Source organism: Malaclemys terrapin, chromosome 19 (assembly GCF_027887155.1).
Source record: "Malaclemys terrapin pileata isolate rMalTer1 chromosome 19, rMalTer1.hap1, whole genome shotgun sequence".
Classification (NCBI taxonomy): Eukaryota; Metazoa; Chordata; order Testudines; family Emydidae; genus Malaclemys; species Malaclemys terrapin.
The window spans coordinates 4,193,734-4,337,476 of record NC_071523.1 but is presented as its reverse complement, the minus strand read 5'-3'; the positions used below and the strand labels follow the sequence as shown (position 1 = coordinate 4,337,476).

The 143,743-nt window shown below is 53.8% G+C and overlaps 1 protein-coding gene across 2 annotated transcripts; it reads right to left on the bottom strand.

Annotated features, from left to right (window-relative positions):
* Nucleotides 1-36,442: 36,442 nt before the first annotated feature.
* Nucleotides 36,443-139,779, bottom strand: EPHA8 (EPH receptor A8). 2 transcript variants are annotated; one of them, XM_054008824.1, is made up of 16 exons: nucleotides 139,723-139,779; nucleotides 120,350-121,013; nucleotides 71,508-71,663; nucleotides 64,935-65,270; nucleotides 60,843-60,967; nucleotides 60,504-60,666; nucleotides 58,679-58,775; nucleotides 50,423-50,490; nucleotides 49,353-49,478; nucleotides 48,169-48,354; nucleotides 45,976-46,037; nucleotides 45,309-45,518; nucleotides 41,154-41,303; nucleotides 39,271-39,461; nucleotides 38,131-38,286; nucleotides 36,443-36,931 (listed from the first exon to the last, which is right to left on the bottom strand). In XM_054008824.1, the coding sequence occupies exons 1-16, from the start codon at nucleotides 139,765-139,767 to the stop codon at nucleotides 36,817-36,819; spliced, it is 2,850 nt and encodes a 949-aa protein (XP_053864799.1). In that variant the 5' UTR covers nucleotides 139,768-139,779; the 3' UTR covers nucleotides 36,443-36,816. The 2 variants fall into 2 exon arrangements, with proteins under 2 accessions (XP_053864799.1, XP_053864800.1); XM_054008825.1 differs by lacking the exon at nucleotides 139,723-139,779 and adding an exon at nucleotides 49,628-49,635 and having other exon boundaries at nucleotides 49,353-49,505; nucleotides 50,419-50,490; nucleotides 58,679-58,772; nucleotides 120,350-121,010.
* Between the last annotated feature and the right edge of the window lie 3,964 nt (nucleotides 139,780-143,743).

Here is a 143,743-nt window from a genome sequence, read left to right as displayed (position 1 = left end):
GAAGGGGAGCCCGTGGAGAAAGCAGCACGGAGGGGACTGGGACGGGGGCTGAGGAGATGCTGAGGAGCTGGCAGAGGCTTTCCCTGGCTGTTTTACGAGGCATTCGTGAGAGCTCTGGGGCACCCCAGTCACTGCCCCCAGCTGGGAGGCGAGGGGCTGAGTCAGGGAATCAAGGAGTGGGGCCCTTCACCTGGCTCTGCCCAGCAACCTCTGCATCAGCCGTCACCTTCCACTGGCCAAGAGAGGACGGGCAGACGGGCTCAGACAAAGTTGGATCCCTGGCACTGCTGGGTGCGACAGTCTCCCCAAGCAGGGCTCTCACTGCAGGGCTGAACGGACAGGGCAGGGAGGTGCTGGGAAACGGGTACCCTGCTCTGGTGGTACCATCCCACGGGGCCGTGGGGAGCCCCGTGGGGATCAGAGCCTGGGTGCGACAGCACAGATCTGAGCGGGCACAAGACTATCCAGGTGATCGCTGGGATATTTGGGCACCACGACTACAGTCATGGGTGCGCCCAGTGAAGATGGAGTATGGGAGTAGCAGCAGGAGCCTCCAGTCTGGAGACGTGAGTCCGCAGAGCTCACCCAGCAGCTGCCTGACTCGACCCTCAGCTGTGGCCGGGCGAGAGCTGTGGGGGTGAAGGAGCTGCTTGGGGGAGCAGAGGCCACTGCAGGGTCCCTTTTAAAAATCCTCCCCAACTGTTTGCACCCGGACCCCTGCGTTTCAGCCGTCCCATACAGAGCAACCTCCCCAAATGCAGGGATGGAGCAGGTGAGCTAGTGACACTGGAGCTGGCCATGTCACTTCAAACCTCCCCAGAGCAGCATCAAAGCTGTCCTGTGTCCTGTCCCTGGGCCTCTGAAACCTGCCCTTGCCCCAGGACCCTGCTCTGAGCCGGGGCGCTGTGCTGCACACGGGGGCCAGGCTGACCCGGAGACACGGGGGCAGGACACTCCCTTCGATGTCAGAAATCCAACAGGAAATCCCCTGTTGAGGAGCCCCCGAAGAGAGAAGGCAGCTTTCCCTGACAGAAGAAAAGAACTTTTCAAGGTGTCCTTTAGGCTTCACAGCACACACCGAGCTTGAGCTGCGCTCGGCCCCCCAGAGAAAATCACCAGGCTGTATTTTTTCTTTCCTTACACCTAAATGGGCAGGAGCTACCCACGCCCTCTGCTCCAGGAGAGCCAGCGGAGCTTTCACACGTCCAGTCCTCGGAAAATCCTCCAGCACAGGGGGAGACGTGCACTGGAGCCAATGCAGAGTAGTGTCAAATGCAACACAGTGCCACACATCCCACACAGCAATGAGCAACACCACGCCACACAGTGCAACACAGCGCCATGCCTCCCAGCACATGCAGTTCAACACAGCACCATCCCACCCAGCACACGCAGTGCAACACAGCGCCATGCCTTCCAGCACACGCAGTGCCATGCAGTGCAACATAGCACCACACAGTGCAACACAGCGCCATGCCTCCCAGCACACGCAGTGCCATGCAGTGCACCACAGCACCACACAGTGCAACACAGCGCCATGCCTCCCAGCACACGCAGTGCCATGCAGTGCAACACAGCACCACACAGTGCAACACAGCGCCATGCCTCCCAGCACACACGGTGCCATGCAGTGTAACACAGTGCCACACAGTGCAACACAGCGCCATGCCTCCCAGCACACGCAGTTCAACACAGCGCCATGCCTCCCAGCACACGCAGTGCAACACAGCGCCATGCCACCCAGCACAGGCAGTTCAACACAGAGCCATGCCACCCAGCACACGCAGTGCCATGCAGTGCAACACAGCACCACACAGTGCAACACAGCACCATGCCTCATAGCACACGCAGTGCCATGCAATGCAACACAGCACCACACAGTGCAACACAGCGCCATGCCTCCCAGCACACGAAGTGCCATGCAGTGCAACACAGCGCCATGCCTCACAGCACTCGCAGTTCCACACAGCGCCATGCCACCCAGCACACGCAGTGCCATGCAGTGCAACACAGCACCACACAGTGCCACACAGCACCATGCCTCACAGCACACGCAGTGCCATGCAGTGCACCACAGCACCACACAGTGTAACACAGCGCCATGCCACCCAGCACATACAGTTCAACACAGCGCCATGCCACCCAGGACACGCAGCGCCATGCAGTGCAACACAGAACCATGCCACCCAGCACATGCAGTGCCATGCAGTGCCACACAGCACCACACTGTACAACACAGCACCATGCTACCCAGCACATGCAGTGCCATGCAGTGCAACACAGCACCACACTGTACAACACAGCACCATGCCACTCAGCACACGAAGTGCCATGCAGTGCAACACAGCGCCATGCCTCCCAGCACACGCAATTCAATACAGCACCATGCTACTCAGCACAAGCAGTGCTATGCAGTGCAACACAGCACCACCCGGTGCAACACAGCACCATGCCACCGAGCACACGCAGTGTAACACTGGAAGCTCAGCACCAGACAGTGAAGCATAGCACCATCTCACCCAGTACACACAGTGCCACACAGTGCAACGCAGCAAGCTCAGCACTATGCAGTGCAACACAGCACCATGCAGTGCAATTCAGCGCCATGCCACCCAGCATGCGCAGTGCCATGCAGTTAAAATCAGCACCACGCCACCCAGCACATGCCATGCAGCACATAAAGCTCAGCACCTTGCAGTGAAGCACAGAATCATGCAGTGCAACACAGCAACCCCAGCATCATCCAGTGCAACATAGCACCATGCTACCCAGCAAATGCAGCGCCATGCAGTGCAACACAGCACCATGCAACCCAGCACACACGGTGCCATGCAGGGAAACTCAGCAAGCTCAGTATTATGCAGTGCAACACAGCACCAGGCCACCCAGCACTTGCAGTGCAACACAGCAAGCTCAGTGTCATGCAGTGCAACACTGCACCATGCTACCCAGCAAATGCAGTGCCATGCAGTGCAGCACAGCACCATGCCACCCATAGAGTACTCATAGGGTACTTGGAGCTAGGGTTAGGGTTGTTATGGGTAGGGCGCCCCACTCATTGGGTATTTTTGGGTGGTTGACAACAAGAAATAATTTAATTCTTACAACCGAGCAGCAGAGGCGTCTGAACAGTGCAGGGGACTCTCCAAGTCCGGTCAATTGCACGACACGTCGTTTTGAATTCCTGGGCCAAGGCTGAGCTCCCCACTGGTAGCAGAGTGCAGTCCAGCAGCACTGCATCATGGCTGACCCCCCACATCACAGTCAGGTCATGGGCAGCCAGACCTACTCGTCAGAGCCAGAGGCCGGTCACGAGACAGGAGTCGGCTGGGTCAGGATACAGCGGGTAAGAGACAGGAGACGAAGTGGAGGTCAGAGGCCAGGAGTCACGCCAGGTTGAAATGCCAGGAGAGCGAGCCGGGGAAGCAGGAGCGGGTAGTAGGTAGCAGGAGGTACAAGGCACGCAGCCCAGAGCAGGGAGCAGCCCAGTTGTTTGGACAGTTTCCTGCTCCTGCTGAAGTAGGGCCAGTCAGTCGCTCTGGGACTCTGCCAGTCGGACCTCAGGACAGAAGCTCACACTGGCTGGGCTTCACGGGTAAGCTGGTGCCAGCAGACTGCCAAGTGGAGGGTTGGAGCGGGGCTGCTCCCGTGACCAGGCCTAGGTTTGAGACCCGGGCCTTGTGACACCCCTCCCTGCTGTGCAGCTCTGCGTCCTGGGCACACTGAGTAACCTGGCTGAACATGCAGCTACCACAATAGCAGTGTGAAGGGGATCGCTCCGTCCGCACTGGCAGCTGACCTGTTCTGAGGGAGCAGGGCCCCCGGGCGCCAGCCGTGCTCAGCCAGGGCTTTTCCTGGCAGCACTGGGGCACCGCAGAGCTGAGAGCTTCCAAGGGTTAGGAATCGCCAGCTTAGTGCTCAGAGCGGGGGATGGGGTCTGAACTGGTCTAAGTCCCTCCCAGGTCCCTTTGCTAATGAGGGTTGTTAATAGCCTCTTTCCAGAGGGCAGGCTGCTATCCTAAGGGCTAGTGCTGCCTGGCTGTAGGCAAGGCGGCTGGGAGGATGCGGAGGAGCCAGCTCCAGGGATCCCAGCTTTCTCAGAACCTTGCTGATCAGTCTTGGGACTGGGCCCAACACGGCATTGATCCCAATTATGCACCAGTTCCTTCCAGCCATGGGCCAAGGGGAGAGGTCCATGCTGACCCGATAAGATGAATCGGCAGCATCTGAGACCAGGAAGCACCAGGTATTGTGGTTGCTCTGTGGGTTCCTGCCAGGCTGGGTGGAAGGAGCACTAGTTCTAGGACACCGTCCAAGACACACTGATCTTCTTGTTTGCGTTTGAACCATTCTATGGAATGAACGTTCTTTCACTTGGTCGGTATGTATCTGGCCATGGCTCTGGTAGCCAATGGAGTAGACAGATAGATGCACTCTGTGTGGCTCCCTCTTCAGACAGCATCTGCTTCCTCGGAGTTATGGCTACTTGGGGCTTCAGTTATGTCTCTTGGGTTCAGGTCTCAGATTTTCATGGTCAATGTCCAGATCCAGGTTTCCTTCTCCACATTTGGGTCTCAGGCTACTTGGCTGACCTCTCTCATGGGAAGTCCCAGGGTCTTTCATTGCTCGTTGTACCTAATGCAGAAATGGGGTCTGTTCTGTTTGGTGCAGCAATCTCCCTGCTCATTGCAACACAGCTACCTCTCCTGCTTTGTTTAAATCTAGATGGATGGGGCCTGATTCATCTTCACTTCCTCCCCTGACACCAAAACTGAAGTAAGAGTGGTGGATCTGGGACACAATATTTCTCTGTTCTAACCCGCCCCCCAAGCAGGCCAGCTAGCCTGGCTAGAAAGCACCACAAACTGAAGTGTGTTGTGATAATTGGGCCTACAACTTTACCCTGATTGTGAGTTTATCTGTAAGAAGTGAGTGAAAGTTCATAAGATGTCACAATCATAACAAATGGATGGGGGGGGGGGGGGGCGAATAGGTGCAAGAAAACCAGAGAAAGAAACTGGATTAGTCTAAACCAGAAAGGCCACATTGACATAATCCCAAGACTGTTGGAATGAAAATTATGCTTGTTAAAAATAGATAATGTAGAGCTCGAAATTAACGAACCAAAACTGGTGTGTCGTATATTATACCTAACGGGTGGACAAAATAACAATGGGCTGTTCCACCTGCCACTCCCTTTGTGGGTCCGTAAAGAGAGAGACTTGGGGGGGAGAGACGGAAAGAACAGACTGGAGCAAGCTTCACCATCCTGGCTGCCACCCCATCATCTCCGGGAACCCTGGACCTCCTCCGTCCTAATCCTGAGAGACGTCCTGACCAGACTGGGCCAGCGAGGGCTCCAGACGACATCGCCACCTCAACCTGCTCCAGGTGACGCCCAGACACCACCTGGGGTGAAACAGGATCGGACTTTAACAGCAGCAGCTCCAGCCCATCTCAACTATCTTTCTCTTTCCCCCAAAGGACAGTATAACAGGGCGCACGCCATGCCCCTCCGGCTCGGCCCTTCTCCCCCCCTTCTCAGAGACTCAGGGACACTTCAGGCTGGTGCAACACCCGTGCTGTTTATTTGTGATCCGGGCCCCACCACCAGTTTCCAACGATAGACAGGCTTTTTACACCAGCTTGGCCAGCAACAGACTAGGAGCCTCCCACCTCCGCCTGGGCCTGGGCCTGACCTTCCCTCCTGATCTCTGCCCCCCCTTGCTCTCACTTCTCCCCAGCCTTATAGCTCCTGCTAAGGAGGTTGGCTGGTGTGGTCAGTTACCAGACAAGCATCAGGCTATCACCCAGCCCCAATCCAATCCCCCCGGTTGGGGCTGGAGTGGCAGGAGCTGATTAAGGCCTCTCGAGCAGCACCCCGCCACAAACAGCTATCCCCAGCATTGATCCCATCCAAGAGAGGAAACTGTCAAACAAGGGGGGTTTCCTTCTAAAAACCCTCCCCAGCTAAAGGGAACAAGGGCTGTTGTTACAATGAAAGCCTGGCTTACAATTTTACCTTTCCAATGCTTTAACTGTTTCTCCATCTTTAATAAAAGGTGAAAAGGCTGTTTAATGGGGTGTTTGCCATGGTACTAAGCAGTCTGAGGTCTCTGTATACTACCCAGAGCTTGTTTAACACTGGTTAATGTTGGACAGTGGTTGGGTTATGTTAACACTTTTGGCCCATTTATTCCATCTAAATTAAACAAGAGGTGAGAGGGTTTTGTGTGTGGACGGGAGGGGGCTTTAGAACGACACATGGATGAGAGTCCAGGCTGGCTCTGCAGTGAAGACACAGACCAAGAGAACAGCTTCCTTTGCCATGTATGTTTGCTTCTGCTTCTAGCCATCGAGCTCAGAACCTGTTTCTCCGTAGGAAGTGAGAACTGTTTCGAGCTGTCTCGGGGAGCAGGCTCTCCCCAAGGCTCTGCAGATCTCCCGAAGGCCCCTGGTGCCAGGGACACCGTCCCTCAGGTGATGGAGCAACGACCTTCTCACCTAATGGATGGGGCATAGCAGCACAGAGTCACGCTAGGGATGCATCTGTCACACCTGATCCTAGGGAATCTACGGCAAAGAGATGCCCTCTGGCCCACAGAGAGGCCAGGGACCCAAGGCCTGGGGGCAGGGGGCTACACACGGAAGGGGAAAGGGAGAGGAAGATGGGTAGAAAACCAGGGGAAAGGCAAGAGGAAGGCAAGAAAAGAAGCAAAAGCAGAGTGAAAAGAAGCAAGAGCTTCACTGGGGTTTTCAATGTGTTCTCTCTCCCCGTCACACCGGAAATGTGACTGTATCGCGAAGGTGTGAGTGCGGGGGAAAGGAAGGCGCTCCCAGGCACGGCAGTGGAGGCAGCGCCTGTGTCAGAGACACCCCAGGCTGTTTGCTCTGTTGTGCCAGCAGTAGCGTGTAAAGTGCTGCCCGTGTGAGAGGAATAGCGTGTCGAGTGTTCCCCTGGGCCCTGGGATCACTGCTTCTCGCTCCCCCTCCCGTTCCCTTCCTCCTCTCAGACTGGAGTTCAAGGTAGAGCGGCGGAAAGGAGCTGGAAATGGCAGCCCGGCTCGCAGGGAGGCAGGAGAGGGGGTGCTCAGAGGGAGTGCGAGGTCTCTGCTGCAGTGGAGAAGAGCTGGGTGTCTGGGAGCACCCCATCATTGGGGCAGATTGGTACAAGAGCAACGTGCTGGCTGCCAAGCGAATCACACTGGACCTGGGCCACCTGGCAACTCTTCTTAATGATCAGTCACGAGAAGCGCTTGGCTGTGAGGGAGGGGGCAACACCCCAAGAACATGGCCCCGCGGAGCCACCTCTATTCACGAGAGAGACTAGCGTGGGCTCACCAATCAGAGTGAGCCGGAGCCTATGAAGTCCTGTGAAGTCAGTGGAGCTAGGCTAATTTACCCCAGGATCTAGCCCACTATTGCTACCCTTGGTCACCCAGGCGACTCCTGTAATACGGGGCACCGCTCTGCTAGCACTGTCTGTGCACGGGGAGTTTGTTCTTCCACAGCCGACCGTAGAGTTAAGTATGATGAGGCAGATTAATACTGGATGTTTTCTGGCATGTTTAAGCCACCTGCATTTGCAGCTACGTTAGCTTCATAGTTAATAGCCGTGTGCCTTGAATTGCACCTAAAAAGACTGTGCGCCACATGGGTGTGCAGGCAAATGAGCTTGGTAGTTAATTGCATTATCTCCTGAATTACACCTAGGGAAGGCTGGGCCACCTGCTGAAAATAAATTGTACCGTACCCAGCTGCTGACAAAATGATTGAAATACATACCCTAGAGTGATGAGAACGCTTCACAAAGAAAGCCTAAGTCTGTAAGGATAGACTGGGCCATTGTGACAATGAAAAGAGTGTGAGCAGACAGCACAGAATAAAAATAAAAATATATTTACAGGGGCGTATCTGAGACTGTTCAAAACTCTATGATATTATGTTGTGCTGTCTGGGAAATGGTAGGTACTCATAATGAATGACAGAACAGTAAGTCATGTATGCAAAAGGGCAGAGTTAAGGTTACACAGGCAACTTTTGGCTTTTCCTGATTTTTAAGTGCTTGACTATACAACCTGGGTGTAATTTTCTGAGGGACTCTCTTGTGCCTTTGGCCTAGGAAATTCAGACAATTGTGAAACCTTAGAATTTTGAACTAGCAAAAGCATATAGGTACAGCCACATGCGCGCACACGCACATACATGTATATGCATACACATGTATGCACAGGGGAAGACCTTATCCATTGGTGTTCCCTTGTGGAAAGCCAGGCTGTTCTCATCCTGCTGCTACTCCTGACCCTGTATAATATCACCAGTCCCTGCTGGTTGGTTTGTAGTAAAATCTCCATGAACCTCACACCGGCCAAACATAGAGACAGCCTAAGGACAATGACTATGCTGCACTAAGGAGCATATTTCCTGGATCTTCTAACCTCACCTGGCATCAGTGAAGATGAACTGAAATAAAACTGGACTGAACCTGAGTGGCAGAGGAGAGCGGAAAAGAGAATAACAGGAAAGGCAACGGAACCTCTACCTCTCCTATGGCATGAGTGCTTCATGGCCCCAAAGAGACCTCCACTGTCCTTTCCCTTCGGCTGTCTCAGTGTTGCTTCAGACTGTGGCATCCGTTCCTCTGATCCATTTTACAATCGCTCTGTCTGCCTGGACTCCGTTCCTGGCTATATCCTGCCCTCCTTCTGGGTAAAATACTCGGAACCACCTGTCATGCCCTTAACCTGTCCGTAAAGCACCCATGATGCCCCAAAAAAGGTACAATGGACAAATGACACCTTTGGACTCCCCAGATTTGCTCCGTGGCTGTATTCACAGTCAGATCCACTTACCTTGCTGAGAACTTTCTCCTCCTGCCAGCCCCGCAGAGAAGGCAGCTCTACGAGAGGGAACCGGTGTCTACTGGAGCTCTCGCTCTATCAAACAGAATTGTTAACAAGGTTCTGATTGTAGAATCAGGCTTGCTAGCCAACCCTGAACTAACCCAGCTTAACTCTCAGTCCCCAGGTTGAGTTTGTAGGCTTGGCACTTAGGAAAACCACCTATGAACTGAATAAGACAAAACCCACTCCCTGATGCCATGGGCATAGCCAGGCCAAGTCTTCATTTCCTCTGATCCTTTGCTAATGAACTCTCTTTCCCTGTACCACCGAGTGGCTCATTCACATGCTGGCCCGGACTTTGGAGAAGGCATTTATTAGTTACATACATTTGTCAATTCCGTTCCTGCCTCGAGGCTGCTTCCAAGCTGTTCCCTTCGACTGTTCACGTTGTGATTTGTCGCGTGCTCTTGTTACTGCTCTCCCATCCGATGACTGAACATTATTAAATGGAGAATGAAGAAGAAGAAACTTTCGTCCTGACTGTGTGACTGAATCCTGAGCTGGATTTCAGGGGTATTACCACCAACACCCGCTGAGACCTGGATATGTGCAAGCAACTCCTCCTATGATTTCACCGATGGTAGCAGCGCAAACGCAAGGCTTTGCTGGCAGTCGTGTTAGTGAGGATGGTTTTCTGCCATCTGGTGCCCTCTAACACGACGTGTTAGTGTCCTCTGCAATGCCAGGGGACTGGGCCCTGTGCTTGATGAGGAGAGTCCTTTCCCATCCCCTGGGCATCTGCCCTCCCCACCTCCAGGACAGGGCCAGCCTCTCTCCTTCCCCTGCCCCTACCAGTCCTGTGAGTGCTGTCCTTTGATCTCCCAAGCAGGGATCCAGACTCCTGACCAACAGATCACTTTTCCCTTGTTACATTTAACAACGAAGGTTTCCAGCTGGAAAAGCAGCAAAAGAAGCACTAGCTTCCAGCTGAGACTATTTGAGGGAAATGCCAGCATCGGGGCTGGTGAAAGGCTGGTGCCAGGGGGTAGCTTTGGGGTACAGGCAACCATGGGAGACTGTGCCCTCTTCCAGCAACGGAGCAGCCTTCTGCTCTGCAGGCATCTGTGTGGAATGTGCCATGTGCCTGTGAGTGACAGATCAGTGGCAGGCGCATGGAGCTGCCCCCAGCCAGGGGATCAGGGAATGCTGGAACAGGTCAAGGAGTCTGTCAAGACAGCAGGCGGGAGTGGACAGTTGCAGGGAGCAGCAGGCTGGGAGCAGCAGCAGGCAATGGGTGGTTAATCAGCCGTCTGCTTCCGTGACTGAACTCGGTATTTGCAGCAAAGTGCTCCAGAGAAGAGCAATCCCCTCTCTCATGAAAGAAACATCAGTGCTAATCGAATCAGGATCCATCCCGGCAGCACGCGACATGGCACTGCGCCTCATTCATATTTCATCCCGCACTCCACTTCAACAAAACCAGCCCAGGGCTGGGGGGCTGGGGCAGGGCCAGATAAGGGAGCTGCATGTGGATGTGAGCCAGACCCCCAGACAGAGGGGTGAGATGGGGGATCACAGCCCAGGGCAGTGGAATCTGATGGCCCGGATTGTGTTTTGTACAAACATAAGAGGTTTCTTAACTGCTTGTGCCTCTCTGTCCTCACCAGCCCCGACCCTTTCCACTGACGGCCCCTGAAAGGTTTCTCACCAGTTTGCTGTGAGTCAGCAGCACATCGCTGCCTCCCATAGCAAACAATCCAGCCCCTCTTCTCACCAAACCCCTCACCCTCAGCATCTCCCAGCCAGCAATGGCTCCAACAGTCCAAACTGGAGCTGGGAGAGTGGGGAAATGCCACGGGCATCACAGGTTCTATAGCATAGGGCGTCATGAGTTCCTTGCATCGGTCTTCGCTGCAGAGGATGTGGGGGAGACACATCTGAAGTACTGTCCCACACTGATGTGTCAGTAGAAGAGGTTTGGGAACAAGCCTCTGTATCAAATGACTGGAAGCTAGCTAAAGTAACACCAATTTTTTTTAAAAAGGCTCCAGAAGCGATCCTAGCAATTACAGCCTGGTAAGCCTAGCTCAGGCAAATTGGTAAAAAGCTATAGTAAAGAATAGAATTGTCAGACAGATCGCTAAACACGATTTAGTGGGGAAGAGTCAACATAGCTTTTGTAAAGAGAAATCATGCCTCTCCAATCTATTAGAATTCTTTGAATGGGTCGACAAGCCTGTGGATAAGGGTGAGCCAATTGATACAGGGTACTTGGAGTTTCAGAAAGCATTTTACAAGGTCCTTCACCAGAGACTCTTAAGGAAACTAAGTAGTGATGGGATAAGAGGGAAGATCCTCACATGGATCAGTAACCGGTTAAATGATAGAAACAAAGGGTAGGAATAAATGGTCAGTTTTCACAATGGAGAGAGGTAAGCAGCAGGGTCCTCTGAGGATCTGTACTGAGACGTGTGCTGTTCAACATATTCATTAATGATCTGGAGAAGGGAATGAACAGTGAGGTGGACAAGTTTGCAGAGGATACAAAATTATTCAAGCTTTGGTCTTAGCTCAGAGTTACAAAGGGATCTCACAAAACTGGGTGACTGGGCAACAGAATGGCAGATGAAATTCAATGTTGATGAGTGCAAAGTAATGCACATTGGAAAAAATAATCCCAACTACACATATTGTGACAGACCCAGATCAGTGGGGTACAGGAGTCTGGTAGAGGGCAAATATACTGGTCACTGGATGAGTAGTTTTCTGTTCCCTGAGTGACCAGAGCAGGGGCTGCACTAGAGTAATCAGGAACCTGCTAGAACCAGTTAAGGCAGGCAGGCTAATTAGGACACCTGGAGCCAATTAAGAAGAAGCTGCTAGAATCAATTAAGGCAGGCTAATCAGGGCACCTGATTAAAAGGAGCTCACTTCAGTTTGTGGGGCAAGTGTGAGGAGCTGGGAGCAAGAAGTGCAAGGAGCTGAGAGTGAGAGGGTGTGCTGCTGGAGGACTGAGGAGCACAAACATTATCAGACACCAGGAGGAAGGTCCTGTGGTGAGAATAAGGAAGGTGTCTGGAGGAGGCCATGGGGAAGTAGCCCAGGGAGTTGTAGCTGTCATGCAGCTGTTACAGGAGGCACTATAGACAGCTGCAGTGCACAGGGCCCTGGGCTGGAACCTGGAGTAGAGGGCAGGCCTGGGTTCCCCCCAAACCTCCCAATTGACCTGGACTGTGGGTTCCTCCAGAGGGGAAGGTCTCTGGTCTGTTCCCCAACCCACCTGGTGAATCTCTGAGGCAAGAAAATCTGCCAATAAGTGCAGGACCCACCAAGGTAGGGGAGGAACTTTGTCACAATATATAAAGTTGGGTTTTAAATGAGCTGTCACCACCCAAGAAAGATCTTGGAATCAGTGTGGGTCGTTCTCTGAAAACTTAAGTTCAATGCTCAGGAGCTGTCAAAAAGGCTAACAGACTGTTAGGGACCATTAGGAAGGGGGCAGAAAATACAACAGAAAATATCATAATGTCCCTATATAAATGCCTGGTACATCTATAGCGTGTTGCATCCTGTGTCCAGTTCTGGTCACCCCATCTCAAAAAGCATGTAGTGGAACTGGAGAAGGTTCAAAGAAGGGCAACAAAGATGACCAAAGGTATAGAAGGGCTGCCATACAAGGAGAGACTAAAAAGACTGAGAGTGTTCAGCTTAGAAGAGAGACGGGTAAGAGGGAGATGGAAAAGGTCTATAAAAGCATGACTGGTGTGGAGAAAGCGAAGTTAAAGCTAGTGAGGAAATGGCCCTGTGACATGTCAGCAACGCTCTTCCACAGGCCAGGCTTCTGGCTGGAGGGCTGACAGGTTAATTATCCCAAGGTCCTCTCTGAGATACGGGCAATTATGAATTGATCGCGCTCCATGGCCTGTCTCACTGGGTGTGACTCAGGCGCAGTACAGATTGAGTGTGCTGAAGAGGACAGCTGAGGTGTCTTAAAGGCCCAGCTGCAGGCTAAGGTGACAGTGAAAGGTCAGTGGAGAGGCAGAAGCTGGTCCTAGCTCAACTATTTACTGATCTCTGACACCAGGCTAAAACTGGAGTGGAGCTGCTTCCACTTTGAGTGGTGTGAATGTGATCGGGGTCTGGCCCACAGAGCGGGAACATTCCTTCTTATGGGGAGCTTCTAGCTGGGGTGGGAAGCTCCTTTACTGGGCCTTGACTGGAGACTGTTACAAGTGGCTCTCTCCCCCTTCCAACAGGCCATAGAGGTGCCTGTCCAGACCTGGTGAAAAGGACCCTTTGAACAGGGGGTTCCCAGCTGCTCCAGCCTCAGCATCGCCACGCTGGAGGTGCTATACACAATGGTGTAGGAGCGCTGGCTGTGCAGGGGGCTCCCAGTGACTCCAGCCCCTTGCAGGAGGGGGCATTGCAGGGAATGGTGGGGGGGATAGGGTGCTGGCACTCACTGTCACTCCTGGGGGAGTGCTGCAGGGAATGGTGGTGGGGGGGGATAGGGTGCTCTGCAGGGAGTGGGGTGGGCGTGCGTCCGTGGGCAACTCATAGCTGTGCCAGTCCTGGCCTCTCCCAGCAGGGGGCGCTGCAGGGAGCAGGACAAGAGGGTTGGCCGTGGGGACAGTCCCGGCCTCTCCCAGCAGGGGGCGCTGCAGGGAGCAGGACAAGAGGGTTGGCCGTGGGGACAGTCCCGGCCTCTCCCAGCAGGGGGCGCTGCAGGGAGCAGGACAGGAGGGCTGGCCGTGGGGACAGTCCCGGCCTCTCCCAGCAGGGGGCGCTGCAGGGAGCAGGACAGGAGGGTTGGCCGTGGGGACAGTCCCGGCCTCTCCCAGCAGGGGGCGCTGCAGGGAGCAGGACAGGAGGGCTGGCCGTGGGGACAGTCCTGGCCTCTCCCAGCAGGGGGCGCTGCAGGGAGCAGGGCAGGAGGGCTGGCCGTGGGGACAGTCCCGGCCTCTCCCAGCAGGGGGCGCTGCAGGGAGCAGGGCAGGAGGGCTGGCCGTGGGGACAGTCCCGGCCTCTCCCAGCAGGGGGCGCTGCAGGGAGCAGGGCAGGAGGGCTGGCTGTGGGGACAGTCCCGGCCTCTCCCAGCAGGGGGCGCTGCAGGGAGCAGGACAGGAGGGCTGGCCGTGGGGACAGTCCCGGCCTCTCCCAGCAGGGGGCGCTGCAGGGAGCAGGGCAGGAGGGCTGGCTGTGGGGACAGTCCCGGCCTCTCCCAGCAGGGGGCGCTGCAGGGAGCAGGGCAGGAGGGCTGGCGGTGGAACCTCCAGAGGGGAAGAGCTCAGCCAGGCTCAGCATCTCCCAGCAGGGGGCACTGTAGGAAATTTCCCAGGAGCAAACCCAGGGTTGCTGGCAGGCAGTGCAGTGCTGCTGGGGTTGTGGGGGCTGGCTGGGAGGTGTGGGGGAACCAGACCCCATGCACGCTCACTCTCTGTCCAGCAATGACGTGCAGAGCAAGTCACAGGCAGGAAGGCGCCCGGATCCGGTCCCACCGTGTCGCTGCTAGGAACAGGTGCAGGGAGCTTGAGGGAGCTAACCTCCTCCCTTTCCCTCATCTGTGCCCTCCAGTGGGGCCTGCTTTCTGAGCCACCCTTCCAGAGTCAGGCGCCTGGCAAGGACTGGGCAGAGGATGAATAGTGAAGCTCCGTGAAGGGAGGAGAGGAGTCCAGGCACCATGATGAGTGAATTAGGAGACCCCGTGATCAGCTGCAGTGCTCCCGGCCTGCCCCAGGCCTGGGCGGAGGAGCCGTGTGGAGGTCTGGCGCCTGTCCCAGGGAAGGGGTCATGGAGCAGGAGGTATTGATCTGTTTGCATGTTTCCGTGACAATGTTTTCCTGCCTGGATAGCGTGAGGACTCTGTTCTCCTCTTGTCACCTCTCTGAAAGTGTACATGGCCGTGATGGCAGGCTGGGATCCCTGGGACTCGGATGGAGCCAGGCACGAAGCCACATGGGGCCGGAGCTGCTGGTGGAAGCCCTGCTCCCATAACCACCGAAGATGTTGCAGGGGGCTGGGCTAATGGGGAAGGGAGTTAAAAACTCATTGAAACTGACAAGCTCCAAGCCTCCTGCAGGGCTGGGATTTAAAGAGCCAGCCCCCTCCCCCACTCGCAGCCTGCACGGCTGTGCGTGCAGACAGCAGCTCACGCAATGGGGCTCGGCACAGCGGCACTGGGGACATTAAAGCATCCCCGGAGCTCGGTGGCTATACGCCAGGGTTAACTCAATACACAGGGGTCTGCACGGTGTTAACCAAATGGGTTTAAAATCACAAACAGTTCAAATAGTGCCACGCTGCCTGGATGGGCAGGAGGGAGGGGGGCCCTGTCATGACGGACGTGAGAGAAGCCCCCACTGCAGGAGCTCTCGCTAGAGGCCTCATTTGAGATCCAGGCCCCTTTGTGCTGGGCACTAAAGTCTGAACAGACCTGCCCCAAAGCACCAACATGCTGGTGCAAGCGCAGACTGGTCTGTGGAGCTGAGAGTCAAACACCTCCCGAATGGAGGCCAGTGCACAGGAACCACTTCCAGCCCCTGCAGTGCTGCAGCCGCTGAGCAGTGCCCGCAGGCGTCCAGTCCCCATAAGCGCTAATGTTACCCCCTGGGGAATGAGGCTGCTCTGTGGGATGTTATTCAACCAAGTTCACGCTTTACTTCTCTAGCGCACTCTGGCAGTGGTCACCCACAGTGCCCAGCTCAGGCCTCCAAGCAGGTCATGGCTTAGTTCCACACTCCTTGCGGGGTACCCCAGCCCTAAGTCCACATAAATCAGTACCCAAAGTTCAGGCTCTTCCGCTCCTCTTCCTGAGGGTTCTAGGACACAATGGGCCTTGCCTGGGATCTGACAAGCAGGCCACTCAAAGAAAGCTCCACCCCAGTACTTCTGATCCCACTCAGCGCCCAATGCTTCACCAACCTGTCTCAGCCTCGCCATGGCCTCATCTGCCACCATCTTCGTATTCCCTCAGCACAAATGAACATAACAATGCCCTGTTTGGGCCATCTGAACCTGGGAGCTCTGGCTGAAAACCCCGAGCTGCTTCTGGAATGGTTCTCAACCAGGGGCACATGTACCCTGGGTGGTACGCAGAGATCTTCCAGGGGGTACATCGGCTCATCTAGAGTTTTACAACGGGCTACATGAATAGCACTTGCGAAGTCAGGTACAAACGAAAATTCCATAGAGACACTGACTTGTTTGTACTGCTCTATGTACGAAGTACAATACTTGTATTCCAGTTGATTTATTTTATCATTGTATGGTAAGAGGGGGAAAGTTAGCCAGTTTACAGTAATACTGCGCTGTGACACTTTTGTAGTGTTTGATTTTGTAAGCAAATAGTTTAAGTGAGGTGAAATTTGGGGGTACCCCAGACAAATCCGACTCCTGAAGGGGGTCCTGCAGTCTGGAAAGGTTGAGAGCCGCTGAGCTAAAGAACACGATCTCCTAGCACAGAAGCAGTGTCCGAGACATTAAATGTGGTTTAGCTTCTAGCGGGTGACCTAGAGCCCCATGGTTAGTGTGAGTTACACCAACACCTAATTTGGCATGTTCCTTCTGACTGTCTGGTAGAGTGAGCCTTGGCTCTACGATCTCAGAGCTCTCGTCCCAGCTCTCCCTCGAGTGAGCAGGGAACGGCAGTTACCCCCCGAGTATGGAACCTTGGCTCCCATCAAGGGCACAGAAGTCAGTGGAGAATGCCTGGGCTTGCGCGTCAGTATACCTTTCGCTAGGCTGGCGTGCCCTGTGTGTAGGGGCCTGTCTTGTTGGTTTTGCTTCCCCAAATCGCCTGACAGCTGGAAGCGTCTGTGCTATGGTGGGACTCCCTGCAGCAGGGTCAATGTCGCGTCACATGCAATACACGTGTGAGAGTGGGTCACCCTGGAGTTACTGGGTGTTGGAATGTGCCACCCTCCTCTGTCCTCAGCCCCCGTCCCCGGCCCTCAGGTACTGGCTGACCAGCCTGCTCCAGGCCCCAACTAATGCTGCATCTGGACAGCAGCCTGGCCTGACATCAGCACCACGGCCAGCGCTGTGCTTGGGCGAGCAGGGAAGCTAGACACACAGAAACACCCCCCCCTTTCTTTCTTCCCATCCTCTTTAGCTGCTCCTCCCCCTGTCCCCAGCATCTGCATCCCCACCCAGCACACTCCGGGTGCAGCTCCCGGCAGGTGGATCATCAGCCGCAGCCATTTGGATCTAGCACCGCTCAGTAAACAAGCTGGGCTTCTTCATGCAGCTTTATGCCAGGCAGCCCCATTGATTTCAGGGGCGCTGCACTGTATTAAGCTGTAGTAGTGGGGTAGCACTCAGCCAGAGAACTCCCATGAGCCTGGATGGCATTTTGCTCACCGCTCTGTTTAACTATCCCCTTGAAGCCTGAAACCTGTCTGTTTACTAGAATAATTTATCCCTCCTTTGTATGCACACGGATTGTTATTGTAGGGCTGCACACACTGCTTTGTTGTCATAGGGCTGTCCATAGGCACTGGGCTGAGTACCTTAGGGCAGAGAAGCCTGTGTGCTACATTTCTGGCAGGTCTTCCCCTTAAGCAAAAGAAACCCTGTTCCTTAGGGAGGGGGCTTCCCTGGGCCCACCCGTAAAGGGCAGGCTCTAGACCTATGCTTTCTTCACTCCCTGCTCAGGGAATGAGAACCCCCCCCCCCACACACACACCTGATGAGGGCAGAGTGGGTGAGTGTATGGAGTGTGGATGGACATGCTGAGAGCAGATGGGCCCATCCATGCTCCACACACCCTTACATAGTCCCCACACTCAGCCATGCATCACGCACTACAAGCTAGAGTACTGCAGGCTGGGACAGCTGTTCTCGAAGGGCTGCCCCATGTTACAGAGGAGGGAGGCTGTAAGTCACATGCTAGCTCTTGGTGGAGTTCCGGGTCTAGAACTCTGTGAGTGGCATTTGTCCTTGTAATGACATTCCAGCCTCTTCTCCTTGCAGCAAAAGCACCTCCTGGGAACTAGGGCTGGGCCTGCGTGCACCCAGCTGAAGCAAAGCTCTGAGCGTTTGTACCTATTGGGTTCCGGGAAGTGGGCGGGCAGTGGTTGACCAGGAGGTCCTGTGACTTTGTGAGGCCAGGGATGGGGAGTGCGTAGAGAAGGAGGTGAGGGGAAAAGTGCAGCCAGAAACGTAACAGAATATTCATGAGGAGCTGGTACAGGGGCTGCAACCTGGTGCACTCCAAGTAAACATGTGCCGGGGTCTCCCTCACGCCGCAGAAGGCCCGAGCAGCGCTGATCATTTGTACATATTGGGTTCCAGGAAGTGGGCGGGCAAAGGAGCCTGCCCACTGCTAAAGGATCCCCCACCCCAGCCTAAGGGGAGGACCCACAGGGCCTACAACCCAAATGATTACGGGGGACAACTAATGTAAAAACAGGGACAGGAGTGCGGTCAAAGGGTCAAAAGAAGGGAACCTGACGGGGACACCGAGCAGGGGACACTGAACAGAGAACCCTGGACAGTGCCCACTGCTCCTCAAAGGTGTCAAGGGAGCCAGTGGACACCGTCCAGAGGAACTCTGCCCGGATACGTGAACGGACAGAGGATCGGAAACAGGCCCCACAGTCACAGAAACCTCCATCGGCCAACCTCCTCTCCCTGGTTTTATAGATGGCCTGTTTAGCCAGGGCCAAGAGGAAGTTGACCAGGAGGTCCCGTGACTTTGTGGGGCCACGGATAGGGAGTGCATAAATGAGAAGGTGAGGGGAAAAGTGTAACCAAAAAGCAACATAATGTCGGTGAGGGGCCGGTGTAGGGGCTGCAACCTGGCACACTCTAAGTAAACGTGAGCCAGGGTCTCCCTCACGCCGCAGAAAGGACAGGTGTCCGGGACAGGGGTAAACCGCGCCAAGTACACGCCCGTGCTCACGGCCCATGAAGGAGCCGCCAACTGACATCCCTGGCGGGCCTCGGGACCAGGGTGGAATAGAGGCTGGCCCACCGGGGCTTCTCACCCTTGACAGGTGGCAGGAGGTCCTGCCACTTCGTGTCAGGGTGGGGCACGAGGGTGAGGAAGTGAAGGGTGTGGAGCACGAGCGTGTATAGGTGTTTCCTTGGCACGGTCAGGAAACGAACCGGCTGCAAGTCATGCAGCTGGCTCACGGAGAAGGGGCGGGGAGGCCGGTTGGGTTCACGGGGCAGGGGCCCGATGAAAAGGTCCGGAAGGCCTGGAGTGGAGGGTGGGCGGGGCCCGCCCTCATGCAGGACCCAGTTGAGGTAGGCCCGAGCAGCGCTGAGCGTTTGAGGAGGGGCAGTTACCCTGCTCTTGAAAAACAAGGAGAAAAGGGAGGCTGATTTGGAAGGCAGCCACAGCTGGGGCCACGCCTAATTAGGAGACAGCTGGCCCTATAAAAGGGATGTGAGCCAGGAGCTGGGTCAGTCTCTCTCTAGGTTTGAAGCGAAACAGACCTAGCTGCCTGAAGGAGTAAAGGGTACTGTGGACAGAGCAGGCCGAGTTCAGGCCTAGCACCCACCCAGGCTGCGGCCTGACAGGAAGGCCTAGAGAGGTACTGGGCTGCAGGGAAAGGCAGCAGGTCCAAGCCCCCACTTGCCAATCGTGAGTGGCCATTACACTGCAGTCTGTCCCAGTGAACAGGAGCTAGATGGTAACTGGCAGTAACCACTGAGGTGAGGTGGGCTTAGAGTTCCCCTGGGAGGGGAGACCCAGAGAGTGGGGGTACTTACTGCTGGGGCAGAATAAGACCTGAGTTCTTTTAAAACCCCACTCTAGTTGTGGGTGTTGAGCACTTGAAAGTCTAGCCCTAGATGGCAGAAGGAGCAGGCCGGGCTTATCTGTTTCGGGGGGACCCTCCTCCCCACTTTCTCACTGTGCAAAAAAAGGCATAAGAAAGTTGAAAGTTTAAAAACATCATTGGGGTGGGGAGGGAGAGGGGCTGTGTCTGGAACTCCTTGACCAAATGACCCCAGTTTTGTACCACAAGCTCTGCCCCAGGCCCTGAACTAGCATGCCAGATTTCAAGCCAGTCTACACTATGCATGTGGTTTACAGAGCGTTTTGAAAACCAAGCTTTAAACAGAAACTTTGCTGCCACCTCAACTATGAAGGTGCTGTTACAATTTACCACGTTTACTATTAAAAGAGCATCTTCTATGTATAAGGCGATGTACTATCCTTGGGAGACACAAGATGGCGCTGTTAAAATTGTCTTACAAGGGGCGTTTAACTGAATGTATAGGCGGTTAGATCGTGGAGAAATGCTATGTTAATTGCGGTGCAGGTCTTTTTTTTTTTTTTTTTTAAGCTGAGCATGTCACCAGTGAAAGGTTGTTCATTGCCAAAGTCACTCAAGATTGTTTCTTCGCTGCAGTGCTGCTATTAGAGGATATATCCCTCCTGGAAACTAACTTATTTCTTCATGTCAAAAAAATGACACCCGCACACTGGGCCACTAGTACCTCTAGCAATTCATTAATATGTCAAAGGAAAGAATGCGCTTGGGAAAATGCTGGGCAATGGCTCCCTCCCCGCCTGCCAGTCCCCGTGCTGACTGTGCACAGAATGTCAGTGAACACATTGCCCTGTGTGGTGGGGGAGAGGCAGCGGTATCACTGCTGAGCTTAGGGAGGGCGCTGCCTTGTGATCCCAGCTTGACAAAGGCAGGGACAGGAGAGGTGGGATGGGAGATTCAGGGCAGCTCAACTGCCAGGAAATTCATTCCACACTGAGGACACAGAGAAGAAAAGCCCAAGAAGGGAAATCCGCAGAGGCAGCGGGAGAAGATCAAAGTGAAAGAACTGCTTTGTGAGGGCAGGGAGTCAGCAGCCACGGCTGTCAGCACCGACGCCAGGGGACTTATCAAAAATCAGGGCGCTTTCTGCAGCCTGGAGTGAAAAATCTCTCGGCTCAGCCACATCCAGCCGTCCAGCCTCTCCTCCCAGAGAGGCGGGTGCCTCTGACAGGCACTTTGCAGAGGGGAAAGAAAAAACTCCAAGCTTCCAAAAATCAATTTCCTTCCTGGCCTCCTGTGCAGTGTGTGATGGGAATTTTAAAGAGGCCTCCGCTGCCTGCTCCCTGGGGTGTTAAGCATAGTGCTCTGTTACCTGCTGAAATGACACTACTTCCCAATGCGGTGTCCTCCTCTCCATGGGCCGCTTGTCAGGGCTCCCTGGTTGCCCCCATGCTGGGAGGGAAGGGTTAGGGATGGCGAAAGTGGGGGTCCCTGGCCTCAACAGCAGCTCCACCTCAGGGGAGCGACTGAGCAGGCTGGGGGGCGGTGGGCTCTGTGTCTGGGCTGTGTTGGAAGAGAAGACGAGCTTCAGTAGGGGCCAGGGCACATCCCTCTGGCCCTTGGGTAGAGCTGCCTCAGGTGCAGTTGTAGAGGAGACTCCACCACCAGAATGAGACAGTCACTGACACCAGTGTCCCCACCCAGCCCCGGTCCCACAACCCAGTGACCCAGACAGCAGCGGCACTCGGAGCCAGGCCGCTCAGCAGCTCTAGTCATTGGTGCTGGTGCCCCCGCTGTGCCAGCAGGTTTCCAAGAGTTCCCTGCTACTCCCGACTCGCAGCTCCCAAGGCTGAGGTGGGGGGAGGGGAATACAAGGGCAGCACAGATACCAGGATCTCGCAATCTAGAGTCGCTCTCAGCAGCCCAGGAGGGACGGAGCAGGGGCCTTGCGGATGAGCTCAGGCGGGTGGGCCCCTGCACAGGGGGCTGCAGAGATGCAGGCACCGAGGGGATTGTGGAGAAGCCAGCAACTGGCGCCCAAGGCTGGGAGCGTTGGTGGAGTCGGGGGGGGACTTGGCGCTCACCAAGGGATATGAACAAATAAAAAAAAAATTTTCATTTTGTCAAACAGGCATTTTCTGTGGCAAAAAGTTTCTGTCTGTCTAAGGTGCTTCCCTGTCCACATCACGGCAGTGCCCGAGCACCTCACAGCCTTAATGGATTTCTCTCACATGCCCAGGGAGGCAGGTCTGGGCTACTGTCTCCACGGGACAGATGGGAACCATGGCCCAGAGGGACCAAGTGACTTGGCCAAGGTCACACATGGAGCAAGGATCTGAGCCCAGATTGCCCCAAGTCCAAGGCTGCACTCAACCCATGGCCCCATCCTTCCTTCTGCTGGCCTCTCTGCCTGCCTCTGGACCAGGGCCGGCTCCAGGCACCAGCCGAGCAAGCTGCTGCTTGGGGTGGCATTTGTAGGAGGCGGCGTTCCACTCAATCCTAGGGCAGCACGGGGTGTGTGTGTGTGTGTTCGTTCCGCTCCGGCCGCCCTGTAGGGGGCGGCATCGCGGAGGAGGGGAGCACCCTGCAGCAAGCTCGGCAGGGCAGCCCGCGTCCTTCTCTCCCAGCCAACCGGCTCCAGCCGGGGTAGGAGCTGTGTGGCAGTGCCCCGCTGAAGCCCTGGCTGCTCCCCTTCTCTCTCTCCCCCCGCTCCTTCCCCCTCCCCTCCCACATCTGCAGCGCAGGGAGTCCCCCTGCACCCCGGCTCCGGCCGCGCCACAGGTTTTTTGCCGCCCGTGGCTTTTTTTTTTTTTTGCTTGGGGCGGCAAAAAAGCCAGAGCCGGCCCTGCTCTGGAAATTCTTCTCCGGGCCCCACTTAACGCCCCTCCCCACCCTCCATAGCTCATTTCCTTTCAATGACTCACAAACGTCCAGCTATCCAGTACTAACCACGGTGACCTACTTAATCTCCTTGAGCCAGATGCCCCCCAGTGACCTAGGTGCCCCCCAAATAAGACCCAGACCTTGACTTGATCTCCGCAACAGCAGGAAATCCCCACCAACACATCCACACCTTGCCCGTATGCTCTGTGACAGTGTCCGGTTCTTTCATTACAAGGTCTCAAAGTCCTGCAGGAGGGGACTTCGGGCTCAGCAAACAGGCAACTCAGGAGGGTGGACTTTAGAGAAGGAAAAGGCCCACCCAAGACCATCTACCCTGCTGCCCTGGGGCTAGGGTAGGGCTGCTCCCTGCAGCTTATGCTCCAGTGGCCTGGCTCACTCCGGCTTCTGCTGCTGTTCCATTTAATGAGGTCTCTATGTTAGCATTTATCCAGAAAGGGGAGGTACACTCCAGGCAGCGAGCTCGCAGATTAGACTGACCGAGGAGCCTCCCTTGCTCTGGGGAGCCTCTGGCACAAACCACGCAAGTAGTTTTAATTTTGTTCGCAAATTATCAAAAGGACACACAGCTGAAAAAACTCCTTTCCCCCATACAAATAACCATACTGGGGCAGGATAACAGGCTACGGCGTAGCCAGTGTGAATCACTAGATCCAGTGTCAAGTTTGAGACATTAGAGCTACTGGGGGAGCTTAGCTACTGTTTCATTTCAAACAGTTACTATTCACCAAATAGTTATGAAAATAACAAGACAGAGCGTTGTGACAAACTGAGCGCGCAGTACGGGTGAAAGGGAGGGAAATCCGTGAGTTTTAATCATAAAAATCCACAGCTTTGTGCAGCACTGATTAATATCAGATATTTAGAAATATTTTGTTTCTATTTCCCATCATTTTTGAATATCCACCACACTTTTATTCTACCGAAAGCAACGTCAACAGCTGCAGCAAAAAGACTTTTAAATGTAAGATATTTATCCTCTTTGAACACAATTTCTACGTTGCTATTAAGAAACCAGTAAATGATTTGTACACGTGATTGCAATTTGCTAATAATAATCATTAATAACAGTACCAATAATGCATTTTCTAGTCAATGCCACTCCAGGACGATGCATCATTTAGAAATAGTTCTGGGATGGAAAAGAATTCATTCTTTTATTTTTCTTTCTCATAGGGACCTCGTTGAATTTGTAATGCACGTTAGATTTTATGTCACAGAAGCAAAGGGCTTGATCCAAAGCCCACTGAAGTCAGTGGCAAGGCTCCCATTGATGCCAGGAGGTTGGATCAGGCCCCCATTTATTCAGCTTCACTTTTGCTGTCCCAGCATCAGAAGGTCTAACCCCCTCGCCCCCCCCCGCTCCCCGCAGCAGTGCCAGGTCCTTCTCCTGCCTCAGCTGAATGGCACACTTATCCGGGCACCTTTGCTGCAGAGCCTGTCCCGTGGCAGTGACAGCCCCTAGTGCAACGTTAGCCCCCCCTTTGCTTTTCAGTAGCACATGAAACTTTCTTTCCCCAAGTGCATTTGATGATGCGCATGGTTCGTTCGCGCATACAAGACCCACTGCTGCCCTCTGCTCCCAGGCAGTGCTGGCTCTAAGTGCCCTTCTGCAGCTCACTCCTTCAAGGGATCCCGTCTAGGGCAGTGCCAGGGAACCTACAGACCTAATCCCCAGAGTAAGGATTATTCACGTGTGTGAGGTTAATGGGGGCAGGGAATATTGGTTTGCCTGTGATGAACTGGGACTGTTCTTACTGTGGTCTGTGAATGCTGACAGGGGAGTGTGGCTAGGATAGTCTGCATTGGGGGATGGGAGACTGCCCGAAGGAGAATACCTGAGCTTGTAACATGAGAACCCAGGAGGGGGTTGGAGGCCAGGTGACACCTTGGCCCGGGAAACTGAACAAAGGCTGTGGGAGGGGTCGCTGAAGGCAGAGGGTTGGAAGCTGGCTGGTGAGATGGCTGGGAGGCAGAGATGGCTCTGACCTCCCAAGGGGGGCTGGGATGCCCTGGGACCCCAAGATGGACCTAACTGAGGGGGGTCCTGTTGTCTGTGCCTGCAAGACCTGTCTTGGACTGTATTCCTGTCATCCAAATAAACCTTCTGCTTTACTGGCTGGCTGAGAGTCATGGTGAATCGCAGGAAGCCTGGGGTGCAGGGTCCTGAGTTCCCCCACACTCCATGACAGCCTGGTTTTAGTTTAGAGGGCACTGGGCATTTTTACTGTCTTTAGTATTTCCAGTCTATGCTCCGTTAATTGTCATGATGCCCCAGGGCACCGTGGCCAGGACACAGGGCACCTAGGTAGGGCACCGTGGCCGGGATGCAGGGCACCATGGTCACGACGCAGGGCACCTAGGCAGGGCACTGGGACGCAGGGCACCGTGGCTGGGACGCAGGGCACCAGGGCCAGAATGCAGGGCACATAGGTAGGGCACCGTGGCCGGGACGCAGGGCACCGTGGCCGGGACGCAGGGCACCAAGGCAGGGCACCGTGGCGGAGGCAGGGCACCTAGGCAGGGCACTGTGACCGGGACGCAGGGCACACATCATAGAATGGATGTTGTTCTTGGCCTGTCGTATTTATTAACACAGGATGGGGATGGTTGCAGTCACAGCAAGACCCTACTGCTGGCTTTCCTGCCCTTTCCCCATTTCCCAGCACAGGGGAGCTTTGGGAAGGGAAGTCTCACAGCTGCCTCCAAAATAAAGGTCCAAGAGTTGGTATTAAACTAGGCCAACATGAGCCCTCGCCTGGCTGCTGTCTCCTGCTGCCTCATGCCCTGGAGTGGCCTGTTCCACTGCAGTGCCTCCGGGCTGGGAGGGAGCAAGGGGGGAAAATTGGCAAACTTTAAAAACCTATTTCCTAGGAGTTATGAAATGCCCCTTTCCAGTGGGTGCAGCAGGCACAGCTTGCTGAGGCAGGGCCCTCGGCTCCTCGTACCCGCCCGGCTCTCTCTGGGGCCGGGCCCTTGGCCTGTCGAATCCGCCCAGCTCTCTCTGGGGTTGGGCCCTCAGCCCCTCGTACCCGCCTGGCTCTCTGGGGCCGAGCCCTCAGCCCCTCGTACCCGCTCAGGTTTTTCTGGGGCAGGGCCCTCGGCCTGTCGAAACCACCCGGCTCTCTCTGGGCCCAGGCCCTCGGCCCGTCGTACCCGCCTGGCTCGCTCGGGGGCAGGGCCCTCGGCCTGTCGTACCCACACGACTCTCTGGGGCCAGGCCCTCAGCCCCTCATACCCGCCCGGCTCTCTGGGGCCAGGCCCTCAGCCCTAGGGTTACCATATTTCAGCGAGCAAAAAAGAGGACGGGAGAAGCCCCGCCCTAGCCCCGCCCCTGCCCCTCCCACTTCCCGCCCCCCCTGACCTCCCAACCCTCCCCCCGTTCCTTGTCCCCTGACTACCCCCTCCTGGGACCCCTGCCCCTAACTGCCCCCCAGGACTATCTAAGCCTCCCTGCCTCTTGTCCCCTGACTGCCCCAACCTTTATCCACACCCCCACCCCCAGACAGACCCCTGGGACTCCCACGCCCCATCCAACCACTCCCCACCCCCTGACAGCCCCCCCCAGAACTCCCAACCCATCTAAACCCCTCTGCTCCCTGTCCCGACTGCTCCGATCCCTCTCCCCACTCCTGCCCCCTGACAGCTCCCCCCCAGAACTCCCAACCCATCTAAACCCCTCTGCTCCCTGTCCCCTGACTGCTCCGATCCCTCTCCCCACTCCTGCCCCCTGACAGCTCCCCCCCAGAACTCCCAGCCCCCTACCCCCCCGCTCCTTGTCCCCTGACTGCCCCCTCCTGGGACCCCTGCTCCTAACTTCCCTCCAGAACCCCACCCCCTACCTAAGACTCCCTGTTCCTTGTCCCCTAACTGCCCCCTCCTAAGACCCCCCCCCCAACTGCCCCCCAGGACCCTACCCCCTACCTGTACCCTGACTGCCCAAAACTTTCTCCACTCCCCCCAAAAAGCCCCCCCCCGTTTCTTGACTGCCCCCTCCAGAACCTCCCTGCCCCTTCTCCTGCCCCCCTTACCCTGCTGCTCAGAACAGGGTGTTGGGCTCTGTGCGAGCCGGACACGTGGCTGAGCTCCCCAGCACAACAAAACCCGGTCCCTGGCCCTGCACAACAAAACCCGGTCCCAGATCCGGACCGGGTTGCAGGGGAGAGCTGCCCTTGTATCAGCACAAAGTGCTCTCGCTCCCGTTTTGCTACGCTGCATGGCAGAAACCGCTCCCAGTTGCAAAAGGGGAGGGCTGCACTTTGTGCTGAGACACTTGCTCAGAATGCAGGGCGGAGCTCCTCTCCAGCTGCTCCGGAGTCCAGCCCGGGACTTCCCTGCAGCCCTCCCAGCCGCTCCGGGGGAGGGGGGAAATCCCGGACATTGTGAGTGCTTTACAAATTCCCCCCGGACGCTATTTTTAGCACAAAAAGGAGGACATGTCCGGGTAAATCCGGACGAATGGTAACCCTACCAGCCCCTCATACCCGCCCGGCTCTCTGGGGCAGCGCCCTCGGCCCATCGTTCCCGCCCGGCTCTCTGGGGCCGGGCCCTCGGCCCGTCATACTCGCCCGGCTCTCTGGGGCAGGACTCTTGGCCTGTCACGCCCTTCACTGCAGCTGTGTGTTAATTTCCTGCTCAGTGTTTTAAGCTGCACACCCTTTTCTTGGGCCGACAGGCCTCCACCGTAATGAGCCAGGAAGGCTCCTCTAAGAAGCTAAACTTAGAAAGGGGTGTGGGGGAAATGTCAGGAGTGTAGTGAGGATCCCGGCAGAGCTCCCCGGCAGTGACCAGGGCAGAGGGGCATGTGGCCATGGGAATCTGGCAGCGGCTGCTAGAGCTCTGTGCTAGAGAGCAGACGGAGTCAAGTGCGAGGTTCCACCCTGCTTCGCTGCCCTGATTCCTCTGTAAGGGCAAAGCAGCTGCTCGCTGAGACCCCGGCACTCGCTCCGCTGGTGGACAAGCCTCTAGCAGCTCTCGCAGCCCAGCTGCCAGCCCCGCAAGTTTACTCCTCCCAGCATCATGTCTCCCTCTTCCCAGCTCCCAGGCAAAGTGTCACATCAAAGACCGGAGCCTTTTGTTTATTCCCCGTTTGAAGTGCTGCTAATTTTCGGTATGCATGCAGCGGCGGTCGGCTCTCCTCTCCCAGAATGAATGCTTAGCGCATTGCTCTTAACTGACTGGAGACCTCCCATTTTAATCTTTTATTCATAATCTTCTTGCAGCTCAGACACAGAAAAAACATGTAAATTCCAAACCCCTGGGAATTGAAAATTTCATAAGTGCTGCTGACCCTTCCCTGGCAGCGCAGGATGTGAGAGAGATAAAGGAATTCTAATGAGGCACCTTCCCTTTCGTTAACTGAGTTCGAGGGGCCCAGCACTGATGGGTGCTCCACACACGCAGGGCGAGCAGCCAGGAGGCCTGGAGTCAGACCATCCCTCCAGGGCAGGGGACTGCACACGCCCCTGAATACATGCTCCCTCACATGCACGCTCCCCTGCTTGCACGCTCACCCGCTCACACGTATAATCACACTCACATCCAGCTACGAGTGTGTGCACTTAGTCACCGACGCATGCATACTCCCCTGCACGTTCACCTTCACACAAGCCTGTTCTGCACGCTCACCCCGCTTACTGCTTGCACCCGCGTGCACACCCGCTAACCCTCCCAAAGGCAGCCAAACTTGCAGGCACACTCCTTCCCTCACACATGCGCCCATCAACATGCCCGCTCACATTGGCTTACACACTCACCCTGCTGCATGCCCAGCCCCACAGCCATCTACACACATGCACCATTTGCACACACTCACCAACGTCCCCCCCAGTCTCTTGCACACTCACGCTCAGCCTGACTTGCTCGCCCTCCACGTGTGATCTTTTATGCTGAACCCTTGTGTGTAGTTGTGAAGGCTGGTGGGCTCCTCTGTATTAAGTGATAAATCCTGTATGTGCAATATGATTGGCCCATTGCTGTAAAGGATGGTTTCTGGCTGACTATCTGGCGTTAAGGCTTGTCTCTCTCTCCAAGAGAAGTTGGGCTACTAAAAGATATTCCCTCCCCCACCTTGGCTCTCTCTAGGGCGTTACGTTAAAAGGGATTGTGAGGAGAAAGACGCAGGAAGCAAGTCAAAGCCTAGAGATAAGATGCCTCTGGGGTAAAACCTTCCTGGTCCTTCAGAGAACAATAACTGGGAAGAGCCTGCCTGCCTTGGGACCAACCACAGAAACAAGGCCAGGTACAATCAGATCGAATGGGGGATGCAGGCAAAGGGGTACAACACAGATGCAGCAGTGCTGTGTGAAAGCAAAGGAACTGTGGCAGGCATACCACGAGGCCAGGAAGCATGACAATCGATCCGGTGCTGCCCCACAAGCCTGCTGTTTTCACAATGAGCTGTAGGCAATACTCGGCGGAGATCCCACCAGCGTCCTGCAGATCACCATGGACACGTTGTAGGTGCCAGAGACCTAGGGTTACCATTCGTCCGGATTTACCCGGACATGTCCTCCTTTTTGTGCTAAAAATAGCGTCCGGGGGGAATTTGTAAAGCACTCACAATGTCCGGGATTTCCCCCATCCCCCGGAGCGGCTGGGAGGGCTGCAGGGAAGTCCCGGGCTGGACTCCGGAGCAGCTGGAGAGGAGCTCCGCCCTGCATTCTGAGCAAGTGTCTCAGCACAAAGTGCAGCCCTCCCCTTTTGCAACTGGGAGCGGTTTCTGCCATGCAGCGTAGCAAAACGGGAGCGAGAGCACTTTGTGCTGATACAAGGGCAGCTCTCCCCTGCAACCCGGTCCGGGCCAGGGACCGGGTTTTGTTGTGCAGGGCCAGGGACCGGGTTTTGTTGTGCTGGGGAGCTTAGCCACGTGTCCGGCTCGCACAGAGCCCAACACCCTGTTCTGAGCAGCAGGGTAAGGGGGGCAGGAGAAGGGGCAGGGAGGTTCTGGAGGGGGCAGTCAAGAAACGGGGGGGGGCTTTTTGGGGGGAGTGGAGAAAGTTTTGGGCAGTCAGGGTACAGGTAGGGGGTAGGGTCCTGGGGGGCAGTTGGGGGGGGTCTTAGGAGGGGGCAGTTAGGGGACAAGGAACAGGGAGTCTTAGGTAGGGGGTGGGGTTCTGGAGGGAAGTTAGGAGCAGGGGTCCCAGGAGGGGGCAGTCAGGGGACAAGGAGCGGGGGAGAGGGTTGGGAGTTCTGGAGGGGGCTGTCAGGGGGCAGGAGTGGGGAGAGGGATCGGAGCAGTCAGGGGACAGGGAGCAGAGGGGTTTAGATGGGTTGGGAGTTCTGGGGGGGGCTGTCAGGGGGCAGGAGTGCGGAGAGGGATCGGAGCAGTCAGGGGACAGGGAGCAGAGGGGTTTAGATGGGTTGGGAGTTCTGGGGGGGAGCTGTCAGGGGGCAGGAGTGGGGAGAGGGATCGGAGCAGTCGGGACAGGGAGCAGAGGGGTTTAGATGGGTTGGGAGTTCTGGGGGGGGCTGTCAGGGGGTGGGGAGTGGTTGGATGGGGTGTGGGAGTCCCAGGGGTCTGTCTGGGGGTGGGGGTGTGGATAAAGGTTGGGGCAGTCAGGGGACAAGAGGCAGGGAGGCTTAGATAGTCCTGGGGGGCAGTTAGGGGCAGGGGTCCCAGGAGGGGGCAGTCAGGGGACAAGGAACGGGGGGAGGGTTGGGGGTTCTGGGGGGGCGGGAAGTGGGAGGGGCAGGGGCGGGGCTAGGGCGGGGCTCCTCCCGTCCTCTTTTTTGCTCGCTGAAATATGGTAACCCTAAGAGACCCCTGCTGTGAACAGAGAAGAGGAGGAGGAAGGGGACTGCAGCCATCCTGCGAGCCAGGATCTCTTCAAGACCCCACCACAGTCTAGCCAGCCCCACCTGTTGTGCTTGGATGAGCCTGATAAAGCGACAGAGACCTTGGGTAAACGTGAGTGCATTTTTCCTTACACTGTTTACATTTAAAGATGGCGCCTGGCCCATCCCCAAGGTAACAAGACACAGGTGTTGGGTTTTTTATTGCTTTACTCATACGAACTGAGGCAGTGAGGCAGCGAACAGAGGTAGCGTTGGCATCTGCTTTTCATTCCCCAGGTGGATGGGGAGGGGCAGAGTAGTTTATGTATACATAGGGATGGCCCTTTATCTTCCTGAGAGGACTCCATGAAACGTTCATGGAGGAACTCGGCCATACTCTGTAACTCTCCTGAAAGTTTCTAGGGACGGCAGCCTTATTGCTTCCTCCACGGTGGGACGCTTTCCCACACCACTGCGTGACAATACAGGCCTGGGCAGCTTTGGGATGCCAGTAGCAGCTGTATTCTCTGTGCCTATATGACCCTCAGGAGATATCAGCTAAAACCACCACTGCCTGTGGAACATAGTCCCAATCTCCAGCGCCATCGCCCCATAGTTGTACCTGGGTGACTCCCTCCGGCGCTGTGAATCCCAGTGGTTTTCAAGGTGTGGCACTGCTCGGTGTCACCACACCCCTGTTTCTCAGTGAATCTAGCGCAAGGAATTTTCAACCCAGTAACTCCCAGGGTGTCACTGCAGTGGGGGTGGCCCCAACCAAAACTGCAGCGTAGACAAGGCTCCAGCAGGCTCAAGACTTTCTCATCGTGTTTTCTGGGTTAGGCGGCCTAGTGGTGAATGCCCCAGCCCCTGGCTCTACACTACAGCCTGCTCTACTGCTGCCACTCGGGAAGCTGCCCCCTCGGGGAACTGAGTCCAAAAATTACGGATGTAGACACATCCTCAACCTGAGGGGGTTGGGAGCCTTTCGCTACTCGTCCAAGGAGAGCCTTGATCCCTGTGAACCCGAAAGCACTTCCTCCGGTTTGACTAAAGCTCAACTTCAGCTTGGTGCATGTGCCTTGCTTGGACAATTGGGCACAACGTTCTCAGCAGCTGGGAAATAACGCCAGGGTGTGGCTCTGGCCTCTGCTCCTGCACCTGCGATTGCCCGAGGCTCTCCAGCGCCGTCTGTTTCCAGAGTGGGACGAAATGGGATTCTGAGCTTTCAGAATGTGTCTAGTAAGACACTGATGCCCTTTGAGGAGTTCTGCGGCTAAGAGTCACGTCTATCGTGATTTACAACATTGAAATTATTTAAGGGAAATTTCTAAGGCAACGATATCTGTGGAGCCAGCTTTTAACCAGTTTAACTGTTAGAACATCGATAGTGCTGTTTCAATCTCCTAGCCGTTTAATCTTCTCCAACACACTGCTAAGCGTAAAGCAAAGAGGGAATCTGGTGCTCCTCGGCAGGTGGGCTGATGTGTGAGCAGATAGGAATATCAGTAACGATCAGGCAGAAATTGCCCTTTGTTCACTTTAGCCACAGAGCGTGTTTGACCTCAGAAAGATTTCATAAAACTGACACAAAGAAGAGGGCTTGTGGGCACGTAAAACCAACATGGGCGATGTCACGTAGAACTGCTGGGCTGTTTTAAAGTCCTGTACCACAGTGACCACGCACCTTAATAATGCTGATGGCGTGCAGGGGCTTGTACTATTAATGAAGTATCCCAGCTTAGCTTGGACAGATAGCAAAGCAAATATAGTGGGATTGCCCGGTCAGTACCTAGGAACGGTACTACGCATTACTAGAGAAGGAAATCTCGTTCACCAGTGAAAGAATGATTACTTGCCTTGATGCCTGGCTATCACTTGGGACACAAACCGCCCTGGGGCCGAACTCTGTGAGGTGCTGGTGGGCACTGGCTTCCACTCTATGAAAGGAATTGAGTTGGGCTGGGAGACTGGGTGTGACACTGCCATGAACCTTTTTACCTTTGCTTCTGTTCCATGATGGTTTCAATACAGTAACAATAGTGTTTGCAGGCTGGGGTCCCTGGCTCTCTGCTGGGGATGCTCACGGGGGGTGGGGGGATGCTGATTGCTGGGGATAGAGCTTTGGGAAACACGTCAGATTGTTACTTGGGTGCACGAGCGTCTCCATTTGGCATTATAAATATGCTGAGGGCTCTGTAGGCACTGCTGGATTGGGAGGGTCTGTCTGCTTGGCCAGCTGGTCCCCCACAGCAGGACTGATTTCAGGAGACCCATCTACAACCCCTGGTTTGTTTCTAAGCAAGTAGACAACATACCTGGCCTGTGTGTCACTCTTTGGACTCCCCTAACCCTGAGCCCATGCAGCAAAACATCTGTTCCCGTCTGATTAATTGCCCTGCCCTTCCCGCTGCTGCTCCCCAGGGAGCTCAGAGATGTCCTGACAACACAGGTACATGGAAGCACGGGTGACCTGAACCTGCCAGGCCCACCTGAACGTACAGTCACCCGGCCCCTTTGCCCTGTGGCCTGGCTGGCCCCTTCCCTGCAAGAACATTGGATAATCTGAAAAATCAAAAACAACAAAGAGTCTGGTGGCACCTTAAAGACTAACAGATTTATTTGGGCATAAGCTTTCGTGAGTATAAACCTCACTTCTTCGGATGCATAGAGTGAAAGCGAAGAAGTGAGGTTTATACTCACGAAAGCTTATGCCCAAATAAATCTGTTAGTCTTTAAGGTGCCACCAGACTCTTTGTTGTTTTTGTAGATACAGACTAACACGGCTACCCCCTGATACCTGAAAAATCAACTGTCTCTTTTGGCTTCAGCGCCCAGTGGGGCTATGCGAGCTGGGAGATAAAAACACGTCAGGAGCAGCCCCTCGGCCCCTGGTGGGCTAGCCCTGGCAGGACTGTTTTTCTCAGGAGTCACAGGGAAGGGAGAATCGTAATGTTACAAAACTGGAAACTCAGGTCCCTTGTGACAAGTGGGGATTGGGCGGGGGGGCATTTATCTAGTGGATGGCTATTAGCATGGACACATTTGTTTAATTCTCAGATGTTAATAATACTGCACCTGTGCAGCGGGCTCTGAATAGTATCTCCATATAACCCCATGGATACGTCACCCTGCGCATTGCACGCTTAGCTGTCAGCCAGGTACAGTCTCTAACACACGTAAACTCCCCTGGGGTAGGTACTTGCTTTTGGATTGAACGCCTATGGCGAAACCCCCTACATCTGGCAGAATGTGCACGTCGGCTTTATGAATTAATGCAACGTGGAAGCTTAACAAACACCCTACCGCGGCCCGGCAAATCTCTGCTCCCCACTTCCTGGGGGTGATGCTTTAGGTGGGCATATGAGGTGACTCTTCCATCCCACCACCACCCAGGATGAAATGGGATTGGACTGTAACAACAACAGCAATGACACTAACTCTTCTCTTCCCCACCCACGCGCACACACACACACACACAGACACACTCACGCTATGCATCACACACACTCATGCTACACACATGCATGCACTCACACACATATGCACATCCATACACATTCACGCTACGCACACACATGCACATCCATGCACACTTGCACTATGCGCAAAATGCACATGCTTGCACTCACACACACATGCACATCCATGCACAGGCAAGTCCCCTCGGGCAGCCCCATGCCTGCTGGAAGGGACGGCAGGGTGGATCCCTTAGCAGCTCCAGCAGCCCGTGTGCCCCGTGGGAGCAGCCCTGCATGACACATTGGTCAATAAAAGACAGAGAAATGTCAATGGGAAGAGTTGTATTGTCCGGGAAGCGGTGCAGACTCTGACCATAAAACAAGGGCAAGGAAGAGAGAGGCAAGGGCCATCTAGCAACCCTCTGTCCCTGGGGACCAGGGCCCATCCAGCAACACTCCTCTTCCAGGCACCAGCACCTGGCCAGCAACCCCCATCCTCTGGGACCAGGGCCTGTCCAACAATTCCCGTCCCGAGGGGATGGGGCTGTCCAGCAACCCCATCCCCCGTCCCTGGGTACCAGGACCCATCCAGCAAGCCCCCTGTCCCTAGGGACCAGGGACCATCCACCAACCCTCTGCCCTCTGGGAACCAGGATCTATCCAGAACCCCCCCACCCTTATACCTCCCATGTGCCGCAGGGTGGGTAAGGCCCGGACGGCACCCTCCTCCCCCGGGCGTTCCGTGTGCCGCAGGGCGGGTAAGGCCCAGCCGGCACCCTCCCCACCAGGCATTCTGTGTGCCGTAGGGCGGGTAAGGCCCGGCCGGCACCCTCCTCCCCCGGGCGTTCCGTGTGCCGCAGGGCAGGTAAGGCCCAGCTGGCACCCTCCTCCCCCGGGCATTTCGTGTGCCGCAGGGCGGGTAAGGCCCGGCCAGCACCCTCCTCCCCTGGGTGTTCCATGTGCTGCAGGGCGGGTAAGGCCCAGCCGGCACCCTCCTCCCCTGGGTGTTCCATGTGCTGCAGGGCGGGTAAGGCCCAGCCGGCACCCTCCTCCCCTGGGTGTTCCATGTGCTGTAGGGCGGGTAAGGCCCAGCCGGCACCCTCCTCCCCTGGGTGTTCCATGTGCTGCAGGGCGGGTAAGGCCCGGCCGGCACCCTCCTCCCCCGGGCGTTCCGTGTGCCGCAGGTGTAGACTCCGAGTACACAGCCCCCAGGATTGGTGCGTGAGGGGTCTGAGTGCACAGAGGGTAGAATGGAACTAGAGCCACATACTGCATCTAGCCCTCGTCGGAAGAGCTTCCATAGGAAGCAGTAGGGTGCCCACGACATAGTCCCAGAGTAGAATTGAGATGCAGACGCCCTGGATTGAAAACTAAACCAAGCCCGGGAGGGTTCAGTTTAGCCAGGATTATTGCAGACTGGAAAATGGCTTTAACCCCCTCCCCCCACATCCCACCATCCTCCAGTTTCTCTGGCGCTGCTGGAAGGCGACCTCGGGCCAAATCCCGCTGTCACACGTGCTGATGTAAATCCAGAGGATCTCTACTGGAACCACCGGAGCGACTCTGGAGTTCCTCTGCTGTCACTGAGAGCGGATCGGCGGCGTGGGTCTCAGACGCACGAGTAACAGCAGCGTCGGGAGGAGCTCTTCTCCCCTGCCCCAAGGAGTGGGGTCCCTCAGTGAGCTCCGGCTACACGCCCCCTTGAAGAGTCTTGGCAGCGCGGCCAGCCCCTGGGCTGGGCTTTCTGTGCTTTGAGACCATTTTTGCGTGTCTAAAGTCCGATGTAGTAAACCAGCTTTGAACATGGTAGAAAATCGTATTTACAAAGGGGAGCGAGAGGCCGGCTTTCCTCTCCAGCCTGCGACAGTCCCTCCGCTTCGAGCACATCTCTGCCTCGGGACAGCTCAGCGCGTCCAACCACCTCGGCGCACTGGCCTGCTGCCTTCCGGGGGCACGCTCACCAACAGGGGGCGCCAGCAAGGAGCTGGCGCAGCTCCTGGCAGGGTGGCCTGGAGAAACCCTCACCTGCTGGGCAGCCAGGATGTGACAGCTGAGCAGAGCCTCGGGCGGGGGCCTCGTGTGTTCGCAGGTCGGCGTGCTGCTGGGAGCGGTGCCGCTGGTGATGGCCTCCCCTGGAGGCCTGGCTGTTAGCACAGCAAGGCAGACTGGCTGCTGGCAGCCCCTGGCTGGTTTTAGGCAATATGAGAGTTCAATAAACCCCCCTCGGACCCGGAAGAAGACATGACAGAACCGTGAGAGGGGACGCGGCCCCTCATGCGGCAGAAGCCTGGCCTCTGCTCTGTTGGGGCTCGGGGGGGAAACCTGAGCGTGTAGCCCTCAGACACATGCTCTCCCCTGGCCCTGGCCTGCCTGCGCTAGGTTCAGTGCTGGTGCATTCAGGAAGTGGTGACTTCCTAGCTGGTTCCGGGTTCTCCTTTGACAGCACTTCTCACATCTCCCCGAGCACGCGCCAGCGCTCCGGGCCCCTCTTCCCAGCGCCAAGGAAGTCCCGTCTGCTCACAGCACCAGCAGAAACTACTGCAGGAGGCTCAAGACGTCCGGTTTTCCAGTGACCCTTCTGAAAGCAGGGCAATGACCCTGGAGGGGCTGGTCTGGAGGTCCTGGGTAGAGCAGGGTGGTGGGAGCAGGCACTTGGCTGTCTCTGCCATGCAATGGTGTGGGAGGCCTTGCAGGGCTCAGAGCTCCAGCTAAGCCTCCAGGCAGTACAACCGCAGCTCAGACACAGTCGGCAGCAGCACACGGAAGAGACTTGCCCGGCTGTCAGTCAGTGCGACTCCCTGTGCCGGGCCCAGCCTGGGCGGTGCGCCCCTTCTATTGCACTGCCCCTAGCGAGGCCAGGCTAGGAGCCCCGGCCCAGCAGGGACCCAGGATGGAAAAGGGAGTGGCCTGCCCTGCGCTGGAGGCTGCTCCTACCCTCAGCTGGAGGAAGAAGCCAGGAGATTCAGCAATGTACCCAGAGCGCGAATCCCAGCAAGGCAACGGAAAGCCACAGAGACTCGAGGTTCTGGCTCGGCGCGTCTCCCGCCGGCTGTGCTCGCCGCTCTGCCAGGATCGGTGCTTTCGGAACGCCGGCTGCTGGGTCTGGGGAGCTGGCGATTAGAGATGCCGCCTGGGGACACTGGTGTTCAGCAGCTGAGACCTCATGATTTGGACGCTGCTCAGGATCTTCTTCTGGTGCCCCATGAGGGTGATCCCCAGGCTCCGAACGTCACTGTGAAAACAAAGGCAACGTCAGACCGCAGCTCCCCCCGTGCTGCAGGCCAGGCCACGGGGCTCCCCCTCCACTGGCTCAGCTGCACTCGGCTGCCAGCGGCGGAGCTGCCGTTGTCTGGTCCTGAGGGGCTGACGTGCTGTTCTCGGGAGTGACCGACTGTCAGTGTCCATGGCCCACCCCAGGGCCACTGCCCCCGCGCCATCCCCAGGGGGAGAGGGAGGCAGAGGGGAAGTGGCTCCTGACACGCTAGGAGCAATGCTCTGAAATTGGAGCTGCTCACAGATCAGTCAGTCAGTCACACGGACAGACGGACAGACAGCCCTGTCCACTCGGCAGCTTCTCTGAGGTGTCCCTGAAACTCCGATTAGCGTCCCCTCCTTCTGCAATCACACTGTGAAATGGTCTGACGGTCGCTGAGCTTCCACTGTGCAGCCTCCCGTCCAACCCTGCTGGACACACCAGCTGGTCACACACTGAGCCCTGTGCACCCACACGGAGCCCTATGCACACGTGCATGCACACACACAGCCCTATGCACATGTGCACGCACACACACAGCCCTATGCACACGTGCACACACACACACACCCACACACAGCCCTATGCACATGTGCACACCCACACACAGCCCTATGCACACGTGCACGTGCACACCCACACACAGCCCTATGCACACGTGCACACCCACACACACACTGCCCTATGCACACGTGCACACACACACACACACACACACACACTGCCCTATGCACACGTGCACACCCACACACAACCCTATGCACACGTGCACACACACACACACACAGCCCTATGCACACGTGCACACACACACACACACACAGCCCTATCACACGTGCACACACACACACACACTGCCCTATGCACACGTGCATGCGCACACACACACCCACACACAGCCCTATGCATGTGCACTCACACAGACACAGAGCTCAGCATCACCTTGGCGCATTGGCTCAGGACTGACTCATAAAGAAGAGCACCGAGGAGAGAGGCACCGACTCCACTTCCTTCAGTATTTGGATTTTCTCCCCTCCAGGTGCTAACTAGGCCTAACACTGCTGAGCCTGTCAGGTCTACAGAGCCCAAGGTAGGAGGGCAGCAGACAGTGATGGGGGTGACGGGTGCTGCCAGCACTTCATGGCCTACATCAGTCACTTCTCCCCCTTCGTACTCACTCGATGTTCATCCGCATCACCATCCCCAGCGAGGAATACCCGGCCACGGCGAAGTTCTCCCGATAGCGCCCCAGTTTGATGGACTCCAGCCAGTCCTCCACGGTAAAACAGCTCGTGAAATCAAAGACGCCTCTGTCAAAGGGAGTTTGGGTGAACCTCGAAGACAAGAGAAAAGGCATAAACTTAGCGCTAAGGGGCGGATCAGCGAGTGGAGTCAAGGTACCGGAAAAGCAGCCTGTGCAGCGGGGGATGGCAGCCCGACGCCCCAACACTATTCTACCACTGCACAATTACCGCTCCCCACGGCTTGTGTTTTCACAAGAAGTGAAGGTCAGGGGCCAGAGCGCTGGAGCCCTCTCTGGTCAGGCAGAGCCAAAGAGCGGGTTGCGGGAGGGATATCCACAGTACTGTGCATGCACTTCGGCGCCCGTGTATATTTTGTGTGGAGGTGGGCTGTGCATGTGAATCCAAGGGTGTGAAATGCAGCCGCTCCACTCACGGCTGAGCGTGTTTTCTGTTCCTGGCTGGTGCTAGCCAGGCCTGCGGCCATGACCGCGCTGAAGCCATAAGCCCACCCAGGCTGGGAGGCTAGTGTGGCTCATTATGGTTATGGCCTGGACTGTGTTAGCCATAAGCTCTTGCTTGGACAGCAGCTTTAAGTAGTTCTCTGTGGCTCTGACCCATCCGTTGTGTTGCCCGTCATTGTGGCATGTGAGTGCCTGACGTAGCCGGTGCCAGCTCAGAGCTTGGGCTTGGCTCGGTCTCGGACTGTCTCACTGTGGCGGTGAACGCGCTCGCTGTCCGCTCTGGCTTGGCATGAGGCTCTAGCCAGAGAACAGGCCATAAAGTGGCCAATGTTAGCCAATTGTGGCAAGAGAGTCTCTCACCAATTCACCGTGGCTATGATGCACTGGCTGGTGCTGGTGGGTGAAGAGTCTCTCTGGCTCACCATGGCTATGAGCAGAAGGTGCTGAGATCGCCTGCGGAGCTCTAACTGTCTCATTCTGGCTGTGGCCGGCCTTATCAGGCTATCGTGGTTGTGGCTGGCCTTAGTGGTTCACCGTGGCTGTGGCCGGCCTTACCGGTTGCTCGAGGCTGTGGCCGGCCTTACCGGTTCCCCGCGGCTGTGGCTGGCCTTACCGGTTCACCGTGGCTGTGCACTTGAGATTCTCAGGGTTGCGGATGAGCTTGTCCAGGATGCTGACGATCTGGGAGAAACGTGGCCGCTCGCTGCGATCCTTCTGCCAGCAGTCCAGCATGAGTTGGTGCAGGGCTGTAGGGCAGCCCATGGGGGCAGGCAGGCGGTAGCCCTCCTCCACTGAGTTAATGACCTGAAAGATAGGTTTGCTCGGGGTGAGCCCACAGCCCTCCCGGAGCGCACTCTGAGATGGCCTGGCTCTTCGCTCCAGAGCTCTGCGGAGCCAGCCACACACTGAAGCTGGCAAAGCAGCGACCAATGGCCACTGGTGGTAACAGGCACCTGTTCTCCGGAGGTCTCCCGCTGAACACCTGCCCTGGGGCTGACTGGCTCTTTGGGCCAACCCCCTCCCACGCGCCAGCCCCCTCCCTTCCTTTGTCTTATTCATCTCGGCAACCCCCTAACATAACCCCACCTAAAGCACATGAACAACACGCAGCGGGGCAGGGACCCCCAATAACACACCATGGAGCGGGGACCCCCAATAACACGCAGTGGGGCAGGGACCCCAATAACACACCATGGGGCAGGGACCCCCAGTAACACGCAGCGGGGCAGGGACCCCCAATAACACACCATGGGGCGGGGACCCCCAATAACACACCATGGGGCGGGGACCCCCAGTAACACACAGCGGGGCAGGGACTCCCAATAACAAACCATGGGGCGGGGACCCCCAGTAACACACAGCGGGGCAAGGACTCCCAATAACACACCATGGGGCGGGGACCCCCAATAACACGCTGCAGGGCAGGGACCCCCAGTAATACAGAGTGGGGCGGGGACCCCCAATAACACGCCGTGGGGCGGGGACAGCCAGTAACACACCATGGGGCGGGGACCCCCAATAACACACCATGGGGCGGGGACTCCCAGTAACACACCATAGGGCGGGGACCCCCAATAACACGCTGCAGGGCAGGGACCCCCAGTAACACGCAGCGGGGCGGGGACCCCCAATAACACGCCGTGGGGCGGGGACAGCCAGTAACACACCGCGGGGCAGGGACCCCCAATAACACACCATGGGGCGGGGACCCCCAATAACACACCATGGGGCGGGGACCCCCAGTAACACACAGCGGGGCAGGGACTCCCAATAACACGCCGTGGGGCGGGGACAGCCAGTAACACACCACGGGGCAGGGACCCCCAATAACACACCATGGGGCGGGGACCCCCAATAACACGCCGCAGGCGGGGACAGCCAGTAACACGCCGCGGGGCAGGGACTCCCAATAACACACCATGGGGCGGGGACCCCCAGTAACACACCGCGGGGCAGGGACCCCCAGTAACACACCATGGGGTGGGGACCCCCAATAACACGCCGCGGGCGGGGACAGCCAGTAACACGCAGCGGGCGGGGACCCCCAATAACACACCATGGGGCGGGGACCCCCAGTAACACACCATGGGGCGGGGACCCCCAGTAACATGCCGTGGGGCAGGGACCCCCAGTAATAGAGAGTGGGGCGGGGACACACACTATGCGGAAGGAAGGACTGAAAACACATTGATATTCTCACACAGAGAATTTGACAATCCCCCCTCACGGCTCGGCTGAGCTCGGCATTCGGGCCCCAGCGTTGCCCCTTCCAGGCAGCGTAAAGTCTCGAGCTCCATTCCCCGGGGGTTGCAAGGAGAGGCAGCATCGCCTTTTGCCCCGAGAACTACACTCTGGCTTTAGACCCCCCCCAGTGGCCTCCATCTCGCCGTGAGCCCCCACAACCGCTCAGTTAACAGGAGGTGCCGCCCCTAGCAGAGGGAGGGAGGGAACCGGCCTGAGACCAGTCCAGCCGCAGGCAGGACGACGCTCACTTACATCCCTGTTGGTCATGTTCCAGTAGGGCCGCTCCCCGTAGGCCAACACCTCCCACATGACGACGCCGTAGCTCCACACGTCGCTGGCCGAGGAGAACGTGCGGTACGCGATGGCCTCGGGGGCCGTCCAGCGGATAGGGATCTTCCCCCCCTGAAACACAGAGTAACCGTCCGTGACAGGCTCCACCCAGGGCAAAGAGCTGGCACCTGGGCAGCAAGGCCATTCAGGAGGTATCGCCGAGAGCCAGGGCAGGAGCTGGGGTCAGGCAGGCATGGGGGATGTCCACTTGCATCAGCCTGGAGCCTGCCATTGGCATCTCCGTGACTGCCAGCACGCCCAGTCTGTCACAGAGACCCGCCGACTCTGAATACACCATGGAGTCTCCCGGGTCTCCCAGCCAAAAGCTCCCAGGCCTGATCTTGCTTAGCCTAGTTCCCTGAGGCAGGGCTCTCCATTCTGTCCGTGCTGAGGGTCCAACCCCCAGCCACTGGGTACCACACAGCGTCAGCCCTAAGAACCAATGGACCCCGGGCGGGGCCTTTCCCAGTGTAGCGCTGCTGGTGGCGCTATACAGACTGAGCCTAGAACAGGCAGCTCCCCACCCACCCCCTAAGAACACCCCCCAGCTTTCTGGTTCGGTGACTGGCACCAGCAGCACTGCAGGGCCTGAACGGAAATGGTCGCCCTTCCTTTCGCTGGGCCGGGGAGCTCATCTAACTGGGAAGGGCATGCGGTTCCTCCTCCCTCCCGTGAATTGTTAGCAGCTCCGTCCTCTCCTGGGCCTTGTCTGCACTGCACCCATAATTCACCACTGGTAGCAACAGCAGGCGCTCTAGTGTAGGCGGGGTCCAGGCATTTCCACCACCGTGTCAGCTGCCCCAGCTCAGAACAGGGTTAGACAGAAGACACGCTGAGCCCTGGCCTGGCTATGTGGGCGCACTCCCAGGCTGAGCGACATATCTTGGATTTGCCAGTGCAGATGCAGCCCTGCCATCCTGTCCCGGGTAACTCTGGAGCAGTTAGTAATGGCAGCATGAGAACACGGGATTGGCTCCTAACGCCAGACTCTGGGCAGGCGCTGATGCTGAGCAAATGTGTTCATTTCAAATATGACCTGACTTCAACCTTGGTAAAGGGGCTGAATTTTAAATACCATTTCTTGCCCCCGCATCGGGCTCGAGACCGGACGTGCACCCATCACTAGCACCTGCTGAAGCAAAGGTGAGTGGAGTGTGTCTGCTCAGGACATCTGGAAACCCTCAACTAGTGACTCACTCAGTTACAAATGCCCGTGTTGGGTAAAGCTTGTCCTAGTCTACCCTAGAGTGCCCCCGATATATTCAAAGCAAGGGCACGGGGCAGGTGGGAGATCTGGAAACTGGAGCAGGATTGACAAGGGCCAATGACCAGCTCGGGGCTTGTGTCATGTGACACATCCCAGCCCTGCCAGGATAATCTTGTGGTGTCACCAAAGCCGAGTACGGAGAGTTTTGCTTGCATGCAGGACTGAGCCTGAAAGCACCGAGAATTTAGCCCGGCTGGTGGAGGCCTCCACCCCCAGGTGTCCCAGAGAGCTGGATATAAGAAGACAATAAGGCAGAGAGAGGGCTCATGTTTAGACTCCTGAAAGCCTAGACTCTGGGCCCATTCTCCCTACACCTCACTGAGGAACGCAGCCTCTGCCCTGAAGGTGGCTGGTGTGGCGCTGCAGGGTGTCCCGCCTGCAAACCCAGCAGGGAAAACAAGCCCAGAAATTATTAGACACTGGAGGATGCATGTTTATCCCGGGGGAAGGAGCAGCCAACCACAGAGATCCTTGGCTTTTCGCTCTCCCTCTTACTTCCCTGTTGGGTGGATTAAGGCAAGACATGAAAGACCAGACACGCACACAAGCAATCTATGTTAATAGAACGCTGTTTAGATTGCAAAGTCGAGCACCCAAAGGTTAAGAAACGTCAGCATTACAGTTACACACGTGGCCTTAATTCTACACCTTTGTGTGTCCATCCCGGGCACCGAATGAGGCAGGGTCCCATGGAAAATATAGTATGTGACCATGTTCCTACAGACTATCAGAATGCAAACCATCACCTTGGCCAACACTTCGGGGACTGGAGCAGGAAACCCTCCAGAGCTGAAAGCATGAGCTAGCGTTGGTAAAGGAGACCCATACCCACGGGGAGCGGGCTCAGAGGGGGACACATGACTCAGAGTGGCGCTGACCAGTGGGTTACGTATGGAAACGGGGGTCAAACTGATGTGCAGGCAACTGAAAATTTGGCATTTCCTAATTTTTGCGTGCTTGACTTTGTAACCTAAATCAGTGGCTCTTAACCTTTCCAGACTACTGTACCCCTCTGATTTGTCTTGCGTACCCCCAAGTTTCACCTCGCTTAAAAACAACTTGCCTATAAAATCAGACATAAAAATACCGAAGTGGCACAGCGCACTATCACGGAAAAATCGCTACGTTCTCATTTTTACCAGATAATTATAAAATAAATCAAGTGGAATATAAATCTTGTACTTACATTTCAGTGTCTAGCATATAGAGCAGTACAAACAAACCGTATGAAACTTTAGTTTGTCCTGACTTTGCTAGTGCTTTTTATGGGGCCTGTTGTAAAACTAGGCAAATCTCTAGATGAGCTGACGTACCCCCTGGAAGATCTCTGTGAACGCCCAAGGGTATGTGTGCTCCTGGTTGAGAACCACTGATGTAAATTATGTCTGCAGTGTTGATGTAGCCCTGTTGGCCCCAGGATATTAGCGAGACAAGGTAATTGACTTGTGTTGGTCCAATAAAAGATATTACCTCATCCACCTTGTCTCACTAATCTAATGTATGTTCATGTAACATAGCTTTTGTTTGCAATTTCAAGATTTTCTTTAAAAGAAAAAACAAATTTTGTGATGTATAATTGTGTCAACTCCGCCGTCACATCATGCCTCACCAGCAGGATTTGAACCCTGAACTTTCATTATTGTGACACATACTTAGACCACATTACCCGCAATATGAGGAGAAGGCTGCCAGCTCAGAGGGGAATGGGGTGGGCTCTCTCCCCGTCCCATGCCAAGAAGCGATGGGCTCCTGCCCCATGTGGTGCCCCTGGAGTGGGGGATGGGCTCCTACCCCATATGCCAGGTCTGGGAAGGAGTGTGGCCTTGTCCAGCTCTCGTCCTCATTCCCAGCACTCCGGGGGCTCTGGCAGGTCCCTGGTGGAAGCTGGGGCTTGTCCTTAGAATGTTTGATGGGGAGTTACTACTCTGGCAAGCTAAGCCATGCAGGCCGAGAATGGAAATGGTGATTTTTATGTTTCTGTCTCAGCCAAACCTCAACAGAATTTCATGGGACAAGCAGAAGGCACGTCTCTAGCTCCGGTGCTTTGCCCCGGTGGAATGTCAAAGGCCGGCAGCATATAATGGAGGGACGAGAGCTCCTCAAAAAAGGTCACAAGAATCTTCTATACCAGAAATGTTAGGTTACCTAAATCTAGGGGGTCACTGCTAGCTCTTCCTAAAATAAGAAATCCTTTGCTCCAGCCAGCAATGGGACTCAATAACTTTAAACAATTTTTAAACTACTGAACCAATCTACTTCAAACTCAGCTTGTTCTGTTGATCTCACTGAGATTAAAACATCAGGCCAAGCCTGAAACTGTATGTATGTAACAGTGTGGCAGCATTTGTGTGAAACTCCCTGAGACAGATGAGCTGTTACCTCCCCCAGTTACATGGGGGATGGGAGGAGAGAGGCGCTAGGGTATGAACTGAGCAGCCCTGAGGCCGGAACAAGATTGGGAGGAGGATTAATCTGACACCTGCCCCCCCCAGAAGAGGGTGATTCGGGGACTCTGCACAGTGTGTGGACTGTAATTGAGAGCCGGCTGGGAAAGGTGCCAGCTCTCACTGTGCTGTAACTCCCTCCATGTACGGCTGTGTAAGAAGCGAGTTTGTATTATATGACGTGTCAGATAATGTATAATGGTCTAAAGGGCTCCATATTTCATGGCATCAGCACAAGAGGGTGGAGATAAGGCTGAGCTTCCCAGCCTTCATGCCTTGGCTGCAGCCTGTGATTTCTCTCCCTGAAGGTTGCGTGGCATGCCTGCTGTTGTTTGGGACTCAGCACAGAGAAAGCGCAGAATGTACCGTGGTGGTGTAGGCAGCGTCCGGATCATCCTCGAGGATTCTCGACAGGCCGAAGTCGGACACCTTGCAGACCAAGTTGCTGTTAACAAGAACGTTACGGGCAGCCAGGTCCCGGTGCACGTAGCCCAGATCGGAGAGGTATCTCATGCCGGCACCAATGCCCCTCAGCATGCCAACCAGCTGGATGATGGTGAACTGACCGTCGTGTTTCTGGAGAGAAAACAACCCTGACGTTATTCCTGGCCTCTCGCTGGGCACCTGACAAACACTGATCCTGCGTGGTGACTTGGACCTCTGTGACCTGTAGGCCCAGAACCCTGTCCTCATTCAGCTCCACTCACCTGTTGCAATCTGTAATGCCCCCACACTCGGGCTCCAAACCCAGACACCTCTCCGAGCAAGCCTAGCTGGGCCAGAGGAAATGAAGGACAGTTTGTACTCCTGTCACCTCCAACCTCCCACTCTTCCCACTCCACGGGCCTGGCAGATGCTCCTGTGCGCCAGCAACAGGAGTCCTGCCTCTCACGCCAGGCTGCTCCGCCTGAGAGCGAGTGCAGATGCCTTGGAGCTCGTGTTCCCTCAGCATGGATCAGCCTGTTCGTCTCCCTCATCAGCCACTCAGCCCTGAAGAATGTGCAATGAATAAAAATACAGAGGAGCTGATTACCCGGAGAAAGGAATCTAGTGAGCCGTTCTCCATGTATTCGGTTACAATCATTACCAATTTGCCTGTAGGAGACAAGAGAGGTCAAGTTAATAGAGAAGTCACCTTCCTCTGGGAGCCCCGGTACCTGCCTGGTGCAGGGAGGGAAGCAAATCCGGGACAATCAAGGTGTCCCACAGCCCTGCAAAGAGCTGCTGAGGTCCCATTCTGGTGCTGCGTGTGAACCATGCCAGTGTGTGAATATAGCACTCACGCGGCCTACTCACACTAACACAGCCTACTCACACTCACGCATCCTACTCACACTAACACAGCCTACTCACACTCACGCACCTTACTCACACTCACGCATCCTACTCACGCATCCTACTCACACTAACACAGCCTACTCACACTCACGCATCCTACTCACACTTACGCACCCTACTCACGCATCCTACTCACACTAACACAGCCTACTCACACTCACGCATCCTACTCACACTAACACAGCCTACTCACACTCACGCATCCTACTCACACTCACACACCCTACTCACACGTCCTACTCACACTCACGCGTCCTACTCAAACTCACACAGCCTACTCACACTAACGCACCCTACTCACACAGCCTACTCACACTCACGCATCCTACTCACGCATCCTACTCACACTAACACAGCCTACTCACACTCACGCATCCTACTCACACTTACGCACCCTACTCACGCATCCTACTCACACTAACACAGCCTACTCACACTCACGCATCCTACTCACACTAACACAGCCTACTCACACTCACGCATCCTACTCACACTCACACACCCTACTCACACGTCCTACTCACACTCACGCGTCCTACTCAAACTCACACAGCCTACTCACACTAACGCACCCTACTCACACAGCCTACTCACACTCACGCATCCTACTCACACTTACGCACCCTACTCATGCATCCTACTCACACTAACACAGCCTACTCACCTTCATGCAGCCTACTCATACTCACGCATCAAACTCAGAGTCTCTCTACAGGCACCATTGTTGTTGCTAAGTCAGTGTCATTGTCTAAATGAAATTTGCATCCCATTACCATAATGCATTGCATTTCAATGTGCTTTTAAAACTATGACTTCACATTACAATTCAATACGATACGGCCTTTAAAATGAACGCTAATGGGTAGTGCTTCTCCGAATCCAATAACCCCGATCTCTGGCGTTGGGGTGCAGAGCAGAGTGAGGTGAGGGGAGCCACCACATGTGATGTTACAAAGGACCTGACAGGCGTCCCCTTTCACCTCCCTGCAATGAACGTTGGAAAAGCCCCAAGTAGCAGCATTCTCCTTCGAGCTGCAGCCAGGGATAAACCCTTCATTGCTCTAATGGCACTAGAAGGGAAAGGCGAAAAGCAGCAGTCTCCCTCTCAAGATGCTAATCGGGAATGTTGAAAGGCGAGAACGCTGCTGGGCCGAGGGACTGGCCCCTAGACTCCAGAGCCTGAAGCTAGCAGCAGAGACCCCGGCTCATGGTAGGATGTCATTCTGGCCTCCTGGCCAGTAGCAATCCAAAGGCACTTTGGAATGCGGGGCTGTATGCGCAGCCCCGAAAATGAAGCCCTCAGAGCAGGTAGAGTGAGGGCAGTGTCAGGGCAAGCTTCGCCCATGCACTGCCCCCTGCCAGTGCACACCCAGCCCTTCAGGGGCCCTCTAGGAACGTCCCTCAGGTAGACCTGCCTAGCAGCTGTCTCTCTGATGTTCCTGTTGGGAGCTCCCACCCACCCATGAGATGTTTACCCCCATGTTCTGGACACATTCCTAGTGACCATCTGTGCCACATCTCCCTAAATTCCCTCTGTAGTTCCCACTGGATACAGAAGCCTCCATTCTTGTCCGACACTCTTCGGTGGCATTGCAATAGTCAGTGACACAGCTGCCACATTCCACCCCAAAGGTGGCTGCATTTGGGTTTGTTATATTGGGGATCCCTGGGGATGAAAGGGGCTAGCAAAGTGAAAGGCCCCCATTTGTGAGATATACGTTGTGCAGCAGCTGGCTGGCCTCTCGGTTGTAGGGGGGTCTCTGCCAGGCTGGGGAGAGGAAAGCACTTCCTGAGGGCTCTGGCTGTGAGATCAGCTTCTCCTTTGTCCCCGTGGTCCTGCGCTGACTATGTGACTGCCCTCTCTAAGCTGTTGCACTCAGCCACGTACTCCTGGTGACCACACCCTCCAGGTGGATAACGTTGGGGTGGTCGAACTGCGCCATGATGCTGGCCTCGCTCAGGAAGTCCCGTCTCTGCTTCTCCGTGTAACCTGCTTTCAAAGCCTTGATGGCCACGGGAAGCTCCCTCTTCCCTGGCACTTTCAGGTGGCCATAACACACCTCCCCAGATTCTCCTGCAAAGCAAGAAAAGACCAGGGAAAGGGCTTAGCTTCTCAATTCACTGCAGCCTCCTGGCACCCCACCAAATCCACACTCCTTCTGCCACTCGGCTAAACACGTGTCCAGAGTCAACAGCGAGGGGCCTGTTTTCTAGAGCCAATAAGAAGGCTGCAGCATGGTTCCGTGCTTAGGGAGTCAGGACTCCTGGGTTCTATTTCCTACCACTGACTCAGCGTAAGGAATCATTGCCTGGCTCTGTGCCTCAGCGGCAGAAAGACTCTCGCATAGCAACGATGAGGTGTGCTAAGCACGTCCTATTATGGGATTCCCAACTTCCCGCCCAACAATGTGGGTACAAAGCCAGGTGAAAAGCAAGAGCAGGGCTGGTTCAGTGAGAATTCCCAGCACCTCCCAGGCAGCTCTGAGCCCTCGCATCCTGGCTGGTTCTGTGCAATTGCCAAGCAGAAAGGTACTCAGACTTTGTGCACCATTGGATACCATTGGTGTCACCAGCAGCTGACGGCTCACTCGCTCGCCCTCTCCCTTGTGCGCTTGCCGTCCAAGCCCCTATTCTCAGCTGATATCACTTTTCAGAAAAAAAACATTTTTGCTGAAATGGCTCAAGTGTCTTCTCATGAACTCTAGGGGTGAAATTCAAGGTAGCAGCGGAGGAGACACCGTGCACGGACAGCCAGACCTTCAGCTGGCGCAAGTCAGTGTCGTTCCATTGGCTGCAGCTGAACTACACGGATTAACACCAGCTGAACATCTGGCGCCGGACGGTTCACTTCATACATTCAAGAATTCTGCACATGCTTTTTGTGCTCAGAAAGCTACGGAATGGCTCAAACCCACACTGAGGAGCATCCCAACACTCAGCACGACCTGTATTTATTTAGCCCGTCGCGTCTCCAGCGTACTGCACAAACATTGGCACCAGAGCCCCGGGGGAAGAAACGGGTTTCCGAAGGAAGTTCGAAGGGTGTGAAATGCACAGAGCCAGGGCGCTCACCGGACCCAATGACTTTCTCAATTTTAATCCTGGAGGCCTCGATCTCGCGTGTGAACTCGTGCACGGCTTGGCAGGGGTCCTCGTACGTGTGAGGGTCCACGTAGAACTTTGACGCGGGGAACTTCACTGTTCGAGTTCGGCGGGGAAAGAAAAAGCGAGATCATTCCAACAGCAACCAGCAATGCCGTCTGGGAGCCAGAGAGGCGGCAGGAATCCAAGCCCCAAAAGCAGTGTTGCAGACTCCTTAGGGCCACATACAGAGGAGAGATGCCCCAGTGGGGGCCTGCTCTCTGGCACCCAACTCCAGGAAAGCTAAATGCCCCCTTCAGAACACAGACCTCTCCAGCCCAGCCCAAGGGCCCAGACACCCAGGGGGACAAGGAAAATCACCTGAGACCAGGAGTAGCTGGCCCAGAACTCAGCCCCTGTGGGGAGGCAGAGAACAGCTCACCCCAGACACATCTCCATGGGGACTTGGATTTTCCGCCTTGTGTAGGCCCCTGTTAGTTGCATTTCCCATTGCCCCTCTCTCCCAGCCTGTGAGTATGTGAGTTACACCTGCTCGGCCCCCATGTGCCATGAACCGATGAGTCACTGACACACTACACCTCTCCCCTTGGAACTCAGACCCTTGTCTCTACACCCAGTGCTGTCAGCCCCACTAGCGGCAGCCTGGCCCCAACACAGCTGGCTTCTCTATTAATGGAGATATCCCATCTCCTAGAACTGGAAGGGACCTTGAAAGGTCATCGAGTCCAGCCCCCTGCCTTCACTAGCAGGACCAAGTACTGATTTTGCCCCCGATCCCTAAATGGCCCCCTCAAGGATTGAACTCACAACCCTGGGTTTAGCAGGCCAATGCTCAAACCACTGAGCTATCCCTCCCCCCCCTCTACATTCACAACAGCAAGGGGTTGCTGGATGCCTGCTCCCAGGAACCCGCTCTTCTGGCGTTGAGAGTGAATGCACCCAGCACCGCCGCAGCTGCCGGCCCCATGACTTTCGCTGAAGCCTGAGGCTCCACATGCTCGGTGCACTGCAGTCAAGAGTAGAGCCAGACATGCACCTACCCTGGCCATTCTGATAGTGCATCTTCTCCTCATCTGAGTCCTGGAAAGCCTTGCTGTAACCACAGTGCCTGCCATGGAGACACAAGAGGCAGAGGGAAGACTCCTGATACAGCAGCTCTGCCTCCCATCTCACATACACCCGGCCGTGGGTGCAAGTGAGCAAGGCGCAGTACCACAGATTCATCCCGAAGCTGAGCTGGAGCTGACAGCGACTGCTGCAGCCCATCCATCGCCGACAGCAGGGCACACAACAGCTGCACTGCGGATGTTCACCCCCACCTCCAGCCTTCCATTTGCCCAGACAAGGATATCGTGTGTACCAGGTCCACGGTTCAACAGCAACCAGCTCCGAGAACACCAGCTCATTGTAGCCCCGACAGGGTTCAAACCAGCCCGGGGAGAGGGCTGGGAGAACAGCCCAGGCTGAGTGGGAAGCAGGCTCAGCTGGGGCCACGCCCAATCAGGGCCCAGCTGGTCCTATAAAGGCTGGGAGCCAGGAGCTCAGATAGTCTCACTCTGTTTGTAGAGGGAGATGGGCCTGGCTGCAGGGAGCTAGAGACAGGGTACCTGAATGGAGCAGGGCTGGGGAATGGCAGAGGAGCCGGGGAGCTCCAGCCTGGAAAGCCCCAGGCTGCGGCCTAGCAGAAGGCCAACAGGTACTGGGGTTGCAGAGGGCAGCCCAGGGGTAGGCCAAGGCAGCAGGTCCAAACCCAACCTTGCCAGTGATGAGTGGCTGATACTGCAGTCTGCCCCAGGGCGCGGGGCTAGATGATGACTGGCAGTAGCCTTATACCGAGGCGAGGTGGGGATAGTGGGTGGGGGTTTCCCGGGGAGGGGAGACCCTGAGAGAAAGGGGTTACTGCCAGGGGGCAGCACCCCAGCTAACAGGGCACCAGAGTCCAGGGAGGGACATGGGGGCTAAGTGGCAGTGGGACACGGACCTGCAGAGGGCACTCCAGAGCTGGGATGAGCTAATTCCCGAGGACAACCACCAGGAGGCGCCGCAGGGGTGAGTCTACACTCCTACACCATCCATCCCCACGGCTCACAATGATCTGCTCTTCCCTGCTCTGGATTTGTCCGCTGAATGTGACCTGTAGCACCATCGCAGTCTGGCAGCTCCTCTGGTCAACCTCGCTTTAGGGTCCAGACAAGGTGTTTTTGTGGCTTCTGTATCTCTAGACCACACGTTACACGAACCTGCCTAATGACACTGTAGAGCATTTTGAAATATCGACATTTCATCCCAGCCTCACCAGCCCCCCATAATCAGCAGGAGTTCACATGATCTGGAGCAGACAAAATCAAAGCAAAAGAGTCCTAATATATGAAATCCATGTATTTAACATTTGCAAGCTCAATCAATAACAACACATATTTGAATAATAGGGGCACATGGGGCAGAGGGTATAGCATAGACCTTAATTGTCATTTGAGACAGTGACCACTTTTTATTATGTGAAAAATATTCAACAAATCATAAATGTATCTATTCAGCAAAATGACAAATATCATAATAATTGTAACCAAATACTGCATTTTGGAGTCACTATAAACAGTTACTGGCGTTTTGTCTCATTCCAACAACAATGGAGTGTCCCGACAATACAAGTAATGAGTAATACAAGTCACTACTTGTCATCCCTGTTTTCATCTGCAAATGCTAAAGCTGGTTTTGTCGGGTCACTATGACACTCCACACCTCCAGGGCATGCCCAGAATATGGTTCCTGGCAATCTGGCTCATAGATTTACAAAGTCCATTACCCTGGATTAACTTCAAAATATCTGTGCGCCATTGTCTGGTACAGTTTTTGGAAATGGAGCCTTGGAACTGTCATTGCGTATCCATGCACACTGCAGTGCGCCTGAATAGGTGCGTGTTTGACATTTCCTATAAGTGCTTCCCTTGGTGGTGGGAAGAGCTGAGCTTTGGTTTTGATACGGTACCTTTGCCAGTTTTCCCTGTCCATGATTTCTGCCATGCTTCTAACCTGGAGGCACAGTTTGATTGTCTGTAGCATGCAGCCAGGAATTTGGGTGCCTGTTCAGTGTCATCGATGTCACCCAGCAGAGAGAGGGAGTACCCAGCATGCAGAATTTTCAACAGAGTAATTCTGATGGGGCCAAAATAGGAAGCTACTGTATCACCGCCTGAGAGCGCACGGACAGCGAACAGCCCCGGTATCATGTTCCGGTGTTGCTCTGCAGAGCATGGATGTCTATTACAGCTCTCTCTTGGACTCTGGGTTCCATAATCACTAAATATGTTAGGCTCTGTTCACGGTAATGATGCAAAAGTAAGAGAAATACGTCAATGTCATCTGATAATACCGACTTTTCCACCACTTCCTCTTTTGCTCTCATCACTGTTTGATGTCTGAGGATGTTCTTTGCTGCCTCGTGTGAGATGGCCATATCTCCTCTGTTGACCACCACACCCCCCTGGTTTATTTCAGCTCAGGTATTTTCTCTGTCTTTAATAATTCTGCACAAATGATGCCAATCAAACTCTTTCTTATTTTCATTAACTGTCGAGACAACTTTCTGTGGCGGTATCGATGCATTTGTCCTTAAATGATGCACTCTGCTTGCTCCTGTAGGTCTGCTTGATTTTGTGACACTCGTTGGGTACGTCTTCACTACCCGCCGTATTGGCGGGTAGCAATCGATTTTTCTGGGATCGATATATTGCGTCTCGTTAAGACGCGATATATCGATCCCCGAACGCGCTCAACGTCGACTCCGGAACTCCACCAGAGCGAGCGGTGGTAGCGCAATCAACAGGGGAGCCGCGGCCCTCGATCCCACGCTGTGTGGACCCCAGGTAATTCGATCCAAGATACTTCGACTTCAGCTACGCTATGCACGTAGCTGAAGTTGCGTATCTTGGATTGATCCTCCCCCCACCCCCCAGTGTAGACCAGCCCATTGTGCTGAAGGATTTGCACCTGTCCGAGACAAGGTATACATCACCTGCTGCTAGCTCGTGTTCAGTGTAGATTCTGAAATTTATCACAAAGCCCTTGAGGATACCACGTGCTGGTAAGTGTACAGCAGACTCGTCAGTGACTGTGCAGGGGACTTCTTAGGAAGGATGTCTAGCTGACACCTCTGTCTGCAGCTGCTTCTTTAGCTTAGATTTAGCCTTGGCAATCCTGTCACCAGAGGCAGTGAATAGATTCATAGACTCTAGGACTGGAAGGGACCTCGAGAGGTCATCGAGTCCAGTCCCCTGCCCGCATGGCAGGACCAAATACTGTCTAGACCATTCCTGATAGACATTTATCTAACCTACTCTTAAATATCTCCAGAGATGGAGATTCCACAACCTCCCTAGGCAATTTATTCCAGTGTTTAACCACCCTGACAGTTAGGAACTTTTTCCTAATGTCCAACCTAGACCTCCCTTGCTGCAGTTTAAGCCCATTGCTTCTTGTTCTATCCTTAGAGGCTAAGGTGAACAAGTTTTCTCCCTCCTCCTTATGACACCCTTTTAGATACCTGAAAACTGCTATCATGTCCCCTCTCAGTCCTCTCTTTTCCAAACTAAACAAACCCAATTCCTTCAGCCTTCCTTCATAGGTCATGTTCTCAAGACCTTTAATCATTCTTGTTGCTCTTCTCTGGACCCTTTCCAGTTTCTCCACAGCTTTCTTGAAATGCGGTGCCCAGAACTGGACACAATACTCCAGCTGAGGCCTAACCAGAGCAGAGTAGAGCGGAAGAATGACTTCTTGTGTCTTGCTCACAACACACCTGTTAATACATTCCAGAATCATGTTTGCTTTTTTTGCAACAGCATCACACTGTTGAATGTTGATGTCGGTACAGGAACCAATCACCTGTCAAAATATTCTTGATCTCAACCTCTCATGAACTTGCTTGTAAGCCTTCAATAGATAAGCTCAGCATCAAATATCTTTGTTGGACCAACCCGTGCATTTTGCACGGCCAGTGTCTCTGCTCTCCTCGGTATTGTGTCACAGAACCCTGGGGGCGGGCCAGCAATGTTCCGATTCATGCATTTGGAAAATTCCAGCTGTAAGTGAGTTATCTACACTGATGGTTGTGCCACTCTACCCTGCCAATATTTACTATTGCCTCTGAGTGCCTGTGACGTTATTGATAGAATCTGGGACCATATAGAACATGGTTGCAACCAAAGTCCTGTAGTGGCACCAAATCTTGTATAAAGGGGGTCAAATGAGGTGTCTAAGATGAGGTGATGGTTGGCTGGTTATGATTATGTTGTCTACATGTGTCTATCAGTTTTGTAGTTAAAGTTATAAATATTGGCTCTAAACTGTCTGTATTTCAAACTTATGCTAATCTTCTGGGAGACATCCCAGACAAGTTGGTGTTAGCTCTGCCTAGCCTGCTTGATGGCCCATTAAGGACCATCAGCTATACAACTGACCCATGGAGAGAAGGCAGATACGCCTTGTAACTCAGCAAAGTCTGCAGGAACTTGCCCATGTGACTCCAGACTCCATTTTGCTGTAATTTTCCACAGTAAGAACAAAGAGGTTCTTACACCTGGAAAAGACTATAAAAGGCTGATGCCTCATCTCCATCTGGTCTTCAATCCTGCTTCATACCTCTGGAGGAACTTTGCTACAAACTGAAGCTCTACACAAAGGACTGATGACCCATCCCAGCTGAGGATGTATTCCAGAGACTTGATTTTGAACCTGCAGTTTATTTCATCACTGCTACAAGCCTGAACCAAGAACTTTGCCATTACTGTATGTAATTGATTCCATTTAACCAATTCTAGCTCTCATCTATATCTTTTTCCTTTTATGAATAAACCTTTAGATTTTAGGTTCTAAAGGATTGGCAACAGCGTGATTTGTGGGTAAGATCTGATTTGTATATTGACCTGGGTCTGGGGCTTGATCCTTTGGGATCAGGAGAACCTTTTTTCTTTTAATGGGGTATTGGTTTTCATAACCATTCGTCCCCATAACGAGTGGCCCTGGTGGGGATACTGGGAAACTGGAGTGTCTACGGGAATTGCTTGTGTAACTTGTGGTTAGCCAGTGGGGTGAGACCAAAGTCTTCTTTGGCTGGTTTGGTTTGCCTTAGAGGTAGAAAACCCCCAGCCTTGGGCTGTAACTGCCCTGTTTTAAGCAATTTGTCCTGAATTGGCACTCTCAGTTGGGTCCCACCAGAACCGCCTCATTACAGTGCCTAGTGGCGTTTAAGGGATCAATGCACAGGTCTAGTTTCTTACTTATGGCTTCTCTGGATATTGCATCTGCAGCAATCCTCGACTTCATTTTGTCTATGTGGATCTCCTGTATTGTATTTGGTGTGTGGCGAGTGTTTGATTTATAATTTATTGATGTCTATAATTGTCCAGTAGTTGAAAATTAACTCACATGAGTGAAGATGTAAGAACTTATTGTGAGCATGCTCAGAGAGTACAGGAAGAATATGCCTTCTGTCTCAGTTTGGGGGAGGAGGGCGTGTACTAGAAAGGTATACAGCTAATACCAACTGTAATACAGACAGTACCTAGGTACCTCCTAGCTCCAGCACAAAACATTAGCGTGCAGTTTTCATTAAAAATATTTGAACTTCAATGAAAATGCTTTCACTGCCACCTGGCTTGTGATAAGTGCTCGTATTTCAAAATGCTCAGCAGTGACAAGGTATCATCAGGCAGTTTCTTCCAACCTAGGGTCTTGAGATTCAGAATCCAGAAAAAAAAACCTTACCCCAGCAGTAGTTGATTATTTTTTGTCGAAGTCCAAATGTCTTGGCCAAGGTACAGTCACAGTCCAGATTCCAGAGAAAATAATAAACAAACCAATAATGATAATAAATAAATGAAAAGATTTCAGGGTATGTTCAAAAGTGCCTGGCAGTCCAGATTTGGCCCATGGTCTGCCTGTTGACTGACTACCCCCGCCTTATACTGACACTAAAACACGGTACTAGCAAGGTGCTACCAGACTTATTGCTTTCCCAACATAAAATCATAGAATCATAGAATATCAGGGTTGGAAGGGACCTCAAGAGGTCATCTAGTCCAACCCCCTGCTCAAAGCAGGACCAATTCCCAACTAAATCATCCCAGCCAGGGCTTTGTCAAGCCGGGCCTTAAAAACCTCCAAGGAAGAAGACTCCACCACCTCCCTAGGTAGCGCATTCCAGTGCTTCACCACCCTCCTAGTGAAATAGTTTTTCCTAATATCCAACCTGGACCTCCCCCACTGCAACTTGAGACCATTGCTCCTATTTCTGTCATCTGCCACTACTGAGAACAGCCAAGCTCCATCCTCTTTGGAACCCCCCTTCAGGTAGTTGAAGGCTGCTATCAAATCCCCCCTCATTCTTCTCTTCTGGAGACTAAACAATCCCAGTTCCTTCAGCCTCTCCTCATAAGTCATGTGCTCCAGACCCCTAATCATTTTTGTTGCCCTCCGTTGGACTCTTTCCAATTTTTCCACATCCTTCTTGTAGTGTGGGGCCCAAAACTGGACACAGTATTCCAGATGAGGCCTCACCAATGTCGAATAAAGGGGAACGATCACGTTCCTCGATCTGCTGGCAATGCCCCTACTTATACAGCCCAAAATGCCGTTAGCTTTCTTGGCAACAAGAGCACACTGTTGACTCATATCCAGCTTCTCGTCCACTGTGACCCCTAGGTCCTTTTCTGCAGAACTGCTACCTAGCCATTCGGTCCCTAGTCTGTAGCAGTGCATGGGATTCTTCCGTCCTAAGTGCAGGACTCTGCACTTGTCCTCGTTGAACCTCATCAGGTTTTTTTTGGCCCAATCCTCTAATTTGTCTAGGTCCCTCTGTATCCGATCCCTACCCTCTAGTGTATCTACCACGCCTCCTAGTTTAGTGTCATCTGCAAACTTGCTGAGAGTGCAGGCCACACCATCCTCCAGATCATTAATAAAGATATTAAACAAAACCGGCCCCAGGACCGACCCTTGGGGCACTCCGCTTGAAACCGGCTGCCAACTAGACATGGAGCCATTGATCACTACCTGTTGAGCCTGACGATCTAGCCAGCTTTCTATCCACCTTACAGTCCATTCATTCAGCCCATACTTCTTTAACTCGGCGGCAAGAATACTGCGGCAAGAAACAGGCCTACTGCAGATCAGCTCCAGGTCCCCCTTCTCCTGAGGTGACCGGGAGCCCTGCTCTTGTCTATCTGAGCTAACTCTCCCCAGGACCACTCTGGTCTCTTAGCACAGGGGTTCTCCTAAGACATTTTTGGTGGCCTTAGACTCCGGTCACCAACTCTTGCTGGTGGCTGCTCTGACAATTTTTCCTAAAATACTTAATTAACTTGAGGAAAAACAAATAAATATACACATATCCATGTCCAAATCATTGTAATTTATCTATGCAGGGTTTTTTTTCAGACTCAATAATAAAAATAATGTACAGTTGTCTCTATTCTTTACTGGACCTAAGCAGAATAGAAACAAAATAAGGTGCTTTGTACATTCTTCTCTTTTTTTGTTGTTGTTTCTTTTGGTGGCTGTTTTTTGTTGTTGTTTTTAAGACTTGCTAGCTAAGTAAGTCTGCTCCTGGGAAAACTGATATTTGTAGGTTTGTTAATCTTGCTTTTCACAGCAGACTTACTCAGCCCTGGCAAGCCAGGGGACAAATTAAGCTCTGAATGGACAGGTGGGTAGGCAGGCAGCGGGGTCCAGGGGCAATGGAGGGCTGGGGAAGGCAGCGGGGGCCATGGGTGCTGGGGAGGGGGGCGAGCCTGGGGCCAGAGCCCAAAGCCCTGCATCTGGAACCCGAAACCCCACGGCCGGAGCCTGCCACCCAATGTCCTAGGGCAGAAGCCAGAAGCCCAAGCCCCACTACCCCTGGGAAAGGGGGGAACTCACCCTCTGCTGTTTGTGGCTCTAGAGGGGGGCAGGGCCCAACCCCTACTGGTGGCACTGGGGAAGGGGTGAATGCTTTGCCACGCCCCCCTCCAATCACTGCCCAGGAGGCTGTGGCCGCAAGAAAACCCCCTGGTGGTCACATGTGGCCACAGTGGCCGCATTTGAGAAATGCTGTCTTAGAACATTTCCTTGGTTTGCTTCCTGCGGCCTGCCATTCTGTCTCCACCACCCCTGCTCTCAGCGATGCTCCACTCCCTGTCAGGCAGATGGAACAGAATCTCCAGGTGTGGCGCGAACGCAGCCTCTTGCCCCAGCTCTAGGGGGAGCCAACAGGACGTGTCTTTGAGTTGAGCATGCAGTGACCGCTGCGGGTCTCCTACCTCTTCTTGCAGATCAGAACCACCAGCAGGATTACAAGGCCAGTTATCAGGGTCAGGCAGATCCAGATGATTGTCATGGTGTCGTACCTGAGAGCTACTGGAAGAGAAACATCACAGAAGGGGAACTCAAGGCGCATGTGCTTGGTATGAGGCACCCACTAACCCACCCTCTGTAAACCTACATTCCGTAATATATAACACTCTGCCCCACCGCCAGACCTTCCACTGAGGATCTTGATGGGAAAGGAATTAATCTTCCTGTCCCCCAGTGCAGGGACCTCCTTACAGATGGGGAAACCGAGGCATGGAGCTAGACCGGCCAGTGTGGCACAACCAGGGGTGGCTCTATGTTTTTTGCCGCCCCAATTACGGCAGTCAGGCGGCCTTCGGCGGCATGCCTGCGGGCGGTCCACGGTCCCGTGGCATTTCTGCGGGTGATCTGCTGGTCCCGCGGCTTTGGCGTACCCGCCGCCGAATTGCTGTCAAAACCGCGGGACTGGCGGACCTCCCGCAGGCATGCTGCCGAAGGCCACCTGACTGCCACCCTCACAGAGACCAGCAGGCCCACCCCCCTGGGGCTTGCCGCCCTAGGCACGTGCTTGCTGCGCTGGTGCCTGGAGCCACCCCTGGGCACAGCAAACCCATGGCAGAGGTGAGTGCAGAACCCGGGAATGCTGGCTGCCACTTCCTTGCGCTAATCATTGCAATGGCGCTTCTCAAGCTGCGAGGAGCCCTGGGAGAATTGGTCCCTCTGTCTGACGGTTGCAGTGTCACTCCACCCCCCCCCAGCGACTCGGCAATTCCTGCAGGGAGCAGCGAGCACAGCAAAACCCTGCCTGGGTTCCCATGTCCTCACTGAGTCGCTAGGATTTCTGGGGGCCTGTCCGTGGTTCTTTGCTGCAGTCAGTTGGGACGCTCTGCGAGTCTTTCCCAGTGCATTGTGGGAGATCCTGTCTGTCCTTCTGGGCACACGGCAGGATTGTGGGAATGCCCTGGAGGACTGTCACGCCGCAGTGATTTCACCTGCATCCTCACTGCAAAGAGCAATCCCACTTCGGGAGGCCACTCGTCCGGTTTGAACCCAGACAGTCCTCGTTTTGTGGAGCAGTGGCCCTGTCCGGGAGGGACGCAGCACCACACATGCCTTTGTCCAGGGACAACGAGAAGAGAGAGGAGGAAACTGGATGCAGGAGGACACTGGTGGGAACAGGGGTGGAGGCGGCATCGCCGTGCAGAGGGATGCAGCCAGGGGTGGGCCCACACGGAAGGGCAGGGGGATGCAGGTGGTGGATGGGGGGGAAGTCCTGTATTCTGGGGACTGTTCTCAGAGGGGATTGTGTGCGGATGGTGGGCTAGCTCTGCAGGGAAGGCAGACCGAATGAGGTCTCTTCTGCCCTTCTCCTAGTCTGCAGTGTAGTGTCCCAGGCCCAAGATTTCAAACCTCCCCCACCCCCAGCTTTCCCTCCCCATCTCACGGCCGCTTACACTATCATGTGCCATTATCCATTTCCAGCTGCTCATAATCCCTCAAGCAAACCCCTCCACCCAGATGCCAGCTGCTGCACCAACATCAGTGCCTGGCACTCCCAGCCTGGATTCCAGGACAGCAGAACCACCGCTCCCTTCTGACTCTGCCTCACCTCCCCGTTCGCTTACTCCTCTCCCTTCAGCCTCCCACTGACTGTGCGGCGGATCCCGCTCCGGCTGAAGTCCAAGACAAACAGCCCACTGACCAAGTGCTGTGCGTCTGGGTGCTGCACATTAACCCTCGTGCCCATGCACATACGATCGCTCTCTCCCCATCCTCATCCTCTCGTGCACTCACTTGCTTTCCCGGTCTCCACCTCCACCATCTGGCTGAACCTCCCACAGCCAGCAGAGGTCCGGGCCCGAACCTGGAAGATGTAGCGGGTTGCAGGCTTGAGCCCAGAGACAGTCGCACTTGTGCCTTTGGATTTTAGCGTGGAGTAACTCTGCATTTCCTTGTCCTGTTTGAGAGCAAGGCAAAGATCTCACTGAGACAGCGCAGGGACTGGGGAGAGCCTGGCAGTAACCCTCTCGATGTGTCTGGCTGGTAACAGTAATTACATCATGCCTAAGCTATAACCCTGGCTTAATGCACCCTGGCCAGGCTGCGGGGGCTGGGCCAGCAAATCACTGTTACCTTCTCGTAGTACTTGACCTCATACTCCAGGATGATGCCATTGGGTTGGTCTGGCTCATGCCACAGCAGCGTGACGCTGTTCTGACCCGTGTTCTCCTGGCGAAGCACCACCACCTGGGATGGGGCTGAGAATGCAGATGACAGAACATCAGAAACTGGACTTGTCTCCAGTGAGAGAGCGAGCTATGCTGCAGACTGGGAATCCCTGGATCTCGGGCACTTCCGGAGCCTGTTCAGAGGCCAGCCGTTGCCCCAAGCTTGGGGACCCTAGGCAAACGCTCAGAGGACAGCCCAGCTGTCTAGCACCTTCCCCGAGAGCAGGGCCTTGCTGTCCAGTTGCCCAGGGCCCTGGCACAGCACTGACTCGTCAGACTCCCCCACAATCTGTCCCAGAACTCCATTCTGCTCCCTAGCGAGGCGGGGCAGCAACCTCTTGCTGTCCCAGGCCGTGGGCGCTGCTCTCTCTGTTTTGGTAGAGCAGATTCACAAACCGTTCTGGTCAATGGGGCCCCGGTTACACCCTTGCCAGCCCAGGCCATGGCACCAGAGCGCAGACGAGCCCAGCTGGGCTCAGAGTGATTGATTTCCTTTTCAAGTCAGCCTGGCCTGGCCGATGATTAGCTAGACAATGTGCCAGTGGCAGGAAGAGCCCCCCACCGGCACAGCTGGCATCCTTGGACCCCGGGCACACTCACTGCTGCTGCCGATCTTTTCACTCCATCGTTGTGGATGGATGCCGGGAGGCACAATGGAACATGCCACTGTCACAGAGGGAGAGCGCACCAATGAAAGACTCCACTGTCATTGTGGGTGGATGGACCATTCTGATCATCCAGGCTGACCTGCATAGCCCAGGCCAGAGACCCCCACCTAGGGCTCCTTCATCCAGCCCAGAGCACTGAGATAAGAAATGTCCACTCTCGATTTAAAGACCCCAAATGACAGAGAATCCACCACATCCCTAGGCAAGCTGTTCCAGGGCTTAATTAACCCATTTCCACGTTGAATGTATCTAGCTTCAGCTTCCAGACACCGGACCTTGCTGTGCCTTTGCCGGCTAGATTACAGGGCCCCCTGCTCGCCGTAATCCTCCCCCCGAGGAGGGGCTTGCATGCGGTGATCCAGAGACTATGTGTTACGGTGGGTGCATGGGGACAATGATAATGTACGACCTTTGTTATGCTGGGTGGGTGGAAGAGCGAGAATGGGATATTCCATTTTTTCAGTTGGTGGGGGGGCAACAATAATGGACCACCCCATTGTTTTGTTGGGTGGATGGGTGGATAGCAATAGAATATTCCATTTTTCGGGGCAGCAATAATGGAATGCCCTATTGGTGTGCCAGGTAGGAGGATCGGTAGTCATAATGGAATATTCCAGTTTTACAGGTGGTGGGGGGTGAGCAGTAACATTACACACACACACCCCCTCAGTGCAGCTGCAGGGGAGCTGCATTAGTGGTTTAGCTATGGACCAGGATGCATCATAACACTGGTTACCCAAGAGGCCTGGCCGCCTTATGGCCTGTGCCCCCGGGAAGCACTGTCCCATGGCATCACTGCAAAGGCTGGTGAACTGAGATCAAACAAAGGGAAACCTCCTCACCCCGCCTGGATCTGCCGGTGGGCTTCCCGGCCCCAGGCTTTCAGCAGACAAACGGCCAGAGAACTGCATGACGATCGGCATTAACATTGTAACTATGCAGGCGCCGAGCAGGGGCCAGGAAGGGATAGTTCACCCACCTATAGCATTGCCCAATTGGCTGGTTCATTACAGGGAAAGGGTCTTGCCATTTTCTAAAGCCTCAACTTGCAGCCCCTGCTGGAGGCAGAATACAGGCGTAGATGGGGCCTGTGGTGTTTGGGTGCTGAAATGGTAACTCCAGGTAGCACTGGCTGCGCTATTCCCGCTGTGGTTTTTACCGCACTGTAGCTCATGGAGGTCAATCCCAGGTGGGGCCTCAACTAGCCACACTCTGCTGTGCTGCAGTAAAGCGCACGTTTCGACTGGGCTGCCTGGTGCCTCTCGCTCTAATGCCCACACAAAGAACGAGTCTGTGCAGCTAATGTCTTTGTCAAAGCTCCTGGGGACACTCCCCACATGTCTCTTCCTGGCCATAAGGTTGACCCCAGGGATCAGCCTATGAGCTGCCCAACTCCCAGCTTTTGAACCGCTACCACTGGATTGGGTTAGATCACAGTATAGTTAAAGCAGCACAGAAACTATGTGTAGACAAGCCTTGGGGAACATTCAGGGAGCGTCCAGACTGGCCCGTGTGACCATATTAACTAACAGGAAGTGATGCGAGGTCAGAATCCCTAGTGAAGACAGAGGCCGTGGGGAAAGTGGCGCAGCCCCAGGAAGCCCTGCTGGGCACAACAGAAGGGAACAGTCGTCAAGGCAATCCCCACGGGCAGAGCACTGAGGCTCCGCACTCCACAGCAATCCCTGGCACTCCTGAACTCCAGGGATTGGTGAGATTCCCCGGAGAGCTCAGTAAAGATTGATTGACTGGGCCTAGTCAGTCCAGAGAGTATGGTCTATCTGGCAGTCCCCATCTGGCCCCTCTCCGGAGTGGTGCTCTGAGTGATGGAGCTGTCGGGACGACTGAGAACGACCATTGACTATCGCACTGACCACGTCTCTCCGCTTTGCAGGTTGGTGCCTCTTTTCCATTGCAGCATCCCTTTAAACACCTCCAGCCACACGGCTAAACCGCTGTTCTTTCCAACCGGCCTGCTTCTGCTGCTCCCAGCTGCACCTGTTCTACGAGAAAAGCTAACTAGGGAGCATTCAGTATCTGTCTATGCAGCCAGCCATTGCAGGCATTTAGTGCCCGTCCCCTTAGCATCAGTGTGATAACGCTGGGGCGGGGCCGGCAGGAGGGGCAGGGGAAGGGGGGATGTCCTCTGGGGGGGTCAGTTGGGAGCCTGGGCAGCTGCAGGAGACAGTTTGCAATAAAAAGCCTTGTTCCTCTCTTACTTATTATGAGCTGACCCAGGCATCTCCCTTGATTTCTCTGGAGTTATTCCAGATTGACACTCGTACACAAGAGCAGAATGAGCCCTGGTTTACCCTACCGACTTACATCAGTATAACTACGTCGGTCGGGGGTGTGGAGCTCAGAACGACGTAGTTGTACCGATCTAGCCCCGGGGCTGTGTAGATGGGAGGGTTTCTCTGGGGGAGGTGGAGTACCTGTGCGGATAGGTGCTCTCTGTCGGCATAGGGAGTGTCTCCACCAAGCACTTCAGCAGTGCTGTGAGCGTAAGTAAGCCCTGAGGTGCCTCATCATGTAACGCTCCAAGAGCCGGTCCCTGCACTGAAGAGGGGCCCCAAGGTCCTGCTCTGGGCTGAAGTGGGGAACTGCTTCCTGGGGAAAGAGGCTGTTTCTCAGCAAGGGATTGGAAAAGACAAGATATGCCTGAAAGAGACTTTCCCAAGCAAACAACACAGGCACTTGCCAGGTGCTGGCCCTTGTGTGAGATGGGAAAGGAGCACTAGATGGAGCATGAACTTTTGCGTGGCCCTTTGGGAAGGGAGGTGAGGAGCAGACCTAGGAGTTCATGCTCCACTTAGTGTTCTTTGTCAATAAACAAATGTCCGGTGCGCCCCGGCCTCCTGTGGAACTGGAGCAGCCCAGCGTGAGGCCACAGCGGAACGGCCGGGGTGTTGGGGAGGTGGCGACGAAGCGGAATGTGACGGGCTGAAAGCGAACCGAAGAAGATTAATTCCTCGCTCGCTCAAAGCGTGCGTCTGCAGACGGCAGCTCAGCGGTGAGCCCCAGACAGCCCCGTCTCCCCAGGGCCGCTGCTATGCCGGCTGAGGAGACAAGGGCCATTTCTCACAGATGCCTATCTGGGAGCTACTATGGTCACCATGGCAAGCCAGCATTTGTCACAGGCCCCACACACAGTGACCGCGGCTAATTCTCCTTCTGAGCGTAGGGAAAGCCAGGGCGGACTCAGATTCCTCGGGGGGCCTTTAGGCAAACGCTGACCCCCTTGGGAGAAGGTCCAGCTGGGCCCAGCGGGGAGCTGTTCACATCAGTTGCCGTGGGCCGAGCCTCCTGGGGGTATCTGCTCCTCCTACCTGCCTGGTTCGTGGTGATGTTGACAACGGCAAATCTCTTGGGCTCCAGGCTGAGGTCGGACACGCCGTTGACAGCTTCCACCCAGAAGGAGTAGTTCATGTGGGCCATGAGGTTGGCCACGGTGAGGGCAGCCTGCCCCAGGCTCATCTGCTGGGGAACAAAGCGGATCCCACCGCCGCATGCCTCGCACTGGCCCAGGTCCCACGTGCAGCGCCTGCAGACCACGTTGTACGTGATATCAGTGCGCCCCCCCTTGTCCAGGGGTGGAGCCCACTCCAGTGTCACCGAGGTGCCATTCACACTGGAGACCAGGTTGACAGGAGCAGAGGGGGGCCCTGGAAAGGAAGCAGAGATTCATCCAGATTGGTGGGGTGCTGTGCTCGGGCCGGGGGGGGGGGGGAGAAAAGCCCATGGGAAGGTGATGTGATCTGTGGGAGAGAACAGAGTGATACTGGCTGACTAGAGAGTGACTGACATGCCCTGAGTGTGTGTGTCGGGAAGGAAATAACAACCTAGATACAGGATGATCTGAGGGTGCCATGCCCTGGGGGTGTGTGGCAGGGGAGGGGGGAGAGAAGGCAATAACACAACCTAGATACAGGCTGATCTGAGGGTGCCATGCCCGGGGCGGGGTGGGAAGGAAATAACACAACCTAGATACAGGCTGATCTGAGGGTGCCATGCCCTGGGGGTGTGTGGCGGGGCGGGGAAGGGAGGAAATAACACAACCAGATACAGGCTGATCTGAGGGTGCCATGCAGTGTGAGAATCTGACTAGAATAGGATTGTTGATAAATTGCAGAGTCAATTACTTGACCACACTTTGGTGTGGTATGAAGTATACTCAAGAGACTAAATGACCAATGTGTCAGGTTTATTAATCTGGTACAGGAAAAGGTTCTATCCAATACCAGTCTCCAACGAGCAGCCTCGTGCAGCGATGGTACATTCACCTCACGCAGAAGGTGCACTCCCCAAGTCACACGTCGCAGCTGGTATTAGTTATATGATGATTTTACAAGTGACATGTCACTACAGTTTAAGCCAGCAGTTTGTCCCACTTCCCTAACTTGCTATTCTGTTCCTCCCTTAGCTTTGTTTTGTGTACTAGCATTCCAGGTACTGGTCCGTGAAGATACTTCCCTAGCTGGTACTAAATAGAACAAATTGATGTTTCTGGATTTTGACAAGTTTCCTACCCCTTTATGCCAAATGCTTACTTCAGCAAAGGCAAGGAGTTATGGGATACTTAGCATATGTGAACAGGATTACTGTAGAGGTTGGTTTGGGCTATATCGCTGTTACAATATTTGTGCTTAATGTTATTGCTCAGTGCATACTAATATGGATAGTGCAGATAATACATTTTATGAATACGATGTATATGCTAGCCAGCATATATTATTTAGCAGGGCCCCCACTTGTTGCCTTGATAATTGTTATTGTCAAGGCGACAGCTTTTCCAAATGAATGTATGAATTAGTGGTGAGGGCCTTTATATGTGATTTAAAGTGTTTTAACAAACTCCATAAGTGGCAATAGATCATTATCACAGCTAAAAGTAAGACACCATGTAACACAAGCAAAGCCTTAAATGCAATTGCTATCCAGGTGTGGGAAATCAGTATTTTAAGATCCCCATCATGAATAAGGTTTTTCAAGGCTTGTTCTGCCTTGTGCATGTCACTGCTAATCTGAATGTGAGGTTTTGTCTAGTAATGTTTTTAAATTTAAAGTGATTAATATGCACATTAAAACTGGTAGGTAAGTTTTAACTTCATTGGTGCTCACTTTGGATAATAGATTCATTTTGAAAACTGGGATAGACATTATTATAGTGTGTCCCACAGTGCTAGGTAGATGAGAGATAAAACAGAAATGCGGAGTGGTGACTTTACAAGTGAGGCCTCCATATATAAACTTCTTGTAATTAGTTACTACACAGTACTGTCCACCCACGTTATAGGTTACCCTTCCTGCTGGTTAGCACCTGCTGGGAAACTTTCCTGAGCAGGAGACAGTGGTGGCCAGCTTCTCTGTCTCATATTGGGCTGAACCATTGTGACCACACACGTGAGTTGAAATGTCAAAAGCATCCTTGGCATAACAAGCTGTGTGAGCAAAAAAAAATGAGGCGTCCTTGTGGCATCAGATTAGGCCTGAATAAAGACTGGGAGTGGTTGGGTCATTACAAACCTAAACTTAATTTCCCCCATACTAATTTCTCCCTACTGTTACTCCCACCTTCTTGTCAACCGTCTCTAATGGGCCACTCTCTTACCCCTTCAAAAGTTATTTTTCCTCCCTTGGTATCCTGCTGTTAATTGATTTCTCTCGTTAGCCTGACCTCACACTTGGTAAAGCAACCCCCATCCTTTCATGTATTTATACCTGTTCCTGTATTTTCCACTCCAGGCATCTGATGCAGTGGGTTTTAGCCCACGAAAGCTTATGCCCAAATAAATTTGTTAGTCTCTAAGGTGCCACAAGGACTCATTTTTTTTGCTGATACAGACTAACACAACTACCACTGAAAGCTGTCTGAGGTGCTTTTCAGGTTTGCACTGCTGCGGGATACACTGCTAGTTGACGGAGAGCCAATTGTTTCTTGTAGACGCTGTCTTCCAGATAACCTACTGAATGATCAGTAACCAATTTATTAAATATTCCTGTGCCAGGCTCCAATAGTGGTAGTGACACTATCAAAGAAATGTACATGGAACCAGGCACTGAGCAAGATTGTTTTAACAACACATTATCTCCATTAAGATACTGTGTCACTCAACCCGAATTATGCCTGGTACTGAAAGGGAATTTGTCCACATGACTCAACGCACTGCCGGTTAGCCACAGCTTTTACTATACGCTGAGGGCCATACTAATTAGCTGTTCATCACTAACGAGGTCAGGCAATTTTCCTTCTTCAATGTTTCCTAATGAGTTGGTTGTGGTGGTTACCATGTAACTCCCATAAGCTGTAAAAATAATGTCTTTACCAGTCTGGTTTTTCCTTGCCTTTATCACTTGCTGCAATTAGTTTGTTAACTTGCTTTGTGTCTGATTAAACAGTTCAGCAATGTATGCACATTGCAAATCAAATAGATATTCAGAAAATCTTGAAATGTAACCAATAATTCCATCTAGATTTTGGAATCTACTGTTTTGAAAGATACCAGACTATGGAATAGTCTTTTGCCCAGCCCTCGAGTTTTGTGCATTCCTGATAAGGTACTATTATGTTAATTAAAGTAGTATACAGAAGTGATATATTTGCTTTTACACAATAACCACATTTAACCATATTTCACTGAGAAAGAATTAAAACTATAGGTGTATGCATGAACTCACTTTGCTTAATAATATACAATTTAACTAACAGTTAGACCTGGCCCGACTAGTGATCCGTCCTTAGAATGTGTCTGTAGTCGATTGCACACTCAGTTATCCATATACAGTAGGTTGAGTTGGCCAGTCTGTTATTTTATACCACACTTTATCTTCTTCTCCTGATGCCCAGGGGTTTCTTCACTGGGCACTGATGTTTCCTGGTGTCTCTGGGATGCATCCTTAAATAGCTTAATTTGGTTTGTTACAAGGAAGGCGCTCACAGACCCTTCACTGGTTTAGGGGGACGCCAAGACGTCTCGGGCAGAACCTCTGTTTTCCCTCCCATCCAGGAGCCCCTGGCAGCATGTTGGAACACCAGGGTCAGCATTGACACAGAGGAGAGAGAGTCTGTCACCCACCCTCCACCACAGCACTCCCACGCCAGACCCTAGTTGAGGGGAGAGCACACCCCCTACTCAGTAACTCACACCATTCTCTGCTGCCACTAGAATGGCTTCCCAGCCACGGGTTGGACAAGCCTCACGTTGCTTAGCTTGGGAGAGCCCAAGGGATCACTTCATCCCATGGCACAGGTTGCAGATGAAGATGTGCTGGCAAAGCAGTGTGGGGCGTTTGCCCATCATCAGCTGGCCCCAGGCCTGGCTTGCACCCATTTGATCAGTCTGAGCACCAAGCTGTCACAGACTGACCAAGGCCACTCGGCAATCCGGCTGCCTCTCTGGGGGAGCCTGTCCTGCCATGCAGTGGGTTTGATGTCACTGCTGCTGCAGTGGGTGCTGTTCGCTGATATGTCACATGCAGAATCGGAATGAAAACCGCCTGCATTCCACAGCGACATGTCAGCGACTCCTGATCACATCCAACCCTTCCCTGCACAGCACCGGAACTGCAAAGAGGACAGGATGAGCTGCGTGGGAAAACACTTCTTATCCTGACGCGAATGGAGACAAAAGCAAACACTTTAGGGTATGAGTCAGGAAAAATGAAACAGGAAAGTGTTTTAAAGTATATTAGGAACAAAAAGAATCCTAACAAAGGTATTGGTCCGTTACTAGATGGAAATGGTAGAATTATCAATAATAATAGAGAAAAGACAGAAACATTCAATAAATATTTTTTTTTCTGTATTTGGAATAAAACAGATGCTGTAGTCATATCATATGATAACATTCTTTCCATTCCACTAGTGTTTCAGAAGGATGTTGAACAGCAGCTACTAACATTAGACCTTTTTAAAGCAGCAGGTCTGGAAAACTGGCAACCAAGAGTTTTAAAAGAGCTGGCTGAGGAGCTGGGTGGACCAATCATGTTGATTTTTTGTAAGTCTTTGAACATCAGGGAAGTTATACAAGACTGGCAGAACGCTAATGTTGTACCAATATTTTAAAAGGGTGAATGGGATGACTTAGGTAATTATAGGCCTGTCAGCCTGACATCAATTCCAGGTAAGATAATGGAGCATCTGAAACAAGACTCAATTAATAAAGAACTAAAGGAGGGTAATATGATTAATGCTGATCAACATAAGTTTATGGAAATAGATCCTGTCAAATTAACTTGATCTCTTTTTTTAAAAAAGATTACAAATTTGGTTTATAAAGGTAATAGTGTTGATGTAATATATTTAGACTTCTATAAGATGTTTGACTTGGTATTGCATAATGCTTTGATTAAAAAACGAACATGGCACACGTTCAATGGATTAAAAGCTGGCTAACTGATAGTTCTCAAAATGTAATTGTAAATGGGGAATCATCGCTGAGTGGGGGTTTTACTAGTGGAATCCCGCAAGGATCTGTTTTTGGCCCTATGCTGTTTAAACATTTTTATCAGTGACCTGGAACAAAACAGAATCATCACTGATAAAGTCTGCAGATGACGCAAAAAATGGGAGAGTGGGAAATAATTATGAAGACAGGTCACCAATACGGAGCGATCTGGATCCCTTGGTAAGCTGGATGCAAGCAAACAACATGTATTTGAACAGGATTAAATGTGAATGTATAGCTCTATGAACACAGACTGCAGACCATACGGCAGGGTGGGGGACTCTGAAAAGTATTTGAGGGTCATGATGGATAATCAGCTGAACACAAGCTTCCAGTGTCACTCTGTGGCCAAAAAGGCTAATGCGATTCTGGGATGCATAAACAGGGGAATCTCGAGTAGGAGCAGAGAGGTTATTTTACCCTTTATTTGGCATTGGCATGACCGCTGCAGGAATCCTATGTCCAGTTCTGATGCCCACAATTCAAGGAGGATGTTGATACATTGGAGAAGATTCAAAGAGCCACAAGAATGATTGGAGGATTAGAAAACCTGCCTGACAGTGATAGACTCCAAGAGCTCACTCTCTTTAGCTTAACAAAGAGAACGTTAAGGGGTGACTTGATAACAGTCTATAAGTAATTACATGGGGAATAAATATTTAATAATGGGCTCTTCAGTCTATCCGAGAAAGGTCTAACACGATCCAATGGCTCGAAGTTAACTCTAGACAAAATTAGAATGGAAAAAAGGTGTAAATTTTTAATAGTGAGAGTAATTAAGCATTGGAACAGCTTACCAAAGGTCGCAGTGTATCCTCCATCCCTGATAACTTTTAAACGAAGATTGTTTTTTTTTCCCTAAAAGATCTGCTCTAGGAATGACCTTGGGGGAAATTCTCTGGTTTGTGTTACACAAGAGATCAGACTAGATGAGCACAATGGTCCTTTCTAGCCTGGGAATCTATGTATCTATGAATCCATGGCATTCACATGCAGAGAGACAGGCCCCATCTACACTAAGAAAAAGACGGGTTTAAAACACGACAGCTTACATGCTTTAAAATCCTTGTGAAGTCAAGGCACACTGTAGCTTTGACATGTGAGCTATACTGACTGAAACGCACACCTTTATCCTAATGCAGACATGCCTCCAGGACAACACAAACACCCCTGAGGTACAGTCACAGCGCTCGTCCCAGACACGCACAGAGCATGGCAAATCTCCCACTGACTGCAGTGGGGCCAGGACTCCAGCCCGACGTTTCTAACACATTCACCCCTGTAGTGCCGAGGTCCCTCTTGTCCCACAGACAGATACTCCCTCACCGACCTTCTGGCCCTTCCCACTTGCATGGGAAGCTTCCTCTGCTGCTATAGCCAGCCTGATTCGTGTTCTGTTCCCTGTGTGCTGTGGAAAGGGGGTGGGCAGTCCGAGGCAGATGGGCTGGTACTTACGCGTGCAGGCAGCAGACGGGGGATCTTGTGCTGCCCGGTAGTAGCTGCTGTCACAGCGGCACACCTGTGCAGCCCGGCTCTCTGAGTAGCTGTGCAGGGGGCACTTTGCACACAGCTGGTCACCAGGGGCTGACTTGTAAAATCCCAACTCGCAGGCTAGAGGAGAGGGGGAAAGGAAGCAGTCAGAAGGCAGCACCCAGCGCAGACTCAGCCACTGGCTTGGTAAATCCCATATCTAGACACTGAGCTCAATGTCCCTACGGGAAAGAGACTTGCTCTGTGAGAAAGCTCCACTCCTGCCCCTCCAAAGGGACCTCCCAGCTCGCTAGCTCTTCCCTGTCCCTTCTAGAAGCCCTGGAGAGCCCAGAGGCGGGGGCTTCTGAGTCCCCACGTGCCTCTGCATGAAACTGACCCAGGCTCCGGACTGGCTCTGCCCTGCCGCTGGCTACAGTGGCCTCCTAGCGCCGTCCACCAGCTGCTGCTTCCCAGCACGAGGCAGGGGAGTGGGCCGAGCAGCAGCACAAAGTAGGCGAGACACCCAGGCAAGTTGAGGGCAGGGAATGAATTCCCTGCTAGAGGAGGAGGCATGGCCTGTCCAGGACTCCACTACTCCTCACCATAGCACCCCCACAGGTCTCCCCATATGGTTCATGTACCACACGCTGGGTAATAATATGAGAGGCCTCCATGCTCGTAAAACAAAATTAAACTCCGAAGAGAACTATTTCCAGCAGTGCAACCAGTGCAGCTGACATTCCAGCCATGTGCACACAGACTGCCTTCCTGGGGCCTCCTCCAAACTCTGCCCTCCTGCTGCAACCTGGGCTCCTCCCTCCAAGTGCCAGGCAGGCTGCTACACCTGGCAATGGAGATTGGCCAATCCTTGTTGATTAAATGCAGAACAATATTTTCAGCGGGATGCAGCTGAGTTGTATGCCCTGGGCTGTGTTGGCACTGCAAGGCAAGGCCGAGGGACAGCTGGGAGCTTTGGCTTCTCCTCCTCACCAAGGGCAGACAAGCCTGTGTGGGAAGGAGCAGAATTGCCCAGGAGAAGCTGACAGTAGTTTTGGGGTAACAGGTGAGGCGGGGAGAGGGAAGGAGGGAGCAGAAGAGCACAGTAGCTATGGGCCAGTTCTAGTCCCTTCCCTCCTTCTGCAAAGCGTGTCCTTCCAGCAGCTCTCCCTCTTCCCAAAGCTACGGTCAGCGTCTCCTGAGCAACTCCTTAGAAACATGAAGATGGCAGCAGGGGCCCAAAGCTGCCGGAGAAGGGTCTTCTCCCTCCCCCGCCACCATACCCCGCCCTGCCTCAGCTGCTGCTCCCCACCCTGACGAGTATGGGACAGCGAGCCTGACTGAGCTTCAATGTGCTATGAAGCCTGCCAGGTAACACGCTGAGAGCTCTGGCTGGGAGAATTAGGGTCTTATCCCAGCTCCGCCAGATACCCCGTGTGACCCGAAGCAAGTTACTCAGACCCTAATTTGAATGCCTTCATTTTTGGGTGCCCGGCTTAGAATCAATCATAGAAGATTAGGGTTGGAAGAGACCTCAAGAGGTCATCTAGTCCAACTCCCTGCTCAAAGCAGGACCAATTCCCAACTTAAATCATCCCAGGCAAGGCTTTGTCAAGCCTGACCTTAAAAACCTCCAAGGAAGGAGATTCCACCACCTCCCTAGGTAACCCATTCCAGTGTTTCACCACCTTCCTAGTGAAATAGTTTTTCCTAATATCCAACCTAGACCTCCCCCACTGCAACTTGAGACCGTTGCTCCTTGTTCTGTCATCTGCCACCACTGAGAACAGCCAAGCTCCATCCTCTTTGGAACCCCCTTCAGGTAGTTGAAAGAAGCTATCAAATCCCCCCCCCCCCATTCTTCTCTTCTGCAAACTAAATAAGCCCAGTTCCCTCAGCCTCTCATCGTAAGTCATGTGCCCCAGCCCCTGAATCATTTTCGTTGCCCTCCGCTGGACTCTCTCCAATTTGTCCACATCCTTTCTGTAGTGTGGGGAACAAAACTGGACACAGTACTCCAGGAATGGCTTCACCAGTGCCAACTAGAGGGGAATAATCACTTCCCTCGGTCTGCTGGCAATGCCCCTACTAATGCAGCCCAATATGTCTGTCACGGAGTGTGGGGGAGACAAGGCCCTGCACCCGTAGCTTCCTGCAATTCACCGTGACTCTCAGCCAGGCAGTAAAACAGAAGGTTTATTTAGACGACAGGAACACAGTCCAAGACAGCTCTTGCCGGTACAGACAACAGGATCCCCCCAGTCAGGTCCATCTTGGGGGGCCCCAGGGAGGCCAGAGCCCTGTCTGGGCTCCCCTCCATTTCCCAGCCAGCTCCAAACTGAAAATCCACTCCAGCCCCTCCTCCTCTGCTTTGTTCCTTTCCCGGGCCAGGAGGTCACCTGATCTCGTTGTTCTCCAACACCTTTAGCTATCATCTTGCACGGGGGACGGGCCCCAGCCATTAGCTGCCAGGAGACAGAGTGCCAGCCATTTATGCACACTGGCCCTTTGCTCTGCAACAATCTCACCCCCTAGAAACTTAAGAAATGCATAGGGGAAACTGAGGCACCCACACAATATTCAGAGGAAACAATAAGAACAGTCCCACTTCATCACAATGTCCCATTAGCCTTCTTGGCAACAAGGGCACACTGTTGACTCATATCCAGCTTCTCATCCACTGTAATCCCCAGGTCCTTTTCTGCAGAACTGCTGCTTAGCCAGTCGGTCTCCAGCCTGTAGCAGTGCATGGGATTCTTCCTTCCTGAGTGCAGGACTCTGCACTTGTCCTTGTTGAACCTCATCAGATTTCTTTTACCCCATCCTCCAATTTGTCTAGGTCACTGTGGACCCTACCTCTACCCTCCAGTGTAGCTACCTCTCCCCCCAGTTTAGAGTCATCTGCGAACTTGCTGAGGGTGCAATTAATCCCATCATCCAGATCATTGATAAAGATGTTGAACAAAACCAGTCCCAGGACCAACCCCTGGGACACGCCGCATGATACCGGCTGCCAACTAGACATCGAGCCGTTGATCACTACCCGTTGAGCCCGACGATCTAGCCAGCTTTCTATCCACCTTACAGTCCATTCATCCAGCCCATACTTCTTTAACTTGCTGGCAAGAATACTGTGGGAGACCGTATCAAAAGCTTTGCTAAAGTCAAGATATATGACATCCACCGCTTTCCCCTCATCCACAGAGCCAGGCTAGAGGCACATCAGTTACATGCTTGCGGGGCTTGGCTTGGGCAACGTTGCCAACTCTGGCAATCTCATCGTGAGTCTGGTGACATCTGTTGTTTTCCTTAAAACATGGCAGTGCATGAGAAACTGAGCTTTCATGTCACAAAAGAACGTTTCCAGCCCTCCTGGTGGTAGGGAGAAGCCGGAAAGCATGACCTGTGCACGCCCTCCCTCCCTCCCCAGAAGGCAAAGCACCAACAATTCTTCTCTTTGGAAATCTTGTGAGTCTTGAGCCAATCCTGTGGATTTTGACTCATGATTTCTGAACATTGGGGCCTGGCCATGCTGCTCCAGGCACCTATGTCTGGCCTTTGGCCTTCACCTCTCTGTGCCTGTTTGCACAGTGCAGAGGGCCAGTATGCACCTTCCTCCCAGCTCCACTCCCCAGCTATGGGAGATGCACTCACTCATGTCCTGAGCTGGCAGGGCTCGTGCGGGCAGCGTTAGTGACGTTGCTCATCTTCTGGATTTGTGCTTTCTGACCAAGGAGCCGGAGCTGATCCCCCAAATTAGGGGCGGTGAAGTCAGAGCCAATTTGTCACTGCATGCTGCTCCCATTTATCAGCTCTGGAGAGACAGCTGGCCACGAAAAATGGGAACACAAAGCATGACAAATTTTCATTGAGCAGGAGTTGTAATCATTTAGAATTTAATGTTGTAAAGAAATGTTAATTACCTGTGGCGATGAGTCACATTTATTTTAGATGTAGTCAAGGGGAAAATTATGCTAAATTACCCCTGTTTATACATGCTCCATACGAAACACAGCACTGGGCCAGAGCTGGTGTGAATGTGCGATGGTGTCTTGGCTGTGACACAGGTCAGACATTCGGCCAGATCCATGCGGCTGCTTGTCATCACTAGGATGCATGAAGTCCCCAGAGCAGACCAGGGGATCTTGGTCAATGTCTCTGATGGAGCCAGGACATGTGTATTGGACGGTTCCTGTTTCAGGGCCATGGGGTGTGTGTGTGTGTGTGTGTGTGTGTGTGTGTGTGTGTGTGTGTCTACACTCAAGATGGCTTCTGTGGCAGGCATGTGAGACAGTGCCTGTGACAGGCAGAAGTCCATGTAGTAGAACATATGGATTGTTCGGTGGGCTACACAGTCCTCCCATATGTGCATTGTGGGAGACTGTGTAGATAATGACTGTGTCCTTGAATTGGCACCTGTTCGATCCAAAGCATGTTACCGTACCTATTGGGATGTCCCACTCCCACAGCTCTGGTCCTGCTAGGAAACGCAGGCCAATAGAGTGTGGGGGAACAGACTCTCACTCAATGATTAGTGGTGAGAAGAACAAACCTGCAGGGAATTGCCGTTGGGTAAAAGAATTTAACAGGCTCCACAGACATTGCTCGAACACCTACAGAATGCAATAAAGAACGAGATCTCGTCTCTAGGTTATTTAACCCACCCTGTAGCAGGAGAAGAATTCCACAGAACGGTCCAAAACAACCTATAGCAAAGTTCTCCCGCTCTATACAGGGCTCCTGGACATGTCCATCTCGGGAGAGCCCTCTGGGGCGTAGCCCAGGAGACCACAGGGATGTATTTTGATGTATATCAATGCTGCACAAGGTGTGCCGACAGACAGCTGTACGCAAAGAACATAGTTCAGTGGTTTGAGCATTGGCTTGCTTTGCTAAACCCAGGGTTGTGAGTTCAATCCTTGAGGGGGCCACTTAGGGATCTGGGGCAAAATCAGTACTTGGTCCTGCTAGTGAAGGCAGGGGGCTGGACTCAATGACCTTTCAAGGTCCCTTCCAGTTCTAGGAGATGGGATATCTCCATTAATTAATTTATTTTATTTAGTAGTCACAAAACACTCCTGTCTGCTCCATCACCCCTCCCACATAAACCGTGTCAGCTCACCCCTTCCTGGGCTCACAGGCAGGCCCGGCAGTGTATCCTAGTCTGGAGACCAGTAAGCTTGGCTCTAAACTGTTTCCACTGATCTGAACTGCCACAGGAGGAGAAAGTGAGTTCCTTGGGTCACTGGGACAGGGACTGGGTTGAATTCCCTGAGTTTCCATATATCCCTAGAGTCTGATGACCTGTGGCTGCCATGACCAGAGCTCGGGGGACACGGCCAAATATAGTCATTAGAATCCTTAAACGATCACATTCTGCTCCCTTCCTAGGGCGGGAATTGGCAGGTCTCCAGTAACTATGACTGAATATTCATGGAAAGCCAATGTCAAGTTCTATTGGGCGCCCTCATGCTGAGAGGTTTGTTCATCGAATGTGGAGTAGGGACATCATGTGACTGATCTGTCCAATCTGGTCAAAAGAGCTTGAATTCTATCTTTCTGCCACTCACAGAACAGGATCGTGAAGGAGCTGCTATTCGAACCCAATGTACCCATCCCTCCCCACGGACGGACCTCCACCTCTGGGGAAATCACAGTCTGCTCCCAAAGCAGAAATATTCATCCAATAAGGCGTTGTGAATTACTAGCCCAGCTCTAGCTAAGATGCAGTGCCACAAAGTCAGTGCAGGACCTGGGACGATCACGGCAACCAGGGTAATTAGAGCACTGGGGACTAGAGTGAGGAATGTTTATGTGGGTCCACTTCCTCCTCTACACACATGCATACACACGCATGGAGCACATATGCATGACAACCATCGGGGTGTGTGTAGGAAATCTCTAACACGAAGCACTTCTGTCTCCGGCTCTCAAAGCACATACACTTGCATGAAATATACACTTGCTTCTAAACCCATAACCAGCCATTTTAATGCCACCTGTAAAGGGAAATCACGTCTTACTAATCTATTAGAGTTCTTTAAAGGGATCAACAAACATGTGGAAAAGGGGGATCCAGTGGACATAGTGTACTTAGATTTCTAGAAAGCCTTTGACAAGGTCCCGCACCAAAGGCTCTTACATACATTAAGTTGTCATGGGATAAGGGGGAAGATCCTTTCATGGATTGAGAACTGGTTAAAAGACAAGGAACAAAGGGTAGGAATAAACAGTAAATTTTCAGAATGGAGAGGGGTAACTAGTGGTGTTCCCCAAGGGTCAGTCCTAGGACCAATTCTATTCAACTTATTTATAAATGATCTGGAGAGAGGGGTAAACAGTGAGATGGCAAAGTTTGCAGATGATACTAAACTGCTCAAGATAGTTAAGGCCAAAGCAGACTGTGAGGAACTTCAAAAAGATCAAAACAAAGTGATTGGGCAACAAAATGGCAAATGAAATTTAATGCGGTGTGACAAAGTTCCTCCTCTATCTTGGTGGGTCCTGCGCTTATTGGCGGATTTTCTTGCCTCAGAGATTTACCATGTGGGTTGGGGAACAGCCCAGAGACCTTCCCCTCTGGAAGAACCCACAGTCCAGGTCAATTGGGAGGTTTGGGGGGAACCCGGGCCCACCCTCTACTCCGGGTTCCAGCCCAGGGCCCTGTGCACTGCAGCTGTCTATAGTGCCTCCTGTAACAGCTGCATGACAGCTACAACTCCCTGGGCTACTTCCCCATGGCCTCCTCCAGACACCTTCCTTATTCTCACCACAGGACCTTCCTCCTGGTGTCTGATAACGTTTGTGCTCCTCAGTCCTCCAGCAGCACACCCTCTCCCTCTCCCTCTCAGCTCCTTGTGCCTCTTGCTCCCAGCTCCTCACACTCACACCACAAACTGAAGTGAGCTCCTTTTAAAACCCAGATGCCCTGATTAGCCTACCTTAATTGATTCTAGCAGCTTCTTCTTAATTGGCTCCAGGTGTCCTAATTAGCCTGCCTGCCTTAACTGGTTCTAGCAGGTTCCTGATTACTCTAGTGCAGCCCCTGTTCTGGTCACTCAGGGAACAGAAAACTACTCATCCAGTGACCAGTATATTTGCCCTCTACCAGACTCCTGTACCCCACTGGTCTGGGTCTGTCACAGTGGATAAATGTAAAGTAATGCACATTGGAAAAAATAACCCCAACTATACATACAATATGATGGAGGCTAATTTAGCTACAACTAATCAGGAAAGAGATCTTGGAGTCATCGTGGATAGTTCTCTGAAGATGTCCACGCACTGTGCAGCGGCAGTCAAAAAAGCAAACAGGATGTTAGGAATCATTAAAAAAGGGATAGAGAATAAGGTGGAGAATATCTTATTGCCCTTATATAAATCCATGGTACGCCCACATCTTGAATACTGCGTACAGATGTGGTCTCCTCATCTCAAAAAAGATATACTGGCATTAGAAAAAGTTCAGAGAAGGGCAACTAACATGATATGGGATTTGGAACGGGTTCCATATGAGGAGATTAAAGAAGCTAGGACTTTTCAGCTTGGAAAAGAGGAGACTAAGGGGGGATATGATAGAGGTATATAAAATCATGAGTGGTGCGGAGAAAGTGAATAAAGAAAAGTTATTTACTTGTTCCCATAATATAAGAACTAGGGGCCACCAAATGAAATTAATGGGCAGCAGGTTTAAAACAAATAAAAGGAAGTAGGTCTTCACACAGCGCACAGTCAACCTGTGGAACTCCTTGCCTGAGGAGGTTGTGAAGACTAGGACTCTAACAGGGTTTAAAAGAGAACTAGATACATTCATGGAGGTTAAGTCCATTAATGGCTATTAGCCAGGATGGGTAAGGAATGGTGTCCCTAGCCTCTGTTTGCCAGAGGGTGGAGATGGATGGCAGGAGAGAGATCACTTGATTGTTACCTGTTAGGTTCACTCCCTCGGGCACCTGGCATTGGCCACTGTCGGTAGACAGGATACTGGGCCGGATGGACCTTTGCTCTGACCCAGTCTGGCCATTCTTATATTCTTATAATGATACCAACATCACGTGGTTTCTGCTCCGTGCGTCCCACCACAGTGATTGGAGTCGGTGGCTTTGCTTCCGGCACAGCCCATCCACACATCCCAGCGTGGTGCTGCAGCTCCCCCTCTCCACATCCCAGCTCCTGACGCCTCCTGGCAGCCGCTGCCTGCACTGGGAGGTCTCTGGAGCTGGCAGTCTTGTATCAATAAGAGAGAGTGTGGGGCAGGCTCTGCCAAGCCATCTGTAGCTTGGGCCATTTGTTTACCTCCCGCTTATCCTCTGGGAACAGAATAACATCTGCTATCTGGCAGGGTAGCAGAAATGATAGATGAGCCTGTCAAGGAAATGATAGGCAAGGATCAGCCACTCTGCGTGTCCAAGTTGGTGTTGATGGGGGCTAGAACTCTGCCTAGGGAAGCGATTTGGAGAAGGAAAGGCAGCTTTGGTAGTGGCAGGGGGTGGAAGTGCAGCCTGCTTGGAGTTCCTGGCTGGGGTCCTTCTCGTTTCTGTTCTCCTCAGGAGCATGAAGGCAGGCTGCAGCCAAGAGATCTGTGTGCGGGAGTGGGGGGTACGGCCAGGAGTAGCAGCGACGCTGAGTAACCCTCTTGTGCTCAGCACCGGGAGCCAGGTCTCGACACTGCCAGCCATCGCCACTTCCATCAACCCAACTGTCATCACTCCTTCAACCCACCACTGCCAGCCACCGCCACTTCCCTCAACCCACCACTGCCAGCCGTCGCCACTTGCCTCAACCCGACACCACCAGCCGTCACCACTTGCCTCAACCCGACACCGCCAGCCGTCGCCACTTCCTTCAACCCGACACCGCCAGCCGTCGCCACTTCCCTCAACCCGACACCGCCAGCCATCGCCACTTCCCTCAACCCACCACTGCCAGCCACCGCCACTTCCCTCAACCCGACACCGCCAGCCATCGCCACTTCCTTCAACCCAACTGTCATCACTCCTTCAACCCACCACCGCCAGCCATCGCCACTTCCCTCAACCCACCACTGCCAGCCATCGCCACTTCCTTCAACCCAACTGTTATCACTCCTTCAACCCACCACTGCCAGCCACCGCCACTTCCCTCAACCCACCACTACCAGTCGTCGCCACTTCCCTCAACCCACCACTGCCAGCCATCGCCACTTCCCTCAACCCACCACTGCCAGCCACTGCCACTTCCCTCAACCCACCACTGCCAGCCATCGCCACTTCCTTCAACCCAACTGTCATCACTCCTTCAACCCACCACCGCCAGCCGTCGCCACTTCCCTCAACCCGACACCGCCAGCCATCGCCACTTCCCTCAACCCACCACTGCCAGCCATCGCCACTTCCTTCAACCCAACTGTCATCACTCCTTCAACCCACCACTGCCAGCCACCGCCACTTCCCTCAACCCACCACTACCAGTCGTCGCCACTTCCCTCAACCCACCACTGCCAGCCATCGCCACTTCCCTCAACCCACCACTGCCAGCCACTGCCACTTCCCTCAACCCACCACTGCCAGCCACCGCCACTTCCCTCAACCCACCACTGCCAGCCATCGCCACTTCCATCAACCCAACTGTCATCACTCTTTCAACCCACCACTGCCAGCCATCGCCACTTCCCTCAACCCACCACTGCCAGCCGTCACCACTTCCCTCAACCCACCACTGCCAGCCACCGCCACTTCCCTCAACCCACCACTGCCAGCCACCGCCACTTCCCTCAACCCGACACCGCCAGCCATCGCCACTTCCCTCAACCCACCACTGCCAGCCATCGCCACTTCCTTCAACCCAACTGTCATCACTCCTTCAACCCACCACTGCCAGCCACCGCCACTTCCCTCAACCCACCACTACCAGTCGTCGCCACTTCCCTCAACCCACCACTGCCAGCCGTCGCCACTTCCCTCAACCCACCACTGCCAGCCGTCGCCACTTCCATCAACCCACCACTGCCAGCCATCGCCACTTCCCTCAACCCAACTGTCATCACTCCTTCAACCCACCACTGACAGCCATCGCCACTTCCCTCAACCCACCACTACCAGTCATCGCCACTTCCCTCAACCCACCACTGCCAGCCACCGCCACTTCCCTCAACCCACCACTGCCAGCCATCGCCACTTCCATCAACCCAACTGTCATCACTCTTTCAACCCACCACTGCCAGCCATCGCCACTTCCCTCAACCCACCACTGCCAGCCGTCACCACTTCCCTCAACCCACCACTGCCAGCCATCGCCACTTCCCTCAACCCACCACTGCCAGCCACCGCCACTTCCCTCAACCCACCACTGCCAGCCACCGCCACTTCCCTCAACCCGACACCGCCAGCCACCGCCACTTCCCTCAACCCGACACCGCCAGCCACCGCCACTTCCCTCAACCCACCACTGCCAGCCATCGCCACTTCCTTCAACCCAACTGTCATCACTCCTTCAACCCACCACTGCCAGCCACCGCCACTTCCCTCAACCCACCACTACCAGCCGTCGCCACTTCCCTCAACCCACCACTGCCAGCCGTCGCCACTTCCATCAACCCACCACTGCCAGCCATCGCCACTTCCCTCAACCCAACTGTCATCACTCCTTCAACCCACCACTGCCAGCCATCGCCACTTCCCTCAACCCACCACTGCCAGCCACCGCCACTTCCCTCAACCCACCACTGCCAGCCACCGCCACTTCCCTCAACCCACCACTGCCAGCCATCGCCACTTCCATCAACCCAACTGTCATCACTCTTTCAACCCACCACTGCCAGCCATCGCCACTTCCCTCAACCCACCACTGCCAGCCGTCACCACTTCCCTCAACCCACCACTGCCAGCCGTCACCACTTCCCTCAACCCACCACTGCCAGCCATCGCCACTTCCCTCAACCCACCACTGCCAGCCACCGCCACTTCCCTCAACCCACCACTGCCAGCCACCGCCACTTCCCTCAACCCACCACTGCCAGCCATCGCCACTTCCTTCAACCAAACTGTCATCACTCCTTCAACCCACCACTGCCAGCCACCGCCACTTCCCTCAACCCACCACTACCAGTCGTCGCCACTTCCATCAACCCACCACTGCCAGCCATCGCCACTTCCCTCAACCCAACTGTCATCACTCCTTCAACCCACCACTGCCAGCCATCGCCACTTCCCTCAACCCACCATTGCCAGCCACCGCCACTTCCCTCAACCCACCACTGCCAGCCACCGCCACTTCCCTCAACCCGACACCGCCAGCCATCGCCACTTCCCTCAACCCGACACCGCCAGCCGTCGCCACTTCCCTCAACCCGACACCGCCAGCCGTCGCCACTTCCCTCAACCCGACACCGCCAGCCGTCGCCACTTCCCCCAACCCACCACTGCCAGCCACCGCCACTTCCCTCAACCCACCACTGCCAGCCATCGCCACTTCCCTCAACCCAACTGTCATCACTCCTTCAACCCACCACTGCCAGCCGTCGCCACTTCCCTCAACCCGACACTGCCAGGCATCGCCACTTGCCTCAACCCACCACTGCCAGCCGTCGCCACTTCCCTCAACCCAACTGTCATCACTCCTTCAACCCGACACCGCCAGCCGTCGCCACTTCCCTCAACCCACCACTGCCAGCCATCGCCACTTCCCTCAACCCGACACCGCCAGCCGTCGCCACTTCCTTCAACCCGACACCGCCAGCCATCGCCACTTCCCTCAACCCACCACTGCCAGCCATCGCCACTTCCCTCAACCTGACACCGCCAGCCGTCGCCACTTCCTTCAACCCGACACCGCCAGCCGTTGCCACTTCCCTCAACCCACCACTGCCAGCCATCGCCACTTCCATCAACCCAACTGTCGTCACTCCTTCAACCCACCACTGCCAGCCACCGCCACTTCCCTCAACCCACCACTGCCAGCCGTCACCACTTCCCTCAACCCGACACCGCCAGCCGTCGCCACTTCCTTCAACCCGACACCGCCAGCCGTCGCCACTTCCTTCAACCCGACACCGCCAGCCGTCGCCACTTCCTTCAACCCGACACCGCCAGCCGTCGCCACTTCCTTCAACCCGACACCGCCAGCCGTCGCCACTTCCTTCAACCCGACACCGCCAGCCGTCGCCACTTCCTTCAACCCGACACCGCCAGCCGTCGCCACTTCCCTCAACCCACCACTGCCAGCCGTCGCCACTTCCCTCAACCCACCACTGCCAGCCACCGCCACTTCCCTCAACCCACCACTGCCAGCCACCGCCACTTCCCTCAACCCACCACTGCCAGCCACCGCCACTTCCCTCAACCCACCACTGCCAACCACCGCCACTTCCCTCAACCCGACACCGCCAGCCATCGCCACTTCCTTCAACCCGACACCGCCAGCCATCGCCACTTCCTTCAACCCAACACCACCAGCCGTCACCACTTCCCTCAACCCGACACCGCCAGCCGTCGCCACTTCCCTCAACCCGACACCGCCAGCCGTCGCCACTTCCCTCAACCCGACACCGCCAGCCGTCGCCACTTCCCTCAACCCGACACCGCCAGCCGTCGCCACTTCCCTCAACCCGACACCGCCAGCCGTCGCCACTTCCCTCAACCCGACACCGCCAGCCACCGCCACTTCCCTCAACCCACCACTGCCAGCCATCGCCACTTCCCTCAACCCAACTGTCATCACTCCTTCAACCCACCACCGCCAGCCGTCGCCACTTCCCTCAACCCGACACCGCCAGCCATCGCCACTTCCCTCAACCCACCACTGCCAGCCATCGCCACTTCCTTCAACCCAACTGTTATCACTCCTTCAACCCACCACTGCCAGCCACCGCCACTTCCCTCAACCCACCACTGCCAGCCATCGCCACTTCCCTCAACCCACCACTGCCAGCCACTGCCACTTCCCTCAACCCACCACTGCCAGCCATCGCCACTTCCTTCAACCCAACTGTCATCACTCCTTCAACCCACCACCGCCAGCCGTCGCCACTTCCCTCAACCCGACACCGCCAGCCATCGCCACTTCCCTCAACCCACCACTGCCAGCCATCGCCACTTCCTTCAACCCAACTGTCATCACTCCTTCAACCCACCACTGCCAGCCACCGCCACTTCCCTCAACCCACCACTACCAGTCGTCGCCACTTCCCTCAACCCACCACTGCCAGCCATCGCCACTTCCCTCAACCCACCACTGCCAGCCACTGCCACTTCCCTCAACCCACCACTGCCAGCCACCGCCACTTCCCTCAACCCACCACTGCCAGCCACCGCCACTTCCCTCAACCCACCACTGCCAGCCATCGCCACTTCCATCAACCCAACTGTCATCACTCTTTCAACCCACCACTGCCAGCCATCGCCACTTCCCTCAACCCACCACTGCCAGCCGTCACCACTTCCCTCAACCCACCACTGCCAGCCACCGCCACTTCCCTCAACCCACCACTGCCAGCCACCGCCACTTCCCTCAACCCGACACCGCCAGCCATCGCCACTTCCCTCAACCCACCACTGCCAGCCATCGCCACTTCCTTCAACCCAACTGTCATCACTCCTTCAACCCACCACTGCCAGCCACCGCCACTTCCCTCAACCCACCACTACCAGTCGTCGCCACTTCCCTCAACCCACCACTGCCAGCCGTCGCCACTTCCCTCAACCCACCACTGCCAGCCGTCGCCACTTCCATCAACCCACCACTGCCAGCCATCGCCACTTCCCTCAACCCAACTGTCATCACTCCTTCAACCCACCACTGCCAGCCATCGCCACTTCCCTCAACCCACCACTACCAGTCATCGCCACTTCCCTCAACCCACCACTGCCAGCCACCGCCACTTCCCTCAACCCACCACTGCCAGCCATCGCCACTTCCATCAACCCAACTGTCATCACTCTTTCAACCCACCACTGCCAGCCATCGCCACTTCCCTCAACCCACCACTGCCAGCCGTCACCACTTCCCTCAACCCACCACTGCCAGCCATCGCCACTTCCCTCAACCCACCACTGCCAGCCACCGCCACTTCCCTCAACCCACCACTGCCAGCCACCGCCACTTCCCTCAACCCGACACCGCCAGCCACCGCCACTTCCCTCAACCCGACACCGCCAGCCACCGCCACTTCCCTCAACCCGACACCGCCAGCCACCGCCACTTCCCTCAACCCACCACTGCCAGCCATCGCCACTTCCTTCAACCCAACTGTCATCACTCCTTCAACCCACCACTGCCAGCCACCGCCACTTCCCTCAACCCACCACTACCAGTCGTCGCCACTTCCCTCAACCCACCACTGCCAGCCGTCGCCACTTCCCTCAACCCACCACTGCCAGCCGTCGCCACTTCCATCAACCCACCACTGCCAGCCATCGCCACTTCCCTCAACCCAACTGTCATCACTCCTTCAACCCACCACTGCCAGCCATCGCCACTTCCCTCAACCCACCACTACCAGTCATCGCCACTTCCCTCAACCCACCACTGCCAGCCACCGCCACTTCCCTCAACCCACCACTGCCAGCCATCGCCACTTCCATCAACCCAACTGTCATCACTCTTTCAACCCACCACTGCCAGCCATCGCCACTTCCCTCAACCCACCACTGCCAGCCGTCACCACTTCCCTCAACCCACCACTGCCAGCCATCGCCACTTCCCTCAACCCACCACTGCCAGCCACCGCCACTTCCCTCAACCCACCACTGCCAGCCACCGCCACTTCCCTCAACCCGACACCGCCAGCCACCGCCACTTCCCTCAACCCGACACCGCCAGCCACCGCCACTTCCCTCAACCCACCACTGCCAGCCACCGCCACTTCCCTCAACCCGACACCGCCAGCCACCGCCACTTCCCTCAACCCGACACCGCCAGCCACCGCCACTTCCCTCAACCCACCACTGCCAGCCACCGCCACTTCCCTCAACCCACCACTGCCAGCCACCGCCACTTCCCTCAACCCGACACCGCCAGCCACCGCCACTTCCCTCAACCCGACACCGCCAGCCACCGCCACTTCCCTCAACCCACCACTACCAGTCGTCGCCACTTCCATCAACCCACCACTGCCAGCCATCGCCACTTCCCTCAACCCAACTGTCATCACTCCTTCAACCCACCACTGCCAGCCATCGCCACTTCCCTCAACCCACCATTGCCAGCCACCGCCACTTCCCTCAATCCACCACTGCCAGCCACCGCCACTTCCCTCAACCCGACACCGCCAGCCATCGCCACTTCCCTCAACCCGACACCGCCAGCCGTCGCCACTTCCCTCAACCCGACACCGCCAGCCGTCGCCACTTCCCTCAACCCACCACTGCCAGCCACCGCCACTTCCCTCAACCCACCACTGCCAGCCGTCGCCACTTCCCTCAACCCGACACTGCCAGGCATCGCCACTTGCCTCAACCCACCACTGCCAGCCGTCGCCACTTCCCTCAACCCAACTGTCATCACTCCTTCAACCCGACACCGCCAGCCGTCGCCACTTCCCTCAACCCACCACTGCCAGCCATCGCCACTTCCCTCAACCCGACACCGCCAGCCGTCGCCACTTCCTTCAACCCGACACCGCCAGCCATCGCCACTTCCCTCAACCCACCACTGCCAGCCATCGCCACTTCCCTCAACCTGACACCGCCAGCCGTCGCCACTTCCTTCAACCCGACACCGCCAGCCGTTGCCACTTCCCTCAACCCACCACTGCCAGCCATCGCCACTTCCATCAACCCAACTGTCGTCACTCCTTCAACCCACCACTGCCAGCCACCGCCACTTCCCTCAACCCACCACTGCCAGCCGTCACCACTTCCCTCAACCCGACACCGCCAGCCGTCGCCACTTCCTTCAACCCGACACCGCCAGCCGTCGCCACTTCCTTCAACCCGACACCGCCAGCCGTCGCCACTTCCCTCAACCCACCACTGCCAGCCGTCGCCACTTCCCTCAACCCACCACTGCCAGCCGTCGCCACTTCCCTCAACCCACCACTGCCAGCCACCGCCACTTCCCTCAACCCACCACTGCCAGCCACCGCCACTTCCCTCAACCCGACACCGCCAGCCATCGCCACTTCCTTCAACCCGACACCGCCAGCCATCGCCACTTCCTTCAACCCGACACCGCCAGCCGTCGCCACTTCCTTCAACCCGACACCTCCAGCCGTCGCCACTTCCCTCAACCCGACACCGCCAGCCGTCGCCACTTCCCTCAACCCGACACCGCCAGCCGTCGCCACTTCCCTCAACCCGACACCGCCAGCCGTCGCCACTTCCCTCAACCCGACACCGCCAGCCGTCGCCACTTCCCTCAACCCGACACCGCCAGCCGTCGCCACTTCCCTCAACCCGACACCGCCAGCCACCGCCACTTCCCTCAACCCACCACTGCCAGCCATCGCCACTTCCCTCAACCCAACTGTCATCACTCCTTCAACCCACCACTGCCAGCCGTCGCCACTTCCCTCAACCCGACACTGCCAGGCATCGCCACTTGCCTCAACCCACCACTGCCAGCCATCGCCACTTCCCTCAACCCAACTGTCATCACTCCTTCAACCCACCACTGCCAGCCGTCGCCACTTCCCTCAACCCAACTGTCATCACTCCTTCAACCCGACACCGCCAGCCATCGCCACTTCCCTCAACCCACCACTGCCAGCCATCGCCACTTCCCTCAACCTGACACCGCCAGCCGTCGCCACTTCCTTCAACCCGACACCGCCAGCCGTCGCCACTTCCCTCAACCCACCACTGCCAGCCGTCGCCACTTCCCTCAACCCACCACTGCCAGCCGTCGCCACTTCCCTCAACCCACCACTGCCAGCCGTCGCCACTTCCTGCAACCCACCACTGCCAGCCACCGCCACTTCCCTCAACCCGACACTGCCAGCCGTCACCACTTCCCTCAACCCGACACTGCCAGCCATCGCCACTTCCATCAACCCAACTGTCATCACTCCTTCAACCCACCACTGCCAGCCACCGCCACTTCCCTCAACCCACCACTGCCAGCCGTCGCCACTTGCCTCAACCCGACACCGCCAGCCGTCACCACTTGCCTCAAACCGACACCGCCAGCCGTCGCCACTTCCTTCAACCCACCACCGCCAGCCGTCGCCACTTCCTTCAACCCACCACCGCCAGCCGTCGCCACTTCCTTCAACCCACCACCGCCAGCCATCGCCACTTGCCTCAACCCACCACTGCCAGCCATCGCCACTTCCTTCAACCCACCACCGCCAGCCATCGCCACTTGCCTCAACCCACCACCGCCAGCCATGGCCTCATCCCTCACCCACCACCGCCAGCCATCGCCACTTCCTTCATCCTCTTTATAACAGCCCTTAACATAGCTGAAGATGGTTACTAGGTCCCCACTCAGTCTTCTTTTCTCAAGACTAAACATGCCTAGTTTTTTAACCTTCCTCATAGATCAGGTTTTCTAAACCTTTGATCATTCTTGTTGCTCAATACTGGACTCTCTCCAATTTGACCACATCTTTCCTAAAGTGAGGCCCCCAGAAGTGGGCACAATACTTCAGCTGAAACCACGTCAGAGTTGAGTAGAGCAGGACAGTGACCTCCTGTGTCTTATGTAGGACACTCTTGTTAATACACCCCAGCTTCGCCTTTTTCACACCTGAATCACATTGTTCATTCACATTCAGTTTACGATCCACTATAACCCCTCTAGCCTTTTCTGCAGCAGTCTGCCTTGCCAGTTATTCCCCATTTTGTAGCTGTGCATTTGATTTTTCCTTCCTAGGTGAAGTACACTGCACTTGTCTTTACTGAATTTCATCTTGTTGAATTCAGACCAATTCTCCAATTTATCAAGGCTGGTTTGAATTCTAATCCTGTCCTCCAGAGTTTCTGTAACCATGCCAAGCTTGGTGTCATCTGCAAGTTTTATAAACATGCTGTCCTCTCTGTTATCCAAGTCATTAACGAAAATGTCCAATAGAGTATCTGGGTCCCTTCCCGTTTCTTCTCTCTCCCCATCCAGCCTTGCACCAAATCCTGTTTCTTCCCCCTCCGTAACATTTCTAAATCCCACCTATCCTCTCTCCAACCCTCCTGCCAACACCCGGGGTCATGCCAGGGCTGCCTCTTGTAGCTTCAACCTTTCCACTCTCCCTCACACACCCCTCTCCATCCTTCAGTCTATCCAACAACTAGAATAACCTTCCATCCCCATGCTACCCCATGGGCCCCGTCACTGGCCCCATCTCCTTCCATCCACTCTCCGGACCAAATTCACCATGGTGTAGCCACACAGAAGGAATCACACAAATGGTGGAGTGGGCCCACTTCCATGCATATTGATTGAGCTCATGTCTGGGTCTGACCCCTTGTGTGGCAGTGGGACCTCAGGCACAGTGGAGGTTGGGACTGAATGGGAGAAGCACTTTTCTAGGCGCCAGCACCAGTACGAGCAAGAGACAACATAAGCCAATGAAAAGCTTGGGCTGGGAGCAGGCCTGTTGTAACACAAACCAATGCAGTCTGGGCTGAGAGTCTATGATCATTATCTTGTTGCAAGAAGAGGACTGTGTGACGTTACACTCCATATTCTTTATGGAAATATGCTTATGATATGGATATGACATAACTAAGATATGTTTTATGCAAGATGGGTCATGTGAGAGCTCATTGAAAAGGTTCTGATTTACTGAATGTGACTATCCAATTTGTATGCATGTATCATTTCGGTGCCTAAAGATAGGAATATGGACTATGTAACAATTACAACTGGGTGTGTATTTGGAAGACACCCACCAGACAACAGGCCATCAGATTTGATGGGCCATTAGAAAGAAACAACAAGAATGTGGAGATACTAATCTCTCTCCTTCCTGGGAGGCATCCTGGGACGGAACTGTGGCACTTCTAGGTCAGGTGGTCTTGTCACCATTGGACTTCTTGTAACTTTCCACTAAAAGGAGAGGGTGTGTGTGTCAAGTTTGGGAAACAAAAGATTCCCGCCTTATGTAACTCTTATTTAAGGGTGGGGAGGAAGGCAAATGGGACTCTCCTCCATTGCCTACCCAAGAAGAAGGACTGCTGAAAAAACCTGAAGGGACAAAGGAACTAACCTGAAAGGAAAGGCAGGGGTGAGTCCAGACTGAGACGGGGTCCAGTCTGTATGAAGAAATAACTGGAACTCTGAGCTACAGAAACTCTGCATCCTGCCTAATTCAACACTCAGGGTGAGAAATTACATTTTGTAATTTGTTTCTTTAGTGAATCAAGCTTAGTTTGCGTGTTTTGTTTTGTTTGCTCAGTAATCTGCTCTGTTCTCTTTGCTCTTATAATCACTTACAATCTACTCGGCTTTTGTTAATTCTGAAACCCCGTTTGTGCAATTCATAATTGGGGAGGGGGTGGGAAGAGGCTGTGCATACACTCCTCCACATTGAGAGGGGAGGCAGATTTCATAATATACCTTTGGGTCTACACTCCCTTAAGCTGAGTCTTCCCAGAGCTGATCTCAGTGTCTGGGTCTTTCTGCAGCTGGGTGTGTCCCTACCTGTGTGTGTGCGAGAGGAGGCTTAAGAACCTGGCTTAGCAGGACAGGGTGAGGGAGCCCAGGCTGGCAGAACAGGCGGGCTCAGCGGTATCCCAGTACATCCGGTGTCACCATAAAGGGGGCAACCTGTCCACAGACTGAGGTGAGATGGACTGATCTGGATATGCCGCAGGCCTTTGACAAACTGGAGAGAACATTGCATATGCTCACATACGTTATTGTATGCGGTGGTGGTGTAGCCCTATCGGTCCCAGGATATTAGCGAGACAAGGTGGGTGAGGTAATATCTTCTATTGGACCAACTTCTGTTGGTGAGAGAGACAAGCTTTGAGTCACATGTAGTAGAAAGGGAGCCTGAGACAAGGCCTTGTGTGAGGTGTGAGGCCTGAACTAAAGGAGTGGTCAAGCCTGGCTAATATAAAGCAAAGTTAGCTCACAGAGCCTGGTCTCCCATGTTTAAAAAAGATGAACTCAAACTGGAACGGGTGCAGAGAAGGGCGACTAAGATGATCAGAGGAATGGAAAACCTGTCGTATGAAAAGAGATTAGAGGAGCTTGGGTTGTTTAGTCTGACAAAGCGAAGGCTGAGGGGGGATATGATTGCTATGTTTAAATATATCAGAGGGGTTAATACAAGGGAGGGAGAGGAATTATTCCAGTTTAGTACTAATGTGGACACGAGAACGAATGGATACAAACTGGCCGGGGGGAAGTTTAGGCTTGAAATTAGACGAAGGTTTCTGACCATCAGAGGGGTGAAATATTGGAACGGCCTTCCGAGGGAAACAGTGGGGGCGACGGACCTGTCTGGTTTTAAGATTAAGTTGGATGAGTTTATGGAGGGAATGGTTTAATGATAAAACATAGTAGCCAAGGAAAACCAAGCAATGGTACATGAACAGCATAATGGCCAACAAGGGTCAGGCTAGAGACTCTTGCCTATATGCTCGGGGTATTACTGATCGCCATATTTGGGGTCGGGAAGGAATTTTCCTCCAGGGTAGATTGGCTGAGCCTCTGGAGGTTTTTCGCCTTCCTCCGCAGCATGGGGCAGGGATCACTAGCAGGAGGGTCTCAGCCGATTGAAGTCACTAAAACACAGGATTGGGGACTTCAACGGTAGAGTCCAGGGAAGGGTCTTGCGGCCTGCAGCATGCAGGGGGTCAGACCAGATGATCATAATGGTCCCTTCTGACCTTAATGTCTATGAGTCTATGAGTCTATAAGAACAGGGCTGGTATTGCAAAAACACACACACTCCTGAGACATGCTAGGTACGGGACACTCACACAAGCACATTCCAGAAGCATAGCACCACAACACCCCGATATCAAGTATGGTACAACCCCCCCGCCAAAGATAATGAGAACACACTGACCCCTCCTAATGATAAGGGCAGGATGAGAGTGTGATGGATAGCGATGTTTTGATCGAACCAACATGTACATGGTAAAAGGTGGCAACTAACTGCATCAGAGGGCAATACATAACTTGTTTGTATTGGTGTATAAAGAGCTATCTCCTGGGGAAGGGGGTGTCGGTGTCCAGCCGAGGGCAATGGAAAGTCCCGCCACTGACTGAGCGGTTCCATTGTCACAGGCAGACATTGATCTGGGGAGCTAGGACCACGCTTCGGCGGCAATAAACCTGACCGAGTGCCTTCGCTACTAAACCAAGTCTCGTGGTCTCTGTGGGCAGAAGTTGGTCCAATAAAAGATATTACTTCCCCCCCTCTCCCCCGTCTCTCACATACATTATTTACAGCGGAGCAGAATTCACCCCAATAGTAGAGGAGTTGGTGTCCATAAGAAAAACAATGGAGAATTCTTTCCAATATGAGCTTGGCCAGGCTCAAGAAACCCTGAGTGTGGGATTACCAGCCCGTGGCATATGTGCAAGCAAAGGGCATCAAATTCAGCTGCATGGCAAGTTTACAGGTTTTGCGGCCAGCTAATGGAATAGGTCGAGTCCCACAGGGCCATGTGCCAGCAGCCAAGAACGGAGAAGCTCTTTGTTTTTTCTAGTTGTGCAAATTGGGGCCCCGGCAGTCCAGGCTGGCGGTGTCCCCGACTGAACTGTAGTTACGGGCCGTGTTCCAACAGGAAAAGGGGGAGATGCAAGGTATGTGTGTTTTTGTGTTTCTCTTGTGAACTGTGGAGGAAGTGGCAGGATTGACAGGCCTCCGGTGAGCCACACAAGTGGGCAGCACAAACAGCACTCATGCAGCTTCCCCCTGTGTCACTTCCCATTGGCCTGACCACGTTTGCGACGTGCGCGCCCTGCCCAGTGGGAGCGAAACGCATTTCCTAGGTGGGTCCCGGAGTTTTCATCAAAGAACGCCTGTCAGTCAGTACCCAGGGCTGATCTGAATGGGCAGCTTCCCAGAGACATGAAAGATTCCATTGGCCCGATTCTCCTCTGCTTTTCCCTTGTGTTGTTAGTTCGACTTCTCCTGCAAAGTGGGGTACAACAGCCCCAAACCACGACCCTCTGGGCCCTCCCGCTGCTGGTCCCATTCTGCAGTGAGGGCGTACTCACGATGCCTGGGTGTAACTGACAACACGAGAGGCAGGACAGTGGCCCATCAGTGCAAGAGGGATCACAGCACATAGCAGAGCGGGTAGAAGTTTGCAGTTAAAATGTAATTATTCCTCACCATGGCTTTTCGGGTGTGATGGATTTCCCAGCTGAGTGATGCTGCACGCTGCTATCGCGGAAGGGAATTTCCAGAGTGCTGAAGTCCCCTAATTTCCTGGAAACCTGAGGCAAGTGCAAAGAGTTGGCGGGCTCAGAACAGAATCCTGGTGCTAACTGCATATGACAGCATGCAGGAGATGAGCGGGACCCATGAACTACCTGGTAGGAGTCTGGGTGAAGGACTTCAGGGAGAAGGCCCTTTCCCAGGAACCACACAGCCAGGCTATTTAGCCCAATGGTCAAAGAGGCCCCCAAAGATTTGAAACCAGAAACACAAATGACTTGTCTTCGCTCTCCTGGCCCGTCTGGGCCTCTCCCTGTCGTCTCTCACACGCTATCGGCCCCATCACCAGCTTTCAGCGCTCAGTTGTTAAACATTTTCCTCTCAGCTCCATTGCAGTTCCCCTCTCCTGTGGGAGGAGTTCCGTTAACATCCACAAAGCCAGCAACTTCCACCTTTGCTGCCCAGCCTACAAAAAACTCGACAACGCTGGGCAGCCGGTGAGCTGTGACCACAGCCCCCTACGCTGGCCTGAACACCTATGTTCCCCCCACGTCTACCTGAGCCCACAAATGCTTGGTCTCTTGTTTTAGACTCTGATTCTCCGATCTTTGGGGCAGAACCTACTGTTTGTTCCGTGTTTGTACAGCACCTGGCACCACAGGGCTCCAAGGCAATGCAAATAAATATTAGTAAGAATTGAAGAGAAAGGTCAGCAGCACCCTGGCCTGGGTAGAGCAGGGGAAAGCCAGCTATCTGGGCCCTGGCCCAGCGGGGTTCTTACCATGAAGCCACATGTGGGGGTGGGGGGCGGCGCTTTTCTTCTCTTTAATAAAAATATCGCCCTGCATGTGAACTGAATTACCAGGTGCATCCTGGCAGGTTGGAGCCCTGACCCAAGCTGGAAGACTCTTGGCCCAAGTTACCGGAGCTAAGCTACCTTGGGAAGCACCAGCGCAGGGCACTGTGCGCCCCAAGTATTCCCAGGCCAGCTGTCCAGCTGCCTCTCTGCCCCACGGGGGCTGGGCTCTGCTGTCCTGAAGGAAGCCCTGCTACTGCTACCACAGGGCATAGGCAGGTGACGTTCCCTGGTGACCAACGGGAACCTCCCGTTAAACCGTAGCAGTAAAGGCCTTTAACATCCTCCGGGATTCTCTCCCCTTCCCTATGGCTGCTGCGTGCCTGCCCCCTCTCCAGGGAACATTTGTACCCCGCCCCTTACTCAGGGGCTGGCGGCAGCCATGACCCCTCTTCTAACTCAGGGGCTGCCTGTGCCCATGCTCCTTCCCTCTGATTCCAGGGCCGGCTGCACCACAGCCTTCTCAGCTCCCCAGTGAGCTGGCTGCATCCACACCCCCAGCCCCATGGAGAAGGCTGGGACCCCTCGGGGTGGCAGAGTCCATGCTGGGCCGGCCCCAGCCCTTTCGCTGCTCCAGGATGCCCCACACCTGCTGGGAAGAGGGGAGGTGGCCAGAACACCACTGTGGCCTCTGGTTCAGTCTCGTGACAGCTACCCTGTGCACTTGCCATTCAGTGCAGGGACAGCAAATCGATGGAGGACTGGGATCCTTCGGAGCGGGCGGCAGCCCAGACCTGAAGCCTGCGCTGTGTCTGCGTGACAGGCCCTGCCTCAGGGGACCCGAGGAAGGCCAGTGGCTGCCGGATTCCAGTCTCCGAGGGATTTGCAGGGGGGAGCGAGAGGGCAGGGGTCACGGCCCGGTTACGGTGCAGACAGCCTTTGAAGGGCTCCCAGCCAGAGGAGAGCGAGGAGGGAGCTGCATTTCCCATGCAGTTAAGGGAACAATAACCAGCCGATTGCCTGTGAAACAGGAAACTCCCTGGAGAGACGGCAAGTGGCAGCCGGCCTAGCAAGCGCCAGTGCCACCTCGCCAACAAGTGCGAGAAGCTTCCGTGCCAAGCCCATCTGCTGAGATGGCCAATTCTCGCTCTGCCTCTGGGCCGCATTACTGGGGAGGCCACAGCTCCATTTCTGAGCAGATCCCTGGGGCCTGAGCCCAGCTGTTCACTCCCAGAGTTATTGGATGGGTGGGGGCAGGAGTGGGGACCCTTTCCACGGCGTGCCGAGACGGAGAGCGTGCGGCGCCGCTGCAGCCCCCCAGCCCTGGGAAGGCAGGCAGTGTGGCCCCAGCCGAAGCAGGGACCTGGGGGCGCAGTGTGGGCAGAGCCACACCTGGCTGTTTGGGGAGGCACAGCCTCCCCTACCCGCCGCCCATGAGCCCAGGAATCTGCAGCTACCCATCTGTACTGCCCAGCAAACGCCCCGTGACTGTCCCGGCAGGCCCCTCCAAGGCTCCTTCCTCGGTATTGCAAACCACAAGCCTCGCTTTCAGCTGAGGCTGGTGAAAACACCAATGCATCGACGTCCATTGGGGGCCGATCACATTCCCCAGCATTTGGACGAGACGGGCACAATCAAACTGAGGAATGTCAAGTTTCCAATGAGCTGGGACTTCCCTATGGAACCTTGTTTGTGCACACTGCTCACTCAGCACCTCTTTTCCTCGCCGTGGTGGTGCAGCCTGTTGCAGAGAAGGCACACACTGTGCTCTCTCCTGGAGATCTTGAGCTTTCTCCTTGCTTTCCTGCAGCTAGAGTAAAAGGCATTTTGAACTAAAAGTGCCTCAGTGATCCCCGTGCCTGGGGTGCTCGGACGTGGCCAATCCCCATGGCCCGAGCACTCGCCCATGGCAAATCCCTGTGCCCAGGGCGCTCCGACGTGGCCAATCCCCGTGCCCCAAGCACTTGGCCAGGGCCAGTCCCCATGCCTGGGGTGCTCGGCTGGGGCTGGTCCCCGTGCCTGGGGTGCTCGGAGATGGCCAATCCCCGTGCCCCAAGCACTCGGCCGGGGCCGGTCCCTGTGCCTGGCGTGCTTGGATGGGGCTGACCCCTGTTCCCAGAACAATATTGTGGCATTTGCCACTTGTCCATTACCAGAAAAGAAATGTCAGCATAGACCGAAAGGCAGCACTGAGCCCATGGCACGAATACATGGCGTGACTGAGCAAGACCGCCAAGCAGCGAGAGCTGCTGACTTCTCCCAGCTCCGGTGCCTTGGAGCTCGGCACACAGCTCCCGTCTGGGCAGCTCTGGGAGTTTGGACTCACAGCAAGGGCAGCCAAAGGCCTCAGGAGACAAAGATCCTGGCTTGTGAATAATGCAAATGAGAGAAGAGAAGCACAAAACAGCAGGGGTTCCCCCCCACCCTCCTGCAGCTGGCATGCTGTCCTGAAGGAGCAGCCCAGGATCTGCCCTGCCATGGAACTCCTTGGGCGGCGGGAGTCTGGCCTGGGGGCTGGAGGGGGGCATGGCTAAATGCACAGTGCTTCACCAGATCCTCATCAGGCTGCAACCTGCTGTGTGCAAACGTAGGATAGTGTGACTCGTGCGAGGTTGCGGCTGTGTGGGTGTGAGGGGAAAGGAGCAACACGCACACACACACACACCCCTGCTCTAGCTCCTTCCACCTCCCAGGGCGTTGCAAACATCCATGAGACTAGCCTCGCCATGCCCCTGGGAAGTTGCCTAGGGCAGTGTTGTCATCATCCCCATTGACACAGGGGCAAACATGGCATCATGGGTCTTGCCCAAGATCACACAAGTCCATGGCAGAGGCCTGGGCGGACTCCGGGTCTCAGTCCGGCGCGAGAGCTGCAAAAGCGCCCTCCTCAAACAAGCTCGTTAGAGGACGGATCCTTGAGGTGAGCATTCTCCACTCTGGAGCTAGAAGGGAAATCTTCCTTGGGTGCTGGGGCCATGTCCATGCCCAGCGTGAGCTCAGTGAGGGTTAGATTTACACTGCCTTGCACCTGGGCTGCTTGTACATACTGGCACCAAATGTGAACTGCTAGAACTGGAGCAATTTACGCCTACATCATGCTGGTGTCCGTGGCCAGGCAAGGTGCAGGGCAATGGAAAACCAGGCCCAACGAGCAAACTCAGACTGAGATGCAGAGGCTTCTCTCCAGGCCCCCCGAGCTCCTCTACACACCCCACACTTGCCCGGGAGTTTAGAAGTGAAGTGGCCCTGCCTGACCTCAGAGAGCCTCGCTATGGGGGTCTTGTGTGAGCTCCTAGTCAGTTACACCGACCACCAACATCCCACGAGGGCACAGCCTCTGCCTCATTCCCTAAGGAGGAGAGAGGCCTCTGGACGTGCCTGGCTTTCCCACGCACCCTGCAAATGCTCTTCATGCTCCTGAACCCAAGAGCCCCTTTCCAGGAACCACTGACCATTTCCCAGTCAGTCAAACTCCAGTGATTCTGCGTCACTACCCAATGCTGATTTAACCCCCAAACCCTTAGTCCCCAAACCCAGTGAATGCAGCTGGGTGACAACAGCGAACCTGCCTCTCACGCCACTGACAAGGCCGAGGCGCTTAAAATCAAGGGCATGCGTTATTCTCCCAAGTGGCAAGGTATGTTTATTTAATCACAGCACAATCTCCTTAACTCTGACCCGAAATGCACACCAGCCCTTCATCAGGACTGTCACCATACAAACAACTCAAACGCCTCAGGAAAAAGACACCAGTAGTTTAACACGTTCCCATTAATGACACATCCTGGGTTTGGTTTTTATGTGGGCAATGTAAGATTTATGATTTTAACTGGTCTTCGCATTACTTTCCGGTAATAAATGAAGACACAGGTTTACAGTTTGTATAAATAAATGAGATTGGCCATATCACCGGATTATTGAATTAAAGGGGTGAGTGTTGCTGGCCAAGCTCATAACAGCTCCTGCAGAATCCAGCCTACTCCAAAGCGCACCTGATGCGCTGACCTAGCTAAATTAGCCAGGCAGACACAGCCCAGCCAGCCAGCAGAGGGCCTTGGCCTAGAGCCCAGATCACTGAATTCCACAGACACTGCTGAGCATCTAAATCCATGGGGCCTCTAAGCAGATGGGCTGCACCTCTCTGAGCCTTAGCTACTGCCTCTAGACTATACGGCTAATAATGCTTTGTCCATCCATCTGCAGCTCTCGGAGTATGTGATGTAAGTGGGTCGACACCACCAAACTGAGTACAGAAAGTGGGCTCACCTCGCTGTGGTCTGGCGGAGATGCCAGAGGTTTCTCTCTCAGAGGCCTGCGCTCTGCTCCCAGCTCCTCAAGCAAACATTACGAAGTCTCTTGAATGCTCAAGTCTTCAATTACTGCATGCCTCTGTGCATTTCCTTCCAGCCGGGGGCTTCGGGTGGAGCACGGAGGGAGAGGACTCTTCTTCCCAGATTTTGGGTTCCTTCACTTTCAGAAACCGACCCAGGCCAGTTCAGAGGCCAAGGATGAAAACATTGTCAGCCAGGTGGCCTGTTGGTTTTCCCCAGTGACAGCATTGACAGAGAACTGAGTCTCCTTTTCATAGAGCAGCCGCCATTTAAACATGTTACTGCACCATCCCTTGCACACTGCACTTTGCATGAGAAAATACAGAACTCTCCCCCTAGGATGTTCCAGGGTTGTGGGCTCCTGTGAATCCATTGGGCAGATCGAGGGACACAAAGAAACACCCGGGAATTTGCAAAACATTGATAATCGGAGCCGTTTGAAAGCGTTTTACTCTCAGGCAGTCCTCACTCAGCGTAATCAAAAGTGTCAGAAAACTGTCAAGGTGCCAATGAGCCTCACCCCACATTTCTGAAAGTACCAGCGGGTTTTTCCTTCTTTGAGTGGCGGGCTGGGGAGGCAAGAGGAAGGACGGGAGTTACAAGGGGGATGAAACGATCATGAGAGTTTGGTTGCAGCCTTAAAATGGGGTGCGGTGTACAGGAAAGTGTGTTAAAAATGACAAACTATCCCAAAAGGTGAGGGATTCCCTGGTCCTGCTTGCAGGCTAGAGGACTCTGGGGAAGCCACATGCTCGGAGTCAGTTACAGTAAGGTGGGGGTGAATTGTGCCTCTGTTTCTGGAAGCAGCCTGCCTTGTCTCTGTTTTGGGTTCTTGTGTGTCCTCGTTCTGAATGCTACAAAACAGCCATGTTCCGTTACAACCTTCTTGTTGGTTGAGCTAACATCTCTGGGTGTCTCCAGGAACGTAACAGTGAGGTTATCCCCTCTCCATACGACAGCCTGACACACCTACTGAGCTGAAGCTAAACCCCTGGTCTGTCAGCACAGCCCTTAGCCACTTGAGCTAAAGGCCCCAGCCGGTTAGCACTTAAAGAAACGCCCTTGTGCTCAATCGAAGGCAACGTGTTCACACAAATACAGTGCCCGGGCTGCTCCCATCAAAGTCAACGGCAGCAAGATTGCGTCTGTAGCTCTCAGCTCGCTCGTCCTAGATAGTAGGCCAGAGCCAGCCTCAGTCCCAGAAAAGCTACAGGCAATTTTATATCATCTGGATCCAGGTGTGTTGTTTCGGAGTCACAACGATATAGGATTTGAATGCACATTTCTCTCTCTGAGCCGCTGTGTCACAGACAGCGGTGTGTGTGTGAACGAGCACACGACAAAGCCTCATCTCCAAGGCGGACCAAGCCAGGAAAATGCCGCTGAGGTGCCAGGAGCCCTTGAATCCAGGTAGCTGCACTGTGGGTGACCACTGACTGGGCATGATAACAAGGTAGCTGCGATGCATGCACAGTCCCCATGCAGTGATCTGACTGGCTGGGACAGAGCCACCAGTACAGGAAGACAGGGCTTTCCACACCGGAACTGGTCATTGCCCCATGCAGACCATCGGAGTGGCCAATCCAGGCTGCTTCCCAGGCACCCGTAATACCCCCCTCTCCCCACCTGCCAGTAGCCCGAGGTCACTGTGTGAGGCTGTTACACTCAAACCAGCAGCATGAAAAGGGTGTTAGAGAAAACAAGGGACCCGAGCCCGTGGGTCCCTAATTCAGCCCCTCATGCAAACATAGGCTTGTAAGGAGTCTATGCCTTGACCCGCTGCCTCATTCACCAATTGCCCTGGGCGCCGAGGGCAGCAGGTGTCCTGTAGAACAAGCAGCGTGTGAGACTCTGTCAGAAGAGGTGACTATGCCAAGCCCTGAGAAACGGCACAGCAAATCCTCCGCAGTGCCCGGTACACTGAAGCATTGGGCCTTCTGCTCAGGGCTGAGCTAAAAGGCTCCTTCCAGCGGCCGGGAAATTAATGCTCCTGCAAACTCCTCTCTTGCCAGTTTTGCAAAAATCCCCCATAAGGTTGGGCTCTTGGAACTGTTCTGAAAATGTCCCAAGCGCCTCAAATGCTCTGTGGGGCCGGGACGATTCTGTTTGCTGAGTGCAGCGAACAAATATCCTGCCACCTGTCCCCACAATCCTAACGAACGATGCCAGGGCTCTCCACCACTTCCCACCAGCCAGAAACACGTCTCTGGGTTTGCACACATCACCGACCCTCTAAAGTCGCCAAGAACTCCCTGGAGCCCCGCAAAGGAGAACTTCCAAAGGCAGCTGTTGTGTTACTTCTATGCAGATGTCTACACCCATTTACGCCAGCTGGGGGTCTGGCCCAGGACGTTTTGCCCATATGTCTAGTGCTTCCCAGGTTTCCGTATGGGAGACAATCACATCACTAGCATTCCCAGAGAGCATCACTCCTCAGCAGTTACCTCACATAGGACAATCCCCTCCCCCTCCCCCACACTCCCCTGCTACGCCCACATGCATAGGACACTCATTTTCCTCTCCTGACTTTCTTCTTCAATGGCTATGGCTGGAAAACTGTATTCACAAGCATCTAATTACCAAGCCAGGTCTTTCTCCTGGTAATTAGCAATGCTGTGGTGCTTTAGTTGCTCGCTTAAAGTTGCCCACAAGGAAGATTTAAGGTCCATTAAATTTGCTGATTGGTTCGTCAACATGAATCCCACTGACTGGAACACAATGAACCGGCTTCCAGATTGTTAACCAGGATCCCAAACCCATTTCCACTACCCCCGTCCCACCAGTGCCAGAGAACCAGCCTGCACGGAGTCCTGAAATCTGTCTGCTCTCTGCGTGCGCAAAGGCCCCTGGCCCTGGAGACCCAGACTGGCCATTTCCTATTAGCGCCATAGTCTCTCTCTGTCTCATTGACTTGGAGGGATCACAGATGGGAAGGACCTGCCAAGTCACCTTCCCCATTCCTCCAGTTTCCCTGGGTGGAGGACAGAGTCTGAAGGCTCCATGTGCCATTCCCAGCCCAGGCACCATGTCCAGAGTGGAGGTGGTCAAAGGCTGCCACAGTGTCTGATTCAACCATGTCCAGTCGGGGTCGCTATGGGTCAGCACTGGCCCCTGCCCCATTGGTATTCACTAGGGTCAGCACTGGCCCATGCCCGGTCGGGGTCGCTATGGGTCAGCGCTGGCATGAGCAGGGGTTTGTTCACCAGGATATTTGGGGAATCCTGGCTGTTCTAGTGCTAAACACCCCTATTCACATGCCAACAAGGGAGTTTGGGGGTGAGCAAGAGTATTCGCTTTTGTGATCCCTGGCTTGCTGTTCTCCAGTCTGAAGCAAAGGCAATCCCGCGTCTCTTAGGGGACCCGTCCCGCAGTCAGACTGCCCAGCTCACGGATACCCTGGGGCCTGGAATGATTCCTCCAAACTCTCCAGTAAACAGGCACAAAGAACAAAACTCACCAGAGAAATCGGGGCCAGGCCAAGAACAAGGCCCTAATTTCTCCACGAGCGTTATTCTAAATGAACAGCGACCAGCTCTGATCCTAACGTTCCATACGCCTCTCGCTCATGTTTTACATGTTTCTATTTGTTTGTTTGCACCAACACTTCCCCAAAGACACTGCAGAGCCAGATATCACCACGGCTGATCCGCTGCCTGAGTGAATGGATGTAGGTCAGTTTCCAGAGAGCAGAGATTTGTAGTCACCTGACTATATTCCTAATAGGTATAACGGATTAGCTACATGCACATAACTCGCCATCTGCTAAACAGACTTTAACCCAACTTTCCGGAATAGTTCATTTATACCTTGTGACCAGGAAAAAACAGACCCTGGACTCGATTTCTGAGAGAGGTACAAGCCACGGGGAAGAGGAATTTGGAAGGACTGGCCATTTCACCCCAAATTCTAAGCAACTTGGCGTGTCTCCCGGGGAGTGCATGATGATGACCTGGATGTGCACTGTCCTCACCCCCAAAGGATCCCTCTGCACTACAAACTGGAACAAATATTCCCAGGCACCAGCAGGATGGGACCTGGGAGCAGCTGGACAGGTTGCTACTTCAGGGATAAGTAAAAACGCACCCTGACTCCGGCTGAAAGTGCAAGCGCTGGCAGCAGGACGTAATGGCCGTGGCACGACTGGCTGGTGTTCCCCAGAGAGCAGCCCAGCTCCAACTCAGAGTGCCAGAGGCCCTTTGATGACTGCAAATGGCCGGAGTCTCAATTTTATTTCTCCGCAGAATGACATGCCTCCTATTCCCACCCGGCGGCTGCATCCGTTGGGCCAGGGCCCACGCAATGGCTGGAAAAGAGGCACAATGCAATTGGTTTCCCAAAGCCCACAAAGCTGCTGTCCATGATAGAACTACACAGCCAGTCATCTAGTGCTTGTGCTGAGGTTGCAGGGTGGGAGGAGGGGCTGGGTTGGGAAGATGCTGATAATGAGACCAACAAGACAAGAAATACCCTACTGAAAGGCACCATGGGAATGAAGCCCAGTGTGATGTCTGTGACATTCTATACCTTGAGGGAGTGTCCTGTAACCATCATATTCCTCATTTTTATATAATCGTGATTTTGCATATAAAGCATGCCTTGTAAGGTACCAGGGGAAAGGTTATGATTGGCTGAAAGTCATTTCTCTATCCATATATGTGTATCATTAATGCATATGGAGTTATGAGAATTGAGTTGTATGGTTGTCACTAAAACATGCTGTAAGTTGGGGGATCATCCAGATATTAGCTCTTAAGAGGCAACAGCAAGGAAAGTAGCCAATGCCCGGGCGGGGTGTCAAACAACCCATCACCAGCCATTGTCCAGCAAGGGAGCTACAATTCAATGACTCACTTGCATGAAGCCACACCAGGGGCATTGCTCAACCTTGCCTGGAGACTCAGCAATGCCCCAGACATGCCTGGACTTGTGTTTCTCCAGCACGTGGGACTGAGGGTATAAAACAGAACACAGGGCCCCATGCTTGGCCCTTCTCCTGCCCCCACCTACGCTGCAAGCAACAAGGACACTGAAGACTCCAACTGAGGGGACTGGCCCAGATGTCAAGGGTGAAATCTGTGTACTAGGAACTGCAATATCCAGTGGGGTGAGAAAAACTGCGTAGTCTAGATGTTGCCCAGTCTAATAGGGTTGAGAGCTTACACTGCATGCTTATATTTTCTTGTCTTTTGGTAACGAACTCTGACTTTTTGCCCAGCGGTCCCTCGGTCCCAGACTGCACCCCGGGGATCCCGTCACAATGTCACTGAGGTTGAGCGACACAGCAGCGAATGCCTGAGTGACTCTGGGCAGAGCCCGTGGCCCTGTCAGTCCAAAGGAAGAGGAGTGTGCCGTGCAGGGAGCATGGTGGTCATGCTGGCAGGCGCTCACCCAATGGACAAGCTGGGAAGTCAGCGGCAAAGATACAGATATTCAGGCCTGTCTGTAAAGGCCTAGACTTTAAGAATGTACGTGTATTCTTATCACTTAGCTAGTTCTAGAGGTATAAAAGAAAGAATCAAAATCACTGTCTGTCTGTGAAAGGGCCTTGTCGTACTGCAACCGTCTGCGGCTCTGTTCTTAGGCTAAGTAAGGCCTTTGGCGAGGCAGCAGGGGCAGCCGTACGCTGAGAAGTGAACGGTCACATCCTCACCTCCCAAACCAGTCACGTGGAAATAAGGCAATCTGGGGCTGTTAGGGGGGATCCGATCTATCACCTCCAGAGAAAGGGAAAAGCCTAGAACATGTAAAAGGAAACTTAGCGTGATAGCATCCTGCCTGGTAAGAACTCACTTATCAATAGACACAGCTGGAAAACCCTTATGTCTGTATAGATGTCGTTGTGAAATCCTCACTTCTGTATTGTTTTGTATGTTTATTTGCACGGTCTTTGTCCAGTTCTGTCATTGTTTCTGTCTGCTATATAATTAATGTTGTTGGGTGTAAACCAGTTAAGGTGGTGGCATATAATTGGTTAAATAACCATGTTACAGTTTGTTAGGATTGGTTAGTTAAATTTCAGTAAAATGATTGGTTAAGGTATAGCTAAGCAGAACTTAAGTTTTACCATATAGTCTGCAGTCAATCAGGAAGTGGTGTGGGGGGGAATGGGAACGGGGAATGGGGGTGGGGGAATTGGAATCATGTTTTGCTAAGGGGGGAATGGGAACAGGGATGGCTCTGTGGTGTCAGAGCTGGGAAGGGGGACACTGAGGAAGGAAACTGGAATCATGCTTGCTGGAAGTTCACCCCAATAAACATCAAATTGTTTGCGCCTTTGGACTTCGGGTATTGTTGCTCTCTGTTCATGCGAGAAGGACCAGGGAAGTGAGAGGGTGAAGGAATAAGCCCCCCAACATCTTGGTACAGGTGACTCGGATGCATCGGATCGGATAGGTGAGTGGCAGCCTGTAAGTCCCCCTCCCCAACAGTCCGCACAGCTGCTTGGAGGGGGTATAGCGAACTCTCGTGATGGTAGTTGCCGGTTCTGGCAAGCCAGGGTAAAGGATTTTTAGAATAAATGAATAAGGAAGAACCAGGGCCCATACCCGGTGCAGGGGTCGGCCTGGGATGAGATTAAAAAAGGAAATGGAGGAAGTGTTAGGGGACCCAGAGGGATGGGGGGTGGCTGAGGAGCCCCCCCTCCTTTGGTATCTGGGTAGTGGAAGAAGGTCCCTGCCCATGGGGACTGGATGCCCTCCAGAGAAAGGAGGCACTTCAGTCCACTTGTGAGAGGTTTGAAGTAAGGGCAGCATTATGGGAAGCTGCCAGTAAACTTTCAAGGTTGGTGCTGTTTCAGCAAGGGCTGCTGAAGGGGTGTAGAGTAGTTCGGGTGGTTAAAGATAATTTGGCACAACAGGGTTTAGAGTCAGAAGCAGAGTTAACAGGCCACCTTTAGAGACAGGAGCTGGGACTTGGTCCTGGGGGAGTGAAGGAAAAAAAGAAAAGGTTTCAACATGGCAGGGTTTCCAGGAGCAGGTAACAACCCCCACTCTTCTCCCAGAGCCAGGCTGAGAACCTGGGGGGAAGGGTTCCCAACTGTTCCAACCTGGGTAGTCTACTCTTGGTTCAGCGCTAACTATATCCTTTTCTTCTTTTCCTTCTTCTTTCTCTCCGTTTACTTAATTTGCTGCTGGGAGCCTGTACTGTAAACTGACCTGACAGGCTTCATTGGTTTCTTTCCACCTCTTCCCCCTCCTCTCCCCCCGCCTTTCCACACTTTGGTTTTTCTGAAGTTTTAATGGAGGGGACTTTGGATACTTATGTGAAATGTTTTGTGTTTTGTTTTGTTTTGTTTGAGACAAAATATGACAGAGGTCTGCTGTATTCCACTGGAATTTTTGGAGTAACAGATCCATGGGCAACCATGGAGACAAATGTTTTACTGCCCTTTGAACAGTCTCAAGGTAAAGACAGCACAGGTTAAGGCAGCTGTGTGGCAATAATTGTAGATTCATAGACTCTAGGACTGGAAGGGACCTCGAGAGGTCATCGAGTCCAGTCCCCTGCCCGCATGGCAGGACCAAATACTGTCTAGACCATCCCTGAAAGACATTTATCTAACCTACTCTTAAATATCTCCAGAAATGGAGATTCTACAACCTCCCTAGGCAATTTATTCCAATGTTTAACCACCCTGACAGTTAGGAACTTTTTCCTAATGTCCACCTAGACCTCCCTTGCAGCAGTTTAAGCCCATTGCTTCTTGTTCTATCCTTAGAGGCTAAGGTGAACAAGTTTTCTCCCTCCTCCTTATGACACCCTTTTAGATACCTGAAAACTGCTATCATGTCCCCTTTCAGTCTTCTCTTTTCCAAACTAAACAAACCCAATTCCTTCAGTCTTCCTTCATAGGTCATGTTCTCAAGACCTTTAATCATTCTTGTTGCTCTTCTCTGGACCCTTTCCAATTTCTCCACATCTTTCTTGAAATGCAGTGCCCAGAACTGGACACAATACTCCAGCTGAGGCCTAACCAGATCAGAGTAGAGCGGAAGAATGACTTCTCGTGTCTTGCTCACAACACACCTGTTAATACATCCCAGAATCACGTTTGCTTTTTTTGCAACAGCATCACACTTTTGACTCATATTTAGCTTGTGGTCCACTATAACCCCTAGATCCCTTTCTGCCGTACTCCTTCCTAGACAGTCTCTTCCCATTCTGTATGTGTGAAACTGATTTTTTTTCCTAAGTGGAGCACTTTGCATTTGTCTTTGTTAAACTTCATCCTGTTTAACTCAGACCATTTCTCCAATTTGTCCAGATCATTTTGAATTATGACCCTGTCCTCCAAAGCAGTTGCAATCCCTCCCAGTTTGGTATCATTTGCAAACTTAATAAGCGTACTTTCTATGCCAATATCTAAGTCGTTAATGAAGATATTGAACAGAGCCAGTCCCAAAACAGACCCCTGCGGAACCCCACTCGTTATGCCTTTCCAGCAGGATTGGGAACCATTAATAACAGCTCTCTGAGTACGGTTATCCAGCCAGTTATGCACCCACCTTATAGTAGCCCCATCTAAACTATATTTGCCTAGTTTATCGATAAGAATATCATGCGAGACCATATCAAATGCCTTACTAAAGTCTAGGTATACCACATCCACAGCTTCTCCCTTATCCACAAGACTCGTTATCCTATCGAAGAAAGCTATCAGATTGGTTTGACATGATTTGTTCTTTACAAATCCATGCTGGCTGTTCCCTATCACCTTACCACCTTCCAAGTGTTTGCAGATGATTTCCTTAATTACTTGCTCCATTATCTTCCCTGGTACAGAAGTTAAACTAACTGGTCTGTAGTTTCCTAGGTTGTTTTTATTTCCCTTTTTATAGATGGGCACTATATTTGCCCTTTTCCAGTCTTCTGGAATCTCTCCCGTCTCCCATGATTTTCCAAAGATAATAGCTAGAGGCTCAGATACCTCCTCTATTAGCTCCTTGAGTATTCTAGGATGCATTTCATCAGGCCCTGGTGACTTGCAGGCATCTAACTTTTCTAAGTGATTTTTAACTTGTTCTTTTTTTATTTTATCTGCTAAACCTATCCCCTTCCTATTAGCATTCACTATGTTAGGCATTCCTTCAGACTTCTCGGTGAAGACCAAAACAAAGAAGTCATTAAGCATCTCTGACATTTCCAAGTTTCCTGTTACTGTTTCTCCCTCTTCACTAAGCAGTGGGCTTACCCTGTCTATGGTCTTCCTCTTGCTTCTAATGTATTGATAAAAAGTCTTCTTGTTTCCCTTTATTCCCGTAGCCAGTTTGAGCTCATTTTGTGCCTTTGCCTTTCTAATCTTGCTCCTGCATTCCTGTGTTGTTTGCCTATATTTATCCTTTGTAATCTGTCCTAGTTTCCATTTTTTATATGATTCCTTTTATTTTTTAGATCATGCAAGATCGCGTGGTTAAGCCAAGGAGGTCTTTTGCCACATTTCCTATCTTTCCTACTCAGCGGAATAGCTTGCTTTTGGGCCCTTAATAGTGTCCCTTTGAAAAACTGCCAACTCTCCTCAGTTGTTTTTCCCCTCAGTCTTGATTCCCATGGGACTTTACTTATCAGCTCTCTGAGCTTATCAAAATCTGCCTTCCTGAAATCCATTGTCTCTATTTTGCTGTTCTCCCTTCTGCCCTTCCCTAGAATTACAAACTCTATGATTTCATGATCACTTTCACCCAGGCTGCCTTCTACTTTCAAATTCTCAAGGAGTTCCTCCCTATTTGTTAAAATCAAGTCTAGAACAGCTTCCCCCCTAGTAGCTTTTTCAACCTTCTGAAATAAAAAGTTGTCTGCAATGCAGTCCAAGAATTTGTTGGATAGTCTGTGCCCTGCTGTGTTCTTTTCCCAACATATATCCGGATAGTTGAAGTCCCCCATCACCACCATTGTACTTGGTGGCTAAGTTGTTACAAACAAAGTGCACTACCTTAAAGAACTAAATGTAGGAGTAAGTGATTTAAAGAAGTAAGTGAAAAGTTACAAATACCTTTTGCAAAAATTCATAATACAGGGTTTGGAGGAAAGTAAACATTGTGGAAATGGTAAAAGGTAACAGTTGTGGTGTTACAAGAAGCAAGTTTTTGGTTTAATAATAAACCCCAGTTATATAAATGTAACTGTATGTGCAACTCTGTGCAGTCACATTGGATGGAAGCTTGGTAATTAAATTATACCAGGGGGTCAGGAAGAGTGGCTACTACTATCCTATGCTTCTGTCCCCAGAAGCCTTTACAGCTATTCTGAGGGGAAATGGGCCCTTTTCCCACAGAAATGGTCTATAGGGGACTGCGGCAGGCAGCAGGGGGAGGAATAATCTAATCAAAATTATTTAACTATTGGATAATGTGATCAAAATCACTAAAGGAATGTCAGGGGGTTCTATTGGAACTTGGCTGCCCCTGGCTGTCTCTGGTTGTACAAGATGGGAGTGTAATCAGGGTACTGTTGTGTAACAAAGAGTAATCACAGTGCAAGGGATGTTAGCAAAAAAAAAAATAGAATTGTGTGTGTGTGCAGAAGAAAAAGAAAAGGAAAAGGGGAGCAATGATGGGAACATTGAGCCTTGGGGTGGCTCTGGGGGATCGGACTGTCGCTTTGGTGGGGGTGCATAAAAACTCTGTGGGCACAGGGGAGGCAGTTACACCTTGTGTAAAATTAATATGGCTAATATAAGGGTTATAATAATGTTATGGAGGTTAAACTATTTCCCAGGACATGTGCAGTGTGTATTGGAAAAGGGATAAAAGAAATGCAAACAAAACATGGTAGTTAATTAAAATCCTATTAGGGCTCCAAAAGGAGCCACAGTAGATTGTGCTTTCTTTTTCAGATCTGTGTGTGTTTTGGAGCAGGACATGAAAGTGAAAAGAAAGAAAACTGGTGGAAGTGGAATGTGTCCCTTTTAAGACCCTCTCTGAGCTGCTGATCACTTTGGATCCAGAGGCAAGCCAAAAAAGCCTCTGTGTAAATGCAAATGACCTAGCTGATGGGGGAAGGAGTAAACTACCCATAAGGAGCAGCACAAATAATCTGGAAATAATTAATACAACTGTGAGATGCTGGGCAATGAAATAATTCTGTGGCACCTCCACCCCCTAAGACTCCAGAGAACCACCTGACTGTACAGTGCTGAGCAGCGTCACTTCACCCATTCAGGGACTGCAGCCATCTCTGGGGTGGAACAGGGCAACTACCAACAGCTATCCTGGTGACACTCACATACTCTACCCTGGGGACGAACATGGTATAAAACCTCAGAGAAACAGACAAACCGAGATCAACACTGCTCCATGGTTTAGGACAGGCAGTGGAGAAGAATCCTATATCCAGTGAAGAGTAGAATGGAAATACCCAACAGTAGAGTGGCTGTAAATGTTCCTGTTGAGAGAGTCTTTTGACAGAAAATATAGTTTCTGTGAAATCAACATTTTCCATGGGAATATTTGGACTTTGCATAACTTTTTATTTTCCAGCAGGAAAACTGAAATGGAATATTGTGTTTCAAGTCAGTTCAACCCCTCGAAATATTTTGGCTTGCTGAACTGAACCATTTTCTTTTAAGTCAGTTTGACATTAACCTGTGTCTGTCTAGGGTGCTGCAGTGCCTCTTGGGAGTTGTAGTTCAGGTGCTTCATGCCCCCATCATCCTATCTGATTAAAGCATATGGTGCATCATGGGAGTCACATGAGTGCCATTTCTCATGGGAGATGTTGTCCACCCAAGGAATCTGGCTCATCGGGAAGAATGATGGCATGAAGAAGCTAAACTACAGCTCCCAGGAGGCATTGCAACACCTTAGGCAAAGGCAGTTTAATGTCAAACTGACTAAAAGGAAACATTTCAGTTTGGTTCAGTGCTCTGAAAAGAGACATTTCGATTCAGGAGATGGCGGAACATTTTGTTTCTACAGAAACAGTTGAAATGAAATGTTCTGATGGTTCCAAATCTAAATATGTTCAGAATTTTTCATTCTGTGAGAAATGTTGATATTTTAACTCTTCATCCCAATTTGGGATGAAACCGACCCAAATATCCAAATTTCCCAGGGGATGGAAATTCAAATTTGTATTCAGCTCGACCCAAGCAGGTATTTAGCCAGAACAGCAATATTAGAGCTCCAGGGCCTCACGCAGCCCTAGAGTAATTGGGCACATCTCTAATGAAGTCAAGATGGCTGAACATGGCCTGTTCAACAAATATAAGATTATACTGAGCCAGACGGTGATAATTTTGCTTGGTGAAAATCAGGAGGGGAAATCTGAGGATGCTATGCTATAAAATATGTACAATCATCAAAAGGGAGCAAGAGTGAAGAGACTGAATGAAACCAGAAACCTCAGCAACGTGTCGGCAAGTGGGCTGCAATGCAGAGAAGTGCAGTGAATGCTTTTCAAACCACAAGGCCATAGTACCATGGCATGAATTAATAGTAACCTCTCCTGAGACAGTTCTGGTGCAAATGTCAACATGGCCAGTTCAGTAGAGAACTCTTCCATGCACAATGGCTGCTAAAAAATGACAATCAAATGTGAGCATTGGGAAGGAGGTAGAGAAGAGTGGAGGGTATATTGGAATGGTAATTTTAGACATGGATGGTTCGATGTTACCTTGAACATTGCGATCAGCTTCGGATTCCTCATCTTGAGAAACATCAGACCAGAAAATGGAGAGGTCAAGAGAAAGGCAACAGAAATGATTAGCACACAGTGGAGGTGGACTTAAATACAAGGTAAATGAAACAGAACTTAACCAGTTAGTATGGGAACAGGGAATAGTAAAAGGCAATAGAAGTGAGGTATGTGCAATGATAAATGGTCTCCTGTCTGCCCCGTCCCTTAGACAGATAACACGGGGAATCAGTGACATTAAAAAGCAGCACTATGGGAATGGATGAAAGTGAAATCAATTCCTGCAATATGATACTGAAGCCAGTAACTTCCAGCCAGATTCTGCCACCTTCACAGATATGGAGTAACACCTCTCTGTGCGAGGATGCCTGCAATCTAGAGAGTCCTCCCTGTTCCCCTTGCCACTCCATGTCCTTCTCAAGAACTAGTATGTTCTTATGTTCTTATTAGAGTAGAAAGATCCAGTTAACATACTTCTCCCACAATCCCACACTGCCCCCCACGCCTTTCCAGGCACCGATGTAGAAATAGAAATCAGGAAGTGCTAGGAAATTGCTTTCTTGTATCAAGCGTTTACACCAGAGTTCGGGTTTGCTTTGGGTCATTATATTTTGTAAACTATGCCATATTTTTAAGGCTATTGTGACACCCTGGCACCCGCTTATTCACCACTGTCATATAATTAGGATATGTTTTGTATAAAGTATGCCTTGTGAGGTATCATTCTAAAAGTCTTGATCTGCTAGACATTAATATCTTGTTGGCTTGTATGTTCTATCATCAAATGTGAAGTTATGAAGTTTGGCTATGTGTGTTTTACTGAAACATGTTGTGAGGTTGAATACACCCACAAGCAGCCTTTCGGGTATAACAGTAAAAAGGCCGAACAATGTTAATGGTTTACTGAGGAAATGCACACAAGCACCAGGATTACCCCAGGAACTGTGTGCAATAGAACCTCTCAGAGATAGCACTACGCAATGGGAACTGTTTGACCCAGGTCGCAGCAAAAGAGCTTTCCAGCAAGTGGGAAGAAGATATAAAAGGGGGAAATGACATCATGATGGTACCTCACTCTTCCTGCAACACCACACCTGGAAACACCTGAGGAACAAAGACTGAACTGGGGGATGTGCTGGTCCCAAGCTAAAGGGATTTTTAGCCTGTGAATGGAACACCTGGGGATTCCAAGCTATAAGCAAGTGCAGCTTCCCCTTAAGAATCTGCAGCCTTCTCATATCATCGCCTACAGTGAGAATCTGCTGTTCATATCTGATCTATGTAGCGTGACAAAGTTCTGTCCTTGACTCCGGGGGTCCTGCATTTCCTGACAGATTTTGCTAGCCTCAGAGGCTCACTATGACCATCCACATAGCCCTTTTCTCTCTAGAGAGAAGGGTCACAGTCTACTAAGCCATTTTCATCATAAGCCAGCAAGGGAGGTGAGGAGAAACAACCCTCCCTCACACAGTGTCTGTTGTCTCCCAGTATCAGTGATTAATCAGGGAGGGGAGGGGGGAGCCCAGGCCCACCCTCTACTCCAGGCTCCAGCCCAGGGACCCTAAACTTAGCAGCTATGGAAGCTGACTTTTTGAAAATAGGGCATGTACAATTCCCTGGGTTACTTCCCCACAGCAGCCCCCACTCAGTATCTTCACAATTACCTCAGGGCCTCCTTCCTTGCACCTGATATGGATTCATACTACTTCATTCCTCCAACAGCACAACTCCCTCCTATAGCTCCTGACACCCACACCACAGTGACTAACTGGGAGGCTTTTAACTAGTTCCAGCCAGCCCTTGATTGGCTTCAGGTGTCCCAATCAATCTAGCTGTCTCTGCCTTCTAGAAGGATCTTAATTGGCCCCAGGTGTCTTGATTAACCTGGAGCAACTGCCATTTGGTTACCATGGTACCAGGGATTTGTTTAGCCTGGAGCTAACATACCTGTTCCTCACTACTTTACTGTAGCCATCTGGCCTTGCCCCATCACAGTAGTATATTAAGTTTAGTTTGTTTTTTGTTTATTTGCTAGATAATCTGCTTTGATCTGTTTGCTATCACTTATAAACACTTAAACTCTATCTTTTATAATTAATAAACTTATTTATTGCTTTATCTAAACCGGTGTGTGGGAATCATGACTCAGGGGCAAAAGGCCATTGCATATTCCTCTCCACATTGAGGGAGGGGGCAAATTTGAGCTTACACTGTACAGTTCCCTGTGCAGCACAAGACAGTATAATTTTGGATTTATAGTCCAGAGGGTGTGTGTACCTGAGGAGCTGGTCATTGCCCTTGCTGTAGCCTTCCTATGCAGGGGCTGATCAGAGAGCCTGCATGTAACTGCATCTGGGTGTGTCCCTACCTGTATGTATGCTGCTTAAAGTGCAGGCTAGAGAGGGCTTTGCAGCTTACCACAGCAGTACAGTGCAAGACAGAGCCCAGGCTGGTGGGTCGGGGGGCTCAGTCTTGTGCCCTCTCCCCATCTGGTTTAGCACTGGCACGGTTCTAACCAGGGAGATGGTGGCAGCTTACAATGAGCGTGGGAACCAGACTTCAGGGGTGCAGCTGTCAAGGCTACTCGGCTAGCTGCAATCTGCTCAGACTCACTGAGGACCTTTGGGTGACATCTGATGGAAAGGTCCAAGTTCAGTATTACTTCCCACCACCCCCATCTTCAGCAGCTCACAGTGGAGGAATGCGTCATGGGGCCCCCAAACCGCTGTGCAAGGCAGGGAGAGGTTAATGGGCTACGGAAGGCCCAATTAGCCCAAATTAAGACACCTGGAACAGGGAAAGCCTTCCAGGGAGGGCCTTAAAAAGAAGATCCCTGCTCAGCTGGAGGAGAGTAAGCACAGAGCAACTGTGGGGCTCTGACTGTGGGAGAGAAGGCCGGGGCTGAGGAAAGCAGGAGCCTAGTAGATTCCCTGGGGTTAAGGGAAGAATTTGTTTATGTTGCTTCAGACTTGTGCACTTTGAATGCACCTGGAGGGCAGACCTGTCACTGACCTCATCTGAGGGCTGAGTCTCTGCAACCTAGAAGGTGAGGGCGGGTGGGGGAGCAGTGGAAGATCAGATGGGAAACCGGGATTGAGGGGCTGCTGCAGCACACGGGGCCTCAAGGGGGCTGTAGCCGGGGTGGACACCCGCTCCTGCCCTGAAGGGCTTGAAACCAGCCCTGAAAGAGGGCTGCAGGGGTAAAAGCTGGGCTGACTGGGGAAGTGGCTGCAGCTGGGCCACACCCCAATCAGGCCACAGCTGGCCAGTATATAAAGGCTGGGAGCCAGGAGCTCAGAGGTCTCTCTCTAGCTGTAGAGGGAGAAGGGCCTGGCTGCAGGAAGTTAGAGACAGGGTACCTGAGTGGAGCAGGGCTGAGGGGCTCCAGCTAGGAAAGCCCAGGCTGCGGCCTAGCAGAAGGCAAGGGGTACTGGGGGTTGCAGAGGGTAGCCCAGGGGTAGGCCAAGGCAGCAGGTCCAAACCCTCCTTGCCAGTGATGAGTGGCTGATACTGCAGTCTGCCCCAGGGCGTGGGGCTAGTTGGTGACTGGTGGGGATAGTGGGTGGGGGTTCCCTGGGGAGGGGAGACCCTAAGACTATGGGGTTACTGCCAGGGGGCAGCACCCCAGGTACAAGGGCACTGGGGTCCAGGGAGGGACACGGGGGCCAGAGGACAGGCGAATCACCGGCCTGCAGAGGGCGCTCTGGAGCTGGAATGAGCTAATTCCCGGAAGTCACCAACAGGAGGCGCTGCAGGGGTGAGTCCGCTCCTCTACAGGGGCACTCTGATAAGGAAGCGCTGTAACGAACGTGTAGCAAATCCCAATATTAGTGCAACAAGAACACGGGCAATAACTGACTCAGCCAGTCAATCACCCCATTACCAGTGTCAGCCTGGGGGAGGGTGTATTCAGGGAATATATTTACACACACAAGCAAACGGATACAGATTGCATGCTGGATACATGCAGAGTTCATTTTTCATAGTGAAAAGGGCCTTTCCGGAAAGATTTATAACCTGAGTGGATCTGTTGAAATTGGAAATTAGCCGTTTTAATTGTCAGGCGGACAAGAACAAGATCCCAGCGGCTGGCGCCCCAGCGATTTTTCATTCTCTGCCATTGGGCCGAGATGATATAAATCACTCTGCGGAGGCCTAATCATCTTTCTATAAATATCAGGGAAATTCCGGTTTGGCTGGGAGAAGAAATGAAAGACGAGATCCTTTGCCTTTACAGCAGTGTTTAAAATGTGATTCCGGATTAATTTCCTTTCGCCTTTCACAGGCGGACGCCTTATTTGTCAAAGCTAAAGATGTTTGAAGAGTGGAGTGCTTTCCCCCACCCCCGTTTGTCTAAGTACCTGCCAGAGTGATGGAAGACGGGTCCGGAAAACGGATCATGGCCAAAGCATTCCTGAGCCTGTCAGTACCAGGGGATGGGAGGCTGGAGCCACGGAGCTGGGGACCGATGAACCTCAAGCCCAGGTGTGGGATGAGGCAGATGGGCACCCAGCACGCTACTTCATACGTACCATTCCCTCCTACCCTCTGCATTCACCTTTTGGGGTCCCTTTAGCCTGGGCCTCCGCCCAGACTTGGCCTCTGTCTCTGAGGTCATTCATGTTAATCTGGCCTGTTTGCTGCGGGCACTTCTGTACACTGCTGACAGCCGCCAAGACCCACATCTGCCCTCTCATTGGAGGGAATCACCGAATGCCTCTTGCTGCTGCATACCTGCCCTGCCCCCCTGAAGTCAATGGGAGCTTTACCACGGCCGGCAGCGGGGGCCTGGTCCACGCCAGCAGGGTGCTATGTTCTTCCCCTCCCGCAGAACCCTGAGGCTGCAGCTCCCGCTCTCCCCGGGTTCGTCCCTGGGGAGGGAGCCGGTTTTTACTGTCCCACCCCACTTCCCCTTTGTGTTGAAAATAATTCAGAGCCTCAGCTGACACCAGCAGGGTGTTGGGCAAGAGCCAGAGGTGAGGCCTGCAGCCCCCAGCCCCAGTCCCTGCGGCAGAGGAAAACCAACTCTGCCAGCGTCTCGGGGAGTGGGTTCCTCCAGCAGGGCGAGGTGATCTGGTCACTCCCCTCCATGGCGCCCCACCTGCCACTTCGAGGCTGAGCACTGCTCCCCCCCGCGCTACCACCATCCTCCCTTGTCGTTGTCCCCCCTGCCCCTTCCACTCCGCCAGTGCTCCAGCCAGGCTCCCTCTCCGGCCCATCGCACATGCTACCACCAGTCTGGGCTGGTCCGCCAGCCCTTCCTCGTTATCCCTCTGCAACAGGGGCGTTTGTACAGTGGGGGGCTGAGAGTCATTGAATGAAACTATAAACCCTGCATATGATGGAAACCACTTTAAACCAGGGGGTGCGGCAGCCCCCCTAACCCCCTTAGTTCCAGCCCCCCTGCTGTGTAGTGTGCCGCTGCCAGAGAATCCAGCCAACTGTGTATACATTGCATCCAATTGGCCAATTCTTACTCCCATTCCCTTTCCTCAAACATCTGTCGTTAGATTGTGGGTTTCTCTGAGCATCGCACGTCGGTGTTTGGAAGTGCCCAGCATGCACTGGGCGCTGCCGCTAATACCAATTAACATTCATGATGATGATGGGTCAGCTCCTAAGAGAGAAACGTCCAACAGCAAAACTTCCTCTGGCGAGCAGGGTCAGGATGGAATTCGGGCCCTGGACGGCGGTAGTGGAAGAGCACAACTGAGCTGTGGCCAGAAGCACTGAATTCTGTTCCTTTGGTATGTTCAGACTCTGGGGGCTTCAATGGAGTTGGCCCAGCAGAGAGCCTGGCCCAGGGTTTTTTGAATCCCCATGTGTAATGTATTTCAGCAACATGTTCATTACGATTCCGTAGTGCCCTGGCTAAAGCGTGTCAGCCTGCTCCAGGCAGCCAAGAGCGACTAGTCAGAGCAAAACGCTCACAGGCTGAACAGAATCCGCCCACGACGTTTAGCGAATAAAAACGACATCGGGATCATTCTCGTTTTGTATACAACTCTGCCGCACAGACCAAACACAGACACTCCCTGCTTGGAAGAACTTAATGGGCTCACGACGGATTTGCTAACTGGGAAAGGGGGAAGCTTTTCCTAAAGAACAGCTCCTCCAGCTCTGCGCCGGCAGAGAGGCCGAGACAGCCCGGGGTAGGAGAAGTGGAGAGTGCTGTCAATTCCTATTCATGAGAGCAGCTTGCAAGAAAGAGATTCCCGTTCCCTTTGAGCTCTCCAGGGGGCGCGAAGGGAGCCATAAAGGCAGTGCAGAACTAATACCTGGCTCTGACATCTATAGATGTGACATGTTTATAACCTTGGCACACGAAGCTAGAAGCCGCCTCAGCTCTAATTATCAGTGTTCCGAGGCCCAGTCTACACCTAACATGTAGATTCGCACCCCTGCAGGATGTAGTACAACAGATCTAAGCCCTGGTGTGGGCACTCCTCGGTCAATGGAAGAATTCTGCCATCAGCCCAGCTGCAGCCTCTTGTGGGGATGGATTCCCACCACCCCAGAAAGCCCCCTTCCGTAGCTGCAGTTCCAGGTTGCACCCTGGGGATCCCTCCCAGCTGTATCTACTCACACACATAGCATACATGTTGCAGCTCACCACACAGCCCTGCAGGGTACATGGCAGACACAAGAGGCCAGAGGAGGCAAGGAACTTTGGACACAATCACAGCATTCCTCTAGGCTTGCTGCAGGAAGCACGGGCCAGCCACTACTCGGGCTCAGCTGTGGAGAGCCACCAGGCAGCTGCAGGAGAAGAGCAGCCCACAGCACCACAGATTTAGGGGGAAAGGGAGGCTCTAATGACGCTAATCTCTTTGCTCTGCCAAGATAAATAAAGATTTGTTACGGCTATTGCCTGGCAGAGGTCTGTCTGAGGGCCCGGGCACCTGGGGTGGAGGATCTGACACTGGGTCTGCACAATGGACTTCCGAGAAGAACAGCAGGGTTAGTTAGAAGTTACCTAGCCGAAGGTGACCTTCTGCCCCTTTACACACGCTGTAGCACCAGAAATCCTTCACTAGCTGCAATAACTCCCCCGAGACACCCGAGAAAGGGTTAAGCCAACGATCTTGTATCCCAGGCTAACAAAAAAACCCTTCAAAAACAGACTCCAACGAGAAACTGCAGAACTGGAATCAATTTGCAAACTGGACACCATCAAATTAGGCCTGAATAAAGGCTGGGAGTGGCTGGGTCACTACAAAAACTAATTCCCCCCTCCTGATACTCACCCCTTCTTGTCAACTGTTTGAAACGGGCCACCTTGATTACGTTGGCCTCATTAGCACTACAAACGTGATTTTTCCTCCCTTGGTATTCACCCCTTCTTGTCAACTGTTGAGAATAGCCCACTTCCACCTTAATTGAATTGGCCTCGTTATCACTGACCCCCCACTTGGTAAGGCAACGCCCATCTTTTCATGTGCTGTGTATATATACCTGCTACTGTATTTTCCACTCCATGCATCTGATGCAGTGGGTTTTAGCCCACGAAAGCTTGTGCCCAAATAAATGTGTCAGTCTCTAATGTGCCACAAGGACTCCTCGTTGTTTTTACTAAAATCAAAGACAGGAGGAGAGGAGGAATTTAAGAAATTAGCTCTTATTCTTCCTGTTCTCCCACCTCCGCAGAACTCTGGACTCCCCGGGACAGATAATGGTCTCACCAGAGCCTGGGTTTTTTCCAATGTGACTTTGAAAGTTCTAACCTTGCGTCAAGTCTTGTAAGATGAACGACACCGCTTGCCTAGCCCCTAAATTCAAACAAAGCCCGGTGTCCCTGTTTGCAGAGTCGAAGCTCTGCTCCTCTAAAAACCTCGCATGAAGAAACCAAAAGCAAACAAATCTGCAGAGAGGGGCCTCCCAGGGAGCCCAGCGCATGGAGTTCTGTACACACGAAGCACCATGCCAGCCGCACAGCCGGCTAGGAGAGCTCCTTATCACAGTTTATACAGTTGGCAGCATGAACCCCTTCTGGGGGCAGGGGGCTCTTAGGGAAGTCTCCTCTACACCCCTGGGGGCTGCAGGGGCAGCTCTGGTTGGTGATGGGATTAAGGGGATAACCTTGTTTTATACATCTCAGTGTCTCTCTTTTGTTCGCTTTGCTGTCAACTCCCTGCCAAAGAGAAGCGAGAGACGCAGCGCGTAGGTGTGCGGGGGGCTCTTCTCTCTGGCCATGAGCTGCTACCAGCGAGTGCACGGAGCAGTTCTCAGCTGCTGGAGGGACAAGTCGTAGCTTTCTACAAAGCAGGTTTCCTTGCCTGGGTCACCAATAACACTGATGGGGATAACCCCCCCCGGCTTTCCGACCCGCTCACACACTCAGCCGTTCACACTGCTGGTTCGCCTCAGCTCGGAGAGGAAAACAGACCAGGACGTTTCCCTTCCGTTTGGTCAGTTTCCAGCCAATGTCACTGTCGGGTTCCTGTGCCCTGGCACAGTGCTGCAATGTCTGGATTGCAAAGGCTGCAGGGTAGGGTGTCCAAATGTCCTGATTTTATAGGGACAGTCCTGATATCTGAGGGTGTTTCTTATATAGGCTCCTATTACCCTCCACCCCCCGTCCCGATTTTTCACATTTGCTGTCTGGTCACCCTACTGCAGGGGAATGTCAACTTGTTAATAAAAGACCAAATAAAATAAATAAAATCCCCCCCTTACCCACTGGAATTTACAAGAATGTTCACGGGACCATTTCTGCTGTGAGAGTTCATTGTGCAACCCCTATATGGTAGGGCCCATTCTGACCTGTTGGTGTCTTGGCCCCCTTTAAGAGCTAATCCGGAGGTAAAGAGCGACTTACCCACACAGGAATCCCTCTGCTCTTGGTAGCCGGCGCTGCACACACATTTCCCAATGGGTACCAGCCATTCCCCCTCCGCACTGCAGTACATTTTGGGGGTGTCTCTCTCCTCAGAGTGCCTCACACACTCGCCCCGCACCTCCACCAAGGAGGAGGAGTCCGCCCCGGTCACCACCTTGGAGAAGGACGCCAGGTTCCTGACCATCGCGGGGCACTTCTTGTAGTATACCCGGACGGAGACGATGGCAATGCAGGCCCCGATGTCCTGGAAAGCCAGGTAAAAGCCCCGCTTGCTCAGGGGTCCCACGCCCCGCACCTCGGTGTTGAGCTTGAGCCGCCTGACCCCCAGGTCTACGCTGGTGAAGCTCTCGTCGGCTGCTATGGTATCGATCTTCACAAACTGGCTCTCCCGGGTGCTGGTGCCCAGGTCCCGGTCAGACTCCAGGTAGTAGAGGTTGAACGTCTCCTTGCAGGTGCCCAGCACCCCTGGCATACTGTTACAGTCCCGCAAGGTGAACTTGATCTCAGCATAAACCCGACGGGCACCGTCCCGTTGGACCCAATTGCTGCGCAGCCAGTTGTTCTGGTTCGGGGTCATGACATTACAGACCTGGTAGGTGTGGATAGGGCTGAAAAATTCATCCATTTCATTGATCGAATCCCACTGCGGGACAGAGGGGGAGAGGTTAGAACGAACACGCACGTCAGCCATTCACTGATATCAGCCCTCAGACGGCGGCAGAGGTGTGAGTGTGAACATGCACTTCATCCCCCCTCAACAGAACGGTCAGAACTGCAGCTGGATGAATTATCTGTTGTGAATAAAGCTGATTATGAATTTAGGGCGGAACTTTGTGGGTCTATGGGATTTAGGTGCACAAGCCCCATTTAAAGCCATTGGGATTTCTGCTCCTAAATCCCTTGAGTGCTTCTGACAAATCCCCCTTTCCTTGAGCCTTTTTTGCTGTTTGCAAACTGTTGGCGAACCCACCCTGATTTCCATGGGCATGTTCCCTGTTTGTGAGGATTGGCCAGAGTTCCTGGGAGCAGATCTCAGGTTCTGGGAAGCTCACAAACTGTCCACTGCAGCTGGACACTGTTATTAACGGCATGTGTTTAGTCCCTTCAGTCCCAGCTTCTGCTCCCTGACTGAATGACAAACATTTTAAAGAGGTGACTGTTGAATGACAAACAACAAAGAGCAAAAAATGAGCAACGCACGAGCTACCTTTCCTGCAGAGTACTGTGACATCGGGACTGGAAAGTGCATTCTTGCATCGATTAGCCAAGCTCCTCTCCCTGCCAACACACCCGTCCCAGCTTCCTTCCTGTCCCTGGCACCGGGAGCTGGCACATGGGGCCTCTGGCCAATCTCCGACCCTGTCTTTTCCCCTCCCTAACGAGAGCATATTGCAGGTTGCTTTTTTTGGAGGGGGTTCCAGAAGTCAGCCAGAGCCAGCAGAAGGGGCCAGGTCTTGGCATAAAACAAAGGTTTGGGCTCCAAGAAATCTGTAGTAATAATCCCTGCTCAAGCCTCCCTCTCTGAGATTTGTTTGCTGTGCCTAGTAGAGGCCCTAGACTGAGGGGCAGCACAAGATGTCCTGCTGGCATTTAGCAAACACTTCGGCTGCAATGTGACAGCCTCACCGGAGAGGTGCCTTGGGGCTCTCCCGTATCTTCCTTGCACACTGCTCCTTGGGTGGCTTCCCCGACCAGTCATCCCCCAGACTCAGCCATCAGCACTACTCTGAATACAGCTGACGAGAGCTTCACCGGCTAGACCTGGGGGACAGGCGGCTCAAGCTCAACACCGAGGTGTGGGGCGCAGGACCCCTGAGCAAGCGGAGCTTTTACCTGGCTTTCCAGGACATAGAGGCCTGGTCCAGGGCTCCTCCAAACTTACCAGGTCTCCTGCTTTGCCACCTCCCTCTCTTGTCCTCCTCCCCTCTCTCTCCTTCCACCCAGACTAGCCCCATTCTTTTGCCTTCCCTGGTCCTGAGCCCTAGTCCCTCTCCCCAGCCCAGGGACGTCCCAGCGCATGCCACGGTGCCACCCAAGCGGAAGCCCCACAGGGTGCAGCAGTGGGGCCCAGCCAATGGGCTGAAGGGCCTGTCACGGCGTGTGGGGGGACACAAGGCCCTGCACCCCTGGCTTCCTGCGATTCACCATGACTCTCAGCCAGCCAGTAAAGCAGAAGGTTTATTTAGACGACAGGAAAACAGTCCAAGACAGGTCTTGCAGGCACAGACAACAGGATCCCCCCCCAGTTAGGTCCATCTTGGGGTCTCGGGGCCCCACAGCCCCCTTGGGAGGTCAGAGCCCTGTCTGCTTCCCAGTCTTTCCACCAGCCAGCTCCTCAAAACTCTCCTTCAGCGACCCCTCCCACAGCCTTTGTTCAGTTTCCCGGGCAAAGGTGTCACCTGGCCTCTAACCCCTTCCTGGGTTCTCATGTTACATGCTCAGGTATTCTCCCTCGGTCAGTCTCCCATCCCCCAATGCAGACTATCCTAGCCACACTCCCCTGTCAGCATTTAAAGACCACAGTAAGAACAGTCCCAGTTCATCACAGGACCCAATCCCCCAAAGGCAGGGATCCCGTGTGTCTGTGTGGGGAAGGGTGGGAGGGCAGGAGGGAGCCAGAAAAGGGCTCAGACCCTGCTGGGAGAGGGCTGGAGCTTTGGAATGATGCCACCCCTGCCCTGGACGCTGTACTTGCCCTTCACATGACCCACCAGAGCGTGACATGCAGCGTGATACTGGGGGCAGGCCCCAGGCTCAGCCATGGCCCTTGCTCACGCCTTGCCTGCTACGGGAGGCCTGGACTCTGTCAGGACACTGGTGCGTCTGGCAGATCTGCCCAAGCACCACGGACACATGGGACTGGGGCTGTAGGTGGGAGCCTGGCGCTTGGTTATTCCTGCTGGCATGCACCCTTGCTTTGCGCCCAGCCACGGAGCACGATCTGCCGACGCTGCCCTACCATGGCCAATCACAGCCGCGACGGAGATATGCAGAGCAGGAAAACCAATCTTGTCAGGAGCTCTGCAAGAACCCAGAAATAAACCCACAGCTCTGCTCTAACCGGACACAAACCTTGTTTCCCATTCCAGTGATGAATCACAGCTCATTACGGACACAATGCCAACAACAGCTGAGAGAGAGCATGGACCTCATTCCACTGTGCACCCACCAGGGTAATCCCACCGACTTCACACCCGCACTGCAAACATGAGGGAGTGGCAGGCCAACGGATCACGCAGTGTCACGCTGCTTGCCAGGGAACCCCTCCGCACACCTCATCCTGCATTGCTCACGTAGCGACATGCTGCACAAGGGCTAGGAATGACCCCTGGGCTTTACTACTACAACACTCCCCCACCCTGTGTTTCAGCAGCGGTGTTTGAACCCAGGACCTTCAGATCCATAGCAGAGACCTCAGCTACTAAAGTCCAAGGAGTACTAGAGTAGCAGTAGTAGTAGGCTGTTATCCTGTATGTGGAGGAGCCGCTAGTGGGCAATATGACACACATGGTGCAAGCACGTTTCACTAGCAAAGATTTTTCAGATCTGAACCAAGCCCTTAGAAATGTCACTTGTGTTTCAGAATCCGACCCCTGAATCCATGTGTGCCTCTCCCTGCCCGCAAGGCCTCTGCCACCAACCCACTTCAGCTCAAGGTCTTTCCTTTAAACCAGACACCAAGCCCATCGAAATGGCCTGATCGCCCCCAGATGCTGGAAGCAGCCGCAGGGGCCCTGCTTTCCCAGGCTGCAGGACATGCTGGTCCCTGGAAGTGCGGAGCCACTTAGAGCTGAGAACTCTCGGCTCGGCTCTGCCAAACCCCATAGTATGCTGTCTAGCCCTGCTGACCTCAAGCCCGTTGGCTCCTGTCACACTGGCTCCTTCTGCAGCGCATCCGTGAGCACATGGTTAGCAGGGAAGAAATGACATTGGGATAGTTTTGTGGATTTGAAACAACGAGCCCATAGTTCTCGCTTCCTCCTGCCTCTAACTCCAGCAAAAACAAACCTCCTTTCTGGCAGAAATTTTGTATCTCTAGTCTCCTGCTAGAGGAGAATCTCTTTGCATCTTACAAGGTTGAAGGTGGATGGGACCTGCCATTTAGGAGACCTGCAACTTCCAAAATGCACTCACTTCTGGAAAAGTCTCCTAACTTTCTATTGCTGTCCCAGAGCTCAGACCTGCCTGGAAAAGAGAGGAACTCCCCGTGTGTTGCATTCATTAGGCCTCAAGGACAATGAGTTCAAAGGGGATATTGAAATATGCTGGTGCATAATTGAAAAGTTAGTCACTCGCTCTGGAAAAATGAACTTCTGCTTACTATAAAAATCATCTCCAAAATTAGAAAGCTGCATTGAGGCATCTTGTGCATCCACTCCACAGACACCACGTGACAGGCATGTTAGCAATATGCCCAGGATGGCATTCAGAAAGGCCATGTGTCAGCTCGGTAGGACCGCTTTCCGACCCTAGCACTGTGCAGGACCAGAGAGAATGGGTATGTCTACCCAGCAGTTTATGGTGTGATTGTAAAACAGGGAGCCATACCCTGCTAGCTTTCATCTACCTACCTAGGTAACCAGGTAGCAGTGAAGAGGTACAGGCTAGCTGCCCCCGCACAAGCTCATCAGCTTGCTGGCCTGAGCAGGGTCCATGCCAGCGCAGCTTCACTGCTATTGTTACCCAGGCTAGATTAACGCTAGCTCTGGTACGCCTACCTCAACGTACCCAGTGGGCGCAGGACCCCTGCCTCTGGCTACCCCGAATTGTAGGGATTCCATCTTCAGCACATTTGGGGACTTGGAGTGAAATGTAACAAACGAACATCTGACAGCTGAGCAGCCTGCCTTTGTCTTCACGGCAGGGTTCACTTGAGTTATCTGCATTCAGGTTAACCCCCCTCGAGTTAGCCCAGCTCCAGTGGGAGTGGACACACTGCGAAACAGCACTGGAGCTGCACAGAGCGATTGGGTCAGCAGCCAATGAGCATTAGCCTGCGCCCCCAGCCAGGGCAGCCAACTTTTCTACACTGCACCACAGGGAATTGCAGAGCGCACCAAAGTGGTGCAGTCTAGCTGCCCCGTGTGGACACTGCTGCACGAACGAAAAGGGACCTAGCTCTGTTAACACAGTCCTGTTCGCTAAGGTGAACTAGGTACCTTTTAGTTTGTGCCAGCAGCATCCACACAGGACGGTTCGGGTGCAACGCTCTGGTGCGCGTGGCAGTTCACATCCCCCGTGGGCCGCACTGTGGCACAGCGTAAACAGCCTCAAAGGTGCAACACGCTCAAGTGAAGGGTCTGTGTGTGGACGGGAGACGGGACAGGGCCGACACTCAAGTTAATTCTGCAGTGAAGACAAGGCCTCAGCAGGTTGTAACTAGAGCTAGCTGGAAATCCCCAATCTCCTCTCTGGCCTTTTGCCCCAGGCACCACGTCTGCTTCCCATTGATCGATGGCTCACAGAGACAAGGTGGCAAACCCAGCCCATGATTACAGCCCCTCCTCCCTCATCCTGGTCCAGGACTCTGATGGCCTCATTCACTGATGCAATAGCTCCCAAGCCAATGCTCCAGACTGGCCAGTTGAACTTCTCCACATCCGCCATGAACACATGGAAAACAGCCCCCGAACCGCGCACCTAGGGAGGCCCCTTCCCAATACGTTGGGGAAGAGTGAGGGGTCGTGTCACTGCACCAGACCAGGCTGTTATTCACACAAACAGAAACGCGTCAATGTGGGGTTCTCTCTCTGGGGTGGGGAAAGGGCTGAGTTAAGGTTGGTAAGTGAACGTTTCCAGCCTCTGTTTGCCCCAACCCTGCCAGCCCTGTCCTACCAAAGCAATACAAAGAATCAACAAACCCAGTGGGCCCAAGGTGGAGCTGAGGTGACAGGAGCCAGGACATGCACCATGGAGTGATTCCAGGCACGGCGTACAGGCCAGCACAGCACTGGAGAGTGCGGCATGTTACGCTATAGCACAACACAACACAGCACTGGAGAGTGTGGCTCATCACACTGCAACACAACACAGCACTGGAGGGTATGGCACATCACACTGCAACACAACACAGCACTGGAGAGTGTGGCACATCACACTGCAACACAACACAGCACTGGAGAGTGTGGCACATCACACTGCAACACAACACAGCACTGGAGAGTGTGGCACATCACACTGCAACACAACACAGCACTGGAGAGTGTGGCACATCACACTGCAACACAACACAGCACTGGAGGGTGTGGCACATCACACTGCAACACAACACAGCACTGGAGGGTGTGGCACATCACACTGCAACACAACACAGCACTGGAGGGTGTGGCACATCACACTGCAACACAACACAGCACTGGAGAGTGTGGCACATCACACTGCAACACAACACAACACAGCACTGGAGCGTGCAGCACATCACACTGCAGCACAACAGGGCCCTCCTGCAATCTCAGCCTTTTCATTCTCAAGCATGTCCCCTCACTGGAGTGAGTGGAAAGCCGTTCTCCAGCTCGCTGGGAAATGGGTGGGGAAGGACGTTAAAGCCATTGTCACAATTAATTGGGCACAAATGACACCAACATCTGTTTTCTGTCTTTTTCCTGATGAGCCCATTGAGACATTAATTGCAACTGCGTGCTGGAAAAGGCGCCTGCCCACCCCACTGTCAGAGCCATGAGGTGCAGCACCAGGATGGCTCACTGCCCCCAGTGCTCACCAGACAGCGCGTGCGCTCTCTGCTGCGAGGTGTCACTGGGAGCTGGGGCTCCGGGCAAGCAAAGAACAGGGCTCTCTGGTGAACGTGACGAGCCAGAGTCCAGCCCCTTCTCCACTGAACACTCACAGACTCACCAGGCCCGCGGTTCCCAAAGGAGCAATACACTGCCACTAAGAGTCCTACCCTAGAACACAGCTTGTGCGCAACACACAGCACTGAGATATATTTATAGTGAAAACATGGATCCGGGTATTATCAAAGACCAGAGAGTGAAGTGAGAGTGAGTAAAAATATTGGGAACAAATGGCTACATATAAAACAAATCATAACACGCTTCCTAGAAACTACACTTAACTCGCAGGCTAACCCCTGTTTACGGACACTTCTCTCATCCAAAGTTCTCCCCAGTGTTTTCACCCAAGCCTGGCTGAGATCCTTTTCTCATGAAGCAAACTCACTGTCCATTTACTTACTCAGTGAAGGATGCCAGGGTGTCTTCTTTGTTCCCTAAATATACTTGACAAAACCTTTGATGTGCCCCTCCAGATAGGGTAATGTCCCCCCACCACTGCTTGCTTCCCTGTTACTTTTCTCACTTTGAAGTTTTCACAACCCTTTGTTAGCATTTCGTTCAGATTGGTGACTGTGACCCGTGCAATACTTAATTTACATGTAAACAGCCAACTAGAGAAACACGTCTTGTCTGATAGCAAACCTGGTGACCTGTCCCTAGGCACAGACCTTACGAACATAACATTCAGCCTACGTACATCACTACTTATAACATCCATACATGCATCTTGCCATGATTTTGATGACTAGTGTGACACTGGCTTTCAGTTGACACCTCCCATGACACTTCTTGGATTGTGTATACCAGATCCAGAAGATCCCTTTTACCCCTCTCTGCACCCTCTGTGCCCCTTGCCCGTTGGCACTAAGAGTTTCCTGGGTCACACACATTCACCCTGCTTGCGCCATGCCCGAGCCACCCCTGTCCATGCCTGATGGCAAGGCCTCTCTCCATTACTGCTGAGCGCCCCTCGGGCATGCTCAGGCGGGCGGCCACTACGCAGGTGGCTGGGGGTTATGTTGTTAGCCCAGCCTGTCCCCTGGCTGGCCTCAACCCAAGGTCAAACCTGCAGGAGACCTTCCTGCTTTTCAGATGTTCTTTGCTTGCTCTTTGCCCCTGGCCCTCTGATAAGGCCACATCTGTGGGGTCAGACCTTGCCCCACCTCCACAGGTCCTCTCCTGTGCGGCCTCTGCCTCGGCACCAGGGCTTGGCTCTCAAAGCTACGTGGCTCATTCTCTGCACTGCAGGCTGGCACTCAACATGACATGGTGCTTGCCGGCCAGCAGGCCCATGACCTTCCCAGTCTGGCCATCCCCACGCCTCGCTCCCTCCTCCCTTGGCAGGGGTCTGACGGCTCCTCACCCAGGTTCTCACCCTTGACACACAGGCTGCTACTGGAAAGTGGAGGCGGGTTGGGGGCCTGGGACGCTTGTGGGGAGCAGCAGACAGGGAGGCTGGGGTAGCAGAGCTCTTCGAGTCTGCCCTATCTTAGAACTGGAGCGCAAAGCAGCGACTCTGGGCTGCCCCAGCCTCCTCTCGGTGATGTAAACCAGTTTCCTTTCTCAGGCCTCTGCTAATGTGCATCGCTTGCCTCTGGGGTGGCCACCAGTGCGCCTGACACAGCATGCCACTCGCTGCGCCGCCTCCGAGCGCAGACTGCAAGGGGCTTCTCGAGCAAAGACTTCTCCAGCGTAACGTGTGGAGCCATGCAATCAGCACAGGCCTGGGTGCAGGCGGCACACCCGGAGAGATACTGACAGATAACAGAATGAGTCAGTCCAGTCCTGCCTGTCACAGGCAGCGCAGGCCCATCCTCGCTGGACTAGCCCTCCAGGGCCAGGGTCACTGGGATCACACTCCAGCTCCAGCAAGGCCCGGAGCCCCTGGGGGGATTCGCCAGGAGGGGTGGCAGGAGAGGGGTCCTGTCATCCTGGCCTCCACTCCAGGGTCTGAAACTGGGGGAGCACAGCCACAGCCCCCCTGGGTGCACAGGCGCTGACTCTCCAATGTGCCGGGGGGTGCTCTGCCCCAGGCCCCGCCCCCACTCCACCCCTTCCCCCAAGTCCCCACCCCACCTCTTCGTGCCCTTGCCCCACCCCCACCTCTCCCCGCCCTCATCCCACCCCCTCCCCTGAACGCGCCTCGTCCTCACTCCTTCCCCCTCCCCCCCAGAGCCTCCTGCATGCCGCGAAACAGCAGATTGCGGCAGATGGGAGGTACAGGGAGGGAGGAGGAGGCGCTGATCAGTGGGGCTGACCGGTGGGTGGGAGGCTCTGGGGGAAGGAGGGGGCGCTGAATGGGGTGGCTGCTGACCTCCTACCATTTTTTCCCCAGTGGTGCTCCAGCCCGGAGTACCCACAGAGTCAGCGCCTATGCCTTGGCGACTCATGTATTTCTCTGTGCCTTGGTTTTCCCCTCTGCAAAACCCTTCCCTGCCTCGCGGGGAGGGCGGCGGCGTAGCTCCTCCAGGGTTTCCCAAGCACTTTGAGCTCCTCTGATGCCAGTCGTCACCATTATCCGCTGCACTGTGTAAACGCTGCACTGCGTGGCTCCCAGGTCCCATCCTCCATGACGCCGAGCTGTTGGGGATGGGGGCAGGTACGATGCTGGGCGGGTCAGTTGCTCCCTCTACTTACGATGGGCAATACAGCCAGAGCCCGGACTACCTTCGCTGCGAGTGACACAGTGGGTGGGAACGGCTTAGTGCTGCACCTCTGCAGGCGCTGCGAGCGGTCAGCACTGCGAAGGGGGAAACGCTCCGAGGCTCAGCATCTGGAAACACCAACTCATCAAACCCCAAGGGGCTCGCTGCATTCAATGGCTATTTAGATTGGGGCGGGGGCCATCTTTCTCTCCTGTTTTCATACACCACGCCGGCTGGGCCATGACTGGGGCTCCTGCGTGCTACAGTAATACAAAGAATTCATAGTAACAGAGGAGGTGCTGTCTCTCTGCTGGGACGCAGACCAGACCCCCATGGGGAGTGGTGGATGTCCCATCACTTGGGATTCCCTGGGAATATTCCCTCCGGTCGGGAGGAATGATCTGGAGAGGTCGTTCCCATCCCTGATAGCTCGCTCTAGCAAAGGCCACTGAGAACTTGTCCAAACCAAGTGTCTGATCGACTGCTGGGAAGCTGGTGCCACTGATTAAAAGAACTATATCAAAGCGAGGTCTTTTATTAACAACCCAGAGTGTGTCCTACCTGAAGAGCGATCCCACATCAACCTGCGACTCTCACTAGGTCCCTGGGCCACCAGCATGGGACAAGCTCTCGTCCTGTGTGTGTAGAGATTCAGCACGCAAGGTCAAGCATTAGGCAGCTCTGTGACTTTAAGGGTTTCTCTCTTTTACTGCAATTATAGGGCCTCATGGCTAGTTGCCCTTCCCAGGAGAGCCTGGCAGAGCTGCCGTTGAGCGGGGGCCTGAGGAGGAGGGGAGAAGGATCAGTTCAATAACGAGGGCGCTGTGCGTGCACCTGGCCTCTCCAGCCGCGCTCGCCTTGGCCTGCTCCTGGCTGCTGGTTTGAAGTGGCTTTTATTAAACGCAGCTCAGCTCGTCCCCCGTCACCGTGATAAGATCCCCTAGCGAGACGAAAATGAGGACATCATAATTAGCGTGGCGAGTGCGCGGCGGGGGGAGGGAGCGCGATTCCATCTGCATTCAGGGGCTCCTTTAATAGTTTAAATTAAAGTCAACACAAGTTATAAAAAAAGAAATACCAGATTATAAAAGGGAAAAGATGCAAACAGCAGATAGCTGTGCGGCTGAGCAAGGGCTCTGAAATCTCCCCAGGGCCTGCGCGGTGCAACGGAGGGGGACGAGGAGGAGGAGGAGGGGAAGTCGTAGGGAACGAACACACAAGGAGAAAAGCCTGGCTCCATGAAAGAGCCTCAGCCTTGCTATTGTCCATGACAATCCCCCAAACGGCTCCCATTCCCCGGCCGTGCCAAGCCAGGGGACCCCAGGCCTACGATCACGCCCACAGGGAACAGCCACAGAGCTTTTCACTGCTGGTCCTGCCAGCACAGTAGAGCTGCCACTGCCCCCAGAAATGTCCTGAGCTCTTCCCCAATGGGAACTGAGCCGCGATTCCTTCCCAGAAGCCCCCAGCACTGTCAAGTGGAAGAGGGAAAAAAAAACCCCACATTATTGTAGCAATAAAGCATTAAATGGGGTTTTTAATAGCGACAATCCCCATGAAATCAGTCACTGTGATGGCTAATAAGGGATTTGTTAGGCAGTTAAATACCCTGAGCTTTACCTCAGGCCCTTAACTGCTGGTAGTGACCAGCATCCGGGAAATTAGCAGTAAGTGCTTTTATCTTGTTTAAATCTTTATTTTCAAAAGGCTCCGCTCCTCCTGACGTCCCCATTTTTAAATGAATATTAGCTGCACTGTGGCTTGTTCTGTCCTCTGCTCTCCGTGCCAATATTCATGCAGGCAGAGCCCTGACCTGCCGGAGGAACCCCCGGAAATCTCACAGCAGGCCAAGGGGGTTCCTGGCAGCTGTAAAAGCCTCGCTATTCCTGCAGCACAGTCGCCCGAGAGACTGCTGCAGACCCATGGCTTGGGGGTGTCCCCCCCCGTTCTGTGCTAGGCAGTTACAAATAATGCAGATGGGGGTTCCTGCATTCAAAGGCTGTCTGACAATGGCCACTGTCCTTGTAGGCCGCAAAGCGTCTCCGTTCTACGCCCATGCCTTCCAGAGCTGTGAACTCTCCAAGCCAACAGCACCCAGGCTAGCGGAGGGGTTGGCCATGGGGTAGGGAGCACCTCGCCTCCCATGTGATGGTACAAATGCCTTGTAGAAAAAGAGCCGGCCTGGCTCACTCTGACCCAAGAGCTGTTGCCATTGACTGGCTGTCTGGTGGGAGGGTTCAGGTCCCAATAGCTCATTGACTTCCCTGGCAGCAGGCTCGGGAGAGAGGCCAAGCCAGAAGTGGGAGAGGTCTTTAGCGGGGTAGTGAGCCAGACGCTCCTGCTGTCTGTGCTGTGACTGCTCCGTCGATGCAGGAGATCAGCCCCCGGCCACCCCGCTGGCGCTTCACCAGCAGGAAACTTTCATCAGTAACACACAAACACTATAGGCAGCTTCTCCTGTGGCATGTGTCTCAGCTGGTCGTTTAAGCAAATTTGGTGCAGTTCCACTGGATACTTTTTGGATTATTCCAGAGCGAGGACAAGCTGGTTTGGGGTTTTGTTGCTGTTCATGGGCTGCGTTCACAGCACCCAAAAGCAGCCACACAGTTAAACTGAGAGTGACAGAGAGCGAGGCACCTGCCACTTACCAGGAAATCAGTCTGGAAAACAAGCAGCGATTTCTTCTGAGCAACACACTGCAGGCAACTGACCGTTACCCAGACAGAGACAGACATACAGAGAGATTACAAACCAGACTCTGCAGCCAGATCTCCAACGGAGTCCGCGTCCACAGAGCCGTTGCCAGGATCCTCATTAACAAGCAGATGACAATAACCAGGATACTTAACCAGGATCTCACAACACTTGTCAATCACTGAGTGACTGACCCTCGCAAATTGCCCCCCATGGGACAGGTCTGTATTATTAGCCCCATTGTGCGGAGAGGAGAGACGAGGCATGAAGAGTTGAGCATCTCGCCCAAGGCCACCTGGTGAATGGTAAAGCTGGGGATCTACCCTGCCCCCCCTACTCTCACCACTAGAGCAAGCTGCCCCTCAGTTCTCCTCCCCTGACTGACAGAAAGCAGGCGGCCAGCTCTTCTCAGAGCCAAGAGCCTTCACAAAGGCAAACGCGTCCGTGTTGGTGTGCGGTGAGACTGCCCCGCCGCATGTCCACGTGTGTGTGCGTCCAGGTGTGGGGCTGTGAGAGGGGTGGGGTCAGGCGGGGTCCTGGGACAGGCGGTGAAAGTGCTTTGGCTGCCATGACAGAGAGAGTCCCACATCAACCACAGACTGCGAGTTACACGAGAACCAGCACTGGCCACACCGGCAGTGCGAGAGAGGGTGGCCCTTTGTTCACTAGCGAAGGGGCAGTTTTTCAGTCTGGTTGGAGGCCTGGCTAAGGCTTCTGGAAGTATCTAGATCCCACTGGACATGCTTAGGGATTTAACACAGCTATTAGCATAGTCACACCCCTCTGGCATGACATCATCTTCTTTGCATTGTCCCATCCATACAAGTGGCTTGGTCCTTTCTGTCCCCTGGGACTGAGCAGGGCAGGAGGGAGGAGGTTGCAGCGCCAGCTGCCAGAGGTCCTGGTGGAGGTGCAGGGGACCTCACGGGGAGCGGCGGGGGGCTGTGCCATTGGTGCTCCAGGCGCTTCCTTCGTAATTAGCATTGCAGGAATCATTCAGCCTCTTTAGATACTCGGTGTCTGAACAAAATCATTTCCTGTTTGACTTTGTAAATCAAAGGAGACGATACAATAATTATTAATAATATGTTGACTCATCTCATCAGCGTTTTAATTAGTCAGTCGAAAAGCAATTTGCAGAGGGGCCAATCGGGCTCTGTCTGATCCGACGGGTCACGTGCCATGCGGGCGCAGGGGAGGAGGGCACTGGGGCGCTTTGTGGCAGGGGCTGGCAAAGGGCAGGGCGAGACGGGGGAAGCGGGGCTGTTTGACGGCACTGAGAAGAGTTTAATTGTCAGCGTGAAGGGAACGGTTCCAGGGAGGGAGCTGGCCATGAATCTCTCGGGAGCGCTTTGAAGTTTTAATTGAGAGGAGTGGAAGCCTGCGGGGACAGGGCTGCCCCCACTGACCCTTCCTCCCCCTGCATGTGTCACTGAGATGGAGGGTGACGGTCGGTGTAATTAAGCCCTGGCATGGCGATTACAGCCAATTATGCACCTGCTAATCCCCCAGAGAGAGGAAACGTTGAACCAGACCACAACACTTCCCGCTGGCCTGCCCTTCCCTGGGGTCAAAGGGCGCCCAGCCCGAGCACACTCAGGCGGCTGGGTTTGTGCTTCCAGGACCCGGCACCTCTGCTCTGTGAGCTCAGACAGAGCAACCTACCAGTGCCTCGTCTTACCTGCTGCAGCTGAAAGCGAGGGAGGAGTCTCTTGAGGCTGCCAGTCCAAATCCAATCTAGGGCAGTGATGACTGGAAGTTATCACCATCTGCAGCTACAGCCCGCTAGGGGCCTCCTGGAAATACGGTTGTTAGACTCTTGGTCCTGCTTCTAACAGACAACGGCCCACATGAGAACACACACCGTCCCCACTGGCGCTTGCTGGTCCATCCCAGCCTAGAGGCAGGCACTGTTTGCAGAGAGCAGTGATGGGGGAAGCCAAGGCTACCATGACACCAAGACCACATTGAACAGTAAAGAAAAACAAAGCCTCGTTTTCACAACCCCTTGACTTCCCTCAGAAGACAATGATCTTCCTGAAATTCGGCATGGTGCAGGTCAACCCCGAGGAGAGTTTTCCTGGGAAGTCAGGTAAACATTACCGTGTTTTGAAGCGATGACGTTTTAAAAAATTTACTTTTTAAAAAAAAAAAAATTGCCTTTCCAGGTTCATCAGAGTTTCAACCTGGCTGGGCCCAGAAGATCCGGGTGTGTTTCGTTTCCTCTTGCTCAGGAGAAACCAGCCAGTGTTTTGGGGGGAGCGTAAAAAGTAACAAGCTGTTTCAAACTGGGTAAAGCGCAGTGCATATAAACACGGACTGGCCTAAGCTGCCTTTCCGAGCCAGTCTGCTGAGCTGAACCAGGACGTGGAGGATAGGATCGCCGTGGGAGATGCAGCGGGGCAGGCGGCCTGGAGGGGTCTGAACAGGTGCCCAGGGAAGTAGGGGCACACGGCGCTGAGGAACTGCACTTCCACCAGGCAAATGCCATTGGTGCCAGGCTGCCACGGTCCCCTGAGGCATCTCATGGAGCTTCCGCCTTGTAATTAGGCAGAACCTGATAGATGATGCTAGTTTTGGGTTATCCTTCCCCTGTGCCCACGGCCAATGGCGCCCCTTGTAGTGCCACAGGAACATGCAGGCAGAGCACATTCATAGCCCACCAGGTCCCCGTGCCGAGGGAAACCCACCAGCGCACCTGGCAGCAGGCTTAGAGCACGGCCCTGCTGGGAGCAGAGGGAGGCAACAAGCGCCCCGGGGGACGTGGCTTTGGGGGTGAGGGATGAGACGGGCTGTCTCTTGATGGAGGAAGCCAGCGTGGGAAATTCCGTCCCTCGACAGGAGGTGTCTGTGACAGATTAGCCTGGCCGTGAGCCGTATTTCACACGGGACAGAATTAATGCTGGGAATGAAGGCTCAGCATTAGAGGAATCCTGCATCTTCCATGCAGGCTGAGATGCCTTCAGGGTGACCCTCCAGCCAAGGCAATTAACACCCTGAAGCCTGGTCATTCAGGCCAGGACCACAGGCAGCCAGCTCTAGGGGGGAGAGCAGGGGCTTTATTTAGTTAGGTAGCTTCTCAGAGAGGAGCCTGAGCTCAAGGCGCCTTTGCCAAAAACAACCAGGCTCAGTAAAATCCCAGGGTGACAATATTCCCCTTCCCCAGGCAAACAGCTGCCCCCGCAGCCCCTCCCCCTCACAGCTGGCTCTGAGAACAGGCCCTGATGCTGGTGCGAGGGGGCAGGGGTTGCATTCTAGGGTCTGGGGCCCTGACAGAGACTGCCCTGCCTCTCTGTTATGCAGTAGGGGAGGGGGCGACTCAGACAGCCACCCTAATTTCAGCAGGGGCAGGATGGCACAAGGAGATGAGCATCTCTCAGGCAGGCAGGTCCCAAACCACTGGGGGCGCCACAGGGAAAAAACAAAGCCTTAAATTCTACCCCACGACCCAGCCCCACATGGATGCTGGAGCTGGCACAGCGGCACGGGCTCCCGCCGAGACACACTGCTCCATAAAGAAGCTGCAGCATTCCGCACCTGCTTCTGTTTCCAGGTTGTCACGGGGTCCGTCTACACAGCTGCTGGGAGCGGAATACCTGCTAGCTCTGCTGGAGCCAGCACCTAAAGATAACCGTGGGACCACGGTGACGTGGGTGGCTAGCCCGAGCCGCCCGTGCCATTGCAGTCACACCTCTATTTTCAGGGGCAGGCCGGAGCACAGCTAGAGGTTGCATGTCACCCTCCCAGCGGCTGTGGAGTCAGACCCTTGGAGGGCAGCCCCCTGCCGAGCCCCGTGCAGCGTCTACGCAAGAGGTGGCGAAAGCCTGGACCGTGCAGTAAGGGCTGTAGCTGAAAGGCATGGCTGCAACCGCCCAGCCCTGCGTGGATGGTAGAAAGCCACCCAGACAGCGCTTCTGCATGCAGTGCTTCCCAGCAGCCCCAGCCTGGGAACTAATGGCAGACACGCGCCCCACCGGGTGGGACAGACACAATCCTCACTCCCCAACCACGAGCCGCTATCTTACCTAGATTGATCTCAGCCAACCAGCGCTCACCTGTGTGCCAGTCTCACCGTGTGCCTGGCGTTAGGCGTTCTGGCTGGGCTGGGCGAGGCAGTGACAGAGAGTTGGGTGCCATCAGCATTCTGCAGGCATATCGCATTGTGAGCCCTTCCAGCAGCCCCATACACACTGGGGGGGGAGGGCATGCCGTGGAGCTCCACACGAGAACACCCTCGGGGAGGAGGGCCCTGCCCCACACCGCCCGCTGATAATGTGCTGCTTTGGCCACTTCAACCCCCAGGGCTGAAGGCAGCTGAGGTAGCAATACTGGGTTATGGCTGTGTGCCCACACTATCGCCAGGAGGGGAAGGCCTGCCAAGGCCACCAGTGCAGTACCCAGCCCTGAAAGCACACGGCCAGGACTCGAGGCTGCCAGAGGCATCAAGTTGGTCTGAAAATTGTTGTGCCACAACCTTCCGTACACTCCGAACCAAAACTGCAAGACTGCACTCGGGGCAGTAGCAAGCCAGATCATCAGTGCGACAAGCGTCATTCTCTGGACACAATGGCTGGCCTCCCTATGGTCAGGCATTGACAATCCCCACCAGCATCATTCCCAGCTCCCCCCGCTGACCCTCACCAGCCAGGACAGACCTGGATCCAGAGCACAGGCTGTTGGACAGAGGGTAATAAGATGCCCATTTCGGGTAACGTTCACTGGTCAATGGAGAAATCGTCGCAAGGGCTCAATCTTCAAAGGATATTTTAAGTGGCAAATATGGAACAGGAAACACAGGAAGTGAAACTGTTTATCCAAAGCAACGAATGGGTTTAGGACAGGAGTGCCGGAACAGAGGGAGCCAGGGGGCCAGGCCCCTCTCACTTTTTACCAGCCATAAGGGCAAGTCACAGGGGGGAGGGAGCAGGGGGCTTGGGGAGAAGGGGAAGAGTGAGGGCGGGATCTTGGGGGAATGGGTGGCATGGGGGTGGGGCCTCAGGAAGAAGGGGTGGTGTGGGGGCGGGGCCTCATGGGAATGGGAGGAGCGAGGGTGGGGGTTCAGGGAGAAGGGGTGGTGCAGGGACCGGGGCACAGTTCAGGCGCCATTGCCCTCCCCCCCCCACCACTTTTAGTTTAGGAGGCCAGGCGCTGGGATGCTAAGAAACCACCATCGCTGCAACACAGACAGCGTAAAGGTGGAGCTGATCAAAAGTTTTTCAACCTTCGGTGGCATGCCTGCAGGAGGTCTGCCGGTCCCGCGGTTTCGGTGGCAATTCGGTGGCGGGTACATCGAATCCACGGAACCGGCAGATCACCCGCAGAAACGCCGCCGAATCCGCGGGACCGCGGACTGCCCGCAGGCATGCCGCTGAAGGCCGCCTGACTGCCATGCTTGGGGCAGCAAAAAACAGAGCCGCCCATGACTATATGAAGATGTGGAAATGTTTCCTGAAGGATGTGGCAAAAGCCTCATTTGCCTGAGTATTTAAACCTAGGCTGGACAAAGCATTGGAGACCATATTGTGAGGAACAGTCTGGCGCTCGTGTGCAGATAGGCAGCGTGGCTGGAAAAGGTCTAACCATCTACAATATATTCTGTTTGCAGAGTACTCATCATTGCAGTTTCTAAGTGCTAAAGTCAGAGCTGAGCCAAGGATTTGATGTACTTACATATTTGATAATATTCTATATAAAATCTCATCATCGTTATTATTAAGAATTCACCGTTCGAATCACTCCTTCTCAAGCAGATAGAGCAGAGAGAGAAAGACCCCAGCAACAGATCAGGGATAATAATTGGAGGCTTGGAACGATTCCTCTATGAGAAGGAACTGAAAAAATTAGGGCCACTGAGTTTAGAGAGGAGAAGAAAAAGAGGGGAACGTAAAAACTCAACACTTCTGAGAAGGCCACTCCGGCACCCCAATGCTGCACATTTCACTTACGCTAGAAGCTGTGTTGCTTCGTTGTGATTGGCCACATACGTCGAGTGGGACTGTTTCTGTTCCCCGATTGGATGAGCACATCTCAGGGCTGGCACCAACACCACCTCAGCCAACGCAATCACGGCCAACACAGCCGCTGATTAGTGGGAAACGGCTGGCGGCACCTGCCTAGTTCTGGGCATAACAGCCCCTCCCTGACTCACAGACGTGCACACGGGTGGCCAGATGCTGATCCCGTCTCATCCTGAAGTGCGCCCGAGTCCATGTCTGGCACAGAAAGGTGCTATTCAGTGTGAGGGAGGCTCAATGTGCCCAATGGAGACAATGAAACTACAGGAGAACCTGGCACTCTCCAAGCCCCATTTCCATCGTGTGACTCTGGCTTTGACACTGGCCGGTTGCAGTGCCCAGCATAATGCCAACAGGCAGTGGGGGCACTCGGTGACAGAGCCACCTGGGAGAGGAGCAGATGGGTTGCAGATCACAGCTGAGAAGGCATAATCTGCAGAAAGCAAATGGTAACTGGGCAAATGAATTGGTGTTGGTTGGTATTTCGCTCCCAGGCTGGGTCCACTACAAACGTGTGTTGTCAGGGGTGTTGTCCATGGGTGGGGGAAGTCGAACATGGGGAACTGTCTGTGTGTAGGGTGTGTGCATCCACGTGAGGTGCAAGGGAAGGTGTGCACGTGTTTGGAGGGGAGTTGGTGTGTTTGAGTGGTGGCTTGCTTGCTTGTGGGTACACGTGATGGTGACCGTTTGTGCTGTTTCCAGCTGTGGGCAGGAATCGGTGGATTGTGGTTACAGCCCTTTCATAGCCTGTCGAGGTGTGCCACCGGCTGTGCTGTCTTATAGAGTTGTCTTTTAACAATACCAGTTTTCTGCCACACAGATACTGTACCCCTGTTGTGCTATTTGTGCCAATTGTGGTAATCTTGAGGCTGATAAGAAACTGCCGTGTAACTCCAGCCTCCTGGGTTGTGCTAGACAACAACCCAAGGAGACTCCAACTCCTGAGCGTGCTCAGCCCAGTACAGTCGAGGGGGGCCTGAGAACACCTCACCACAGAACACCCACCCGTGCCAAGGAGACATCCCAGGACAACAGCACTGTGCCCCAAACCCTTCAGGCAAACTCTCCCACGCTCAGCTGCGGGCTGAAGAGGCTCGTATGTTCAACAGGGAGAAGGCATTGCTGTCTCCTTTCCATTTACACAGAAGCATGCCCTGCCAGTTCCCAAAAACCCCATTTCTTCAGTGCGCCGATAGCCTCATACTCACCCCGTGCGATGGGTAGGTCAGCCAGCCCCAGTCCCCGGGGATCATTGCTGTGTCCAGCAAGTTCACTGGAAAACACAGGAGGAAAAAAATGCATTAGAAAACTGCTCACCTTTCACAAACAGCCTAAAAAGCAGCGCACCCCAAGCTACACCGTGAGACCGTGTGCTCCCACCCCACAGCACACCCCAAGCTACACCATGAGGCCGTGTGCTCCCACCCCACAGCACACTCCAAGCTACACCATGAGACCGTGTGCTCCCACCCACAGCACACCCCAAGCTACACCATGAGACCGTGTGCTCCCACCCACAGCACACCCCAAGCTACACCATGAGACCGTGTGCTCCCACCCCGCAGCACACCCCAAGCTACACCATGAGGCCGTGTGCTCCCACCCCGCAGCACACCCCAAGCTACACCATGAGGCCGTGTGCTCCCACCCCACAGCACACCCCAAGCTACACCATGAGACCGTGTGCTCCCACCCACAGCACACCCCAAGCTACACCATGAGACCGTGTGCTCCCACCCCACAGCAGACCCCAAGCTACACCATGAGGCCGTGTGCTCCCACCCCACAGCACACCCCAAGCTACACCATGAGGCCATGTGCTCCCACCCCGCAGCACACCCCAAGCTACACCATGAGATCCTGTGCTCCCACCCCAAGCTACACCATGAGGCCGTGTGCTCCCACCCCACCGCACACCCCAAGCTACACCGTGAGACCATGTGCTCCCACCCCACAGCACACCCCAAGCTACACCATGAGGCCCTGTGCTCCCACCCACAGCACACCCCAAGCTACACCATGAGGCCGTGTGCTCCCACCCCAAGCTACACCGTGAGGCTGTGTGCTCCCACCCCGCAGCACACCCCAAGCTACACCATGAGACCGTGTGCTCCCACCCCAAGCTACACCGTGAGACCATGTGCTCCCACCCCACAGCACACCCCAAGCTACACCATGAGACAGTGTGCTCCCACCCCAAGCTACACCGTGAGGCCGTGTGCTCCCACCCCGCAGCACACCCCAAGCTACACCATGAGACCGTGTGCTCCCACCCCAAGCTACACCGTGAGGCTGTGTGCTCCCACCCCACAGCACACCCCAAGCTACACCGTGAGGCTCTGTGCTCCCATCCCATAGCACAACCCAAGCTACACCATGAGGCTTTGTGCTCCCACCCACAGCACACCCCAAGCTACACCATGAGGCTGTGTGCTCCCACCCACAGCACACCCCAAGCTACACCATGAGGCTGTGTGCTCCCACCCCGCAGCACACCCCAAGCTACACCATGAGGCCGTGTGCTCCCACCCCGCAGCACATCTTAAGCTACACCGTGAGGCCATGTGCTTCCACCCCACAGCACACCCCAAGCTACACCATGAGGCTGTGTGCTCCCACTCCCCACAGCACACCCACCTATACTGTGAGGCTGTGTTACTCTTGGGGGAATTCTGCACCACTGCAAACATCCAGAATTTATGTCCCCTGCAGTTTCTTTGCTTCCCCGCAGAAAACTGACTTTCTGAAGGGGAAGCAAAGGGAAGCCACAAGAGTGGTCATGCGACCCTCCCCAGCAGTGTGTTTTGGGTACCCAGGGCAGCTGGCAGAGAGGTAAATCACTTTGAGGCCGGGGGTGGAACTGGGAAAGACCTGGCTCATGGCTCCTACCCTGTGCCAGGTTCAGCTACTAGTCCCGGCTGGGCTGGGGAGGATGGGACTTTCTCTTCCCCTACACAGCATCTGGGGCCCATGTCAGACCCACCTCCAGATTTCTCCTCCAGCTGCAGGAAGCTCTGCAAATTCCCCCCTCATTCCCGCTTCCTGAGCCCATCACTCCTCAGCTGAAGGGGGAGGGATCCCTCTACAGGGAGCTACTCCCCCATCCGCCCAACCCCCATGCATCCAGACCCCCTCATATCCAGACCCTCCTGCCAAGCCTCACCCCCACACTCAGAACCACCCTGATGAGCTCCACTGTCCCTGCACCTGGACCACCCTGACGAGCCACCTGCACCCAGATCCTCACCTCACTGAGCCCCACTCCCCCAGCATCTGGACCCCCCTGCAGAGTCCCTTTGCCATTGCACCCAGAACTCCCCAACAAGCCCCTGTGTATCCAGATCCCCCCTGCACCCGGATCACCCAGTGAGCCATCCGCACCCAGACTGCCCCACACAGAACCCTCTCAACCCACACCTAGATCCCCTCCACACTTGGATCCTGCTGGGCTGAGCCTGCCTGCTCACACCTGGTGCACTTGGCACAGAGGGGCAGGCCCAGTCCTCGCGCTGTCAGGGTTGGGTGTAGCCTCACCGCTGAGTCTGTGTCCTGGGCGGAGCTGCACAGTGATCTTCCATCCTGTGCAGCCAGTGGCCTGTGCTCCCCCAGGTCATGCTGGAGCCTCCACATTGATTTGACAAATAAAATTAGCAGTTTTGCAGATTTTAAAAATATTGTGCACAGAATGTTTATTTTTTTGGTGCAGAATGCCCTCAGGAGTACTGTGTGCTCCCACATCCACCCACACCAGGGATTCTCAAACTGGGGGTCAGGACCCCTCAGGGGGTCGCAAGGTTAGAACCTGGGGGTTCGTGAGCTGTCACCTCCACCGCAAACCCAGCTTCACCTTTAGCATTTATAATGGTGTTAAATATTTAAAAAAAAAGTGGTTTTGATTTATAAGGGTGGGGGGGGGTCGCACTCAGAGGCTCGCTGTGCAAAAGGGGTCACCGCTACAAAAGTTTGAGAACCACTGACCTACACTCATAGCTTCATGGATTCCAAGGCCAGAAGAGACCACTGTGATCACCTAGTCTGACCTCCCATATAACCCAGACCAGAGAACTTCCCGAGAATAATTCCTAGAGCAGATCTTTTAGAACAACATCCAATCTTCACTTAAAAATGGTCAGTGATGGAGAATCCTTCACAACCCTTGGTAAATTGTTCCAATGGTTATTTACGCTCACTGTCAAAAATGTATGTCTGATTTCCAACCTCAATTTTCCAGCTCCAACTTCCAGCCATTGGATCGTGTTAGACCTTTCTCTGCTAGACTGAAGAGCCCGTTACTAAATATTTATTCCCCATGTGGGCACTTACACAGTGTGATCAAGTCACCCCTTAAGCTTCTCTTTGTTAAGCTAAGTAGATGGATCTCCTTGAGTCTATCACTCTAAGGGTGGTTTTCTAATCCGTTAATCATTCTCGTGCCTCTTCGTTGAACCATCTCTAATATATCCACATCCTCCTTGAACTGTGGGCACCAGAACTGGACACAGGATTCCAGCAGCAGTCACACCAATGCCAAACACAGAGATAAAATGACCTCTGTGCTCCTACTTAAGAGTCCCCTCTTCTTGCATCCCATAATCGAGTTAGCCATTTTGGTCACACCTTTGCACTGGGAGCTTGTGTTCAGCTGAGTATGTACCACCATCCCAAATCTTTTTCAGAGTCCCTGCTTCCCAGGAGAGAACCCTCCATCCTGCTGTCTTTGTTCTAGAGGTATAAAGTGGTGGGATGTCGGCAGAGGGGACAAATGCCCCCGGACTCTTCTCCCAGCATCTCTCCCCACTTACCTCCTATGGGAGGGGACAGTGCAGAGCTGGGAGAGGTGAATGGTGACTGCAGAGCAAACCAGAGGTGAAGCCAGTGTGACAGATCTTTAGGGAAGCTGTGAGCGTGGGGGAAGGATGTGCGTGGGTCTGATTCCTGTTTGCTCTGCCCTGACCCTCACCAATCCTTGCACAAGGCAGCACCTTGCACCTGATTAGAATAATAGAATATCAGGATTAGAAGGGACCTCAGGAGGTCATCTAGTCCAGCCCCCTGCTCAAAGCAGGACCAATCCCCAACTCAATAATCCCAGCCAGGGCTTTGTCAAGCTGCGCCTTAAAAACCTCTAAGGAAGGAGATTCCACCACCTCCCTAGGTAACCCATTCCAGTGCTTCACCACCCTCCTAGTGAAAAAGTTTTTCCTAATATTCAACCTAAACCTCCCCCCC

Excerpts from the sequence above, each read along its gene's own strand:
- EPHA8 (XM_054008824.1), bottom strand. The coding sequence starts at position 139,767 with ATGATCCCCGGGGACTGGGGCTGGCTGACCTACCCATCGCACGGG. Across the intron at positions 71,664-120,349 it reads GCAGAGGGATTCCTGTGTGG|CCTGCGAGTTGGGATTTTAC; the intron begins GTAAGTCGCTCT and ends CCTCTCCTCTAG. Across the intron at positions 39,462-41,153 it reads GGAACATGACCAACAGGGAT|GTCATTAACTCAGTGGAGGA; the intron begins GTAAGTGAGCGT and ends CCTATCTTTCAG.